The following is a 144,179-nucleotide window of genomic DNA, read 5'->3' as shown; positions in this document are numbered from 1 at the left end:
TGTATTGGTCACTCGTTCCGTGATTGTGAGTCACCTCTGTTAGACGAGGGCAAGCATACCTTTGGGGTCTGGTTACGTGCCTCGAATATGAGGGAATTTGATAAAAAAAATCATCTTCTCCACGTAAATTTGATAGCGCGGAGGGGACATCTGGTGATGGAGAATCGAAAGAAAGATCTGGAGAAAGTTGAGAGCTGATTTCTGTGGCCGCCCAGGTGGTAAATAAGTCAATGAAGGGTCTGGTTTGTCAAGTGGGTTCAGATCAGGAAACAGAAGGGAGTAGATTGGTCTTGGAATCATATATCAACATGGGATGGAAGGCTAGTGACACCAAATCTATTGACAACAAGGCAGAGGAGGTGGCCTTGACATTACACTCTAGTAAATTACTGGAGGAAGAATCTCGCCCACAGAAGAAGACCTTGGACACGGATCCAACAGCAGCTTCGAGGGTTGATAAAGGAAAATCTATTTTGAAAAGTGGGAAACGTCGGGCATGTGAACATGGTTCCTCATCTCTGCAACATTCTGTCACAAGCACCCCATCTGATGAAGAGAGGAATTCAAAGAACACAAATAATCTTGGAAATGTTTTGATGAAGATAAAATATAAGGTGGAAATGACTTTGGATGATACTAGTTCAGCGGCGGTGGTTGCCAAGCAACCCCGCCGATATCAATGAGTTGCATCATTTGGAATGCTCGAGGGCTTGGGAACCAATGAGCATTCCGGGAACTCCGGCAACTTGTCGCTGAAATACACCCATCCCTCCTTTTCATCAGCGAATCAAAAATGAGGGATCATCAGTGTGGTAGATGGAGAGAAATTCTTGGTTTTTCAGGCTTGTTTGTTGTGAACAACAATGGTAAAAGTGGTGGTTTGGTATTACTATGGAAAGATCCATTCAAGGTAACTATTAACTCTTACTACCTAGGTCATATTGACAGTTTAATCCAGCACCGAGATAAGACTTGGAGGTTTACTGGGTTTTATGGAAACCCGGTTGCAGGGTTAAGACATTTGTCTTGGACTCTACTTAGGCGACTGGAGGGATTACGAGAATTTAAGGGCATCCCATGGTTAGTGGGAGGTTGTAAAGCCCCGTTTTTATCTTAATTGAGCTTATTTGAGATAATCAGAGTTTCCAGAGTTAATGAGCTGACTTTTTATTGATCGGGGTCTATTTTGAAAATTTTAAAAATTTCAGGGACTAAAATGCAAATTTTGAGATTGTTATATTATCTACTCTTGGAATTGGATTGACCAAGTCTTCCTTGCCTTATCTTCTTCTTCTCCATTGGCTTCTCTCCATTGTAGGCGCCCAAAGCTTTCTCCAAGCCCTTAAAATCCAGTCCGAACTCGATCCGTCCGTTGGAAATTAATTCTGAAGGCAGATTAGTGATCACAGCAGTGAGAACTCCATTATACCGTAAGTATTTCTCCGATCAGATATTTTTTGTTTTTCGGAGGTTCTTAGAATCGATTTAGATTCTAGTATGTTGTTCTTGGCGGAGTTCTGATCGTTTATTATCTGTCGGTTTTGAATTAGAGCGACGTTCGAAATTGTTATGATTTTTGGAAGCTATTTTTGAAAATCATGGTTTTGAGATTTGTTGGGTTTGTCTTGTTGTTGTTGTATTAGCATTGGATTGAGTTGATATCGGTATTGAACTGTTGTCTGTGTTGCCGGTTTGTTCAGTTATAGCCGTTATGCCGTCGGTTTGAGTTTTGGAGTTTCAAACCATTTTGAGTTATGAACTTGGCTTGTAAGTTGATCGTGGTTATTGATCAATCATCTCTTGTATTCGTACAGATTCATTGGAGTTGTCGAGCCCTGTGTTAGCAGCATTTGATCGTCGAGAGTTGGATGAAGAACGGTAAAGAGATTTTCATGAATCGTTGATTGTTGTTTAGGTTGTATAGTTGTTGATACAATCTTTTGTTGTAGCTTTCCAGAAGTTGGAACTACTGCCTTGAAAGGTAAAAGCAGTCATCGTAGCGGGATAGCATACTCGAGACAGCTTAGTTCTTGAGTTTCCCTTTTTAAATCGCATACTTGTTTGTACACTTGTTCTAGCATGAAGAACTTGTGTCTTGTTGATTTCTTGGACTTTTGTTATGTGGCTTATGTTTATGTTTCTGTTATGCATTCATCTTGAGCCAATCTTGCTTTCAGCGGGCAGAACCGCCCTTTTTGTTTAGACGTTTGGAAACTATGATTGAGTGGCCTGGGTCGTAGTCGTTTCGCCTGGTGCTAGCATACTCATTATAGTTGCTCAAAGTCTAGAGGAGTCGGATACGTGGCACCACCTCGATTGGGAGAGCCGGTGAGTCGTTACGTGATCTTATCCTCGGGATCCCAAAAGCATTGCAGCAATCCCTTGTTTATCAGAATCGATATCCTGGTTTTTAAAGACATGCATATCATTAACCTTGACTTGAATATGTTGTCTTGATAGCATGTTGTTTATTTATTATTTGATATGTTGCTTTTATTGGGATTATCATTTTCACCGGTTATCCGGCTGTTGCTTTGTTTTGTATGTGTACTTGGAAACAGGTGGGGCAGGACCAAGTCAGAAGAGGCATGGTTAGCTTCGAGGGAAAGATGTAGAAGTGAGACTCGGTTTAGAAGTTGTGTTGGCATGTCTACCTAGTTTATGTTAGAACATGTTTAGATCTCGAACTTCGTTGTTTATGTTGTATCGATTATGCGAGCTCCTCGATTTCATGTTATTTCCATATGCGTAGTTGATCAACTCTAGAACTTCATGTATTAATTGGAGAAAGTATGTTTTGATGCATGATTGTATATTGAATGTGTGAGATTGAGTTCAGCTAGCTTCTGCTGTTTTTTTTTTGCCCTATTTCTGTCCTCGCTCGATTTGCAAGATCTTGCGGATCGAGCGAGAGAAAATGTACAGTCCTCTGTTTTAGGATTTTTGTGGCTCGCTCGATCCGCAAGATCTTGCGGATCGAGCAAGGGCTGTTTTGCCTCGGACAAAGGCTTGAGATTTTTGGCTCGCTCGATCTGCAAGATCTTGCAGATCGAGCGGAGCACTGTTAATTTTTTTTTAAAAAAAAAAAAATTTTATTGCTTTTAATCTTGGTTCTTGATTGCCTAATTGTTGTTTAATACCGAGATTAGTTGTTTAGAACCGAGGTCTCACATTAAATGGTATCAGAGCGCCATAAGATTCTTGGTCGAACTAGAGTGAGCGGGGTTGATCGAGTCTGTGTGCATTGGCTCCTCGCATGTATTTGAATTATTTATTGTGTACTTAATTCCATGCGAGCATGCTTTATTATTGAGAATTATTGAATTACATGGTTATATGATTTAATTTATAAAACATGATCTACTTGAGATATAACTGTTTCTGTTATCGACTGGTATCCGGTATTCCAAGCGGTTGTAAGGACACTGATTGTAGCGATTGAGATATCTCGTGTCCTAACCTTTGATTATCAGATGGGTCCTCGTCGAGTGATAAACAGAAACACACTGCCAGTTATCCCTGCAACTGAGCAAGATAGCACTGAAGTTGATCAGTTGGATGCTTCAGCAACGCCTATGGAAACCTTGCTGAAGAGGTTTCAGTCTTTCAATCCGCCGTTGTTGTTGGGTTCAAAAAATCCAGTTGACTGTGAAAGTTGGTTGGATGATATTTGTAGCACCAAGAGCTTTTAAAATTTGAATATCATGCCTAAAAAATATTTTCAGTATTTATATTTTTAATTTCTTGAAGTTAATTGTTTAAGTTTCAGTTAAAGATAGCATTGCTTGACTTATTTGAATTAAATGTCCTGAATTGTTTAGTTAGTGAGTTTCTATCCCGGCAGGCGACGATGGTGGGCTTCGGTGGTATATTTTCAAGACTTTCGTTTTTTAAGATTTTAAGTTAGAGGAAAAAGGGGATTTTGGCCAAAAAAAAATGTGAATTTTGAACTTTTAAGGGGTCAAAAATCAATTTTATCATTTTCTTGGATTATTTCCTAAACTTTTCATAGAATAGGATTTTATTAAATCCGGGCTATTGTAATTTCAATTAAAATGTTTAGAGTTAAAGTTTTCAACTTAGAAGTTTTTAAAGGTGCAAAAGTTTTGAGGTAAAAAGTTGTGATAGTACAAAAGCACTTTTACAAGTCCTTTAGCACCTTTATAGTACAAGATACATACACACACACACAAAAACACTACACTCTTATATATATATATATATCTTGTACACAACACAATAGAAACCCTAGCCCCCATTTTAAACACAAGAGCCGCCCCCTTCCCCTTGTTGGATTTCTCTCATGGCCGCCCCTCTCTTCCACCTCTAGCCGCCGACGCCGCCGTCCACCGCCGCCTACCTCGCCGAAGAAGCTTCCCAAGGAGCATAGCTTAAAGTTTCAGCTCCCCTTCCCTCTTTTATTTCGGTTTTTGGTTGATATTTGGTAGAGGCAAGTATAAATTGTTCTTGGGCTTTCATTCAAGCAATATCTATCCCCACCCTTTAGTTTCTTTTGCAAAATTTCGAAATGAATGATGTATATGTATGTAGGGTTTGGTTTTTTGCATGAATTAGTGGAGTTAGGGCTGTTTTTTTTTTAAGTATTGCATTTGAGTTGTGTTTATGTGATTAAATGATGAATTTAGAAGTTATGGCATGGATTTTTATGATTGGGTTTGCATAATTTCGAAAATTCAGAAGTGATGTGCCCTAAATTTTGAAGTTTTGCATGTGTAAGGGCTGGAATTGAAATGATGTTGAGGCATTTAATTGATTTGCATGAGTCTTGATTGATTACCCAATATTTTGAGGCTTTTGATGCATAAAATTTGAAGTTTTCGAAATGTGAGGTGAAAGTGTGGTTGGGTGTTGTCCAAGTGCTTGGGAAAAGTCCTAAGTGATGTTATTTGAGGTGTATTGATGTTTGGTATGGAGAAAAGTTGAGGAAAGAGGGTTATGGGGTTGAATTTTTGAGTTAGAGGTAAGTTGGGTGTTGTTGAGCGTGCAGGGCAGTACTGTTCACGGGGCAGGGCAGGTCTTGGCTGAGGTCTGGGCAGTGTTAGGGCTGTACCATAGTAAATTTCATGATGTTGTGGTCGTGTCGGTATAAAATGGGCTTATTTCGGATAAGTTTGGACCAAGTTATGAGTCTTTTAAGTTGGAGGTGTAGGTGCAGATTTTTCTTTGTAAAAAGGGGCTGTCCAATTTTCTTGTCTTTTCAATTAGCTCGTTTGATCATTTGATGTTACCACCTATTCCTAGGGGTAATTTGAAGTGTTTGTTAAGTTTCGGTTCAAACGGGACGGGTTTTGGTTAAGGCATGACAAAGTTTAGGGTCTTACGGTTCTCTTGCTCGGGCTAAGTCAAGTTTGAGGGAAATTGTTGAGTGAAGTGTTTCTTTTGTCTTAGGGGCAGCCACTCATCCACCTTACACCCACATTTTTTAGTTGAGTCTCATGTCTTAAAAGTTGCCTATTCGTGTGCATATGACATGTTCTTGAGTTTCATAAAGTGAAAGGAAGTTTTCTGGTTTTGCATGCTATAAAGAGGTGTGAGTCGAGTCTTAATGAATGAAAAGGAAAAGAAAGTAAATGTTTTTGAATGAAGTGATTTGTTTGTGACAAAGAGGAGTGTTTCTAGGCCGGGGGATGCCTCGGTCTACTCACCAAGAGGTTATAGAGGTTTAGGTAGGGAGCAAGAGACATCTTGTTTATCCTTTCCACAAAGGGCAATGTGGGATCGGGAGTAATCTCGGTCTCCTTGCCACAGAGGGGCAATGTGGGATCGGGAGTTATCTCGGTCTCCTTGCCACAGAGGTGTTAAGTTCGTCGGGAGAAATCTCGTCGTCTTGCCGGCATAGTGCACTGCAGCCATGATCATGATCGAAACAGAGGGTCACAAATCAAGGAACTGATTTCTATGAGGAAAAAGAAAAGGAAAAGAAAAGTTTAAAAGTTAAAGTTTCATTATTTCAGTTGACTCGTCTTACGTTGATGTCAGTCAGTCATGCATGAGGTTAAGTAAAGTATGAGGTTGATGTTAAGAAAGTTGAAAGTCTTTTATAGCGTGAGTTCATCAGTGCATGTTTTCTATACCTTCTAGTTTCATGCATATTACAGTTAAAGTTGAGCTATTGCATCACGTATTTTAAACCCTTGTTATTACACTGTTTATACTTGTTGAGTCTTTAGACTCACTATGCTTGAATGTTTGCAGGTGAGGAGACTGTTGTTGAGATGGAGGGGCATGATCTACTGGGATGAGGCCATCGGCGGTGCAAGGCCCAGTGACCGTTGCTTCTTTATGTTTACGTTTTTCCGCACATTACTCTGTTATGTAATAATGAAGAGTTATTTGAGTACTTTCAGTATTTAAAGCCAGGATGTGCATTCCCTGTGCTACAGTTGATGAATTTGTAGTATGTCTACACCTATGCATGTTTATGATTATTGCAAACTTTTAAATGCCTTAGTTTACTTTATGCTGTAACCGGGAGGTGGTTACTAGGATTGCATGTTTATGATTAGCGCACTTGAGTTTTTAAGTCAGTTTTTCTTTCCTTATTTGAATTGTTGACTGGGTTAAGATGGCTTGTTTGCTTTGCAAACAAGTCATGGCAAAAATTTTTAAAAATCCGCAAATTTTCATTTAAATTATTTTTAGTCTAGTAGTTAGGGTCGTTTCAGTTGGTATCAGAGCACGGTCTTGGTTTGGGCTGAGCCTACTGCCGGTTGCTGAAACTCAGGGGATCTCGCCTCAAAGTCTGTAAGATTTAAGTTTAATGTCTCTATCTGTTTAAGTTTTGATGTATTAGTTTCTTGAGTTATTGAGAAATTTAAATTTGAAGTAAAAATATTTTCTAAGGCATGAAATTTGAATGTTGGGTTTTCTCAATGCGTTTAGATGGCTCGTCGTCGTGATCAGCATGCAGTTACGCCTCCACCGCCGCCTCCTCCACCGCCGCCGCCTTCACCGCCGCCGCAGGTGGATGTAGGAGGACAGGTGCTAGTGGGATTGGCCCGCATTCTCGAGCGTCATGTTGATGCTCCTAGAGCTGGAGTGGGGACTGTTTATGAGCAGTTCCGGAAGATGAATCCGAAGGACTTCGCTGGCACCACTGATTCGTTGATAGCGGAGGGTTGGATCCGTTCTTTGGAGGTGATCTTTCGCTATATGCAGCTGGGAGATCCAGATAGAGTGAGGTGTGCTGTGTTTCTCCTCCAGGATGATGCCCCCCTCTGGTGGGAGGGAATGGAGAAGATTGTGAACCCAGCTACTCTACCTTGGACTGAGTTCAAGAAGCTGTTCATTGAGAAGTATTTTACTGCTGATGTGAGAGCCCGTTTGAAGACGGAGTTTATGAGCTTGAGACAGGAGATTTGTCAGTGGCACAGTTTGTGGTGAAGTTCGAGAGGGGCTGCCATTTTGTGCCTTTGATTGGAGATGACGAGAAGGAGAAGCTGGAGCACTTTCTTGTGGGGCTTCGATCCGCCATCCGTAGGGATGTACTTATGGCGGAGCCAGCTGATTATGCTTCAGTGCTGAGGCGTGCCTCGAGGTCCGAGCAGACACTGAGAGATATTAGCGCGGAGGCGCATGGCAAGAGGCCCTTCCCTCATCAGGGCCACTCTCAGCAGCAGCAGCACGGCAAGAAGCCGTATCATGGACCACCGAGACAGCAGGGACAGCAGGCACCACAGGGGCGTCAGGCCCAGAAACAGGCTCCTCCCAAGGCTGGGGAGAAGCCTATTTGCCAGGTTTGCCACCGCCCGTACTTCGGGAGATGTTTGAAGGATGCTGGAGTTTGCTTCAAGTGCAAGAAGCCAGGCCATATCTCTACCCATTGTCCAGAGCTGAGGAGGCCCGTGCAGGGCAGAGTGTTCGTGATGGAGGCCGAGCAGGCCGACCCAGACACTACTCTTCTCACAGGTAGGATTGTTGTGGCAGGAGTAGCCAATAGAGCCTTATTAGACTCAGGGGCTACCCATTCCTTTATATCGGAGTCTTTTGCCCTTGAGAGGGGCATTCAGAGCGAGGAATTGGAGGTCGGATTCTCAGTTACTATCCCCTCAGGGGAAGAGCTATCCACCAGGAGCTTGGTGAGAGATCTTGTATTGCTTTTGCAGGGTCAGTCAGTGGTAGCAGACCTCATAGTGCTACCTTTGCCAGAGTTTGACCTGATTCTTGGGATGGATTGGATGACAAAGAATGCGGTGATGATAGACTTCCAGCAGAGATCAGTGCTAGTCAGGCCTGAGGGCGAGGAACCGTTTTGGTTTGAGGCTGCTAAGAGCTTGAGGAAGACTCGAGTCATTTCTACCATGCAAGCTCAGAGGCTTGTACTTAGTGGGTGCGAGTCATTTCTAGCCAGTTTATCTTTGACAGAGCTGCCAGAGCGACCAGTTATTTCTGATGTGGCTGTCGTCAGGGAGTTTGAGGATGTGTTCCCTAGCAATGTTGTGGGAATTCCGCCCGATAGAGAAGTGGAGTTCTCTATAGATTTGATTCCCAGTACTGTGCCTATCTCCAAGGCACCGTACAGATTGGCTCCTACCGAAATGAAGGAGTTAAAAGAGCATATTCAAGAGTTGCTTGACAAGGGATTCATACGCCCTAGTTTCTCCCCATGGGGCGCACCAGTTCTCTTCGTTAAGAAGAAGGACGGTAGTCTAAGATTGTGCATAGACTACCTAGGTTTGAACGGAGTGACTGTGAAGAACAAGTACCCATTACCTAGGATCGAGGACCTCTTCGATCAATTGCAAGGTGCATCCATCTTTTCGAAGATTGATCTTCGTTCAGGTTATCACCTGAAACGACCCTAACTAATAGACTAAAAATAATTTAAATGAAAATTTGCGGATTTTTAAAAAAATTTTGCCATGACTTGTTTGCAAAGCAAACAAGCCATCTTAACCCAGTCAACAATTCAAATAAGGAAAGAAAAACTGAATTAAAAACTCAAGTGCGCTAATCATAAACATGCAATCCTAGTAACCACCTCCCGGTTACAGCATAAAGTAAACTAAGGCATTTAAAAGTTCGCAATAATCATAAACATGCATAGGTGTATACATACTACAATTCATCAACTGTAGCACAGGGAATGCACATCCTGGCTATAAATACTGAAAGTACTCAAATAACTCTTCATTATTACATAACAGAGTAATGTGCGGAAAAACGTAAACATAAAGAAGCAACGGTCACTGGGCCTTGCACCGCCGATGGCCTCATCCCAGTAGATCATGCCCCTCCATCTCAACAACAGTCTCCTCACCTGCAAACATTCAAGCATAGTGAGTCTAAAGACTCAACAAGTATAAACAGTGTAATAACAAGGGTTTAAAATACGTGAAGCAATAGCTCAACTTTAACTGTAATATGCATGAAACTAGAAGGTATAGAAAACATGCACTGATGAACTCACGCTATAAAAGACTTTCAACTTTCTTAACATCAACCTCATACTTTACTTAACCTCATGCATGACTGACTGACATCAACGTAAGACGAGTCAACTGAAATAATGAAACTTTAACTTTTAAACTTTTCTTTTCCTTTTCTTTTTCCTCATAGAAATCAGTTCCTTGATTTGTGACCCTCTGTTTCGATCATGATCATGGCTGCAGTGCACTATGCCGGCAAGACGACGAGATTTCTCCCGACGAACTTAACCCCTCTGTGGCAAGGAGACCGAGATAACTCCCGATCCCACATTGCCCCTCTGTGGCAAGGAGACCGAGATTACTCACGATCCCACATTGCCCTCTGTGGCAAGGATAAACAAGATGTCTCTTGCTCCCTACCTAAACCTCTATAACCTCTTGGTGAGTAGACCGAGGCATCCCCCGGCCTAGCAACACCCCTCTTTGTCACAAACAAATCACTTCATTCAAAAACATTTACTTTCTTTTCCTTATCATTCATTAAGACTCGACTCACACCTCTTTATAGCATGCAAAACAAGAAAACTTCCTTTAACTTTATGAAACTCAAGAACATGTCATATGAACACGAATAGGCAACCTTTAAGACATGAGACTCAACTCAAAAATGTGGGTGTAAGGTGGATGAGTGGCTGCCCCTAAGACAAAAGAAACACTTCACTCAACAATTTCCCTCAAACTTGACTTAGCCCGAGCAAGAGAACCGTAAGACCCTAAACTTTGTCATGCCTTAACCAAAACCCGTCCCGCTTGAACCGACACTTAACAAACACTTCAAATTACTCCTAGGAATAGGTGGTAACATCAAATGATCAAACGAGCTAATTGACAAGACAAGAAAATTGGACAGCCCCTTTTTACAAAGAAAAATCTGCACCTACACCTCCAACTTAAAAGACTCATAACTTGGTCCAAACTTATCCGAAATAAGCCCATTTTATACCGACACGACCACAACATCATGAACTTTACTATGGTACAGCCCTAATACTGCCCAGACCTCAGCCAAGACCTGACCTGCCCTGCCCCATGAACAGTACTGCCCTGCACACTCAACAACACCCAACTTACCTCTAACTCAAAAATTCAACCCCATAACCCTCTTTTCTCAACTTTTCTCCATACCAAACATCAATACACCTCAAATAACATCACTTAGGACTTTTCTCAAGCACTTGGACAACACCCAACCACACTTTCACCTCACATTTCGAAAACTTCAAATTTTTAGCATCAAAAGCCTCAAAATATTGGGTAATCAATCAAGACTCGTGCAAATCAATTAAATGCCTCAACATCATTTCAATTCCAGCCCTTACACATGCAAAACTTCAAAATTTAGGGCACCTCACTTCTGAATTTTCGAAATTATGCAAACTCAATCATAAAAATCCATGCCATAGCTTCTAAATACATCATTTAATCACATAAACACAACTCAAATGCAATACTTAAAAAAAAAAAACAGCCCTACCTCCACTAAATCATGCAAAAACCGAACCCTACATACATATACATCATGCATTTCGAAATTTTGCAAAAGAAACTTAAGGGTGGGGATAGATATTGCTTGAATGAAAGCCCAAGAACAATTTATACTTGTCTTCCCACTTTTTACCACAAAAATTCGAAAATAAAAGAAGATGGAGGGCTGAACACTAGCTAAACTCCAAGCTAAGCTCCTTGTGAAGCTTCTCCGATGGTGGAAACGGTGGTGGACGGCGGCTAGGGGCGGCGGTAGAGGCGGCCGTGAGGGATCTCCAAGGAAGGAGAGGGGGGGCGGCTACTTGAAGGGGAAAGGGCTAGGGTTTTTAATTTAGGTTGTAAATGTGTATTTTAGAGGGAAATAAATGAGAGTGTATTGTGTGTAGTGTTTTAAAGTTGCTTTTGTACTTGTAAAAGTGCTACTAGCACTATTACAACTCTTTACCTCAAAACGTTTGCACCTTTAAAACTTCTAAGTTTAAAATTTCAACTCTCAATATTTTAATTGAAATTACACTAGCCCGGATTTAATAAAATCCTATTTTATGAAAAGTTTAGGAAATAATCCAAGAAAATGATAAAATTGTTTTTTGTCCCCTTAAAAGTTCAAAATTCACATTTTTGGCCAAAATCCCCTTTTTCCTCTAACTTAAAATCTTAAAAACGAAAGTCTTGAAAATATACCACCGAAGCCCACCATAGTCGCCTGCCGGGATAGAAACTCACTAACTAAACAATTCAAGGCATTTAATTCAAATAAGTCAAGCAATGCTATCTTTAACTGAAACTTAAACAATTAACTTCAAGAAATTAAAAATATAAATACTGAAAATAATTTTTGGCATGATATTCAAATTTTAAAAGTTCTTGGTGTTACAATTCCTCCCTCCCTAATAAGGAATTTCGTCCTCGAAATTAAAACTCACCAAAAAGCTCCGGATAGCGATCTCTGAAATCTGCTTCTGCTTCCCAAGTGGCCTCTTCATCCGAATGGTTCTGCCATCTCACCTTGATCATTGGAATTGACTTGTTACGGAGTCTTATCTCCTGTCTATCCAAAATCCGAATGGGCGTCTCCTCATAGGACAGGTGAGGAGATAGTTGAAGCGGTTCCGAACTGAGCACATGGGATGGGTTCGAGATGTACTTCCTAAACATCGACACATGGAAGACACTATAGATCTTGTCAAGGTTAGGCGGCAGGGCCACTCTATAAGCCAGTGCCCCTACCCTATCCAAAATCTCGAAGGGTCCTATAAACCTCGGTGCCAACTTTCCTTTCTTCCCAAACCTCAAAACTCCCTTCAGCGGCGCTACACGGATGAATACATGATCACCCACTGAGAACTCCAAGTCTCTCCTCCGGTGATCAGCATAACTCTTCTGCCTACTCTGGGCAGTCCTCATCCTATCACGGATCTTAGCCACTACCTCGGTGGTCAACTGAACAATCTCCGGACCAAAGTCTGATCTCTCACCTATCTCATCCCACAACACTGGAGATCAACACTTCCTCCCATAAAGTGCCTCGTAGGGAGCCATGCCAATAGTGGACTGAAAACTGTTATTATACGCGAATTCAACTAGTGGTAGTCTCGACTCCCAACTACCTTGAAAATCAATAGCACATGCCCTCAAAAGATCCTCCAAAATCTGAATCACCCTCTCTGAAAAGCCATCAGTCTGCGGGTGGAAGGCGGTGCTAAATAGTAGCTTCGTACCCATAGCGGAATGAAGACTCTTCCAAAAAGACGAAGTAAACCGTGGATCTCTATCAGACACTATGGAGACTGGAATACCATGTAGTCTGACTATTTCCCGGATATACAACTCCGCGAACTGAGTCATCGTGAAAGTCATCTTCACCGGTAAAAAGTGAGCCGACTTAGTGAGACGGTCTACAATAACCCAAATAGCATTTGAACCTCTCACTGTCTTCGGCAATCCCACAACAAAGTCCATGGTGATATTCTCCCGTTTCCACTCAGGAATAGGGAGAGGCTTAAGCAATCCGGCCGGTCTCTGATGCTCCGCCTTGACCTGCTGGCATGTCAGACATTCTGACACGAATCGGGCAATGTCACTTTTCATGCCTGGCCACCAATAAAGCTGCTGAAGATCCCAATACATCTTCGTACTACCAGGGTGGATTGAGTACGGCGATGTATGTGCCTCTGCCATGATAGTAACTCGCAGAGAATCACCTGCGGGAACCCAAAATCTACCTCTGTACCTCACAATCCCATCTACCACAGCATACAAACCGCTGCCTTTCTCCTCATCTCTCTGTCTCCACTTCCTGATCTGCTCATCAACTGACTGCGCTGCACGGATACGATCAAAAAGTGTAGTCTGCACACTTAGTGAAGACAATCTGGGAGCTCTACCACTTGCATAAAACTCTAGACCATACCTCTGAATCTCAACCTACAATGGTCTAGACACTGACAAGGAGGTAATCACTGCAGTCTTCCTGCTCAAAGCATCTGCAACCATATTAGCTTTACCAGGGTGGTAGCTAATATTGCAGTCATAGTCTTTCACCAACTCTAACCACCTACGCTGCCTCATATTCAACTCCTTCTGGGTGAAGAAGTACTTGAGGCTTTTGTGGTCTGTGAAGATCTGACTCTTCTCTCCGTAAAGATAGTGTCTCCAAATCTTAAGAGCAAACACTACCGCTGCCAACTCTAAGTCATGAGTAGGGTAGTTCTTCTTGTGCTCCTTCAATTGCCTAGAAGCATAGGCAATAACTCTGTCTTGCAGCATCATAACTGCTCCCAATCCCAACTTGGAAGCATCAGTATACACCACAAAATCACCTTGCCCGGATGGCATGGTCAACACTGGTGCGGTCGTAAGAGCTTCCTTCAAACTATCGAAGCTCTTTTGACACTCGGCACTCCAAACAAACTTGGCCTTCTTCTTGGTCAACGCTGTCATAGGCACAGCAATGGAGTAAAAACCCTTGATAAATTTTCGGTAATATCCGGCTAATCCAAGAAAACTGCGAATCTCAGACGCGCTCCTCGGTATAGACCACTCCTTCACTGCTTGAACCTTTGAAGGGTCTACTTCCACAACGCTCTTAGAAATAATATGACCCAAGAAAGAAACTTTCTCCAACCAGAATTCACACTTATCAAACTTGGCCAACAACTTGTGCTCTCGAAGCACCTCAAGAACGGTCCTCAAATGCTGTTCATGCTCCACTCTATCCTTCGAATAAATGAGGATGTCATCGATGAAAACAATGACAAAGCGGTCCAAGTAAGGCTGAAACACGCGGTTCATAAGATCCATGAAAACCGCGGGCGCGTTCGTCATCCCAAACGGCATCACAAGGAACTCGTAATGACCGTAACGAGTCCTAAAAGCTGTCTTCGACACATCTGACTCCTTCACCTTCAACTGGTGATAACCTGAACGAAGATCAATCTTCGAAAAGACGGATGCACCTTGCAATTGATCGAAGAGGTCCTCGATCCTAGGTAATGGGTACTTGTTCTTCACAGTCACTCCGTTCAAACCTCGGTAGTCTGTGCACAATCTTAGACTACCGTCCTTCTTCTTAACGAAGAGAACTGGTGCGCCCCATGGGGAGAAACTAGGGCGTATGAATCCCTTGTCAAGCAACTCTTGAATCTGCTCTTTTAACTCCTTCATTTCGGTAGGAGCCAATCTGTACGGTGCCTTGGAGATAGGCACAGTACCGGGAATCAAATCTATAGAGAACTCCACTTCTCTATCGGGCGGAATTCCCACAACATCGCTAGGGAACACATCCTCAAACTCCCTGACGATAGCCACATTAGAAATAACTGGTCGCTCTGGCAGCTCTGTCAAAGATAAACTGGCTAGAAATGACTCGCACCCACTAAGTACAAGCCTCTGAGCTTGCATGGTAGAAATGACTCGAGTCTTCCTCAAGCTCTTAGCAGCCTCGAACCAAAACGGTTCCTCGCCCTCAGGCCTGACTAGCACTGATCTCTACTGGAAGTCTATCATCACCGCATTTTTCGTCATCCAATCCATCCCAAGAATCAGGTCAAACTCTGAAAAAGGTAGCACTATGAGGTCTGCTACCACTGACTGGACCTGCAAAAGCAATACAAGATCTCTCACCAAGCTCCTGGTGGATAGCTCTTCCCCTGAGGGGATAGTAACTGAGAATCCGACTTCCAATTCCTCGCTCTGAATGCCCCTCTCAAGGGCAAAAGACTCCGATATAAAGGAATGGGTAGCCCCTGAGTCTAATAAGGCTCTCGTCGCTACTCCTGCCACAACAATCCTACCTGCAAAGCAGCAGTTACAACGACAAAAAGGTTGAAGTTAAAACCACGAGTTCTAATTAGGCTCATTCTAATTCAACAATTCCCAAACAAGATACTATTCATGCTAAACAGTCAAAGGTCCTAAGACATGCAACAAGTTACTAGAGTAAAACCTCAAACAAGCAAAGACTTAGAGTCGCATGCATCAACAAATCTTTAACTGCTCTAACCCAAAAGTTAAGATATTACCTGTGAGAAGAGTAGTGTCTGGGTCGGCCTGCTCGGCCTCCATCACGAACACTCTGCCCTGCACGGGCCTCCTCAGCTTTGGACAATGGGTAGAGATATGGCCTGGCTTCTTGCACTTGAAGCAAACTCCAGCATCCTTCAAACATCTCCCAAAGTGCGGGCGGCGGCAAACCTGGCAAATAGGCTTCTCCCCAGCCTTGGGAGGAGCCTGTTTCTGGGCCTGACGCCCCTGTGGTGTCTGTTGTCCCTGCTGTCTCGGTGGTCCATGATACGGCTTCTTGCCGTGCTGCTGCTGCTAAGAGTGGCCCTGATGAGGGAAGGACCTCTTGCCATGCGCCTCCGCGCTAATATCTCTCAGTGTCTGCTCGGACCTCAAGGCACGCCTCAGCGCTGAAGCATAATCAGCTGGCTCCGCCATAAGTACATCCCTACGGATGGCGGGTCGAAGCCCCACAAGAAAGTGCTCCAGCTTCTCCTTCTCGTCATCTCCAATCAAAGGCACAAAATGGCAGCCCCTCTCGAACTTCACCACAAACTGTGCCACCGACAAATCTCCCTGTCTCAAGCTCATAAACTCCGTCTTCAAACGGGCTCTCACATCAGCAGTAAAATACTTCTCAAAGAACAGCTTCTTGAACTCAGTCCAAGGTAGAGTAGCTGGGTTCACAATCTTCTCCATTCCCTCCCACCAGAGGGCGGCATCATCCTAGAGGAGAAACACAGCACACCTCACTCTATCTGGATCTCCCAGATGCATATAGCGAAAGATCACCTCCAGAGAACGGATCCAACCCTCCGCTATCAACGGATCAGTGGTGCCAGCGAAGTCCTTCGGATTCATCTTCCGGAACTGCTCATAAACAGTCCCCACTCTAGCTCTAGGAGCATCCACATGACGCTCGAGAATGTGGGCCAATCCCGCTAGCACCTGTCCTCCTACATCCACCTGCGGCGGCGGTGAAGGCGGCGGCCGTGGAGGAGGCGGCGGTGGAGGCGTAACTGCACGCTTATCACAACGACGAGCCATCTAAACGCATTGAGAAAATCCAACATTCAAATTTCATGCCTTAGAAAATATTTTTACTTCAAATTTAAATTTCTCAATAACTCAAGAAACTAATACATCAAAACTTGAACAGATAGAGACATTAAACTTAAATCTTACAGACTTTGAGGCGAGATCCCCTGAGTTTCAGCAACCGGCAGTAGGCTCAGCCCAAACCAAGACCGTGCTTTGATACCAACTGAAACGACCCTAACTACTAGACTAAAAATAATTTAAATGAAAATTTGCGGATTTTTAAAAATTTTTGCCATGACTTGTTTGCAAAGCAAACAAGCCATCTTAACCCAGTCAACAATTCAAATAAGGAAAGAAAAACTGACTTAAAAACTCAAGTGCGCTAATCATAAACATGCAATCCTAGTAACCACCTCCCGGTTACAGCATAAAGTAAACTAAGGCATTTAAAAGTTCGCAATAATCATAAACATGCATAGGTGTATACATACTACAAATTCATCAACTGTAGCACAGGGAATGCACATCCTGGCTATAAATACTGAAAGTACTCAAATAACTCTTCATTATTACATAACAGAGTAATGTGCGGAAAAACGTAAACATAAAGAAGCAACGGTCACTGGGCCTTGCACCGCCGATGGCCTCATCCCAGTAGATCATGCCCCTCCATCTCAACAACAGTCTCCTCACCTGCAAACATTCAAGCATAGTGAGTCTAAAGACTCAACAAGTATAAACAGTGTAATAACAAGGGTTTAAAATACGTGATGCAATAGCTCAACTTTAACTGTAATATGCATGAAACTAGAAGGTATAGAAAACATGCACTGATGAACTCACGCTATAAAAGACTTTCAACTTTCTTAACATCAACCTCATACTTTACTTAACCTCATGCATGACTGACTGACATCAACGTAAGACGAGTCAACTGAAATAATGAAACTTTAACTTTTAAACTTTTCTTTTCCTTTTTTTTTTCCTCATAGAAATCAGTTCCTTGATTTGTGACCCTCTGTTTCGATCATGATCATGGCTGCAGTGCACTATGCCGGCAAGACGACGAGATTTCTCCCGACGAACTTAACCCCTCTGTGGCAAGGAGACCGAGATAACTCCCGATCCCACATTGCCCCTCTGTGGCAAGGAGACCGAGATTACTCCCGATCCCACATTTCCCTCTATGGCAAGGATAAACAAGATGTCTCTTGCTCCCTACCTAAACCTCTATAACCTCTTGGTGAGTAGACCGAGGCATCCCCCGGCCTAGCAACACCCCTCTTTGTCATAAACAAATCACTTCATTCAAAAATATTTACTTTCTTTTCCTTTTCATTCATTAAGACTCGACTCACACCTCTTTATAGCATGCAAAACAAGAAAACTTCCTTTCACTTTATGAAACTCAAGAACATGTCATATGCACACGAATAGGCAACCTTTAAGACATGAGACTCAACTCAAAAATGTGGGTGTAAGGTGGATAAGTGGCTGCCCCTAAGACAAAAGAAACACTTCACTCAACAATTTCCTTCAAACTTGACTTAGCCCGAGCAAGAGAACCGTAAGACCCTAAACTTTGTCATGCCTTAACCAAAACCCGTCCCGCTTGAACCGACACTTAACAAACACTTCAAATTATCCCTAGGAATAAGTGGTAACATCAAATGATCAAACGAGCTAATTGACAAGACAAGAAAATTGGACAGCCCCTTTTTACAAAGAAAAATCTGCACCTACACCTCCAACTTAAAAGACTCATAACTTGGTCCAAACTTATCCGAAATAAGCCCATTTTATACCGACACGACCACAACATCATGAACTTTACTATGGTACAGCTATAACACTGCCCAGACCTCAGCCAAGACCTGCCCTGCCCCGTGAACAGTACTGCCCTGCACACTCAACAACACCCAACTTACCTCTAACTCAAAAATTCAACCCCATATCCCTCTTTCCTCAACTTTTCTCCATACCAAACATCAATACACCTCAAATAACATCACTTAGGACTTTTCCCAAGAACTTGGACAACACTCAACCACACTTTCACCTCACATTTCGAAAACTTCAAATTTTTAGCATCAAAAGCCTCAAAATATTGGGTAATCAATCAAGACTCATGCAAATCAATTAAATGCCTCAACATGATTTCAATTCCAGCCCTTACACATGCAAAACTTCAAAATTTAGGGCACCTCACTTCTGAATTTTCGAAATTATGCGAACCCAATAATAAAAATCCATGCCATAGCTTCTAAATTCATCATTTAATCACATAAACACAACTCAAATGCAATACTTAAAAAAAAACAGCCCTACCTCCACTAAATCATGCAAAAACCGAACCCTACATACATATACATCATGCATTTCGAAATTTTGCAAAAGAAACTTAAGGGTGGGGATAGATATTGCTTGAATGAAATCCCAAGAATAATTTATACTTGCCTTCCCACTTTTTACCACAAAAATTCAAAAATAAAAGAAGATGGAGGGCTGAACACTAGCTAAACTCCAAGCTAAGCTCCTTGTGAAGCTTCTCCGGTGGTGGAAACGGTGGTGGACGGCGGCTAGGGGCGGCGGTAGAGGCGGCCGTGAGGGATCTCCAAGGAAGGAGAGGGGGGGCGGCTACTTGAAAGGGAAAGGGCTAGGGTTTTTAATTTAGGTTGTAAATGTGTATTTTAGAGGGAAATAAATGAGAGTGTATTGTGTGTAGTGTTTTAAAGTTGCTTTTGTACTTGTAAAAGTGCTACTAGCACTATTACAACTCTTTACCTCAAAACTTTTGCACCTTTAAAACTTCTAAGTTTAAAATTTCAACTCTCAATATTTTAATTGAAATTACACTAGCCCGGATTTAATAAAATCCTATTTTATGAAAAGTTTAGGAAATAATCCAAGAAAATGATAAAATTGCTTTTTGACCCCTTAAAAGTTCAAAATTCACATTTTTGGCCAAAATCCCCTTTTTCCTCTAACTTAAAATCTTAAAAACGAAAGTCTTGAAAATATACCACCGAAGCCCACCATCGTCGCCTGCCGGGATAGAAACTCACTAACTAAACAATTCAAGGCATTTAATTCAAATAAGTCAAGCAATGCTATCTTTAACTGAAACTTAAACAATTAACTTCAAGAAATTAAAAATATAAATACTGAAAATAATTTTTGGCATGATATTCAAATTTTAAAAGTTCTTGGTGTTACAATTCCTCCCTCCCTAATAAGGAATTTCGTCCTCGAAATTAAAACTCACCAAAAAGCTCCGGATAGCGATCTCTGAAATCTGCTTCTGCTTCCCAAGTGGCCTCTTCATCCGAATGGTTTTGCCATCTCACCTTGATAATTGGAATTGACTTGTTACGGAGTCTTCTCTCCTGTCTATCCAAAATCCGGATGGGCGTCTCCTCATAGGACAGGTGAGGAGATAGTTGAAGCGGTTCCGAACTGAGCACATGGGATGGGTTCGAGATGTACTTCCTCAACATCGACACATTGAAGACACTATGGATCTTATCAAGGTTAGGCGGCAGGGCCACTCTATAAGCCAGTGCCCCTACCCTATCCAAAATCTCGAAGGGTTCTATAAACCTCGGTGCCAACTTTCCTTTCTTCCCAAACCTCAAAACGCCCTTCAACGGCGCTACGCGGATGAATACATGATCACCCACCGAGAACTCCAAGTCTCTCCTCCGGTGATCAGCATAACTCTTCTGCCTACTCTGGGCAGTCCTCATCCTATCACGGATCTTAGCCACTACCTCGGTGGTTAACTGAACAATCTCCGGACCAAAGTCTGATCTCTCACCTATCTCATCGCACAACACTGGAGATCTACACTTCCTCCCATAAAGTGCCTCGTAGGGAGCCATGCCAGTTGTGGACTGAAAACTGTTATTATACGCGAATTCCACTAGTGGTAGTCTCGACTCCCAACTACCTTGAAAATCAATAGCACATGCCCTCAAAAGATCCTCCAAAATCTGAATCACCCTCTCTGACTGGCCATCAGTCTGCGGGTGGAAGGCGGTGCTAAAAAGTAGCTTCGTACCCATAGCGGAATGAAGACTCTTCCAAAAAGACGAAGTAAACCGTGGATCTCTATCAGACACTATGGAGACTGGAATACCATGTAGTCTGACTATTTCCCGGATATACAACTCCGCGAACTGAGTCATCGTGAAAGTCATCTTCACCGGTAAAAAGTGAGCCGACTTAGTGATACGGTCTACAATAACCCAAATAGCATTTGAACCTCTCACTGTCATCGGCAATCCCACAACAAAGTCCATGGTGATATTCTCCCATTTCCACTCAGGAATAGGGAGAGGCTTAAGCAATCCGGCCGGTCTCTGATGCTCCGCCTTGACCTACTGGCATGTCAGGCATTCTGACACGAATCGGGCAATGTCACTTTTCATGCCTGGCCACCAATAAAGCTGCTGAAGATCCCGATACATCTTCGTACTACCAGGGTGGATTGAGTACGGCGATGTATGTGCCTCTGCCATGATAGTAACTCGCAGAGAATCACCTGCGGGAACCCAAAATCTACCTCTGTACCTCACAATCCCATCTACCACAGCATACAAACCGCTGCCTTTCTCCTCATCTCTCTGTATCCACTTCCTGATCTGCTCATAAACTGACTGCGCTGCACGGATATGATCAAAAAGTGTAGTCTGCACACTTAGTGAAGACAATCTGGGAGCTCTACCACTTGCATAAAACTCTAGACCATACCTCTGAATCTCAACCTGCAACGGTCTAGACACTGAAAAGGAGGTAATCACTGCAGTCTTCCTGCTCAAAGCATCTGCAACCACATTAGCTTTACCAGGGTGGTAGCTAATATTGCAGTCATAGTCTTTCACCAACTCTAACCACCTACGCTGCCTCATATTCAACTCCTTCTGGGTGAAGAAGTACTTGAGGCTTTTGTGGTCTGTGAAGATCTGACTCTTCTCTCCGTAAAGATAGTGTCTCCAAATCTTAAGAGCAAACACTACCGCTGCCAACTCTAAGTCATGAGTAGGGTAGTTCTTCTCGTGCTCCTTCAATTGCCTAGAAGCATAGGCAATAACTCTGTCTTGCTGCATCAGAACTGCTCCCAATCCCAACTTGGAAGCATCAGTATACACCACAAAATCACCTTGCCCGGATGGCATGGTCAACACTAGTGCTGTCGTAAGAGCTTCCTTCAAACTATCAAAGCTCTTTTGACACTCGGCACTCCAAACAAACTTGGCCTTATTCTTGGTCAACGCTGTCATAGGCACAGCAATGGAGGAAAAACCCTTGATAAATTTTCGGTAATATCCTGCTAATCCAAGAAAACTGCGAATCTCAGACGCGCTCCTCGGTATAGACCACTCCTTCACTTCTTGAACCTTTGAAGGGTCTACTTCCACAACACTCTTAGAAATAATATGACCCAAGAAAGCAACTTTCTCCAACCAGAATTCACACTTATCAAACTTGGCCAACAACTTGTGCTCTCGAAGCACCTCAAGAACGGTCCTCAAATGTTGTTCATGCTCCACTCTATCCTTCGAATAAATGAGGATGTCATCGATGAAAACAATGACAAAGCGGTCCAAGTAAGGCTGAAACACGCGGTTCATAAGATCCATGAAAACCGCGGGCGCGTTCGTCATCCCAAACGGCAGCACAAGGAACTCGTAATGACCGTAACGAGTCCTAAAAGCTGTCTTCGACACATCTGACTCCTTCACCTTCAAATGGTGATAACCTGAACGAAGATCAATCTTCGAAAAGATGGATGCACCTTGCAATTGATCGAAGAGGTCCTCGATCCTAGGTAATGGGTACTTGTTCTTCACAGTCACTCCGTTCAAACCTCGGTAGTCTATGCACAATCTTAGACTACCGTCCTTCTTCTTAACGAAGAGAACTGGTGCGCCCCATGGGGAGAAACTAGGGCGTATGAATCCCTTGTCAAGCAACTCTTGAATCTGCTCTTTTAACTCCTTCATTTCGGTAGGAGCCAATCTGTACGGTGCCTTGGAGATAGGCACAGTACCGGGAATCAAATCTATAGAGAACTCCACTTCTCTATCGGGCGGAATTCCCACAACATCGCTAGGGAACACATCCTCAAACTCCCTGACGATAGCCACATCAGAAATAACTGGTCGCTCTAGCAGCTCTGTCAAAGATAAACTAGCTAGAAATGACTCGCACCCACTAAGTACAAGCCTCTGAGCTTGCATGGTAGAAATGACTCGAGTCTTCCTCAAGCTCTTAGCAGCCTCGAACCAAAACGGTTCCTCGCCCTCAGGCCTGACTAGCACTGATCTCTGCTGGAAGTCTATCATCACCGCATTTTTCGTCATCCAATCCATCCCAAGAATCAGGTCAAACTCTGGAAAAGGTAGCACTATGAGGTCTGCTACCACTGACTGACCCTGCAAAAGCAATACAAGATCTCTCACCAAGCTCCTGGTGGATAGCTCTTCCCCTGAGGGGATAGTAACTGAGAATCCGACCTCCAATTCCTCGCTCTGAATGCCCCTCTCAAGGGTAAAAGACTCCGATATAAAGGAATGGGTAGCCCCTGAGTCTAATAAGGCTCTCGTCGCTACTCCTGCCACAACAATCCTACCTGCAAAGCAGCAGTTACAACGACGAAAAGGTTGAAGTTAAAACCACGAGTTCTACTTAGGCTCATTCTAATTCAACAATTCCCAAACAAGATACTATTCATGCTAAACAGTCAAAGGTCCTAAGACATGCAACAAGTTACTAGAGTAAAACCTCAAACAAGCAAAGACTTAGAGTCGCATGCATCAACAAATCTTTAACTGCTCTAACCCAAAAGTTAAGATATTACCTGTGAGAAGAGTAGTGTCTGGGTCGGCCTGCTCGGCCTCCATCACGAACACTCTGCCCTGCACGGGCCTCCTCAGCTCTGGACAATGGGTAGAGATATGGTCTGGCTTCTTGCACTTGAAGCAAACTCCAGCATCCTTCAAAAATCTACCAAAGTGCGGGCGGCGGCAAACCTGGCAAATAGGCTTCTCCCCAGCCTTGGGAGGAGCCTGTTTATGGGCCTGACGCCCCTGTGGTGTCTGATGTCCCTGCTGTCTCGGTGGTCCATGATACGGCTTCTTGCCGTGCTGCTGCTGCTGAGAGTGGCCCTGATGAGGGAAGGGCCTCTTGCCATGCGCCTCCGCGCTAATATCTCTCAGTGTCTGCTCGGACCTCAAGGCACGCCTCAGCGCTGAAGCATAATCAGCTGGCTCCGCCATAAGTACATCCCTACGGATGGCGGGTCGAAGCCCCACAAGAAAGTACTCCAGCTTCTCCTTCTCGTCATCTCCAATCAAAGGCACAAAATGGCAGCCCCTCTCGAACTTCACCACAAACTGTGCCACCGACAAATCTCCCTGTCTCAAGCTCATAAACTCCGTCTTCAAACGGGCTCTCACATCAGCAGTAAAATACTTCTCAAAGAACAGCTTCTTGAACTCAGTCCAAGGTAGAGTAGCTGGGTTCACAATCTTCTCCATTCCCTCCCACCAGAGGGCGGCATCATCCTGGAGGAGAAACACAGCACACCTCACTCTATCTGGATCTCCCAGCTGCATATAGCGCAAGATCACCTCCAGAGAACGGAGCCAACCCTCCGCTATCAACGGATCAGTGGTGCCAGCGAATTCCTTCGGATTCATCTTCCGGAACTGCTCATAAACAGTCCCCACTCCAGCTCTAGGAGCATCCACATGACGCTCGAGAATGCGGGCCAATCCCGCTAGCACCTGTCCTCCTACATCCACCTGCGGCGGCGGTGAAGGCGGCGGCCGTGGAGAAGGCGGCGGTGGAGGCGTAACTGCACGCTGATCATGATGACGAGCCATCTAAATGCATTGAGAAAATCCAACATTCAAATTTCATGCCTTAGAAAATATTTTTACTTCAAATTTAAATTTCTCAATAACTCAATAAACTAATACATCAAAACTTAAACAGATAGAGACATTAAACTTAAATCTTACAGACTTTGAGGCGAGATCCCCTGAGTTTCAGCAACCGGCAGTAGGCTCAGCCCAAACCAAGACCGTGCTTTGATACCAACTGAAACGACCCTAACTACTAGACTAAAAATAATTTAAATAAAAATTTGCGGATTTTTAAAAATTTTTGCCATGACTTGTTTGCAAAGCAAACAAGCCATCTTAACCCAGTCAACAATTCAAATAAGGAAAGAAAAACTGACTTAAAAACTCAAGTGCTGTAGTAGCCCATGCCCAAATTGAGTAATTAAAGGATTAATGCTAATTACATAAATTGGGGATTGGACGGATCGGAAGCTCCGAAGGGACGATCGGAAGCTCCGATCGGGATCGGAAGCTCCGATGAGGATCGGAGGCACCGATGATATTACGTCATCCATGACGTGTGGCTGGATCGGAAGCTCCGATCAGGACCGGAGGCTCCGATCACCCCTATCCGGAGTCATCAAGTGATATTTTGACACGTGGCAGATCAGGATCTTCGGAAGCTCCGATGGCAGGATCGGACGTTCCGATCGAGGTTCGGACGTTCCGATCGAGGATCGGAGGCTCCGATCATTGTCTATAAATAGAAGGCCGAGACTTCATTTCTCCTTGCCAATTCCGGATTTCCTCTCTTTTTCTAGTCATATTCGAGCTGTTCTAGTCTTCTTAGGCTTGGTCCGGAGGTCGGAGAGGCGTTCGGTAGTCGTAGCGGAGTTGTGCCCAAGTTCTGGAGGCATCGACATCAAAGGGCTAACGACGGACGAAGGTATAGCTTTTGCTTCCTATAAATATTTAGGAGTATGCAATAGCTTAGTTAAGGCTTTTAGAGCACTGTAATGATAGTGGTATCATTTCGCTGTGTAGGCGGACTTTAGGCTTGGACTTAGAGCTGGTAGTGCCTACCTGGTATTTGAGGTACGAAAGTACTGTTCGAGATATCCTGACTGAGTATGCATGTATTATGTGACCGCATGATTTATATGCCATGATATTATGCTGCATTCATTTGCATCTTGCTGTATCTCCTTCGAGATGTCTGTTAGTAGGGTTGTACCCTATCCTGTTAGTGGATGGACTTCCATCGATTTGGGTCCGGTGTTTCCATGGTTATCTCGGTATGGGAGCCACCTCCTGAAGCGATGGCACAGCGTGCTACATACCAGGGCCCGGTCTGTCTCTGTTATCTGATCCTTGACCCCGAGTCTATAGGGAGTTCACTTTGCATGCATGTATACTCATACTCTCGCACTGAGCGTTTTATGCTCACGTCTCGTACTCTGTATTTTCTGGACACCCTATTCCATGGGGCAGGTTTGCGATTGGACGAGGAGGGTGGATCCAGGAGGGGCTAGTCAGTGGTTGGCCAGCTGGAGCTTCGTCTAGGCTTTATTACTGTTGTTTGGGTTTATACAGCTATTCGATTTGGTTGTATATTATTGGATAATTAAAGATTCCTTTTCTTGGGATTGTATAATTTTAATGGTTTCCGCAGTTTTATTCTGATATCTGTTTTATTAAGTTAATTGCATGCATAAGTTCTGTTTAGTAGGTGATCCGGGTAAGGGTCACTACATTTATGGTATCAGAGCATGCAAAAGATTTCTTGGGATTTAGTCTCATCTTGAGGTATTTTTGTAGATGTCAAATCGTGACGACCAGAGTTCTCATGGCAGTGTTGGTGGGCGTTGGGGTGATGCCGACCGGGAGCCTCGTCAAGAACGGCGTCATCGTCACCATGACGACGAGCGTTTCACTGTGCGTCGATTCTTAGCTATGGGTCCTAAGCCCTTAGTTGGAGGTGAGTCTCCGGAGGATGCGGAGAACTGGTTAGACCGCATGGAGACGACTTTTCAGACTTTCCAATGCACCGATGAGCAGAAGGTGGAGACCCTTGGCTATCTTCTGGATGGGCGTGCGCGCAGGTGGTGGAGGTTTACTTCTAAACCTTTTGTTGCGGCGAGAGGAGTGGCCACCTGGGCCGAGTTTCGCACAGCTTTCCAAAAGCGGTATTTTCCTCCTGCACTCCGACAGTCGAAGGCAGGCGAGCTACTGAGTCTGCGACAGGGAACTATGTCTATCGATGAGTATCAGCAGAGGTTCTTTGATCTGCTATCCTATTGCCCCGAGATTGCTGATAGCTCAGAGATGAAGTATAATCTGTTCCTTCAGGGCCTTAACCCTGAGATCCATGACCGTGTGGCGGTTGGTGACGACATGTCCTACGAGGGTTTGGTGAGCCGTTGTCACCAGGCGGAGGACAGCATTCGGCGGAACAGGTCTTTCTCTCAGTCGAGACCTGCTAGTTCTTTGGGTCCCCGTGCCCAAACTTTCAAGAAGTCTGGATCTACTTCTTCCTCTGGTTCGGGAGGTGTTGTCTGTTTCGGTAAGAAGGACAAGTGTGATCACTGTGGGAAGAACCATCCATCCGACAAGTGCCGCAGAGCTTCTGGAGCTTGTTTCCGTTGTGGAGAGACTGGTCATATCCGGAGGGATTGTCCACTGTCTGGGGGAGGCGGTTCTGGTTCTGGTTCAGGATCTGGTTCTCAGGCTACCGTACAGCAGAGGTCACAGGGATAGTCTGCTGGGAGTTCTCATTTGAGGCCACGAGCTTCTGGCCAGGTGTTTGCCCTGAGACATGATCAGGCTGTGGAGGAGAATGAGAAAGTCATCGCAGGTACATTTATGTTTTATGGTATACCTGCTCTTGTACTTATTGACACTGGTGCATCTCATTCCTTCATTTCTGCACGTTTTGTTAAGAGGCATAAATTACCATGCATTGCACTAGACGTAGTGATGTCTGTTTCTACTCCGACGGGCCAATCTGCTTTGGCTAAGCGTCTAGTGATGGGTTGCCCTTTAGAGTTCGAAGGGAACATTCTGTTAGCGAATCTCATGGTCCTGGCGATGGACGACTTTGATTGCATTCTGGGAATAGATGTGCTGACTACCTATCGAGCTTCAGTGGACTGCTATCAGAGATTAGTACGCTTTCATCCGGAAGGGAGTGAGAGTTGGTTTTTCTATGGTGAGGGAGCGCGACCCCCGATGCCTTTGGTATCAGCTTTGAGAGCCTGTCGAGCTCTAGAGTCTGGCGGGGAAGGCTACCTTATCTATGCAGTTGATTTGTCCGCTGAGAGTATTGGGATAGAGAGCATTCCTGTTGTGGATGAATTTCCAGATGTGTTTCCTGATGAGATTCCGGGTTTTCCTCCTACTAGGGAAGTCGAGTTTGGCATAGAGTTGATGCCGGGTACTTTGCCTATTTCTAGAGCACCGTATCGTCTGGCTCCGTCAGAAATGCGTGAGTTGAAGAATCAGCTAGAGGATCTTTTGGACAAGGGGTACATTCGTCCTAGTGTATCTCCTTGGGGAGCTTCTGTTCTCTTCGTGAAGAAGAAGGATGGGTCGATGCGGCTGTGCATTGACTATCGGCAGCTGAATCGAGTGACTGTGAAGAACAAGTATCCGTTGCCTCGTATTGATGACTTGTTTGATCAGCTGCAGGGTACTTCTATTTACTCCAAGATTGACTTGAGATCTGGGAATCATCAGTTGAGAGTCCGTGATCAGGACGTAACCAAGACTGCATTCCGTACTCGCTATGGGCATTACGAGTTCCTAGTGATGCCATTTGGTTTGACCAATGCGCCGGCTATATTCATGGATCTGATGAACCGTGTATTCAGGGAGTATTTGGACAAGTTTATCGTGGTCTTCATTGACGACATCTTGGTGTATTCGCGTAATACGGAAGAGCATGTTTCTCACTTGCGGTTGGTACTGCAGACTCTTCGAGATGAGCAATTGTACGCCAAGCTGAGCAAGTGTGAGTTCTGGATGGATAGAGTGGTTTTTCTTGGCCATATCATATCCAGGGAGGGGATTTCTGTTGATCCAAGCAAGATTGAAGCGGTACTTAATTGGTCGCGTCCGACGACAGTTGCTGAGATCCGTAGTTTTTTGGGTCTAGCAGGGTATTATCGTCGCTTCATTCTGAACTTCTCTCAGTTAGCTCGACCGTTGACGCAGCTTACCCGCAAGGGTGTGGATTTCGAGTGGTCCTCCGAGTGTGAGGAGAATTTCCGTGAGCTTCGACGGCGGTTGACTTCTGCGCCGGTGTTAGCATTACCGTCAGGATCTGGAGGGTATGTAGTTTACACGGATGCTTCTCTTCAGGGGTTAGGTTGTGTCCTGAATCAGAATGGGCATGTGATCGCATACGCTTCTAGACAGCTGAAGCTTCACGAGGACAACTACCCAGTCCATGATTTGGAGTTGGCAGCCATTGTGTTCGCTTTGAAGATCTGGCGTCATTATCTGTATGGCGAGAAATTTGAGATCTTCACCGACCATAAGAGTCTCAAGTATTTGTTCACTCAGGCAGAATTGAACATGAGGCAGAGACGTTGTATGGACTTGCTTAAGGACTATGATTACGAGATTAAGTACCATCCGGGAGCTGCTAATCTCACCGCTGATGCTTTGAGTCGCAAGGTGCGACTATCCGCACTTCAGACTTGTTCGATGTCTAGTGCGATCAGTGACTGTTGTACTTCAGGTTTTACCTTCAAGCATAAGAAAGGTATGCAGAGTATCCAGATGTTTGCGATATTATCTGAGCCAGCCTTGTACTCGCGGATCCGAGATGCTCAGATGTCTGATTCGAAGACCCAGCGTTTAGCTCGTCTAGCTAACGAGGGTAGCTCGTCTGGATTTCATTATCAGTCAGATGGCTTTCTGTGTTTGTCTGGTAGGCTTGTGATTCCACAGGATGAAGAGTTGCGAGAGGAGATTTTGTCTCAGGCACATCGCACTAAGTTGAGTATTCATCCTGGGAGCAACAAGATGTACAAGGATCTACGTACTCGTTTCTGGTGGAAGGGAATGAAACGCAGTGTTTATCAGTTTGTTTCGAGATGTTTGGTGTGTCAACAGGTCAAGGCAGAGCACCGACGACCTGGAGGATTGCTTCACAGTCTGCCTATTCCTGAATGGAAATGGGAGTTTATCACTATGGACTTTGTGACCCATTTGCCGGTATCCCCGAGGAACTGTGATGCTATCTGGGTTGTGGTGGACCGACTCACCAAGTCAGCACATTTCATTGCCTATAGCCGAGAGTACTCTGTGGATCGCATGGCACGGATGTACATTCAGGAGATTGTTCGACTTCATGGAGTGCCTGTGAGCATTGTCAGCGATCGGGACCCCAGGTTTACTTCTAGATTCTGGGGGAGTGTTCAGCGTGCGATGGGTACTACTCTCAGTTTGAGTACAGCCTATCATCCAGAGACTGATGGTCAGTCAGAGCGCACTATCCGTACGTTAGAGGATATGCTTAGAGCGTGCGTCATGGATTTTGGTTCAGCCTGGCAGGATCATTTGCCGTTGATCGAGTTCGCTTACAACAACAGCTATCACACTAGTATTGGGATGGCACCTTTTGAGGCGTTGTATGGGCGACGTTGTCGTACTCCACTCTTCTGGGAAGAAGTGGGGGAGAGACAGGCTGAAGGACCGGAGTTTATCCAGCAGGCGATAGACATTGTTGATCAAATCAAGAAACGGATTAAGACTGCACAGGATCGTCAGGCCAGCTATGCTAATATCAAGCGCAGGCCTTTGCAGTTCAAGGTCGGGGAGAAAGTATTTCTGAGAGTGTCACCTTTCCGCAAGATTCTCAGATTTGGCCTTAAGGGCAAGTTGTCTCCCAGATTTATCGGTCCGTTTGAGGTCTTGGAGAGCATTGGCGATTTGTCTTATCGACTAGCATTGCCACCGCATCTATCCAGCATTCATGACGTGTTCCACGTATCTCTGTTGCGATGGTATGTGGCGGATGAATCTCATATTCTGCAGCGGTCTGAGGTTCAGGTAGACAAGGATTTGACTTATGTTGAGAAACCTCTTCGCATCCTTGATTATAAGGATAAGGTTCTACGGAACAAAGTCATTCTTTTGGTTTTAGTTCAGTGGAAGCGCCGAAGCACTGAGGAAGCTACTTGGGAGCTTGAGGACAGGATGCGTAAAGACCATCCTGAGTTGTTTTGATTTCATTCTTTAAGTTGTATTCAGTTGCAAACTCTGTAAACGTTTGTTTGAATAAAGAATGTTTCTGATTTCTGTATTTGCATTCGGTACTTAAGATCTGATTTCGAGGACGAAATATCTTAAGTGGGGGAGAATGTAGTAGCCCGTGCCCAAATTGAGTAATTAAAGGATTAATGCTAATTACATAAATTGGGGATTGGACGGATCGGAAGCTCCGAAGGGACGATCGGAAGCTCCGATCGGGATCGGAAGCTCCGATGAGGATCGGAGGCACCGATGATATTACGTCATCCATGACGTGTGGCTGGATCGGAAGCTCCGATCAGGACCGGAGGCTCCGATCACCCCTATCCGGAGTCATCAAGTGATATTTTGACACGTGGCAGATCAGGATCTTCGGAAGCTCCGATGGCAGGATCGGACGTTTCGATCGAGGTTCGGACGTTCCGATCGAGGATCGGAGGCTCCGATCGTTGTCTATAAATAGAAGGCCGAGACTTCATTTCTCCTTGCCAATTCCGGATTTCCTCTCTTTTTCTAGTCATATTCGAGCTGTTCTAGTCTTCTTAGGCTTGGTTCGGAGGTCGGAGAGGCGTTCGGTAGTCGTAGCGGAGTTGTGCCCAAGTTCTGGAGGCATCGACATCAAAGGGCTAACGACGGACGAAGGTATAGCTTTTGCTTCCTATAAATATTTAGGAGTATGCAATAGCTTAGTTAAGGCTTTTAGAGCACTGTAATGATAGTGGTATCATTTCGCTGTGTAGGCGGACTTTAGGCTTGGACTTAGAGCTGGTAGTGCCTACCTGGTATTTGAGGTACGAAAGTACTGTTCGAGATATCCTGACTGAGTATGCATGTATTATGTGACCGCATGATTTATATGCCATGATATTATGCTGCATTCATTTGCATCTTGCTGTATCTCCTTCGAGATGTCTGTTAGTAGGGTTGTACCCTATCCTGTTAGTGGATGGACTTCCATCGATTTGGGTCCGGTGTTTCCACGGTTATCTCGGTATGGGAGCCACCTCCTGAAGCGACGGCACAGCGTGCTACATACCAGGGCCCGGTCTGTCTCTGTTATCTGATCCTTGACCCCGAGTCTATAGGGAGTTCACTTTGCATGCATGTATACTCATACTCTCGCACTGAGCGTTTTATGCTCACGTCTCGTACTCTGTATTTTCTGGACACCCTATTCCATGGGGCAGGTTTGCGATTGGACGAGGAGGGTGGATCCAGGAGGGGCTAGTCAGTGGTTGGCCAGCTGGAGCTTCGTCTAGGCTTTATTACTGTTGTTTGGGTTTATACAGCTATTCGATTTGGTTGTATATTATTGGATAATTACAGATTCCTTTTCTTGGGATTGTATAATGTTAATGGTTTCCGCAGTTTTATTCTGATATCTGTTTTATTAAGTTAATTGCATGCATAAGTTCTGTTTAGTAGGTGATCCGGGTAAGGGTCACTACAAGTGCGCTAATCATAAACATGCAATCCTAGTAACCACCTCCCGGTTACAGCATAAAGTAAACTAAGGCATTTAAAAGTTCGCAATAATCATAAACATGCATAGGTGTATACATACTACAAATTCATCAACTGTAGCACAGGGAATGCACATTCTGGCTATAAATACTGAAAGTACTCAAATAACTCTTCATTATTACATAACAGAGTAATGTGCGGAAAAACGTAAACATAAAGAAGCAACGGTCACTAGGCCTTGCACCGCCGATGGCCTCATCCCAGTAGATCATGCCCCTCCATCTCAACAACAGTCTCCTCACCTGCAAACATTCAAGCATAGTGAGTCTAAAGACTCAACAAGTATAAACAGTGTAATAACAAGGGTTTAAAATACGTGATGCAATAGCTCAACTTTAACTGTAATATGCATGAAACTAGAAGGTATAGAAAACATGCACTGATGAACTCACGCTATAAAAGACTTTCAACTTTCTTAACATCAACCTCATACTTTACTTAACCTCATGCATGACTGACTGACATCAACGTAAGACGAGTCAACTGAAATAATGAAACTTTAACTTTTAAACTTTTCTTTTCCTTTTCTTTTTCCTCATAGAAATCAGTTCCTTGATTTGTGACCCTCTGTTTTGATCATGATCATGGCTGCAGTGCACTATGCCGGCAAGACGACGAGATTTCTCCCGACGAACTTAACCCCTCTGTGGCAAGGAGACCGAGATAACTCCCGATCCCACATTGCCCCTCAGTGGCAAGGAGACCGAGATTACTCCTGATCCCACATTGCCCTCTGTGGCAAGGATAAACAAGATGTCTCTTGCTCCCTACCTAAACCTCTATAACCTCTTGGTGAGTAGACCGAGGCATCCCCCGGCCTAGCAACACCCCTCTTTGTCACAAACAAATCACTTCATTCAAAAACATTTACTTTCTTTTCCTTTTCATTCATTAAGACTCGACTCACACCTCTTTATAGCATGCAAAACAAGAAAACTTCCTTTCAATTTATGAAACTCAAGAACATGTCATATGCACATGAATAGGCAACCTTTAAGACATGAGACTCAACTCAAAAATGTGGGTGTAAGGTGGATGAGTGGCTGCCCCTAAGACAAAAGAAACACTTCACTCAACAATTTCCCTCAAACTTGACTTAGCCCGAGCAAGAGAACCGTAAGACCCTAAACTTTGTCATGCCTTAACCAAAACCCGTCCCACTTGAACCGACACTTAACAAACACTTCAAATTACCCCTAGGAATATGTGGTAACATCAAATGATCAAACGAGCTAATTGACAAGACAAGAAAATTGGACAGCCCCTTTTTACAAAGAAAAATCTGCACCTACACCTCCAACTTAAAAGACTCATAACTTGGTCCAAACTTATCCGAAATAAGCCCATTTTATACCGACACGACCACAACATCATGAACTTTACTATGGTACAGCCCTAACACTGCCCAGACCTCAGCCAAGACCTGCCCTCCCCCGTGAACAGTACTGCCCTGCACACTCAACAACACCCAACTTACCTCTAACTCAAAAATTCAACCCCATAACCCTCTTTCCTCAACTTTTCTCCATACCAAACATCAATACACCTCAAATAACATCACTTAGGACTTTTCCCAAGAACTTGGACAACACCCAACCACACTTTCACCTCACATTTCGAAAACTTCAAATTTTTAGCATCAAAAGCCTCAAAATATTGGGTAATCAATCAAGACTCATGCAAATCAATTAAATGCCTCAACATCATTTCAATTCCAGCCCTTACACATGCAAAACTTCAAAATTTAGGGCACCTCACTTCTGAATTTTCGAAATTATGCAAACCCAATCATAAAAATCCATGCCATAGCTTCTAAATTCATCATTTAATCACATAAACACAACTCAAATGCAATACTTAAAAAAAAACAGCCCTACCTCCACTAAATCATGCAAAAACCGAACCCTACATACATATACATCATGCATTTCGAAATTTTGCAAAAGAAACTTAAGGGTGGGGATAGATATTGCTTGAATGAAATCCCAAGAACAATTTATACTTGTCTTCCCACTTTTTACCCCAAAAATTCGAAAATAAAAGAAGATGGAGGGCTGAACACTAGCTAAACTCCAAGCTAAGCTCCTTGTGAAGCATCTCCAGTGGTGGAACGGTGGTGGACGGCGGCTAGGGGCGGCGGTAGAGGCGGCCGTGAGGGATCTCCAAGGAAGGAGAGGGGGGGCGGCTACTTGAAAGGGAAAGGGCTAGGGTTTTTAATTTAAGTTGTAAATGTGTATTTTAGAGGGAAATAAATGAGAGTGTATTGTGTGTAGTGTTTTAAAGTTGCTTTTGTACTTGTAAAAGTGCTACTAGCACTATTACAACTCTTTACCTCAAAACTTTTGCACCTTTAAAACTTCTAAGTTTAAAATTTCAACTCTCAATATTTTAATTGAAATTACACTAGCCCGGATTTAATAAAATCCTATTTTATGAAAAGTTTAGGAAATAATCCAAGAAAATGATAAAATTGCTTTTTGACCCCTTAAAAGTTCAAAATTCACATTTTTGGCCAAAATCCCCTTTTTCCTCTAACTTAAAATCATGAAAACGAAAGTCTTGAAAATATACCACCGAAGCCCACCATCGTCGCCTGCCGGGATAGAAACTCACTAACTAAACAATTCAAGGCATTTAATTCAAATAAGTCAAGCAATGTTATCTTTAACTGAAACTTAAACAATTAACTTCAAGAAATTAAAAATATAAATACTGAAAATAATTTTTGGCATGATATTCAAATTTTAAAAGTTCTTGGTGTTACAATTCCTCCCTCCCTAATAAGGAATTTCGTCCTCGAAATTAAAACTCACCAAAAAGCTCCGGATAGCGATCTCTGAAATCTAAATCTGCTTCTGCTTCCCAAGTGGCCTCTTCATCCGAATGGTTCTGCCATCTCACCTTGATAATTGGAATTGACTTGTTACGGAGTCTTCTCTCCTGTCTATCCAAAATCTGGATGGGCGTCTCCTCATAGGACAGGTGAGGAGATAGTTGAAGCGGTTCCGAACTGAGCACATGGGATGGGTTCGAGATGTACTTCCTCAACATCGACACATTGAAGACACTATGGATCTTATCAAGGTTAGGCGGCAGGGCCACTCTATAAGCCAGTGCCCCTACCCTATCCAAATTCTCGAAGGGTCCTATAAACCTCGGTGCCAACTTTCCTTTCTTCCCAAACCTCAAAACTCCCTTCAGCGGCGCTACATGGATGAATACATGATCACCCACCGAGAACTCCAAGTCTCTCCTCCGGTGATCAGCATAACTCTTCTGCCTACTCTGGGCAGTCCTCATCCTATCACGGATCTTAGCCACTACCTCGGTGGTCAACTGAACAATCTCCGGACCAAAGTCTGATCTCTCACCTATCTCATCCCACAACATTCCTCCCATAAAGTGCCTCGTAGGGAGCCATGCCAATAGTGGACTGAAAACTATTATTATACGCGAATTCCACTAGTGGTAGTCTCGACTCCCAACTAACTTGAAAATCAATAGCACATGCCCTCAAAAGATCCTCCAAAATCTGAATCACCCTCTCTGACTGGCCATCAGTCTGCGGGTGGAAGGCGGTGCTAAAAAGTAGCTTCGTACCCATAGCGGAATGAAGACTCTTCCAAAAAGACGAAGTAAACCGTGGATCTCTATCAGACACTATGGTGACTGGAATACCATGTAGTCTGACTATTTCCCGGATATACAACTCCACGAACTGAGTCATCGTGAAAGTCATCTTCACCGATAAAAAGTGAGCCGACTTAGTGAGACGGTCTACAATAACCCAAATAGCATTTGAACCTCTCACTGTCTTCGGCAATCCCACAACAAAGTCCATGGTGATATTCTCCCATTTCCACTCAGGAATAGGGAGAGGCTTAAGCAATTCGGCCGGTCTCTGATGCTCCGCCTTGACCTACTGGCATGTCAGGCATTCTGACACGAATCGGGCAATGTCACTTTTCATGCCTGGCCACCAATAAAGCTGCTGAAGATCCCGATACATCTTTGTACTACCAGGGTGGATTGAGTACGGCGATGTATGTGCCTCTGCCATGATAGTAACTCGCAGAGAATCACCTGCGGGAACCCAAAATCTACCTCTGTACCTCACAATCCCATCTACCACAGCATACAAACCGCTGCCTTTCTCCTCATCTCTCTGTCTCCACTTCCTGATCTGCTCATCAACTGACTGCGCTGCACGGATACGATCAAAAAGTGTAGTCTGCACACTTAGTGAAGACAATCTGGGAGCTCTACCACTTGCATAAAACTCTAGAACATACCTCTGAATCTCAACCTACAACGGTCTAGACACTGACAAGGAGGTAATCACTGCAGTCTTCCTGCTCAAAGCATCTGCAACCACATTAGCTTTACCAGGGTGGTAGCTAATATTGCAGTCATAGTCTTTCACCAACTCTAACCACCTACGCTGCCTCATATTCAACTCCTTCTGGGTGAAGAAGTACTTGAGGCTTTTGTGGTCTGTGAAGATCTGACTCTTCTCTCCGTAAAGATAGTGTCTCCAAATCTTAAGAGCAAACACTACCGCTGCCAACTCTAAGATTTGGAGACACTATCTTTACGGAGAGAAGAGTCAGATCTTCACAGACCACAAAAGCCTCAAGTACTTCTTCACCCAGAAGGAGTTGAATATGAGGCAGCGTAGGTGGTTAGAGTTGGTGAAGGACTATGACTGCAATATTAGCTACCACCCTGGTAAAGCTAATGTGGTTGCAGATGCTTTGAGCAGGAAGACTGCAGTGATTACCTCCTTGTCAGTGTCTAGACCGTTGCAGGTTGAGATTCAGAGGTATGGTCTATAGTTTTATGCAAGTGGTAGAGCTCCCAGATTGTCTTCACTAAGTGTGCAGACTACACTTTTTGATCGTATCCGTGCAGCGCAGTCAGTTGATGAGCAGATCAGGAAGTGGAGACAGAGAGATGAGGAGAAAGGCAGCGGTTTGTATGCTGTGGTAGATGGGATTGTGAGGTACAGAGGTAGGATTTGGGTTCCCTCAGGTGATTCTCTGCGAGTTACTATCATGGCAGAGGCACATACATCGTCGTACTCAATCCACCCCGGTAGTACGAAGATGTATCGGGATCTTCATGATAGAGTGGGTGCCCGGTGAGCCAACTTGTGGCTAAGGGCTTTTATGAATCTATGTATAAACAATCTTTTGTTTAATATAATTTACACTTTTATAATGGCGTTTACTTTATCTTTTATCATATTATTATGTTGTGACATACTATAAGATGTTTAGATGAAGACCTTGAATATACTATAGTGTATGTAAGATGTGGTGGCACATGGGGATGGCTATCATGAAACACATCTTATAGTCACTGTATATTCTAAACAGTTCCTAGTCGATTGAGCCGTCCGTTAATAAGGATAAGGATCGCTCGAGATTGAGACTAGCATTTGCGATGCCGAGTACCACGTTTCATTGGTATGGAACATAGAGATGTTCAAAGCATGCAAATGGATATTCATACGATGAATGATCGAACTACCCTATCCGGACTTTCCAAGTGGTTATCACTTATCGAGTGGATAAAGTCCGCGGTTTTGGTTGTACACAATTAGTCCTTACTACTTGAAACATTATTGAGACTCTATATGCTAGTACTGTACTTTGACTCGTTTACCGACTCTATTGGGGTCATCAGGTGTCGGGATTGGGTACAGTTACGACACATATAGGAGTCGATGCTTTGTTGTCAAGGATTCACCACATACTTGCTAGTATGGATATCCTATGCAATCTGAGGAGATATTAGTGTGACGAATCTCTGGCTAGAGTACATGATGTGTTTTAAGAAATGGTTTCTTAGTAGCACATGCGATGTCACTATTTGATCTTCAAGATGTATTGCATAGTTATCGAATATCGAACGACTCTCGATTTACCAATGGTTGTTGATTCGATCGGTATATATGGATGAAGGGACCGTACTGTACGCTAACCAAAATCTATTGGTTCTTGCAGGCACTATCAGTGATACCTAGGGAATCATGGAGCGATGTTGCTAGGCGCTCTTACCATGATTCGATGGGCAAGTCGGAAATTGTTGTTCCGAGTCACAAGGAGTTGTGAGCCCACGGCTAGCTGTATCCCTGAACCATTGAGGGTCACACAAGTAATGGATTTTTAATCCCCGTTGAGATAATTAAATTTAATGAGTTAAATTTAGTGAATAAAGAAGTGGGACTTCTTATATCAGAGTAGAAGAGTAAGATTTCCTAAAATGACATAGGGATGGGCATTTTTGGAAATCACTGAATTCGGATTCAGAAAATTTATCTTGACTTTAAAAGATGCAGAAATGGTTTCTGTGCACATTGGTGAAATTGGTTTATCAATCTGAGTCACGATGAATTTTATATTAATTTCTGAACATGCGGGCTTTGCTTGTCAGGCTTGAACTTATGACTAATGGGCCCTAAGCTGTTAGCAGCCCACATTATAAATAAGTTATTGCAGTACAGAAATTACACAACAGAGGTCACAAAATTTTCGAAAACCCTAGCTGTTTTTTTTTAAGTGGCCGCCGCCCCCCTCTCCTCTCTCTGCTCGGAAAATTCCAGCTTGTAAATTTTGAATTTGCAGTCTGGTTTAACGGATCAAATTCGTTAATTATCTTCGTAGAAACTTCTGATAGATTTTCTAGTGCAATCTATCAGAGGGATTAAACTTCTGTTCGTGGACCTGATTGAAGAATTGTTCGTCCATCAGTTCTTGGGCTATACAACAAGAGCAGAGTAATCTGTTGGTGTCCATAATCTCGTTTCGAGATTTCAAAGGTAAAAATTTAATTGTTATTTAATTTTTACACGCACAATTTAATCGTAAAGTTTTGATACCCATGATATGGAATCGTTCCATATAAAATTTTAAAACTTCCGCTGCACCGGGTATCAATTCTGATTGATCTGATCATAGTTTTTCCAACAGTGGTATCAGAGCCAGGTTGCTCAGATCAAGCGATTAAATTAATCGATTGTACAAAATTTTTTAAGCCTCGGTTTTTGAAACAAAATAAAAATTTAAAATTTTTTGACGGGAAAAAACACGGGCAGCAATTGGATCGCTGCCCGGCCCGAGCCCCTTTTGGGGCGCGGGCTGCCCAGGATCGTCCCTGGCGGCCCGGGAAAATTTATTTTTATTTTTAATTAAAATTTTAATATGTTAAAATTCTATTTTTGGTCCGATCGAAAATTGTTTTTGATTGGTCCACGAGGCGTTGGATCGAATTTTTCGAGTTCGAAAATTTTAAAATTGGTTTTTGGATAAATTTGAATTTTTGGAAAATTTATAGATTTTATCCGTTAAATCAGATTTTATGAAATTAATTATTTTTGGTACAATTGATGATAAGATATGATCTTATGGAAATATTGAGTAAAATATGATTTTATGTATAAAATTGGATTTTATATGTAAAATATGATTTTATTTGATAAAAAGATAAAATATGATTTTGTATGTAAAATAAGATTTTATATATGGAATATGATTTTATCCTTTTTAATTTAAATTGTCATTGCATGTTATCCAATAAATTAATTTTGAATTAAATATTATTGGATAAGGATGATCGATTGCCATGACCAATTTTGTAGGTGTATGTTAGGGAATTTACATTTGTTTTTATTGTTGTTGGATTTATTAATGGGTCTGGTTTATGGCCCAATATGAATTGTCATATGTAATAAAAGTGGGCCTGGTTTATGGCCCGTTCCCACCCCTTAAAATGTATCCCCTACTTGTCATAGTTATTTATTGTAAATACATTAGACTTAGTGGGAGATGAAGATTTGAAGACGGAGGTGGGCCCAGCAGACAATAAAGACTGAAGAAATGTAAATTGGAAGCTCAATGTAATAGGATTGCATTGCATACCTGCATATTACCTAGGATTGGACTTAGACTCGTGATTGGCAACCACGGGTCGATTAGAAATGGAATCGATCATCCTATATAATATATGATATTATTGTTGTATGCATGTTTTATACAAAATTGTGTGAATCCGGCAAGCATACAAAAATTTTAAAATGATGAGACAAATTTTCAAAATTAAAATCCCTCATTTTAAATATGATTTAAAATTGATATCAAGATAAATAAAGGAAATTTAAATATTGTTTAAATGTTCCTACCTTCCATCAACGATCAATGTATGAGATGCTACCCGCGGATACGGTCCGGCTCATATTATTGGAGGGGCCCGTTCATCGGAAAGCTGTACATTGGATCGACACATGTTGTAAGTTGGGTGGAACTCCCATGGGATCGGCTCATATTATTGGGGATCCACATGGCGACCGTCCATCACAACTTAATATTGATGGGTCATCTTGACATGTCACAATAAACGGCGTCATATTATTGGGCCCTTATTGGACATGAGGTAAAAACGTGGAGGTTGCTTTGGAAGCAATTGGGCTCTACCTTTTGAAAATTATGGTTGGCTGATATTATTCGGGACCATAGTTTGTCAATTGGACTCCATGTTCCCACTAAGAAAAACAGTTTCCCGTTTTCACTAGAGGGTAGTGAAATCGTTAAAATAGTGGGAGTGAGATTCATAAAATAAATTTCGCCTATTTTATGTCTTAGTAAATTAATTAAACAATCACTGATTATTGTCTGTTTCTTTTCAGTATTTCATTAAGATGAATTCGCGCAATCCACTATTCTCTATTCTCGAACAAAATAAACTGACTGGCACAAACTATACGGAATGGTTCCGTAAGTTGAAGATTGTCTTGACCTCGGAGAAGATGTTCTACGTGTTAGAAAAATCTCCTCCGAAGGAAGCACCAGCTGATATAAGTCCGGAAGAGTTGGCCAAACTTGATAAATGGTGGGACCATGATATCAAGGCCAAATGCTATATGCAAGCTTCGATGTCTGATGAACTCCAGAGGCGATTTGAGGATACCGTGAATGCTGCTGACATTCACGTACAACTCAAGGAACTTTTTGGGGCTCAATCGAGAGCTGAAAGGTTCGCTACTGTAAAAGAGTTAATGACGTGTCGCATGCGTGAAGGGACTTCGGTCCGTGATCATGGGGTACGCGTGATTTTGCTCATTCAGAAGTTGGTAACGCTTGATTTGGTATTGGAGCATGAACTCAATGTGGACTTATTACTTCTCTCTCTTCCTTCATCGTTTGACGTGTTTGTGGTGAATTTCAATATGAACAAGATAGAGGCCTCCCTTGAAGAGATGGTCAATATGCTTGTAACTTATGAAGCCACTTTAAAGAAGGATAAACCGGTTCTCTTGGTGGGCTCCTCTTCTTCTGCTAAGAAGGGGCCAAGTACAAAGGGTAAGAAACGTTCTGCCCCATCCAAGAAAACCGGACCCGAGAAGAAGAACAAGACAAAGGCTTCAAACATGGAAAAGTCCAAGGATGTTTGCCATCACTACAAGAAACCCGGTCATTGGAAACGTAACTGCAAGGAATATCTAGAGCAGTTGCGAACTGCGAAGGGTATGTTTTATATTGAAATAAATGTTTCACTTAATACTACTTCTTGGGTATTGGATACCGGATGTGGATCTCACATTTGCAATGATTTGCAGGTGATGACAAGAAGTCGCAAGCTTAGAATGGGTGAGACCCAGCTGAGGCTCGGAAATGGTTCTAGATTTGAAGCCAAAGCTGTGGGAGACGTTTATTTAATTTTGCAGAACGATTTTAAGTTACTTTTGAGAGATGTTTTATTTTTTCCAGACTTGATTAAAAACATTATTTATGTTTCTATGCTTGATAGAGATGGTTTTTCTTGCAATTTTGTGAATGGGATTTGCAATATTTACAAGAATGAATGTTTGATTGGAAATGGACAACTTGAAAACAATCTATATAACTTAAAATTAAAAGACGTTCCAATAAATTATGTTGATAAACCGGTAACAACGAAGAAAAGGAAAATCGATAGTCAAAACCCGGCAAACCTTTGGCATGCTAGTCTAGGTCATATTTCCTCAAGGAGGATGAACAAGCTAGTGGGAGAGGGCATGTTTGATATGTCTGATATTAACTCTCTACCTACTTTTGAGTCCTGCCTGAAAGGAAAAATGACTAAATCTCCTTTTAAGGGGAAACCTGAGCGTAGTCAAAATCTGTTGGATTTGATCCATACAGATGTTTGTGGTCCATTTAGAATTGGTACTCAATTTGGCCACACCTACTTCATTACCTTTACTGATGATTGTTCAAGGTATGGGTATTTATATTTAATGAAATATAAGTCTGAAGCATTTGAAAAGTTCAAAGAATTCAAGGCTGAAGTAGAAAACAAGCTAGGTAAAAGTATTAAAGCACTTCGATCGGATCGAGGTGGAGAATACTTAAGTACCGAGTTTTTGGACTATCTGAAAGAGAATGGGATTCTCTCTCAGTGGACTCCTCCTATGACACCTCAGCTGAATGGTGTATCGGAGCGTCGTAATCGAACTTTGTTGGACATGGTTTGATCCATGATGAGCTTCACTGAGCTTCCACCTTCGTTTTGGGGCTACGCGCTTGAAACGGCGGTATTGTTGTTGAACAACGTCCACACCAAAGCAGTGGATAAAACACCATACAAGTTATGGAATGGCAAAGCTCCTAAGTATTCATACTTGAGGATTTGGGGATGTCCTGCTTACGTGAAGCAGACAGTGGGAGATAAGTTGGATAGTCGATCCACATTATGTTATTTTGTAGGGTATCCGAAGAATTCAATCGGATATTATTTCTATCATCCTACTGAAACAAAAGTGTTTGTTTCAAGGAATGCCACCTTCTTGGAGAAGGAGTTCTTATTGGATAAGAAAGGCGAGATGATGGAACTCGAAGAAATTCGAGAAGAACCCGAAATACAAAATAATGATCCCATACCTCAAGAATCTTCAGAGGACACGCCTATACTTAGAAGATCCGAGAGTACTTCTAGACCTCCTATTCGATATGGTCTTCTTCTTGAAGGGGATCAAGATGAACCCGACGTTGGATGTGATCCAAGAAACTTCAAGGAAGCAATTTCTGATGCGGATTCAAATTTATGGCTTGAAGCTATGCAGTCGGAAATAGATTCGATGCATACAAACCAAGTTTGGTCTTTAGTAGATCCTCCCGATGGAATTGTTCCAATAGGGTGTAAATGGATCTACAAGAGAAAGCTTGGGCCTGATGGTAAGGTATTGACCTACAAGGCACGATTGGTGGCGAAAGGTTATACTCAAAGACAAGGAGTTGACTATGATGAAACCTTTTCACCAGTTGCAATGTTCAAGTCCATAAGAATCCTTATTGCCATAGCTGCTTGGTATGACTATGAGATATGGCAAATGGATGCAAAGACTGCATTTCTTAATGGAAACATTAAGGAAGAGATCTATATGACGCAGCCTGAGGGATACACATCCATGGGAAGCGAGCATAAGGTATGCAAGCTTCAGAGATCGATCTATGGTCTCAAACAAGCATCAAGAAGTTGGAACCAGAAATTTGATGAAACAATAAAGGATTTTGGTTTCATCAAGAACCCGGAGGAACCGTGCGTGTACAAGAAAGTAGTTAAGGATACTGTGACATTCTTAGTACTTTATGTTGATGACATCCTACTCATTGGGAATGACGTAGGGATGTTGCAGTCAACAAAGATATGGTTATCAGGTAGATTCTCAATGAAGGATTTGGGTGAGGCATCCTATATTCTAGGGATACAGATCTATAGAGATAGATCTAAGAGAATTATAGGACTCACTCAATCAACTTACATCGAAACCATATTGAAAAGGTTTTCAATGGATGGGCCCAAGAGAGGACATCTACCTATATGTCATGGAGTTTCTCTATCCAAGTCCATGTGTCCCAAGACTGATGAAGAGATAGAGAAAATGACACATGTACCATATGCGTCAGCCATAGGTAGTATCATGTATGGGATGATATCTACCAGACCGAATGTAGCATTTGCTCTGAGTGTCACGAGCAGATATCAAGCCAATCCCGGTCAAATGCATTGGAAAGTCGTGAAGGACATTCTTAAGTACTTACGAAAGACATAGAATATGTTCATGGTATATGGAGGAAGAGAATTGAAATTGGAAGGCTATACCGACTCTAGCTTCCAAAGTGACGTGGATGACTCGAAGTCAACCTCTGGATTTGTGTTCATGCTCAATGGCGGTGCTGTCTCTTGGAAGAGTTCCAAGCAGGACACCACAGCGGATTCCACCACTGAGGCAGAATACATTGCGGCATCAGCTGCTGCTAAAGAGGCCGTTTGGATGAGGAATTTCGTCCAAGAGTTGGGCGTTATTCCTGAAGTTGTTGGTCCACTCCCGGTGTAATGTGACAACACGGGTGCCATTGCTCAGGCAAAGGAACCAAGGTCTCATCAAAGATCCAAACACGTACTGAGGAAATACCAAATCATCCGGGAGATCGTGGAAAGAGGAGACATCACTGTCGAGAGAGTGGCCTCTACAGACAATATCGCTGATCCACTTACTAAGCCCTTGCCAGGACCATTATTTGACAAACATCGCGAAGCAATGGGACTGTGTAGTATGACTAGTTGGCTTTAGGGCAAGTGGGAGATTGATAGAGTGGGTGCCCGGTGAGCCAACTTGTGGCTAAGGGCTTTTATGACTCTATGTATAAACAATCTTTTGTTTAATATAATTTACACCTTTATAATGGCGTTTACTTTATCTTTTATCATATTATTATGTTGTGACATACTATAAAATGTTTAGATGAAGACCTTGAATATACTATACTGTATGTAAGATGTGGTGGCACATGGGGATGGCTATCATGAAACACATCTTATAGTCACTGTATATTCTAAACAGTTCCTAGTCGATTGAGCCGTCCGTTAATAAGGATAAGGATCGCTCGAGATTGAGACTAGCATTTGCGATGCCGAGTACCACGTTTCATTGGTATGGAACATAGAGATGTTCAAAGCATGCAAATGGATATTCATACGATGAATGATCGAACTACCGTATCCGGACTTTCCAAGTGGTTATCACTTATCGAGTGGATAAAGTCCGCGGTTTTGGTTGTACACCATTAGTCCTTACTACTTGAAACATCATTGAGACTCTATATGCTAGTACTGTACTTTGACTCGTTTACCGACTCTATTGGGGTCATCAGGTGTCGGGATTGGGTACAGTTACGACACATATAGGAGTCGATGCTTTGTTGTCAAGGATTCACCACATACTTGCTAGTATGGATATCTTATGCAATCTGAGGAGATATTAGTGTGACAAATCTCTGGCCAGAGTACATGATGTGTTTTAAGAAATGGTTTCTTAGTAGCACATGCGATGTCACTATTTGATCTTCAAGATGTATTGCATAGTTATCGAATCTCGAACGACTCTCGATTTACCAATGGTTGTTGATTCGATCGGGATATATGGATGAAGGGACCGTACTGTACGCTAACCAAAATCTATTGGTTCTTGCAGGCACTATCAGTGATACCTAGGGAATCATGGGGCGATGTTGCTAGGCGCTCTTACCATGATTCGATGGGCAAGTCGGAAATTGTTGTTCCGAGTCACAAGGAGTTGTGAGCCCACGGCTAGCTGTATCCCTGAACCATTGAGGGTCACACAAGTAATGGATTTTTAATCCCCGTTGAGATAATTAAATTTAAAGAGTTAAATTTAGTGAATAAAGAAGTGGGACTTCTTATATCAGAGTAGAAGAGTAAGATTTTCTAAAATGACATAGGGATGGGCATTTTTGGAAATCACTGATTTCGGATTCAGAAAATTTATCTTGACTTTAAAAGATGCAGAAATGGTTTCTGTGCACATTGGTGAAATTGGTTTATCAATCTGAGTCACGATGAATTTTATATTAATTTCTGAACATGTGGGCTTTGCTTGTCAGGCTTGAACTTATGACTAATGGGCCCTAAGCTGTTAGCAGCCCACATTATAAATAAGTTATTGCAGTACAGAAATTACACAACAGAGGTCACAAAATTTTCGAAAACCCTAGCTGTTTTTTTTAAGTGGCCGCCGCCCCCCTCTCCTCTCTCTGCTCGGAAAATTCCAGCCTGTGAATTTTGAATTTGCAGTCTGGTTTAACGGATCAAATTCGTTAATTCTCTTCGTAGAAACTTCTGATAGATTTTCTAGTGCAATCTATCAGAGGGATTAAACTTCTGTTCGTGGACCTGATTGAAGAATTGTTCGTCCATCAGTTCCTGGGATATACAACAAGAGTAGAGTAATCTGTTGGTGTCCATAATCTCGTTTCGAGATTTCAAGGTAAAAATTTAATTGTTATTTAATTTTAACACGCACAATTTAATCGTAAAGTTTTGATACCCATGATATGAAATCATTCCATATAAAATTTTAAAACTTCCGCTGCACCGGGTATCAATTCTGATTGATCTGATCATAGTTTTTCCAACACTTCAGCAGCTTTATTGGTGGCCAGGCATGAAGCGTGACATTGCTCGTTTTGTGTCCGAGTGTCTGACATGCCAGCAGGTCAAGGCGGAGCATTAGAGACCTGCCGGATTGCTTAAGCCTCTCCCTATTCCGGAGTGGAAATGGGAGAATATCAACATGGACTTCGTTGTGGGATTGCCGAGAACAGTGAGAGGTTCGAATGCTATTTGGGTTATTGTAGACCGTCTCACTAATTCGGCGCACTTTTTACCGATGAAGATGACTTTCACGATGACTCAGTTCGCGGAGTTGTATATCCGGGAGATAGTCAGACTACATGGTATTCCAGTCTCCATAGTGTCTGATAGAGATCCACGGTTTACTTCGTCTTTTTGGAAGAGTCTTCATTCCTCATTGGGTACGAAGCTACTTTTTAGCACCGCCTTCCACCCACAGACCGATGGCCAGTCGGAGAGGGTGATTCAGATTTTGGAGGACCTTTTGAGGGCTTGTGCTATTGACTTTCAAGATAGTTGGGAGTCGAGACTACCACTAGTGGAATTTGCGTATAATAACAGTTTTCAGTCCACTATTGGCATGGCTCCCTACGAGGCACTTTATGGGAGGAAGTGTAGATCTCCAGTGTTGTGGGATGAGATAGGTGAGAGATCAGACTTTGGTCCGAAGATTGTTCAGTTGACCACCGAGGTAGTAGCTAAGATCCGTGATAGGATGAGGACTGCCCAGAGTAGGCAGAAGAGCTACGCAGATCACAGGAGGAGAGATTTGGAGTTTTCTGTAGGTGATCATGTCTTTATTCGTATTGCACCCATGAAGGGTGTGATGAGGTTTGGGAAGAAAGGGAAGTTATCTCCGAGGTTTGTAGGACCATTTGAGATTCTTGATAGAGTGGGGACGTTAGCTTATCGAGTAGCCTTGCCGCCTAATCTGGCAGGAGTGCACAACGTCTTCCACGTGTCCATGCTGAGGAAGTATATCTCAAATCCTTCTCATGTGCTGAGTTATGAGTCTTTGCAGCTTTCACCGCACATGACCTACGAGGAGAGGCCAGACAGGATCTTGGAGAGGCAAGAGAGGAGACTCCGTAACAAGTCGATTCCGATGGTTAGAGTGAGATGGTTGAACCATTCGGAGGCTAAAGCTACGTGGGAGTCAGAGTCAGAGATCAGGAGTCGCTATCCGGAGCTTTTTGGTAAGTTTTAATTTCGAGGACGAAATTCCTTATTAGGGAGGGAGGAATTGTAGCACCAAGAGCTTTTAAAATTTGAATATCATGCCTAAAAATTATTTTCAGTATTTATATTTTTAATTTCTTGAAGTTAATTGTTTAAGTTTCAGTTAAAGATAGCATTGCTTGACTTATTTGAATTAAATGCCTTGAATTGTTTAGTTAGTGAGTTTCTATCCCGGCAGGTGACGATGGTGGGCTTCGGTGGTATATTTTCAAGACTTTCGTTTTTTAAGATTTTAAGTTAGAGGAAAAAGGGGATTTTGGCAAAAAAAAAATGTGAATTTTGAACTTTTAAGGGGTCAAAAAGCAATTTTATCATTTTCTTGGATTATTTTCTAAACTTTTCATAGAATAGGATTTTATTAAATTCGGGCTAGTGTAATTTCAATTAAAATGTTTAGAGTTAAAGTTTTCAACTTAGAAGTTTTTAAAGGTGCAAAAGTTTTGAGGTAAAAAGTTGTGATAGTACAAAAGCACTTTTACAAGTCCTTTAGCACCTTTATAGTACAAGATACATATACACACACACAAAACACTACACTCTTATATATATATATATCTTGTACACAACACAATAGAAACCCTAGCCCCCATTTTAAACACAAGAGCCGCCCCCTTCCCCTTGTTGGATTTCTCTCATGGCCGCCCCTCTCTTCCACCTCTAGCCGCCGACGCCGCCGTCCACCGCCGCCTACCTCGCCGGAGAAGCTTCCCAAGGAGCTTAGCTTGAAGTTTCAGCTCCCCTTCCCTCTTTTATTTCGGTTTTTGGTTGATATTTGGTAGAGGCAAGTCTAAATTGTTCTTGGGCTTTCATTCAAGCAATATCTATCCCCACCCTTAAGTTTCTTTTGCAAAATTTCGAAATGCATGATGTATATGTATGTAGGGTTCGGTTTTTTGCATGAATTAGTGGAGGTAGGGCTGTTTTTTTTTTTAAGTATTGCATTTGAGTTGTGTTTATGTGATTAAATGATGAATTTAGAAGCTATGGCATGGATTTTTATGATTGGGTTTGCATAATTTCGAAAATTCAGAAGTGAGGTGCCCTAAATTTTGAAGTTTTGCATGTGTAAGGGCTGGAATTGAAATGAAGTTGAGGCATTTAATTGATTTGCATGAGTCTTGATTGATTACCCAATATTTTGAGGCTTTTGATGCTTAAAATTTGAAGTTTTCGAAATGTGAGGTGAAAGTGTGGTTGGGTGTTGTCCAAGTGCTTGGGAAAAGTCCTAAGTGATGTTATTTGAGGTGTATTGATGTTTGGTATGGAGAAAAGTTGAGGAAAGAGGGTTATGGGGTTGAATTTTTGAGTTAGAGGTAAGTTGGGTGTTGTTGAGTGTGCAGGGCAGTACTGTTCACGGGGCAAGGCAGGTCTTGGCTGAGGTCTGGGCAGTGTTAGGGCTGTACCATAGTAAAGTTCATGATGTTGTGGTCGTGTCGGTATAAAATGGGCTTATTTCGGATAAGTTTGGACCAAGTTATGAGTCTTTTAAGTTGGAGGTGTAGGTGCAGATTTTTCTTTGTAAAAAGGGGCTGTCCAATTTTCTTGTCTTGTCAATTAGCTCGTTTGATCATTTGATGTTACCACCTATTCCTAGGGGTAATTTGAAGTGTTTGTTAAGTGTCGGTTCAAGCGGGACGGGTTTTGGTTAAGGCATGACAAAGTTTAGGGTCTTACGGTTCTCTTGCTCGGGCTAAGTCAAGTTTGAGGGAAATTGTTGAGTGAAGTGTTTCTTTTGTTTTAGGGGCAGCCACTCATCCACCTTACACCCACATTTTTGAGTTGAGTCTCATGTCTTAAAGGTTGCCTATTCGTGTGCATATGACATGTTCTTGAGTTTCATAAAGTGAAAGGAAGTTTTCTTGTTTTGCATGCTTTAAAGAGGTGTGAGTCGAGTCTTAATGAATGAAAAGGAAAAGAAAGTAAATATTTTTGAATGAAGTGATTTGTTTGTGACAAAGAGGGGTGTTGCTAGGCCGGGGGATGCCTCGGTCTACTCACCAAGAGGTTATAGAGGTTTAGGTAGGGAGCAAGAGACATCTTGTTTATCCTTGCCACAGAGGGCAATGTGGGATCGGGAGTAATCTCGGTCTCCTTGCCACAGAGGGGCAATGTGGGATCGGGAGTTATCTCGGTCTCCTTGCCACAGAGGGGTTAAGTTCGTCGGGAGAAATCTCGTCGTCTTGCCGGCATAGTGCACTACAGCCATGATCATGATCGAAACAGAGGGTCACAAATCAAGGAACTGATTTCTATGAGGAAAAAGAAAAGGAAAAGAAAAGTTTAAAAGTTAAAGTTTCATTATTTCAGTTGACTCGTCTTACGTTGATGTCAGTCAGTCATGCATGAGGTTAAGTAAAGTATGAGGTTGATGTTAAGAAAGTTGAAAGTCTTTTATAGCGTGAGTTCATCAGTGCATGTTTTCTATACCTTCTAGTTTCATGCATATTACAGTTAAAGTTGAGCTATTGCATCACGTATTTTAAACCCTTGTTATTACACTGTTTATACTTGTTGAGTCTTTAGACTCACTATGCTTGAATGTTTGCAGGTGAGGAGACTGTTGTTGAGATGGAGGGGCATGATCTACTGGGATGAGGCCATCGGCGGTGCAAGGCCCAGTGACCGTTGCTTCTTTATGTTTACGTTTTTCCGCACATTACTCTGTTATGTAATAATGAAGAGTTATTTGAGTACTTTCAGTATTTATAGCCAGGATGTGCATTCCCTGTGCTACAGTTGATGAATTTGTAGTATGTCTACACCTATGCATGTTTATGATTATTGCGAACTTTTAAATGCCTTAGTTTACTTTATGTTGTAACCGGGAGGTGGTTACTAGGATTGCATGTTTATGATTAGCGCACTTGAGTTTTTAAGTCAGTTTTTCTTTCCTTATTTGAATTGTTGACTGGGTTAAGATGGCTTATTTGCTTTGCAAACAAGTCATGGCAAAAATTTTTAAAAATCCGCAAATTTTCATTTAAATTATTTTTAGTCTAGTAGTTAGGGTCGTTTCAATATTGATCAGCTGTTTGATTTCATTGATTACACAGATGATCGCAAAATCAGGTTAGTCATTCATCAGCAACGTGGGGTTGCTAAGAGCTGGTGGTGAAACGACCCTAACTACTCGCTACTAGACTATAATTAAAATAAAGGAAAATTACGGATTTTTAAAAAAATTTGTCATGACCTATTTGTAAAACAAATAAGCCATCAAGACTCAAACAGCAATTTAAATAAGGAAAGAAAATTGACTTCAAAACTTTAGTGCGTTAAACATAAACATGCAATCCTAGTAACCACCTCCCGGTTACAGCATAAAGTAAACTAAAGCATTTAAAATTAATTCCAACGATAATCATAAACTTGCAAAAGCGGAAAACGTACTTCAAAACATAAGCTGTAGCACAGGGAATGCACATCCTGGCTATAAATACTACAAGATCTCAAATAATACTTCATTATTACAAATTCGATAACTGTGCGGAAAAACATAAACTAAAAGGAAGCAACGGTCACTGGGCCTTGCACTACCGATGGCCTCATCCCAGTAGATCACGCCCCTCCGTCTCCTCCACAAAATCCTCACCTTCAAACATTCAAGCATAGTGAGTCTAAAGACTCAACAAGCATAACTAGGATAATAACAAGGGTTTAAAATACGTGATGCAAAAACTCAACTTAAACTGTAATATGCATGAAACTAGAAAGATATAGAAATCATGCATTAATGAACTCACACTATGATAAACTTTAACTTTCATAACATTCAACTTAGACTCATGCATAACTGAAAGACTGACATCAATGCAAAACGAGTCAACTAAAATTGTGAAACTTTAACTTTTAAACTTTTCTTTACTTTTTCCTCTTAGAAATCCGATCCCTGATTTGTGACCCTCTGTTTCGATCATGATCATGGCTGCAGTGCACTATGCCGGCAAGACGACGAGATTTCTCCCGACGAACTTAACCCCTCTATGGCAAAGAGACCGAGATGCCTCCCGATCCCACATTGCCCCTCTGTGGCAAGGGTAAACAAGATGTCTCTTGCTCCTTGCCTAACCTCTATAACCTCTTGGTGAGTAGACCGAGGCATCCCCCGGCCTAGCAACACCCCTCTTGTCACAAACAGATCACTTCATTTAAAAATATTTGCTTTCTTTTCCCTTTTCATTTATAAAGACTCAACTCATACATTAAATGGCATGCAAACAAGTAAACTTCCTTTTTCTTTATTAAACTCAAGAACACGTCAAATGCACACGAATAAGCAATATTTAAGACATAAGACTCGACTCGAAAATGTGAGTTTAAGGTGGATGAGTGGCTGCCCCTAAGTCCAAAGAAGACAACTTACCCAACAAAATCCTCAAACTTGACTTAACTCGAGCAAGTAAACCGAAAAGCCCTTAACTTTGTCATGCCTTATCCAAAACCCGTCCCGCTTGAACCGACACTCAACAAACACTCCAAATCATCCCAAGGAATAGGTGGTATCATCAAAAGATCAAAAGAGCAAATTTACAAAACACAAAAATCGGACAGCCCCTATTCAAAGGAAAAATCTGCACTTGCACCCAATTTTGAAAAATCCATAACTCACTCAATTCTTATCCGAATCGAGCCCATTTTATATCGACGCGACCACAACGTCATGAACTTTACCATGGAATAGCCTAACCCTGCCCAGACCTCAGCCACGACCCTGCCCTGCCCCGTGAACAGTGCTGCCCTGCACACTCACACACCTCCAATTCCAACAATTCAAACACTTAGCCCACTTTCCTCAACTTATCTCCACACCAAACACCCAAACACCTCAAATAACCTCTCTTAGGACTTTTCCCAAACACTTGGGCTACACTCAATCCACACTTTCACAACACATATCAAGAACATCAAGAATTAACCATCAAAACTCCAAAATGTTGAACAATCAATCAAGACCAATGCAAGACCATTAAATACTTCAACATCAATTAAATTTCAGCCCCTACACATGCAAAATTTCGAAATTTAGGTCCTTATACATTCTGAAAATTCGAATTTTGGCAAGAACATCCATATAAATCCATGTCATTACACATATACTCAACATTAAATCACATAAACTCAACCCCATAACACATTTAGCAAAAATCAGCCCCTTAAATGCCCAAATTCGAAACCCTAACATCACAACATCATGCATTTTCGAAATTATTGCAAGAAGTCTTAAGGGTGGGGGTAGATATTGCTTGAATGTTAGCCCAAAGAAATAGTTACACTTGCCTTCACCAATCTACCAACAAATTTCGAACAAGAAGAGGAGATGAGAGTGGAACTTCAACCAAACACCAAGCTAAGCACCTAGGGGAGCTTCTCCGGTGGCAGGGACGGCGGCAGGCGGCGGCGGACGGCGGCTGGGCGGCGGCTGGAGGGGTTGGACGGCTTCTTCAAGGGAGAGGGGAGAAGTGGGCGGCTAGGGCTAGGGTTTGGGAGTTAGGGTTTGTGTTTTGATTTTTTTTTTTAATTGAAATGTTTTAATGATAGTGTAAATTAAAAGTGTAGTGTATTGTGTGTAGTGTTTTAAAATTTTACTTGTACTAGCAAAAGTACTACTTGTACTATTAAAACATTTTACCTCAAACTTTTTGCTATTTTCAAACTTCTAAATTTAAAATTTCAACTCACAACATTTTGATTGAAATTCCACTAACCCGGATTTAATAAAATCCTATTTTATGGAAAATTTAGGAAATAACCCAAGAAAATGATAAAATTGCTTTTTGACCCCTAAAAGTTCAAAATTTGCATTTTTGGCCAAAACCCCCCTTTTACCTCTAACTTAAAATCTTAAAATTAAAAATCTTGAAAATAAACCACCGAAGCCCACCGTCATCGCCTGCCTGGATAAAAATTACTAACTAAACAGTTCAAGGCATTTAATTCAAATAAGTCAAGCAAGGCTAACTTTAACTGAAACTTAAACAATTAACTTCAAGAAATTTAAAATATAAATACTGAAAATAATTTTAGGCATGATTTTCAAATTTTAGAAGTTCTTGGTGCTACAATTCCTCCCTCCCTAATAAGAAATTTCGTCCTCGAAATTAAAACTTACCAAAAAGCTTCGGATATCGAACTCTGATATCTGCTTCTGCTTCCCAAGTGGCCTCTTCATCCGAATGGTTCTGCCATCTCACCTTGATCATTGGAATCGACTTGTTACGGAGTCTTCTCTCCTGTCTATCCAAAATTCGGATGGGCTTCTCCTCATAGGTCAAGTGAGGAGATAGCTGAAGCGGTTCCAAACTAAGCACATGGGATGGGTTCGAGATGTACTTCCTCAACATCGACACATGGAAGACATTATGGATCTTATCAAGGTTAGGAGGCAAGGCCACTCTATAAGCCAGTACCCCTACCCTATCCAAAATTTCGAAGGGCCCTATGAACCTCGGTGCCAACTTCCCTTTCTTTCCAAACCTCATTACACCCTTCATGGGTGCAATACGGATAAAAACATGATCACCCACCGAGAACTCCAAGTCTCTCCTCCGGTGATCAGCATAGCTCTTCTGCCTACTCTGGGCAGTCCTCATCCTATCACGGATCTTAGCCACTACCTCGGTGGTCAACTGAACAATCTCTAGACCAAAGTCTGATCTCTCACCTATCTCATCCCACAACACTGGAGATCTACACTTCCTCCCATATAGTGCCTCGTAGGGAGCCATGCCAATAGTGGACTGAAAACTGTTATTATACGCGAATTCCACTAGTGGTAGTCTCGACTCCCAACTACCTTGAAAATCAATAGCACATGCCCTCAAAAGATCCTCCAAAATCTGAATCACCCTCTCTGACTGGCCATCAGTCTGCGGGTGAAAGGCGGTGCTAAAAAGTAGCTTCGTACCCATAGCAGAATGAAGACTCTTCCAAAAAGACGAAGTAAACCATGGATCTCTATCAGACACTATGGAGACTGGAATACCATGTAGTCTGACTATCTCCCGGATATACAACTCCGCGAACTGAGTCATCGTGAAATTCATCCTCACCGGTAAAAAGTGAGCCGACTTAGTGAGACGGTCTACAATCACCCAAATGGCATTCGAACCTCTCAATGTCTTCGGCAATCCCACGACAAAATCCATGGAGATATTCTCCCACTTCCACTCCGGAATAGGGAGAGGCTTAAGCAAACCGGCGGGTCTCTGATGCTCCGCCTTAACCTGCTGGAATGTCAGGCATTCTGACACGAATCGGGCAATGTCACTTTTCATGCCTGGCCACCAATAAAGCTGCTGAAGATCCCGATACATCTTAGTACTACCAGGGTGGATTGAGTACGGCGATGTATGTGCCTCTGCCATGATAGTAACTCGCAGAGAATCACCTGCGGGAACCCAAAATCTACCTCTGTACCTCACAATCCCATCTACCACAGCATACAAACCGCTGCCTTTCTCCTCATCTCTCTGTCTCCACTTCCTGATCTGCTCATCAACTGACTGCGCTGCACGGATATGATCAAAAAGTGTAGTCTGCACACTAAGGGAAGACAAACGGGGAGCTCTACCACTCGCATAAAACTCAAGACCATACCTCTGAATCTCAACCTGCAACGGTCTAGACACTGACAAGGAGGTAATCACTGCAGTCTTCCTGCTCAAAGCATCTGCAACCACATTAGCTTTACCAGGGTGGTAGCTAATATTGCAGTCATAGTCCTTCACCAACTCTAACCACCTACGCTGCCTCATATTCAACTCCTTCTGGTGTTTGAAAACTGGCGTTCAGATCAACCACGATTGATACCCGGTGCAGCGGAAGTTTAAAATTTTAATATGGAACAATTCCATAGTGTGGGTATCAACCGTTCAACGATTAAATTATAAGTGTGTGTAAAATTAAATAACAATTATTAAATTTTACCTTCAATCTCGAAGCGAGATTATTGGACACCACACAGATTTCTCTGCGCTTCTTGTATCTCCCAGGAACTGATGAACTCCTTCTATCAGGTCCACGAATAGAGGTTTAATCCCTCTGATAGATTGCACTAGAAAATCTATCAGAAGTTTTCTGCGAAGAGAATAAACGAATTTGATTCGCTATTCCTGACTGCAATTCAAAATTACAGACCGGAAAATTCTCTGACAGAGAGGGAGGGGTCGGCCGAATAGTTATGAGAGAGAGCTAGGGTTTTTTCGATTTCTGTCTCTCAAATTAATGACCAGTTGTGTGTAATTTCTGTACTGCAATAACTTATTTATAATGCAGGCCACTAACAGCTTAGGGCCCATTAGTCATAAGTTGAGGCCCGACAAGCAAAGCCCACACGTTCAGAAATTAATATAAAATTCATCGTGACTCCGATTGATAAACCGATTTTACCAATGTGCACAGAAACCATTTCTGCACATTTTATAGTCAAGATAAATTTTCCTGAATCCGAATTCAGTGGTTTCCAAAAATGTCCATCCCTATGTCATTTTAGGAAATCCTACTCCCTTACTCTTATTTAAGAAGTCCAACTTCTTTATTCATTAAATTTAACTCTTTAAATTTAACTATCTCAACGGGGATTAAAACTCCATTACACTGTGTGACCCTCAATGGTTCAGGGATACAGCTAGCCGTGGGCTCACAACTCCTTGTGACTCGGAACAACGATTTCCGACTTGCCCAACGAATCATGGTAAAGCGCCTAGCAACATCGCCCCATGATTCCCTAGGTATCACTGATAGTGCCTACAAGAACCAGTAGATTTTGGTTAGCGTACAGTACGGTCCCTTCATCCATATATCCCGATCGAATCAACAACCATTGGTATATCGAGAGTCGCTCAAGATTCGATAACTATACAATACATCTTGAAGATCCAATTAGTGACATCGCATGTGCTACTAAGAAACCATTTCTTAAATCACATCAAGTACTCTGGCCAGAGATTTGTCACACTAATATCTCCTCAGATCGCATAGGATATCCACACTCGCAAGTATGTGGTGAATCCTTGACAACAATGCATCGACTCCTATATGTGTTGTAACTGTACCCAATCCCGACACCTGATGACCCCCATAGAGTCGGTAAACGAGTCAAAGTACAGTACTAGCATATAGAGTCTCCATGATGTTTCAAGTAGTAAGGACTAATGGTGTACAACCAAAACCGCGGACTTTATCCACTCGATAAGTGATAACCACTTGGAAAGTCCGGATAGGGTAGTTCGATTATTCATCCTATGAATATCCATTTTCATGCTTCGAACATCTCCATGTTCCCTACCAATGAAACGTGGTACTCCGCATCGCAAATGCTAGTCTCAAACTCGAGCGATCCTTATCCTTATTCTCGGACGGCTCAATCGACTAGGAACAGTTTAGAATATACAGTGACTATAAGATGTATTTCATGATAGACATCCCCATGTTCTACCACATCTTACATACACTATAGTATATTCAAGGTCTTTATCAAAACAACAATAGTATATCACAATATAACAATATGAAGAAAGATAAAGTCATTGCCATTAATAAAAGTGTAAATTGTATTAAACAAAAGATCGTTTGTACAAAGAGTCATCAAAGCCCATAGCCACAAGTTGGCTCACTGGGCACCCACTCTTTCAATCTCCCACTTGCCCTATAGCCAACTAGTCATACTACGTAGACCCATTGCTTCGCGATGTTTGTCAAACAATGGTCCTGGCAAGGGCTTAGTAAGCGGATCAGCGATATTGTCTGCAGAGGCCACTCGTTCGACAGTGATGTCTCCTCTTTCCACAATCTCCCGGATGATGTGGTATTTCCTCAGTACGTGTTTGGATCTTTGATGAGACCTTGGTTCCTTTGCTTGAGCAACGGCACCCGTGTTGTCACAGTACACCGAGACTGGACCAACAAATTCAGGAATGACGCCCAACTCTTGGACGAACTTCCTCATCCAAACGGCCTCTTTAGCAGCAGCTGATGCTGCAATGTATTCAGCCTCAGTGGTGGAATCCGCTGTGGTGTCCTGCTTGAAACTCTTCCAAGAGACAGCACCGCCATTGAGCATGAACACAAATCCAGAGGTTGACTTCGAGTCATCCACGTCAATTTGGAAGCTAGAGTCGGTATAGCCTTCCAATTTCAGATCTCGTCCTCCATATACCATGAACATATTCTTAGTCCTTCGTAAGTACTTAAGAATGTCCTTCACGGCTTTCCAATGCATTTGACCAGGATTAGACTGATATCTGCTCGTGACACTCAGAGCAAATGCTACATCCGGTCTGGTAGATATCATCCCATACATGATACTACCTATAGCTGACGCATATGGTACATGTGTCATATTCTCTATCTCTGCATCAGTCTTGGGACACATAGACTTGGATAAAAAAACTCCATGACACATGGGTAGATGTCCTCTCTTGGACCCATCCATTGAAAACCGTTTCAATATGGTGTCGATGTAGGTTGATTGAGTGAGTCCTATCATTCTCTTAGATCTATCTCTATAGATCTGTATCCCAAGAATGTAGGATGCCTCACCCAAATCCTTCATCGAGAATCTACCTGATAACCATATCTTTGTTGACTGCAACATCCCTACATCATTCCCAATGAGTAGGATGTCATCAACATAAAGTACTAAGAATGTCACAGCATCCTTAACTACTTTCTTGTACACGCACGGTTCCTCCGGGTTCTTGATGAAACCAAAATCTTTTATTGTTTCATCAAATTTCTGGTTCCAACTTCTTGATGCTTGTTTTAGACCATAAATTGATCTCTGAAGCTTGCATACCTTATGCTCGCTTCCCATGGATGTGAACCCCTCAGGCTGCTTCATATAGATTTCTTCCTTAATGTCTCCATTAAGAAAGGCAGTCTTCACATCCATTTGCCATATCTCATAGTCATACCATGCAGCTATGGCAATAAGGATTCTTATGGACTTGAACATTGCAACTGGTGAAAAGGTTTCATCATAGTCAACTCCTTGTCTTTGAGTATAACCTTTTGCCACCAATCGTGCCTTGTAGGTCAATACCTTACCATCAGGCCCAAGCTTTCTCTTGTAGATCCATTTACACCCTATTGGAACAATTCCATCAGGAGGATCTACTAAAGACCAAACTTGGTTTGTATGCATCGAATCCAATTCAGACTGCATAGCTTCAAGCCATAAATTTGAATCCGCATCAGAAATTGCTTCCTTGAAGTTTCTTGGATCACATCCAATGTCGGGTTCATCTTGATCCCCTTCAAGAAGAAGACCATATCGGACAGGAGGTCTAGAAGTCCTCTCGGATCTTCTAGGTTCAGGCGTGTCCGGTAATGGTTCCTGAGGCATAGGATCGTTATTTTGTATTTCGGGTTCTTCTCGAACTTCTTCGAGTTCCATCATCTCGCCTTTCTTATCCAATAAGAACTCCTTCTCCAAGAAGGTGGCATTCCTAGAAACAAACACCTTTGTTTCAGCAGGATAATAGAAATAATATCCGATTGAATTCTTCGGATACCCTACAAAATAACATAAGCTGGATCGACTATCCAACTTATCTCCCACTGTCCGCTTCACGTAAGCAGGACATCCCCAAATCCTCAAGTACGAATACTTAGGAGCTTTGCCATTCCATAACTCGTATGGTGTTTTGTCCACTGCTTTAGTGTGGACATTGTTCAACAACAATACCGCCGTTTCAAGCGCATAGCCCCAAAACGAAGGTGGAAGTTCAGTGAAGCTCATCATGGATCGAACCATGTCCAACAAAGTTCGATTACGACGCTCCGATACACCATTAAGCTGTGGTGTCATAGGAGGAGTCCACTGAGAGAGAATCCCATTCTCTTTTAGATAGTCCAAAAACTCGGTACTTAAGTATTCTCCACCTCGATCCGATCGAAGTGCTTTAATACTTTTACCTAGCTTGTTTTCTACTTCAGCCTTGAATTCTTTGAACTTTTCAAATGCTTCAGACTTATATTTCATTACATATAAATACCCATACCTTGAATAATCGTCAGTAAAGGTAATGAAGTAGGTGTGGCCATATTGAGTCCCAACTCTAAATGGTCCACAAACATCTGTATGGATCAAATCCAACAGATTTTGACTACGCTCAGGTTTCCCCTTAAAAGGAGATTTAGTCATTTTTCCTTTTAGGCAGGATTCACAAGTAGGTAGAGAGTTAATATCAGACATATCAAACATGCCCTCTCCCACTAGCTTGTTCATCCTCCTTGAGGAAATATGACCTAGTCTAGCGTGCCAAAGGTTTGCTGGGTTTTGACTATCGATTTTCCTTTTGTTTGTTGTCTCCGGTTTATCAATATAATTTATTGGAACGTCTTTTAGTTTTAAGTTGTATAGATCATTTTCAAGTTGTCCATTTCCAATCAAACATTCATTCTTGTAAATATTGCAAATCCCATTCACAAAATTGCAAGAATAACCATCTCTATCTAGCATAGAAACAGAAATAATGTTTTTAATTAAATCCGGAACAAATAAAACATCTCTTAAAAATAACTTAAAACCATTCTGCAAAGTTAAACAAACATCTCCAATGGCCGTAGCTTCAACTCTGGAACCATTCCCGAGCCTCAGCTGGGTCTCACCCATTCTAAGCCTGCGACTTCTTGTCATCACCTGCAAATCATTGCAAATGTGAGATCCACATCCGGTATCCAATACCCAAGAAGTTGTATTAAGTGAAATGTTTATTTCAATATAGAACATACCCTTTGCAGTTCCCAACTGCTCTATATATTCCTTGCAGTTGCGCTTCCAATGACCGGGCTTCTTGCAGTAATGGCAAACATCCTTGGATTTTGCATTGTTTGAAGCCTTTGTCTTGTGCTTCTTCTCGGGCTCGACTTTCTTGGGTGGGGCAGAACGTTTCTTGCCCTTCATACTTGGCCCCTTCTTTGCAGAAGATGAGGAGCCCACCAAGAAAGCTGGCTTATCCTTCTTAAGTGTGGATTCATATGTCACAAGCATATTGACCATCTCTTCAAGGGTGGCCTTTATCTTGTTCATATTAAAATTTACCACAAATCCGTCAAACGAAGAAGGAAGAGACAGAAGCAGTAAATCCACGTTGAGTTCATGCTCCAACACCAAATCAAGGGTCGCTAACTTTTGTATGAGCCAAATCACTCGTACCCCATGATCACGGACCGAAGTCCCTTCACGCATGTGACACGTCATTAGCTCCTTAACAGTAGCTAACCTTTCAGCCCTCGATTGAGCCCCAAAAAGTTCCTTGAGTTGAGCGTGAATGTCAGCAGCATTCACGGTGTCCTCAAATCGCCTCTGGAGTTCATCAGACATCGAGGCTTGCATATAGCATTTGGTCTTGATGTCATGGTCCCACCATGTATCAAGTTTGGCCAATTCCTCCGGACTTACGTCAGCTGGTGCTTCCTTCGGAGGTGATTTCTCTAACACGTAGAGCATCTTCTCCGAAGTCAAGACAATCTTCAACTTCCGGAACCATTCCGTATAGTTTGCGCCAGTTAACTTGTTTTGTTCGAGGATCGAGAATAATGGATTACGCGAATTCATTGTATGAAATACTGAAAAGAAAAACAGACATATATCAATGATTGTTTAAGCAATTTACTAAGACATAAAATAGGCGAATTTAATTTTATGAATCTCACTCCCACTATTTTAACGATTTCACTACCCTCTAGTGAAAACGGGAAACTTTTTCCTTAGTGAGAACATGGAGTCCAATTGACAAACTTATGGTCCCGAATAATATCAGCCAACCATAATTCTCAAAAGGTAGAGCCCAATTGCTTCCAAAGCAACCCCCATGTTTTTACCTCATGTCCAATAAGGGCCCAATAATATGACGCCGTTTATAGTGACATGTCAAGATGACCCATCAATATTAAGTTGTGATGGACGGTCGCCATGTGGATCCCCCAATAATATGAGCCGATCCCATGGGAGTTCCACCCAACTTACAACATTTGTAGATCCAATGTACAGCTTTCCGACGGACGGGCCCCCCCAATAATATGAGCCGGACCGTATCCGCGGGTAGCATCACATACATTGACCGTTGATGGAAGGTAGGAACATTTAAACAAATTTAAATTTCCTTTATTTATCTTGATATCAATTTTAAATCATATTTAAAATGAGGGATTTTTAATTATAAAAATTTGTCTCATCAATTTTTCAAATTATTGCATGCTTGCCGGATTCACGCAATTATGTCTAAAACATGCATACAATCATAATATCATATATTATATAGGATGATCGATTCCATTTCTAATTAACCCGTGGTTGCCAATCACGAGTCTTAGTCCAATCCTAGGTAATATGCAGTATGCAATGCAATCCTATTACATTAGCTTCCAATTTACATTTCTTCGTCTTTATTGTCTGCTGGGCCCACCATCTTCAAATCTTGATCTCCCACTAAATCTAATGTATTTACAATAAATAACAATGACAAGCAGGGGATACATTTTTAGGGGTGGGAACGGGCCATAAACCAAGCCCACTTTTATTACATATGACATTCATATCGGGCCATAAACCAGGCCCATTAATAAAACCAACAACAATAAAAACAAATGTAAATTCCTAACATACACCTACAAAATTGGTCATGGCAATCGATCATCCTTATCCAATAATATTTAATTCAAAATTAATTTATTGGATAACATGCAGTGGCATTTCAAATTTAAACAGGATAAAATCATATTTTATATATAAAATCTCATTTTACATATAAAATCATATTTTATCTCTTTATCAAATAAAATCATATTTTATCTACAAAATCCAATTTTATAGATAAAATCATATTTTACTTAATATATTCATAAGATCAAATCTTATCATCAATTGTACCAAAAATAATTGATTTCAAAATTCAATTTAAGGATAAAATATTAAAATTTTCCAAAAATTCAAATTTATCCAAAAATCAATTTTAAAGTTTACGGACTCGAACAATTCGATCCGAAATCTCGTGAACCAATCAAAAACAATTTTTGACCGGACCAAAAATAAAATTTTAACACATTAAAATTAATTTTAAAATAAAAAATTTAATTTTTCCCGCGGGCCGCCCGGGACACTCCCGGGCCGGCCCGCACCCGTGGGCGCGGGCCGGGGCAGCCTGGCTGCCCCTTTAGGGCAGCAACAGTTGCTGCCCTGGCGGCGCCGTGCGTCGCCCCTGGGCGGCGCCGTGCGCCGCCCTGGGCAGCGCCCAGCGCTGCCCTGGGCAGCGCCCAGCGCCGCCCCCTGGGCGACGCCGTGCGCCGCCGTGGGCGGCGCCGTGCGCCCCCTTTGGGCGGCGCCGTGCGCCGCCCGGGGCAGCAACAATTGCTGCCCCACCGGGCAGCGATCCAATCGCTGCCCGGGTTTTGCCCCGAAAAAAATTTTTTATTTAAAAATATTTATTTTGTTTCAAAAACCGAGACTCAAAAATTTTTGTACAATCGATTAATTTAATCGTTTGATCTGAGCAACCTGGCTCTGATACCACTGTTTGAAAACTGGCGTTCAGATCAATCACGATTGATACCCGGTGCAGCGGAAGTTTAAAATTTTATTATGGAACAATTCCATAGTGTGGGTATCAACCGTTCAACGATTAAATTATAATTGTGTGTAAAATTAAATAACAATTATTAAATTTTACCTTCAATCTCGAAGCGAGATTATTGGACACCACACAGATTTCTCTGCGCTTCTTGTATCTCCCAGGAACTGATGAACTCCTTCTATCAGGTCCACGAATAGAGGTTTAATCCCTCTGATAGATTGCACTAGAAAATCTATCAGAAGTTTTCTGCGAAGAGAATAAACGAATTTGATTCGCTATTCCTGACTGCAATTCAAAATTACAGACCGGAAAATTCTCTGACAGAGAGGGAGGGGTCGGCCGAATAGTTATGAGAGAGAGCTAGGGTTTTTTCGATTTCTGTCTCTCAAATTAATGACCAGTTGTGTGTAATTTCTGTACTGCAATAACTTATTTATAATGCAGGCCACTAACAGCTTAGGGCCCATTAGTCATAAGTTGAGGCCCGACAAGCAAAGCCCACACGTTCAGAAATTAATATAAAATTCATCGTGACTCCGATTGATAAACCGATTTTACCAATGTGCACAGAAACCATTTCTGCACATTTTATAGTCAAGATAAATTTTCCTGAATCCGAATTCAGTGGTTTCCAAAAATGTCCATCCCTATGTCATTTTAGGAAATCCTACTCCCTTACTCTTATTTAAGAAGTCCAACTTCTTTATTCATTAAATTTAACTCTTTAAATTTAACTATCTCAACGGGGATTAAAACTCCATTACACTGTGTGACCCTCAATGGTTCAGAGATACAGCTAGCCGTGGGCTCACAACTCCTTGTGACTCGGAACAACGATTTCCGACTTGCCCAACGAATCATGGTAAAGCGCCTAGCAACATCGCCCCATGATTCCCTATGTATCACTGATAGTGCCTACAAGAACCAGTAGATTTTGGTTAGCGTACAGTACGGTCCCTTCATCCATATATCCCGATCGAATCAACAACCATTGGTATATCGAGAGTCACTCAAGATTCGATAACTATACAATACATCTTGAAGATCCAATTAGTGACATCGCATGTGCTACTAAGAAACCATTTCTTAAATCACATCAAGTACTCTGGCCAGAGATTTGTCACACTAATATCTCCTCAGATCGCATAGGATATCCACACTCGCAAGTATGTGGTGAATCCTTGACAACAATGCATCGACTCCTATATGTGTTGTAACTGTACCCAATCCCGACACCTGATGACCCCCATAGAGTCGGTAAACGAGTCAAAGTACAGTACTAGCATATAGAGTCTCCATGATGTTTCAAGTAGTAAGGACTAATGGTGTACAACCAAACCGCGGACTTTATCCACTCGATAAGTGATAACCACTTGGAAAGTCCGGATAGGGTAGTTCGATTATTCATCCTATGAATATCCATTTGCATGCTTCGAACATCTCCATGTTCCCTACCAATGAAACGTGGTACTCCGCATCGCAAATGCTAGTCTCAAACTCGAGCGATCCTTATCCTTATTCTCGGACGGCTCAATCGACTAGGAACAGTTTAGAATATACAGTGACTATAAGATGTATTTCATGATAGACATCCCCATGTTCTACCACATCTTACATACACTATAGTATATTCAAGGTCTTTATCAAAACAACAATAGTATATCACAATATAACAATATGAAGAAAGATAAAGTCATTGCCATTAATAAAAGTGTAAATTGTATTAAACAAAAGATCGTTTGTACAAAGAGTCATCAAAGCCCATAGCCACAAGTTGGCTCACTGGGCACCCACTCTTTCATCTGGGTGAAGAAGTACTTGAGGCTTTTGTGGTCTGTGAAGATCTGACTCTTCTCTCCGTAAAGATAGTGTCTCCAAATCTTAAGAGCAAACACTACCGCTGCCAACTCTAAGTCATGAGTAGGGTAGTTCTTCTCGTGCTCCTTCAATTGCCTAGAAGCATAGGCAATAACTCTATCTCGCTGCATCAGAACTGCTCCCAATCCCAACTTGGAAGCATCAGTATACACCACAAAATCACCTTGCCCGGATGGCATGGTCAACACTGGCGCTGTCGTAAGAGCTTCCTTCAAAGTATCAAAGCTCCTTTGACACTCGGCACTCCAAACAAACTTGGCGTTCTTCTTAGTCAACGCTGTCATAGGAGGAAAAACCCTTGATAAATTTTCGGTAATAACCGGCTAATCCAAGAAAACTGCGAATCTCAGACGCGCTCCTCGGTATAGACCACTCCTTCACTGCTTGAACCTTTGAAGGGTCTACTTCCACACCGCTCTTAGAAATAATATGACCCAAGAAAGCAACTTTCTCCAACCAGAATTCACACTTATCAAACTTGGCCAACAACTTGTGCTCTTGAAGCACCTCAAGAACGGTCCTCAAATGCTGTTCATGCTCCACTCTATCCTTCGAATAAATGAGGATGTCATCGATGAAAACAATGACAAAGCGGTCCAAGTAAGGCTGAAACACGCGGTTCATAAGATCCATGAAAACTGCGGGCGCATTCGTCATCCCAAACGGCATCACAAGGAACTCGTAATGACCGTAACGAGTCCTAAAAGCTGTCTTCGCCACATCTGACTCCTTCACCTTCAACTGGTGATAACCTGAACGAAGATCAATCTTCGAAAAGACGGATGCACCTTGCAATTGATCGAAGAAGTCCTCGATCCTAGGTAATGGGTACTTGTTCTTCACAGTCACTCCGTTCAAACCTCGGTAGTCTATGCACAATCTTAGACTACCGTCCTTCTTCTTAACGAAGAGAACTGGTGCGCCCCATGGGGAGAAACTAGGGCGTATGAATCCCTTGTCAAGCAACTCTTGAATCTGCTCTTTTAACTCCTTCATTTCGGTAGGAGCCAATCTGTACGGTGCCTTGGAGATAGGCACAGTACCGGGAATCAAATCTATAGAGAACTCCACTTCTCTATCGGGCGGAATTCCCACAACATTGCTAGGGAACATATCCTCAAACTCCCTGACGATAGCCACATCAGAAATAACTGGTCGCTCTGGCAGCTCTGTCAAAGATAAACTGGCTAGAAATGACTCGCACCCACTAAGTACAAGCCTCTGAGCTTGCAAAGTAGAAATGACTCGAGTCTTCCTCAAGCTCTTAGCAGCCTCAAACCAAAACGGTTCCTCGCCCTCAGGCCTGACTAGTACTGACCTCTGCTGAAAATCTATCATCACCGCATTCTTCGTCATCCAATCCATCCCAAGAATCAGGTCAAACTCTGGCAAAGGTAGCACTATGAGGTCTGCTACCACTGACTGACCCTGGAAAAGCAATACAAGGTCTCTCACCAAGCTCCTGGTGGATAGCTCTTCCCCTGAGGGGATAGTAACTGAGAATCCAACCTCCAATTCCTCGCTCTGAATGCCCCTCTCAAGGGCAAAAGACTCCGATATAAAGGAATGGGTAGCCCCTGAGTCTAATAAGGCCCTCGTGGCTACGCCTGCCACAACAATCCTACCTGCATAGCAGTAGTTACAACGACGAAAGGTTGAAGTTAAAACCACGAGTTCTACTTAGGCTCATTCTAATTCAACAATTCCCAAACAAGATACTATTCATGCTAAACAGTCAAAGGTCCTAAGGCATGCAACAAGTTACTAGAGTAAAACCTCAAACAAGCAAAGATTTAGAGTCGCATGCATCAACAAATCTTTAACTGCTCTAACCCAAAAGTTAAGATATTACCTGTGAGAAGAGTAGTGTCTGGGTCGGCCTGCTCGGCCTCCATCACGAACACTCTGCCCTGCACGGGCCTCCTCAGCTCTGGACAATGGGTAGACATATGTCCTGGCTTCTTGCACTTGAAGCAAACTCCAGCATCCTTCAAACACTTCCCAAAATGCGGACGATGGCAAAACTGACAAATAGGCTTCTCCCCAGCCTTGGGAGGAACCTGTCTCTGGGCCTGACGCCCCTGCGGTGCCTGCTGTCCCTGCTGTCTCGGGGGCCCATGATACGGCTTCTTGCCGTGCTGCTGCTGCTGAGAGTGGCCCTGATGAGGGAAGGGCCTCTTGCCATGCGCCTCCGCGCTAATATCTCTCAGCGTCTGCTCGGACCTCAAGGCACGCCTCAGTGCTGAAGCATAATCAGATGGCTCAGCCATCAGCACATCCCTACGGATGGTAGGTCGAAGCCCTACAAGAAAGTGCTCCAGCTTCTCTTTCTCATCATCTCCAATCAACGGCACGAAATGGCAGCCTCTCTCAAACTTCACCACGAACTGGGCTACCGACAGATCACCCTGCCTCAAGCTCATAAACTCCGTCTTCAAACGGGCTCTCACATCAGCAGTAAAGTACTTCTCAAAGAACAGCTTCTTGAACTCAGCCCAAGGTGGAGTAGCTGGGTTCACAATCTTCTCCATACCCTCCCACCAGAGGGCGGCATCATCCTGGAGGAGAAACACAGCACATCTCACTCTATCTGGATCTCCCATCTGCATATAGCGAAAGATCACCTCAAGGGAGCGGATCCAACCCTCCGCTATCAACGGATCAGTGGTGCCAGCGAAGTCCTTCGGATTCATCTTCCGAAACTGCTCATAAGAAGTCTCCGATCTAGCAACAGGAGCATCCACATGACGCTCGAGGATACGGGTCAATCCTGCTAGCACCTGCCCTCCTATATCCACCTGCGGCACCGGTGGAGGCGGTGGAGGCGTAACTGCACGCGGATCATGACGACGAGCCATCTAAACGCATTGAGAAAATCCAACATTCAAATTTCATGCCTTAGAAAATATTTTTACTTCAAATTTAAACTTCTCAATAACTCAAGAAACTAATACATCAAAACTTAAACAGATAGAGACATTAAACTTAAATCTTACAGACTTTCAGGCGAGATCCCCTGAGTTTCAGCAACCGGCAGTAGGCTCAGCCCAAACCAAGACCGTGCTCTGATACCAACTGAAACGACCCTAACTACTCGCTACTAGACTATAATTAAAATAAAGGAAAATTATGGATTTTTAAAAAATTTTGCCATGACCTATTTGTAAAACAAATAAGCCATCAAGACTCAAACAGCAATTTAAATAAGGAAAGAAAATTGACTTCAAAACTTAAGTGCGTTAAACATAAACATGCAATCCTAGTAACCACCTCCCGGTTACAGCATAAAGTAAACTAAAGCATTTAAAATTAATTCCAACGATAATCATAAACTTGCAAAAGCGGAAAACGTACTTCAAAACATAAGCTGTAGCACAGGGAATGCACATCCTGGCTATAAATACTACAAGATCTCAAATAATACTTCATTATTACAAATTCGATAACTGTGCGGAAAAACATAAACTAAAAGGAAGCAACGGTCACTGGGCCTTGCACTACTGATGGCCTCATCCCAGTAGATCACGCCCCTCCGTCTCCTCCACAAAATCCTCACCTGCAAACATTCAAGCATAGTGAGTCTAAAGACTCAACAAGCATAACTAGGATAATAACAAGGGTTTAAAATACGTGATGCAAAAACTCAACTTAAACTGTAATATGCATGAAACTAGAAAGATATAGAAATCATGCATTAATGAACTCACACTATGATAAACTTTAACTTTCATAACATTCAACTTAGACTCATGCATAACTTAAAGACTGACATCAATGCAAAACGAGTCAACTAAAATTGTGAAACTTTAACTTTTAAACTTTTCTTTACTTTTTCCTCTTAGAAATCCGATCCCTGATTTGTGACCCACTGTTTCGATCATGATCATGGCTGCAGTGCACTATGCCGGCAAGACGACGAGATTTCTCCCGACGAACTTAACCCCTCTATGGCAAGGAGACCGAGATGCCTCCCGATTCCACATTGCCCCTCTGTGGCAAGGGTAAACAAGATGTCTCTTGCTCCTTGCCTAACCTCTATAACCTCTTGGTGAGTAGACCGAGGCATCCCCCGGCCTAGAAACACCCCTCTTGTCACAAACAGATCACTTCATTCAAAAATATTTGCTTTCTTTTCCCTTTTCATTTATAAAGACTCAACTCATACATTAAATGGCATGCAAACAAGTAAACTTCCTTTTTCTTTATTAAACTCAAGAACACGTCAAATGCACACGAATAAGCAATCTTTAAGACATGAGACTCGACTCGAAAATGTGAGTTTAAGGTGGATGAGTGGCTGCCCCTAAGTCCAAAGAAGACAACTTACCCAACAAAATCCTCAAACTTGACTTAACTCGAGCAAGTAAACCGAAAAGCCCTTAACTTTGTCATGCCTTATCCAAAACCCGTCCCGCTTGAACCGACACTCAACAAACACTCCAAATCATCCCAAGGAATAGGTGGTATCATCAAAAGATCAAAAGAGCAAATTTACAAAACACAAAAATCGGACAGCCCCTATTCAAAGGAAAAATCTGCACTTGCACCCAATTTTGAAAAATCCATAACTCACTCAATTCTTATCCGAATCGAGCCCATTTTATATCGACGCGACCACAACGTCATGAACTTTACCATGGAATAGCCTAACCCTGCCCAGACCTCAGCCACGACCCTGCCCTGCCCCGTGAACAGTGCTGCCCTGCACACTCACACACCTCCAATTCCAACAATTCAAACACTTAGCCCACTTTCCTCAACTTATCTCCACACCAAACACCCAAACACCTCAAATAACCTCTCTTAGGACTTTTCCCAAACACTTGGGCTACACTCAATCCACACTTTCACAACACATATCAAGAACATCAAGAATTAACCATCAAAACTCCAAAATGTTGAACAATCAATCAAGACCAATGCAAGACCATTAAATACTTCAACATCAATTAAATTTCAGCCCCTACACATGCAAAATTTCGAAATTTAGGTCCTTATACATTCTGAAAATTCGAATTTTGGCAAGAACATCCATATAAATCCATGTCATTACACATATACTCAACATTAAATCACATAAACTCAACCCCATAACACATTTAGCAAAAATCAGCCCCTTAAATGCCCAAATTTGAAACCCTAACATCACAACATCATGAATTTTCGAAATTATTGCAAGAAGTCTTAAGGGTGGGGGTAGATATTGCTTGAATGTTAGCCCAAAGAAATAGTTACACTTGCCTTCACCAATCTACCAACAAATTTCGAACAAGAAGAGGAGATGAGAGTGGAACTTCAACCAAACACCAAGCTAAGCACCTAGGGGAGCTTCTCCGGTGGCTGGGACGGCGGCTGGGCGGCGGCTGGAGGGGTTGGACGGCTTCTTCAAGGGAGAGGGGAGAAGTGGGCGGCTAGGGCTAGGGTTTGGGAGTTAGGGTTTGTGTTTTGATTTTTTTTTTTAATTGAAATGTTTTAATGATAGTGTAAATTAAAAGTGTAGTGTATTGTGTGTAGTGTTTTAAAATTTTACTTGTACTAGCAAAAGTACTACTTGTACTATTAAAACTTTTTACCTCAAACTTTTTGCTATTTTCAAACTTCTAAATTTAAAATTTCAACTCACAACATTTTGATTGAAATTCCACTAACCCGGATTTAATAAAATCCTATTTTATGGAAAATTTAGGAAATAACCCAAGAAAATGATAAAATTGCTTTTTGACCCCTAAAAGTTCAAAATTTGCATTTTTGGCCAAAACCCCCCTTTTACCTCTAACTTAAAATCTTAAAATTAAAAATCTTGAAAATAAACCACCGAAGCCCACCGTCATCGCCTGCCTGGATAAAAATTACTAACTAAACAGTTCAAGGCATTTAATTCAAATAAGTCAAGCAAGGCTAACTTTAACTGAAACTTAAACAATTAACTTCAAGAAATTTAAAATATAAATACTGAAAATAATTTTAGGCATGATTTTCAAATTTTAGAAGTTCTTGGTGCTACAGGTGGATCATGACAAAGAAAGCAATAGAGAATTGAGGTACGGAAGTTACTTGGACTCTTTTTAAATCTGAATTCTATAAGCGGTTTTTCCCTATCTCGTACCGTAAGGACAAGGGAGCAGAATTTGCCAATTTGAGACAAGGGAATCTGAACATCGAAGAGTACGTTGCCAAGTTTGATAGTCTGTTGCATTTTGCACCACTAATTGCCAGAGATGAAGAAGCTAAGGCAGATCACTTCATTAATGGCTTGAATCCTGACATCTTCACTTTGGTGAACACTGCTAGGCCAGACAACTTTGCGGACGCCATGAATCACGCAAAGGGAGCAGAAGCAGGCTTGTGGAGGCAAAGAGGTAATCAGGTGGCACCTCAGCAGCAGAGGCAGTATCAGAACCAACCATCTCAGTATCAGAATCAGCCACCTCAGCATCAGAACCAGCAGCAGAGGTATGAATGTTGTAACAGTGGGGGAAACAGAAAGGATCAGTACAAAGAAAGAGGTAAACAGTTCAAAAGACAGAGGAACAGTTCTTATAGTTCCAGTGGCTCCAAACAGTTTGGTTCAGGGCAGAGTTCTGGATCATCAACCTTGTACTGCAGCAAGTTTGGAGGAAGCCACTCACCGGATCAGTGTGTGAAAGTCTTTGGGAATTGCAATACCTGTCAGCAGCTGGGACACTTCTCTAAAGTGTGCCTTCAGCGTAACAGAGATAGAGCTCAGAGTGGAAGTTCATCTAGACCTGCAGTTCAGCCTGAGAGGCAGTCTTCCGAAGTTCACTCTTTCCAGCCTCCGCAACAAAACAGACAGGGAGGTAACTCTAGTACGAACCAGCCTCCGAGACAGCAGGCACGAGTCTTTGCACTGACAGAGGATCAGGCTCAGGCAGCACCTGATGATGTTATAGCAGGTAACTGTTCGATTTTTTGTTATTCTGCTCATGTTTTGATATATACAGGTGCTTCCCATTCCTTTATCTCTGAGAAATTTGTGTTATTGCATGCTTTACCTACCGAGTTGTTGCCTTCTGTAGTAGCTGTTACTTCACCTTTAGGTGGAGGAATTGTTTCTGTCAGATTAGTCAGGAACTGTGAACTGAGTTTTGAAGGAAATTTGTTAGAATTTGACTGTATTGTACTTGGACTGTCAGATTTTGATTGTATTGTCGGTATAGATGCTTTAACCAAGTACAGGGCAACAGTCGACTGTTTTCAGAAAGTTGTCAGGTTCAGACCTGAAATGGCAGACGAGTGGAAATTCTTTGGTAAGGGTTCTCGATCTAGAATTCCTTTGATTTCAGTGTTATCTATGACTCGTTTGTTACAGAGAGGTGCAGAAGGATTTTTGGTTTATGCAGTTGATGTACTGAAATCTAGCCCAGCGTTGGTAGATTTACCAGTGGTTAGAGAATTTGCGGATGTATTCCCGGAAGATGTTCCTGGATTGCCGCCTATTCGAGAAATCGAATTCAGCATTGACTTAGTGCCAGGTACTCAACCTATTTCAAAATCTCCTTATAGTATGGCACTTGTTAAATTGAGAGAGTTGAAGGAGCAGCTTGAGGATTTGATTTCCAAGGGATACATCAGACCTAGTGTATCGCCTTGGGGTGCTCCTGTTCTATTCATTCGGAAGAAGGATGGTTCTATGCGACTCTGTATTGATTACCGCCAATTGAATCAGGCTACAGTCAAGAACAAGTATCCTTTACCTAGAATAGATGACCTTTTTGATTAACTGCAGGGTTCTTCTGTTTATTCTAAGATTGATCTGAGGTCAGGCTACCATCAGCTGAGAGTGCGAGAGGAAGATGTTCCTAAGACCGCATTCAGAACGAGGTATGGTCACTTTGAGTTTATAGTCATGCCGTTCGGTTTGACTAACGCTCCAGCGGTATTTATGGGTTTGATGAACCGTATCTTTCAGCGTTATTTAGATGAGTTCGTCATTATTTTCATCGATGATATCCTTATCTACTCGAAGAACCGTACTGACCATGCGGAGCATCTGAGGACTATTTTACAGATTTTGCGAGCTGAGCAGTTGTTTGCCAAGTTGTCCAAGTGTGAATTCTGGTTGGATCGAGTTGTCTTCCTCGGTCACATTATTTCTGAAGATGTGATTTCTGTCGATCCCAGCAAGATTGAAGCGGTTATGAATTGGCCTAGACTGACATCAGTACCTGAGATCTGAAGCTTCATGGGTTTAGCTGGTTACTACCGTCGTTTCATCGAGGGTTTCTCATCCATTGCCAAGCCTATTACCCAGCTGACTCAGAAAAATGCGCCTTTTGTCTGGACTGCAGATTGTGAGGCAAGCTTTGTTGATCTGAAGAGGAGATTGACCAGTGCTCCGATTCTTTCTATTCCGAAAGGTACTGGAGGGTTCACAGTCTATTGTGATGCTTCTAACCGAGGTTTGGGTTGAGTTCTTATGCAGCACAAGAATGTGATAGCGTATGCATCGAGGCAGCTGAAACCGCACGAGACTCGTTATCCAGTTCATGATCTTGAACTAGCTGCAATTGTATTTGCTTTGAAGATCTGGCGTCACTATCTTTTTGGTGAGTCTTTCGAGATCTTTTCTGACCATAAGAGCCTTAAGTATTTGTTTTCACAGGCGGAGCTGAATATGAGACAGAGAAGATGGTTAGATCTGTTGAAGGATTTCGATTGTGAGATCAAGTATTATCCCGGGAAGTCAAATGCAGTTGCAGATGCGTTGAGTCGAAAGCTGTGTTCTTTATCTCTTTCTACTATCAGTGTTTCTCAGTTGATTGATGATTGTTGCACTTCTGGTTTAGAGTTTGAAACAGATAGGAAGACTATCAGAGTGTTTGCTATTCAAGCCGAGCCAGAGTTGTTTGTTGCGATCAGAGAAGCACAGAAGTCTAAGCCAAGCATTCAGGTTTCAGTAGAGAAAGTTAGATCTGGGCATCAGTCAGAATTCCAGGTTAGAGATGACGTCTTGTTTGTGAATAACCGTATTGTTGTGCCTGATATTGCGGAGTTGAGACAGCGTATTCTCCGAGAGGCTCATTGCAGTCGGTTCATGTTGGAAAACTGGCGAGTTCCCAGACCAATTACGATTGATACCCGGTGCAGCGGAAGTTTAAAATTTTTCTCATGGAACGATTCCATGGTGTGGGTATCAACCATACAACGATTGAATTATTGTGTGTAAAATTTAAATAACAATTAAATAAATTTTACCTCAAATCTCGCAACGAGATTAATGGACACCAACAGAACAATTCTGCTCTTGTTGTCTCTCCCTGGAACCGATGAACGCCTTCAATCAGGTCCACGAACAGAGGTTTAATCCCTCTGATAGATTGCACTAGAAAATCTATCAGAAGTTTTCTGCGAAGAGAATACACGAATTTGATTCGTTATTCCTTACTGCGATTCAAAATCACAGACCGGAATTTTCTCTGACAGAGTAGGGAGGGGGCGGCCAAAAAATGTTTTGAGAGGCTAGGGTTTTCGATTTTTGCTTCTCAAAATAATGACCTGTTGTATGTAATTTCTGTACTGAAATAACTTATTTATAATGCAGGCCACTAACACCTTAGGGCCCATTAGTCATAAGCTGGGGCCCGACAAGCAAAGCCCACTCGTTCAGAAATTAATATAAAATTCATCGTGACTCCGATTGATGAAACGATTTCACCAATGTGCACAGAAACCATTTCTGCACGTTTTAAAGTCAAAATAAATTTTCCTGAATCCGAATTCAGTGGTTTCCAAAAATGTCCATCCCTATGTCATTTTAGGAAATCCTACTCCCTTACTCTTATTTAAGAAGTCCAACTCCTTAGTTCATTAAATTTAACTCTTTAAATTTAACTATCTCAACGGGGATTAAAACTCCATTACACTGTGTGACCCTCAATGGTTCAGGGATACAGCTAGCCGTGGGCTCACAACTCCTTGTGACTCGGAACAACACTTTCCGACTTGCCCAACGAATCATGGTAAAGCGCCTAGCAACATCGCCCCATGATTCCCTAGGTATCACTGATAGTGCCTACAAGAACCAGTAGATTTTGGTTAACGTACAGTACGGTCCCTTCATCCATATATCCCGATCGAATCAACAACCATTGGTATATCGAGAGTCGCTCAAGATTCGATAACTATGCAATACATCTTGAAGATCAAATTAGTGACATCGCATGTGCTACTAAGAAACCATTTCTTAAATCACATCAAGTACTCTGGCCAGAGATTTGTCACACTAATATCTCCTCAGATCGTATAGGATATCCACACTCGCAAGTATGTGGTGAATCCTTGACAACAATGCATTGACTCCTATATGTGTCGTAACTGTACCCAATCTCGACACCTGATGACCCCCTCAGAGTCGGTAAACGAGTCAAAGCACAGTACTAGCATATAGAGTCTCCATGATGTTTCAAGTCGTAAGGACTAATGGTGTACAACCAAAACCGCGGACTTTATCCACTCGATAAGTGATAACCACTTGGAAAGTCCGGATAGGGTAGTTCGACTATTCATCCTATGAATATCCATTTGCATGCTTCGAACATCTCCATGTTCCCTACCAATGAAACGTGGTACTCCGCATCGCAAATGCTAGTCTCAAACTCGAGCGATCCTTATCCTTATTATCGGACGGCTCAATCGACTAGGAACGGTTTTAGAACATACAGTGACTATAAGATGTATTTCATGATAGACATCTCCATGTTCTACCACATCTTACATACACTATAGTATATTCAAGGTCTTTATCAAAACAACAATAGTATATCACAATATAACAATATGAAGTAATATAAAGTCATTGCCATAAAAGTGTAAATAATATTAAACAAAAGATTGTTTATACAAAGAGTCAACAAAGCCCATAGCCACACAGTTGGCTCACTGGGCACCCACTCTTACAATCTCCCACTTGCCCTATAGCCAACTAGTCATACTACGTAGACCCATTGCTTCGCGATGTTTGTCAAACAATGGTCCTGGCAAAGGCTTAGTAAGTGGATCAGCGATATTGTCTGCAGAGGCCACTCGTTCGACACTGATGTCTCCTCTTTCCACAATCTCCCGGATTATGTGGTATTTCCTCAGTACGTGTTTGGATCTTTGATGAGACCTTGGTTCCTTTGCTTGAGCAACGGCACCCGTGTTGTCGCAGTACACCGGGACTGGACCAACAAATTCAGGAATGACGCCCAACTCTTGGACGAAATTCCTCATCCAAACGGCCTCTTTAGCAGCAGCTGATGCTGCAATGTATTCAGCCTCAGTGGTGGAATCCGCTGTGGTGTCCTGCTTGGAACTCTTCCAAGAGACAGCACCGCCATTGAGCATGAACACAAATCCAGAGGTTGACTTCGAGTCATCCACATCACTTTGGAAGCTAGAGTCGGTATAGCCTTCCAGTTTGAGTTCTCGTCCTCCATAAACCATGAACATATTCTTAGTCCTTCGCAAGTACTTTAAGAATGTCCTTCACGGCTTTCCAATGCATCTGACCAGGATTAGACTGATATCTGCTCGTGACACTCAGAGCAAATGCTACATCCGGTCTGGTAGATATCATCCCATACATGATACTACCTATAGCTGACGCATATGGTACATGTGTCATATTCTCTATCTCTGCATCAGTCTTGGGACACATAGACTTGGATAGAGAAACTCCATGACACATGGGTAGATGTCCTCTCTTGGACCCATCCATTGAAAACCGTTTCAATATGGTATCGATGTAGGTTGATTGAGTGAGTCCTATCATTCTCTTAGATCTATCCCTATAGATCTGTATCCCAAGAATGTAGGATGCCTCATCCAAATCCTTCATCGAAAATCTACCTGATAACCATATCTTTGTTGACTGCAACATCCCTACATCATTCCCAATGAGTAGGATGTCATCAACATAAAGTACTAAGAATGTCACCGCATCCTTAACTACTTTCTTGTACACGCAAGGTTCCTCCGGGTTCTTGATGAAACCAAAATCTTTAATTGTTTCATCAAATTTCTGGTTCCAACTTCTTGATGCTTGTTTTAGACCATAAATTGATCTCTGAAGCTTGCATACCTTATGCTCGCTTCCCATGGATGTGAACCCCTCAGGCTGCTTCATATAGATTTCTTCCTTAATGTCTCCATTAAGAAAAGCAGTCTTCACATCCATCTGCCATATCTCATAGTCATACCATGCAGCTATGGCAATAAGGATTCTTATGGACTTGAACATAGCAACTGGTGAAAAGGTTTCATCATAGTCAACTCCTTGCCTTTGAGTATAACCTTTCGCCACCAATCGCGCCTTGTAGGTCAATACCTTACCATCAGGCCCAAGCTTTCTTTTGTAGATCCATTTACACACCTATTGGAACAATTCCATCGGGAGGATCCACTAAAGACCAGACTTGGTTAGTATGCATCGAATCCAATTCTGATTGCATAGCTTCAAGCCATAAATTCGAATCCGCATCAGAAATTGCTTCCTTGAAGCTTCTTGGATCACATCCAATGTCGGGTTCATCTTGATCCCCTTCAAGAAGAAGACCATATCGAATAGGAGGTCTAGAAGTCCTCTCGGATCTTCTAGGTGCAGGCGTGTCCAGCAATGGTTCCTGAGGTGTAGGATCGTTATTTTGTATTTCGGGTTCTTCTCGAACTTCTTCGAGTTCCATCATCTCGCCTTTCTTATCCAATAAGAACTCCTTCTCCAAGAAGGTGGCATTCCTAGAAACAAACACCTTTGTTTCAGCAGGATAATAGAAATAATATCCGATTGAATTCTTCGGATACCCCACAAAATAACACAAGCTGGATCGACTATCCAACTTATCTCCCACTGTCCGCTTCACGTAAGCAGGACATCCCCAAATCCTCAAGTACGAATACTTAGGAGCTTTGCCATTCCATAACTCGTATGGTGTTTTGTCCACTGCTTTAGTGTGGACGTTATTCAACAACAATACCGCCGTTTCAAGCGCATAGCCCCAAAACGAAGGTGGAAGCTCAGTGAAGCTCATCATGGATCGAACCATGTCCAACAAAGTTCGATTACGACGCTCCGATACACCATTAAGCTGTGGTGTCATAGGAGGAGTCCACTGAGAGAGAATCCCATTCTCTTTTAGATAGTCCAAAAACTCGGTACTCAAGTATTCTCCACCTCGATCCGATCGAAGTGCTTTAATACTTTTACCTAGCTTGTTTTCTACTTCAGCCTTGAATTCTTTGAACTTTTCAAATGCTTCAGACTTATATTTCATTAAATATAAATACCCATACCTAGAATAATCATCAGTAAAGGTAATGAAGTAGGTGTGGCCATGTTGAGTCCCTACTCTTAATGGACCACATACATCTGTATGGATCAAATCCAACAGATTTTGACTACGCTCAGGCTTCCCCTTAAAAGGAGATTTAGTCATTTTCCCTTTTAGGCAGGATTCACAAGTAGGTAGAGAGTTAATATCAGACATATCAAACATGCCCTCTCCCACTAGCTTGTTCATCCTCCTTGAGGAAATATGACCTAGTCTAGCGTGCCAAAGGTTTGCCGGGTTTTGACTATCGATTTTCCTTTTGTTTGTTGTCGCCGGTTTGTCAATACAATTCACTGGAACGTCTTTTAGTTTTAAATTATATAGATCGTTTTCAAGTTGTCCATTTCCAATTAAACATTCATTCTTGTAAATACTGCAAATCCCATTCACAAAATTACAAGAATAACCATCTCTATCAAGCATAGAAATAGAAATAATGTTTTTAATTAAATCTGGCACAAATAAAACATCTCTCAACAATAATTTAAAACCGTTCTGCAATGTCAAACAAACATCTCCAATGGCCGTAGCTTCAACTCTGGAACCATTCCCGAGCCTCAGCTGGGTCTCACCCATTCTAAGCCTGCGACTTCTTGTCATCACCTGCAAATCATTGCAAATGTGAGATCCACATCCGGTATCCAATACCCAAGAAGTTGTATTAAGTGACATGTTTATTTCGATATAGAACATACCCTTTGCAGTTCCTAACTGCTCAAGATACTCCTTGCAGTTGCGCTTCCAATGACCCGGCTTCTTGCAGTAATGGCAAACATCCTTGGATTTTCCATTGTTTGAAGCCTTTGTCTTTTGCTTCTTCTCGGGTTCCACTTTCTTGGGTGGGGCAGAACGTTTCTTGCCCTTCATACTTGGCCCCTTCTTAGCAGAAGATGAGGAGCCCACCAAGAAAGCTGGCTTATCCTTCTTAAGTGTGGATTCATATGTAACGAGCATATTGACCATCTCTTCAAGGGTGGCCTCTATCTTGTTCATATTAAAATTTATCACGAATCCATCAAATGAAGAAGGAAGAGATAGAAGCAGCAAGTCCACATTGAGTTCATGCTCCAACACCAAATCAAGGGTCGCTAACTTCTGTATGAGCCAAATCACTCGTACCCCATGATCACGGACCGAAGTCCCTTCACGCATGCGGCACGTCATCAACTCCTTAACAGTAGAGAACCTTTCAGCCCTCGACTGAGCCCCAAAAAGTTCCTTGAGTTGCGTATGAATGTCAGCAGCATTCACCGTGTCCTCAAATCGCCTCTGGAGTTCATCAGACATCGAGGCTTGCATATAGCATTTGGTCTTGATGTCATGGTCACACCATGCATCAAGTTTGGCCAATTCCTCCGGACTTATGTTAGCTGGTGCTTCCTTCGGAGGTGCTTTCTCTAACACGTAGAGCATTTTCTCCGAAGTTAAGACAATCTTCAACTTCCGGAACCATTCCGTATAGTTGGCGCCAGTCAGCTTGTTTTGTTCGAGGATCGAGAATAAAGGATTTCGCGAATTCATTGTATGAAATACTGAAAAGGAAAACAGACATATATCAATGATTGTTTAACAATTTACTAAGACATAAAATAGGCGAATTTAATTTTATGAATCTCACTCCCACTATTTTAACGATTTCACCACCCTCTAGTGAAAACGGGAAACTTTTTCCTTAGTGAGAACATGGAGTCCAATTGACAAACTTATGGTCCCGAATAATATCAGCCAACCATAATTCTCAAAAGGTAGAGCCCAATTGCTTCCAAAGCAACCCCCATGTATTTACCTCATGTCCAATAAGGGCCCAATAATATGACGCCGTTTAAAGTGACATGTCAAGATGACCCATCAATATTAAGTTGTGATGGACGGTCGCCATGTGGATCCCCCAATAATATGAGCCGATCCCATGGGAGTTCCACCCAACTTACAACATTTGTCGATCCAATGTACAGCTTTCCGACGGACGGGCCCCCCCAATAATATGAGCCGGACCGTATCCGCGGGTAGCATCGCATACATTGACCGTTGATGGAAGGTAGGAACATTTAAACAATATTTAAATTTCCTTTATTTATCTTGATATAAATTTTAAATCATATTTAAAATGAGGGATTTTATTTATAAAAATATTTGTCTCATCATATTTAATTTATTGCATGCATTGCCGGATTCACGCAATTTATGTCTAAACATGCATACAATCATAATATCACATATTATATAGGATGATCGATTCCATTTCTAATTGACCCGTGGTTGCCAATCACGGGTCTTAGTCCAATCCTAGGTAATATGCAGTATGCAAATGCAATCCTATTACATATGCTTCCAATTTACATTTCTTCAGTCTTCATTGTCTGCTGGGCCCACCATCTTCAAATCTTGATCTCCCACTAAATCTAATGTATTTACAATAAATAACAATGACAAGTAGGGGATACATTTTTAGGGGGTGGGAACGGGCTATAAACCAAGCCCACTTTTATTACATATGACATTCATATCGGGCCATAAACCAGGCCCATTAATAAAACCAACAACAATAAAGACAAAATGTAAATTCCTAACATACACCTACAAAATTGGTCATGGCAATCGATCATCCTTATCCAATAACATTTAATTCAAAATTAATTTATTGGATAACATGCTGTGGCAATTCAAATTTAAACAAGATAAAATCATATTTTATATATAAAATCACATTTCACATATAAAATCATATTTTATCTCCATATCAAATAAAATCATATTTTATCTATAAAATCCAATTTTACAAATAAAATCATATTTTACTTAATATATCATAAGATCATATCTTATCATCAATTGTACCAAAATAATTGATTTCAAAATTCAATTTACGGATAAAATATTAAAATTTTCCAAAAATTCAAAACCCTGGGCAGCGCCGTGCGCCGCCCTGGGCGGCGACGGTCGCCGCCCTGGGCGGCGCCGTGCGCCCCCTTTGGGCGGCGCCGTGCGCCGCCCCTGGGGGCAGCGACCATCGCTGCCCCCTCCGGGCAGCGATCCAATCGCTGCCCGGGTTTCGCCCCCCGAAAAAAAAAAATTTTTTATTAAAAATATTTATTTTGTTTCAAAAACCGAGACTCAAAAATTTTGTACAATTGATTAATTCAATCGATTGATCTGAGCAACCTGGCTCTGATACCACTGTTGGAAAACTGGCGAGTTCCCAGACCAATTACGATTGATACCCGGTGCAGCGGAAGTTTAAAATTTTTCTCATGGAACGATTCCATGGTGTGGGTATCAACCATACAACGATTGAATTATTGTGTGTAAAATTTAAATAACAATTAAATAAATTTTACCTCAAATCTCGCAACGAGATTAATGGACACCAACAGAACAATTCTGCTCTTGTTGTCTCTCCCTGGAACCGATGAACGCCTTCAATCAGGTCCACGAACAGAGGTTTAATCCCTCTGATAGATTGCACTAGAAAATCTATCAGAAGTTTTCTGCGAAGAGAATACACGAATTTGATTCGTTATTCCTTACTGCGATTCAAAATCACAGACCGGAATTTTCTCTGACAGAGTAGGGAGGGGCGGCCAAAAAATGTTTTGAGAGGCTAGGGTTTTCGATTTTTGCTTCTCAAAATAATGACCTGTTGTATGTAATTTCTGTACTGAAATAACTTATTTATAATGCAGGCCACTAACACCTTAGGGCCCATTAGTCATAAGCTGGGGCCCGACAAGCAAAGCCCACTCGTTCAGAAATTAATATAAAATTCATCGTGACTCCGATTGATGAAACGATTTCACCAATGTGCACAGAAACCATTTCTGCACGTTTTAAAGTCAAAATAAATTTTCCTGAATCCGAATTCAGTGGTTTCCAAAAATGTCCATCCCTATGTCATTTTAGGAAATCCTACTCCCTTACTCTTATTTAAGAAGTCCAACTCCTTAGTTCATTAAATTTAACTCTTTAAATTTAACTATCTCAACGGGGATTAAAACTCCATTACACTGTGTGACCCTCAATGGTTCAGGGATACAGCTAGCCGTGGGCTCACAACTCCTTGTGACTCGGAACAACACTTTCCGACTTGCCCAACGAATCATGGTAAAGCGCCTAGCAACATCGCCCCATGATTCCCTAGGTATCACTGATAGTGCCTACAAGAACCAGTAGATTTTGGTTAACGTACAGTACGGTCCCTTCATCCATATATCCCGATCGAATCAACAACCATTGGTATATCGAGAGTCGCTCAAGATTCGATAACTATGCAATACATCTTGAAGATCAAATTAGTGACATCGCATGTGCTACTAAGAAACCATTTCTTAAATCACATCAAGTACTCTGGCCAGAGATTTGTCACACTAATATCTCCTCAGATCGCATAGGATATCCACACTCGCAAGTATGTGGTGAATCCTTGACAACAATGCATTGACTCCTATATGTGTCGTAACTGTACCCAATCTCGACACCTGATGACCCCCTCAGAGTCGGTAAACGAGTCAAAGCACAGTACTAGCATATAGAGTCTCCATGATGTTTCAAGTCGTAAGGACTAATGGTGTACAACCAAAACCGCGGACTTTATCCACTCGATAAGTGATAACCACTTGGAAAGTCCGGATAGGGTAGTTCGACTATTCATCCTATGAATATCCATTTGCATGCTTCGAACATCTCCATGTTCCCTACCAATGAAACGTGGTACTCCGCATCGCAAATGCTAGTCTCAAACTCGAGCGATCCTTATCCTTATTATCGGACGGCTCAATCGACTAGGAACGGTTTTAGAACATACAGTGACTATAAGATGTATTTCATGATAGACATCTCCATGTTCTACCACATCTTACATACACTATAGTATATTCAAGGTCTTTATCAAAACAACAATAGTATATCACAATATAACAATATGAAGTAATATAAAGTCATTGCCATAAAAGTGTAAATAATATTAAACAAAAGATTGTTTATACAAAGAGTCAACAAAGCCCATAGCCACACAGTTGGCTCACTGGGCACCCACTCTTACAGTTCAGTGTTCATCCTAGAGGTCGTAAGATGTACAACGATCTGAAGAGTCAGTTCTGGTGGAAGAGAATGAAGAGCGACGTAGCGAAGTTTGTATCTCAATGTTTGAACTGCCAGCAAGTAAAAGCAGAGCGAAAGTGACCAGGAGGTCTTTTGCACAGCCTATCGGTTCCTGAATGGAAATGGGATCACATTTCTATGGATTTTGTCACGAAGCTACCACGATCCGTTCAAGGATGCGATGTTATTTGGGTAGTGATCAACCGATTGACGAAGTCTGCTTGTTTTATTCCGTACAGGATGACGTATTGTCATGATCAGATGGCTGAGTTGTATGTTAGCAATGTTGTGAGATTGCATGGTGTGCCGAAGTCGATCATTTCAGACAGAGATCCTAGATTCACTTCGCACTTCTGGCATAGTCTTCAGGAGGCACTTGGTACTCGATTGCATCTGAGTACAGCTTATCATCCTCAGACAAAAGGACAGTCAGAGGCATATGCTGCGAGCGGTGGTGCTAGACTTTGGCACTAGTTAGCAGGATTCTTTGCCTCTTGTCGAGTTTTCTTACAACAACAGCTTCCAAGCGAGTATCGGTATGGCGCCTTTTGAGGCTTTGTACGGCAAGAAGTGCCGATCTCCGCTGTTTTGGGATGATTTGTCCGAGTCACCAGATTTGGGGCCGAAAATGCTTCGAGATATGGCAGAGCAGGTTAAGATCATTCAGACCAGAATGAAGTCAGCTCAAGATAGACAGGCAAAGTATGCGAACGTCAGACGTAGACCTCTGAGTTTTGAGCAGGGAGATCGTGTATTCCTTAAGATTTCTCCTTTCAGAGGCACTGTCAGATTCGGTAAGAGAGGGAAGTTATCTCCGAGATTCATCGGTCCGTACGAGATTCTCGAGAAGATAGGCGATCTTGCCTACAGACTTGCACTTCCTCCGTCTTTATCTGGTATTCACGACGTTTTTCACGTCTCTATGCTGCGAAAGTATCATCCAGATCCTTCTCATATCCTTCAGCCTGACGAAGCCGAGTTAGACGAGACTCTGAGCTACTTTGAGCGACCGATTCAGATCCTTGATCAGAAGGAGAAGCAACTCAGAACCAAGTTGATTCCGTTAGTAAAAGTGCAGTGGAGCCATCACGGAGTAGAGGAAGCGACTTGGGAGACAGAGTCTGACATGAGACAGCGTTTTCCAGAGTTATTCAGTTGACGTGAGTTCTTCTTTCTGTCTTTAGTTCTTTATTCTATCTTATGAGTTGTGGTTCTCGTTGATTTCGAGGACGAAATCTCTTCTTAGTGGGGGAGAATTGTAAAGCCCCGTTTTTATCTTAATTGAGCTTATTTGAGATAATCAAAGTTTTCAGAGTTAATGAGCCAACTTTTTATTGATCGGGGTCTATTTTGCAAATTTTGGAAATTTCAGGGACTAAAACGCAAATTTTGAGATTGTTATATTATCTACTCTTGGAATTGGATTGACCAAGTCTTCCTTGCCTTATCTTCTTCTTCTCCATCGGCTTCTCTCCATTGTAGGCGCCCAAAGCTTTCTCCAAGCTCTTAAAATCCAGTCCGAACTCGATCCGTCCGTTGGAAATTAATTCTGAAGGCAGATTAGTGATCACAGCAGTGAGAACTCCGTTATACCGTAAGTATTTCTCCGATCAGATATGTTTTGTTTTTCGGAGGTTCTTAGAATCGATTCAGATTCTAGTATGTTGTTCTTGGCGGAGTTCTGATCGTTTATTATCTGTCGGTTTTGAATTAGAGCGACATTCGGAATTGTTATGATTTTTGGAAGCGATTTTCGAAAATCATGGTTTTGAGATTTGTTGGGTTTGTCTTGTTGTTGTTGTATTAGCATTGAATTGAGTTGATATCGGTATTGAACTGCTGTCTGCGTTGTCGGTTTTTTCAGTTATAGCCGTTATGCCGTCGGTTTGAGTTTTGGAGTTTCGAACTGTTTTGAGTTATGAACTTGGCTTGTAAGTTGATCCTGGTTATTGATCAATCATCTCTTGTATTCGTACAGATTCGTTGGATTTGTCGAGCCCTGTGTTAGCAGCATTTGATCGTTGAGAGTTGGACGAAGAACGGTAAAGAGATTTCCATGAATCGTTGATTGTTGTTTAGGTTGTATAGTTGTTGATACAATCTTTTGTTGTAACTTTCCAGAAGTTGGAACTACTGCCTTGAAAGGTAAAAGCAGTCATCGTAGCGGGATAGTATACTCGAGACAGCTTAGTTCTTGAGTTTCCCTTTTTAAATCACATACTTGTTTGTACACTTGTTCTAGCATGAAGAACTTGTGTCTTGTTGATTTCTTGGACTTTTGTTATGTGGCTTATGTTTATGTTTCTGTTATGCATTCATCTTGAGCCAATCTTGCTTTCAGCGGGCAGAACCGCCCTTTTTGTTTACATATTTGGGAACTATGATTGAGTGGCCTGGGTCGTAGTCGTTTTGCCTGGTGCTAGAATACTCATTATAGTTGCTCAAAGTCTAGAGGAGTGGGATACGTGGCACCACCTCGATTGGGAGAGTCGGTGAGTCGTTACGTGATCTCATCCTCGGGATCCCAAAAGCACTGCAGCAATCCCTTGTTTATCAGAATCGATATCCTGGTTTTTAAAGACATGTATATCATTAACCTTGACTTGAATATGTTGTCTTGATAGCATGTTGTTTATTTATTATTTGATATGTTTCTTTTACTGGGATTATCATTCTCACCGGTTATCCGGCTGTTGCTTTGCTTTGTATGTGTACTTGGCAACAGGTGGGGCAGGACCAAGTCAGAAGAGGCATGGTTAGCTTCGAGGGAAAGATGTAGAAGTGAGACTCGGTTTAGAAGTCGTGTCGGCATGTCTACCTAGTTTATGTTAGAACATGTTTAGATCTCGAACTTCGTTGTTTATGTTGTATCGATTATGCGAGCTCCTCGATTTCATGTTATTTCCATATGCGTAGTTGATCGACTCTAGAACTTCATGTATTAATTGGAGATAGTATGTTTTGATGCATGATTGTATATTGAATGTGTGAGATTGAGTTCAGCTAGCTTCTGCTGTTCTTTTTTTGCCCTGTTTCTGTCCTCGCTCGATCTGCAAGATCTTGCGGATCGAGCGAGAGAAAACGTACAGTCCTCTGTTTTAGGATTTTTGTGGCTCGCTCGATCCGCAAGATCTTGCGGATCCAGCGAGGGCTGTTTTGCCTCGGACAGAGGCTTGAGATTTTTGGCTCGCTCGATCTGCAAGATCTTGCTGATCGAGCGGAGCACTGTTCATTTTTTTTAAAAAAAAAAATTATTGCTTTTAATCTTGGTTCTTGATTGTCTAATTGTTGTTTAATACCGAGATTAGTTGTTTAGAACCGAGGTCTCACAGAGGTGACTTTAATGAGATTTGTTATGATGGGGAGAAATTTGGTGGTAACCAGAGACCTTTATCTCAGACAAGAGCATTTCGGGAGGTCCTTAATGAATGTGCTCTCCAGGATTTGAATTGTTGTGGTGAATTCTTTACCTGGGTAAACCGTAGATCTTCTGATCAAATTATCTTTGAACGACTTGATCGCTACGTGGCCTCGATTGATTGGAGGCTATTATATCCCGCAGCTAAGGCTCAATCTTTGGAATTTTATCACTCTGATCATAGACCTATTATTCTTGATTTGGGGAATAGTGAGCAGTTCCTTGCCAGAAGCAGTGACAGATTCAGATTTGAACCACTTTGGGAAACAGAGGGAGATTGTGCAGAAGTAGTGGCTCACGGCTGGTGTTCTTCAGATTCAGAAATCATGCTCACTGATCGAATTTTGAGGTGTTCTGCGGTATTGCAGGAATGGGCAGGAGATAGATTCCGCCATATCCCACGACTAATGAAATCTAAGCGCAAAGAATTAAACCGCCTAAGAAATCATCATAAGTGGTTGGACTCATTACAACACATCAGTACTTTGGAGAGGGAGATTGAGACTCTGGCAACGAAAGAAGAATTTTATTGAAAGCAACGTAGTAGAGTTAATTGGCTTGCACATGGGGATCGTAATTCGAAATACTTTCATGCCAGGGCATCGGCAAGAAGGAGCTCAAATCTGATTCGAGGATTGGCTTTATCTCATGGAGATTGGTGTATAGAGCAGAATAGTATGGCAACAATTATTGGGAATTACTTCATGGAATTATTTCAGTCTTCAAACCCTTCTGAGGAAGATCGGCTTCGGATTTTGGACTGTGTTGTTCCTACGGTAAATGCGAACATGAAATTTCAACTGTGTGCTTCTTATACAGAGGAGGAAGTTAAGAGGGCCATTTTTGACATGCACCCTGACAAGGCCCCTGGGCCAGATGGTATGTCAGTTTTCTTTTATCAAAAGTTTTGGAATATCGTGGGTAAAGAGGTAACAGCCGCAGTTCTTAAATTTCTCAACGATGACTCTAGCATCAAGGAGTGGAATGATACGGTAGTCACTCTGATTCCTAAAATCCATAATCCCATGACAATGCGAGATTTTCGCCCCATCAGTTTATGTAATGTCTGCTACAAAATAGTTGCGAGAATTCTGACAAATCGCTTGAGACCGATTCTCATGTAGACGGTGAATGAGTTCCAGAGCGCTTTCATCCCAGGAAGGTTGATCTCGGATAATATTATTGTGAGTTTTGAGGTGTTTCACTGGATCAGAAGAAGAAAAAAGGGAATGAAGGGCTATGCCGCTTTAAAGTTGGATATGAGTAAAGCCTATGATAGGGTGGAGTGGAGCTTTTTGGAAGGCATCATGAGGAAATTGGGATTTGCACTATCCTAGATTGAGAAGGTAATGTCATGTGTATGTTCAGTTAAGTACTCTTTTTGTTTGAATGGTGATATTATTGGAGATGTGACTCCTAGGCATGGCATTCGACAAGGGGATCCCCTATCTCCGTATTTATTTGTATTATGCGCTCATGGATTGTCTTCGTCTTTATTACAACTGGAAGATCGGAATTGTTACATGGGGTGCGGATTTCCAATTCCAGCCCTCCCATCACACATCTCTTTTTTGCCGATGACAGTCTTATGTTCTTCAGGGCTTCGATTGAGGACTGCCAGGCAATTTGCAACTGTCTGAAAATATATAAACGGGCATCTAGACAGCTTATTAATTATGACAAATCTTCTCTGTCTTTTAGTCCAAACACAAATGCAAATCTGATTGAAAACATAAAGAATATGCTGGCAATTCCGGTGGTTCAAGGACATGAGGTTTATTTGGGATTACCTGTCTTTACCATGAGGAGTAAAAGGTTTCAATTTAGATAATTGGTCGAGAGAGTTGTCAACAGGATGCAGGGCTGGAGCAATAAAACATTTTCTATGGGGGGCAAGGAGATATTGATCAAATCTGTGCTTCAATCGATTCCCACATACGCTATGTCATGTTTCCGCATTCCTAAATCTATTTGTGCAGAGATAGAGCGAGAATGCTCTAATTTTTGGTGGGGTATGAATGCAGGGGAAAAAAAGAATGCATTGGAAAACATGGAGAGCCCTCAGTATGCCCAAATGTATGGGAGGTCTAGGGTTTCGTCAATTGGAGGCTTTTAATAAGGCTCTTTTGGGTAAACAAGTTTGGCATATTATCACTAACCCGGATATCTTACTGGCTCGAGTCCTCAAATCTAGGTATTTTCGACATCAGGACATTATGGATGCGGGCCTAGGGAGTAACACATCTTTCATCTAGCGTTCGATATTATGGAGAAGTTCATTATTAGAGAAGGGTTTACGCTGGAGAGTGGGTAATGGAAATAATATTTGTACCTTTGTAGATCGATGGGTTCCGGGAGTAAAGGAATGCGTGGTGGCAAATGTGGATCCCTCCTTGTATAGAAATGTTAGCACTCTTTTGGAGAATGAGAGGTGGAACGAGCCATTAATACATCATATTTTTCCTACTCATATTGCTTCTAATATAATTGCTATACCTCGGCCAACTTCAATGATGGATGACACTAGGTTCTGAGAGTTTGACACGAAGGGAAGATATTCTGTGAGAGATGGTTACAAGGCAGAAATTGGCTTCTTTGACCCACCGGTCTCATGCTCAAGTACTCATCCAAAAAGCTGGTGGAAATTTCTTTGGGCTCTCTCCATCCCTCCGAAGGTGAGGATATTCTGGTGGCGAGTGCTTAATAATTTAATTCCCACTGGGGAAAATCTTCAGAAACATCATGTTCCGGTTTTTGACTTCTGCCCGTTGTGTCATATTCAAGGTGACTCAACTGGTCATGCTCTATTCTTTTGCCCGGTTGTCAAGAAATGGTGGAAGACTACTATATTTTGGTTGCCTCTTAAATTTGCGAAACACCTAGATATGGTAGATCTTTTTCGTTGGATGAAAGATTCAGTTAGTAAAGCTGAGTTTGAATTATTTGCAGTTTACACATGGGCATTATGGAGTGAAAGACTCAATCTAAAGCACAATTTTCCAGCTCATCAACATGGTTTTAATCTTCAATGGTGTGAGATAATGCTACGGGATTTCAGGAATGTTTCTGGTACTGCTTTGAATCGCTCTTCGCATTTATCATGCAACTCACCGAAGTTTGGATTGCGCCTAATATTGGTGAACTAAGGCTAGATGTTGATGCCGCCTATTGTGAAAGTATAGACAAATTTGCAATTGGAGAAGTTATTCGAAATCATGATGGACAACCAATTATTGCATTTGGAAGAAAAATAGACAAGCCTCACTCTGTCTTGCATGCAGAACTTCTTGCTATCTTTGGAGGTTTGCACTATGCTCGAACAAACAATTTCAGAATTCAACAACTCTCTTCGGACTCTCTCTTGGCCGTGCAAGCAGTCATTAGCCTAAGGTTTAATGAGATGTGTGTATTATTTGGGTCTAGGGTTTAATTTAAGCCTAAGTGTATATGTATAGATGTAAGCATATAAATGTGAGTGTGTGAATTTTAGGAAAAAATAGTTACACACTTTTAAAAAGTGCTATTCCAAAATAGCAACCAGGTTCATACATTTAATTTCACGAAATAAGATACAAGCTTGAAAATTCTAAGAATTTAAACACTTTAAATATTTTGATGTCACGGCAACGAGTAAAATATTTAAATAACAGGCAAAGCGATTAAAATTTTAAACAAACTAAAGTAACATTTAAAAGCAATTTAAATAAATACACAAGCTAAAATAAAAACTTGTAAAATGATTTGAACTATTAAAAATCATTTAAATAAATAATCTAGGCATTTAAAATAATTAACCGCTAAACTTATTCTATTTAAAATAAATAAATAAGTTGGACAATCAAGAGTATTTAAATAAACAAGCTAAACAGTTAAAATCATTTAAATGAATAAACTAAACAATTAAAAATCAAAATCATTTAAATAAGAAAAACCTTAAATCTTTAAAATCTTTAAAACAAATAAATTGCACAATAAAATCATTTGAGTAAATAATAAAATATTCTATTAGCACATAATTCAAATAAAGAATTTAAATCAATTAAACTTAAAAATAATAATCCTAATATTTATTAAATTTAATGCATGCAATTTAGTAGATTGGGTTTTAGGCGTCACAGGTATATTCTACATATGTAATTTGAATTTGAAAAACATTGCACAAATATGGTGATAAACGATGAAAATTTAGATTATCGATCTGGTGTATATATGGAAACCGTTGTATATAATAACCTTCAACTTTCACATACACGAGAATTTTTTTGGAGATATATGATTTTCTTTTATGTAGATTTTTTTTGTTAACTATAGTCATAAGTGTATATTTAATCCTATTTACTTGCACTCATTCTATTTAAAGTTATTTTTGTTTGGACAGATAGCATGCCAATGCATCAGTCTCACAATGATCATAAGAGGTTGTGAAAGAACTTTCACAATTTCAATGTTTTGAAGAGTACGGATATTAAAAAGTTTATTACTAGGAGTTTAACTTAGATTTGCAATATATTGTCTTAGCTCAAATATGTTTCCAATGACTTATATGTTTTTTTTATTTTTTCGGCCCCTAGATGTTGGTTGTGTTGCATTCATTGTTGGAATTATGATCATTAATAAACAAAATTCATTATGTTAAAATTATATATATATATATATTTTTGCAATTCTAATATACCACAAAAAAATAATTTCAAGTTTATGATATCTATAATTATGTTATTTCAATATACAATTATTATTTTAGACCTTCAATTTCAGGATCATTTTATATCATAGTCTACTTATTATTACACAAATTATCTTTAATATTCACACACAAACGTAGCACATACATTCGTCGTTAGTAATATAATAATATAATATATAATATAATAAATTATGTTATTGTTGTTTTGGGCATTATTATGAGGTTATATCAGTATTGAACTGCTGCATGCGTTTTCGGTTTGTTCAGTTTATAGCCATTATGCCGTCGGTTTGAGTTTTGGGTTTTCAAATCGTTTTTGTATTGATTGAAGCCTTGGCTTGTGAGTGATCGTGGTTATTGATCAACTCTTGTATTCGTACAGATTCGTTGGAGTTTGTCGAGCCCTGTGTTAGCAGCATTGTTCGTCGAGAGTTGGACGAAGAACGGTAAAGAGATTTCCTTGAACCGTTGTTTGTTGTTTAGGTTGTATAGTTGTTGATACAATCTTTTGTTGTAGCTTGTCCGGAGTTGGATCTACGACATTGAAAGGTAAAAGCAGTCATCGTAGCGGGATAGCATACTCGGGACAGTTGGTTCTCGAGTTTCCCTTAAAATCACATATTGCATCGATACTGGTTCTAGTTTATGGAACCTGTATTTTGTTGATTATTTGAATGAATTATATGGCTAAGTTCCTTTTGTTCCCATATGCATTCATATTGAGCCAGCACTATTGTTTCGATGGGCAGAACAACCCTTTTGTTAGACGTTTGGGAGCTATAGTCGAGTGGCCTAGGACGTAGTCGTTGCGCCTAGTGCTAGCATACTCATTATAGTTGCTCAAAGTCTAGAGGAGTGGGATACGTGACACCACCTCGATTGGGAGAGTCGGTGAGTCGTCACGTGATCTCATCCTCGGGATCCCAAAAGCACAGCAGCAATCCTTTGTTTATCAGATTTGATATCCCGGTTTAAAGACATGCATTTCATTCGTTGTTATTGATTGTGTTGTTATCTTGAAAGCATGTTTATTGTTGTATTACTTAATATGTTGTTTTTACTGGGATTATCATTCTCACCGGTTATCCGGCTGTTGCTTTGTTTTGTATGTGTACTTGGCAATAGGAAGGGCAGGATCAAGTCAGCATAGACCTGGTTAGCGTCCAGAGCAAGAGATAGAAGTGAGACTCGTTTAGAAGTCGAATCAGCATGTCAACCTAGTTATGTTTTGCGAACATGTTTAGTCATTCGAATTTCTCGTAATTGTTTTGTAAGCAAGAATCGATGTAGGTACTACCGTATTGAATGTTTTTCTTCCTTAAACCTTACTTGTATTGTTATTGGCATGTCAAATACTCTTAATGCAAGTGTTTAGGTTTTGATTGAGTTTATTTCAGTGCCTTAACTTTTCTGGGCGAGGGGACGGCGCGGGCGCGCGGCCTCTTTGCGAGGTATGAGCACGGGCGCTCTTACTTAGAGCGCGGGCGCGCTGCCTTAGGCGCGGGCGCGCTTGTTTTTGCGGGGCTTAGGCGCGGGCGCGCTGATGTAATATTCACACACAGTAGCACATTAATTCGTCGTTAGTAATATAATAATATAATATATAATATAATAAAATATAAATACCGGAATCATCGTGAATAAATGTAAACAAAATGTATTAAGGACTACCACTTCTGATCTCTCCGACCAAGTCATAGAGCTCACTCGCCGCAGCAACCATGACGAGCCGCCACCTCCTAAACTTCACCCGCCGCTCTCGAAGGCCAATCCGTCCATTCACCTCCCTCCACAGCCTCTCCACTGCCGTCGCCACTGCCTCTTCCCCCTCCCTCCCTTCCCCTCCGCCGCCAACCGCTATGATCTACGATAGGTTAGCTGAATCCGTAAAGCATAAGCTAGAAAAGCTCGAACGCCCTGATCATCGCTTCCTCCAACACAACTCACCCCACCCAACCCCAGAATCTCATACTGAAATCCTTTCAGCTCCCCTCACCCGAGTCACGACACTCCCCAACGGCCTCCGAATTGCCACCGAGTCTTCACTCGCTTCTAAAACCGCCACCGTTGGGGTTTTCATTGACGCAGGATCGAGGTTTGAAAGTGAAGAATCAAATGGCACTGCGCACTTTTTGGAGCACATGATATTTAAAGGGACGGAGAGGAGGACTGCGAGGGAATTGGAAGAGGAAATCGAAAATATGGGAGGGCATTTGAATGCCTACACTTCGAGAGAGCAAACTACTTATTACGCTAAAGTGATGGATAAAGACGTACCGCGTGCGCTGGATATTTTATCTGATATTTTGCAGAATTCTAAGTTTGATGAGCAGAGGATTAATCGTGAACGCGATGTTATTCTCCGCGAGATGGAGGAGGTACTATCAATCCATTGGATATTGTTTCGTTGATTTCTTGGAGTTCTAACATTAATTTAGGTAATAGATTGTTGCTTGATCATTGATTTAGGTGAAAAAGGTCTTTGCAGTCTTTTAAGATTTTTTTCTCCTTTCGTGTTGTATCTCTTTGGTTGATTTTTGCTCCTGGGTAACAAAGATACTGCCTTTAGGTGGCAAAGACTGTTCTTTACTTAGTTCCAAGTATTTTCGTGTTCTGGAAGAAGAAGATGTCCTGCTTTTTAATCATGTTTTAGTATTCGGCTACTGATGGTATTAGTACTATCTTCATCTCGGGATACATACTTGTGGATAGATGTGTTTAACTCGTTGGATTATTTGGCTAGTGGTATGTATGCTGGGATTTCTTTGGTTTGAGATTGAGAATTCAGGTTGAGAGGGTGGATACTATAGTTCTGTTGGTCAACTTAGCGCAGAGCTGCAGAGGTATTATCCTTTGTGACTACCATTATTTTTATTATTCCTTTGTCGAACCAAATGGTGCTGTGCTTCTATCAAATACCATTTCTGAACAGAATATAGTGTTAGATGGTCATGAACGGACATCATTCCACTAGGTACTTGCATCCCCATTCTTTACTTGGTAGTCATGCTAACAGTTGTTTGGCATCTTGCAAATTTTCAAACTGTTCTTTTCGGTTTCATTGTTAATTTATCAGATAAGCTTTTGTTACTGTTGACCTTTTGCATGCTATCTAGTAGCCACACAAACCATTGGTGATTTAGTTTGATGTGTATTGTTCTGAATAGACATTTTCTGTGACGTTGTGATGACCCCAAACTTTCAATTTCTAAAAGAAAATTACGGGCAGGTATGCATTTTGGTGGGCCTCAACCAGATTGTCAAAACTCCTCTTTATTGTACAAAAAACTTCTGTGGTTTCTACGCTCATAATATTAGGTTATTCTTCTCACTTGTGTATATTATTTAACTATCATAGGTTGAAGGACAAACTGAAGAAGTCATATTTGATCACCTTCATGCCACTGCTTTCCAGTATACGCCTTTGGGTCGAACAATACTTGGGCCTGCTGAAAATATCAAGACTATTGGAAAAGAACATCTACAGAATTACATAACATCTCACTACACTGCTCCAAGATTGGTACTTAGAACCATGATTAGACTTTTCTCCGTCGAGCTCCACCAATCTGTGGCATGGTAGCCATGGATAATCTTGGTCTCTGGTTCTGGACATCTCTTAATCTTTTATTTTTTGCTTGTATAGGTGATTGCTGCTGCAGGTGCTGTTAAACATGAAGATATTGTTGAGCAAGTGAAGAAATTATTTACGAAGTTGTCAACAGACCCAACGACAGCTTCTGAATTAGTTTCCAAAGAACCTGCAATATTCACTGGCTCAGAGGTATTCATGTATCATTTTGAATATTTGATGATCACAAGTATTTATAGTGTTTAAAGAGAAAAATTTACAGCTGTCTCAGTCATGTTACTTATATTTGGATATATAGATCAGGATGATTGATGATGACATTCCCCTAGCCCAATTTGCTGTTGCTTTTGAGGGAGCCTCTTGGACAGATCCAGATTCAATTGCCTTAATGGTCATGCAGTCGATGTTGGGTTCTTGGAATAAAAACGCTGGTGGCGGGAAGCATATGGGGTCTGTATGCACTCACCTCATCATAATTGTTTATCCGTTTCATTGTTAAAAATATTTATGATTTTTGCACTGTTAGTCACATTCATCAATTGATCTATCTCATGATACAGTTCTGAGCTTGCGCAGAGGGTAGGTATCGATGAAATAGCGGAGAGCATGATGGCTTTCAATACCAACTACAAGGACACTGGTTTATTTGGTGTCCATGCTGTTGCCAAGGTGGGTTTTCTGTGTTGGATAAAAAGGAGGCAGTGGAGCTTTTATTCTGAATTAAGTACATAAAGTCCAGCATGGATTCATAAAATGAATTTGTTTTTGCTCTTTATTTTTTCCCAAGATGCCTAGTTACTAGTGTTACTGGGAAATGTCAGTTTCTTGATTATGCCGTACTTTATTTTCAATGCCATGTTGGCTAATATATTGATTAAAATAAACCCTTCAACATTTTTTAAAATAATATTGAATTTGGAGTGGAACTGTTTATTCTGGAATCAGTTACACGTTATTAAATTAGTCTGATTATTATTTGTTAAAATCTGATGTATTATTTCTTGCAGCCTGATTGCTTGGATGATTTGGCCTATGCAATTATGTATGAGATTACCAAGTTATGTTATCGAGTGTCAGAAGCTGATGTGATTCGTGCTCGTAACCAGGTTGTTTTTTTAAGTCATGGTGTCAATTGTTATATCTTTTATAGTGAGTTTCTATGCGGGCACTACCATCTGGTTTTACTGCAAACTTATTTTGTTAACTATGTTTGGGCCTTGAGGCGGAATAGTGGATTTTATCATACTCGTTTCGGTGACTTTATATAGGTCCTTGAGGTAAAATAATGAGGTTTTGCACGCATGGTTTAACTCATATTGTGTTGTGTTCTCCAGAAAATTAAAAAACACAAGTGTATTACAATCAATAAAACCCAGAGTAAAATCTCTGTTACAAGCTTTTCTCCCTAGCTAAGTGCTAGTCACTCTTCACGTGTATAAACTCTAACTAACTCCTCCCCATACAATTCATTTCTGTTATATAACCCCACCCCCATCACGTGTATTTCTCTTGGATTTCCTCACGTACACGTTAACGATCTTGGGCTTCCACTCTCCATCTCTGCTTGGACTTTCTGGGCCTGAAATCTCTGGGCCTATTGTATTTGGGTTCATAACATTTCTGGCCTCCTCAAAATTTGCCTTGTCCTCAAGGCAAAAATCCGGAAATTGTGCAGCAATATCCAAGAAGCTTTCCCAAGTTGCATCGTCTTCCGATCGCCCTTTCCATTTTACCAGAAGTTGCTTAGTAGTCTCCCCATTGATCACTTTAATTCGGCTTGCGAGAACATAATCTGGTTCGAACATCATCATCATGTCAGTGTCCAGTTCCTGCGGTAATCTGACTTCTCCAAAATTCTTGCCCACAGCTCTTTTCAAACACGAAACATGGAAGACTGGGTGAACCTTAGATCCCTCCGGCAACTGTAAACGGTATGCTACCTGTCCCACCTTCTTGATAATCTTAAATGGCCCATAAAACTTGGCTGCCAACTTCTGAAAAACCCGTGTGCAAACTGATGTTTGTCGATGCGGTCGTAACTTCAAATACACCATATCTCCCACCTGAAAATGGACCTCCCTTCGATGCTGATTCGCATACTTGGACATTTGTTGTTGAGCTCGCACAAGATTAAATTTGAGTTGTCGCAAGAGCTCATCTCGGTCCCATAAGGCTTGTGACACTGCAGCCACTACTGTCTCCCCTGGAAGAAATCGAATAACAGTTGGTGGTTTGCGCCCGTAGACCGCTTCAGAAGGGCACACTCCGGCAGACGTCTGGTAGGAAGTATTATACCAGAATTCTGCCCAATGCACCCACTGTGACCAATTTCTGGGTTGCTCTGAACAAAAACAACGTAAATATGTCTCAATGCATTTGTTCAATGCCTCACTCTGACCATCAGTTTCAGGGTGGTACGCTGTACTCATCTTTAGTTTGGTGCCCTGTAGACGAAAGAGTTCAGACCAAAAGAAGCTCATAAACACAGGATCTCTGTCACTGACTATTGTTTTGGGAAATCCATGCAGCTTCACCACATTCTTAATGAAGAGATCAGCTACTGTGCTGGTTGTATAGGGGCGTTTCAACAAGAGAAAATGTCCATACTTAGACAACCTGTCAACCACGACCAAAATTACATCAAACCCCTTTGATTTGGGTAGCCCAGTGATAAAATCCATAGCCAAGTCTTCCCAAATTACTTCTGGAATGGACAGTGGTTGCAACAATCCTGCAGGGGAAGTAGCCTCATATTTATGCTTTTGACAAACTTCACATTCTGCCACAAATTTAGTAATATCTTGCTTCATACCCTTCCAAAAAAAATTATTTGCAACTCGCTTATAAGTCCGGAGTGCCCCAGAATGACCCCCTACCGGAGTGGCATGGAATTCTGTCAATAGTTTAGTGACCCACAATGAGCCCCGTGGAATAACTAACCTGCCCCGATGCAACAGGCAGTCATTGACTATGGAATAATGGGCACTGTTCATTTCTCCCAGTTTCACCTTATTAAAAATGGCATTTAACTCTGAATCCTCTCGAACCGCCTTCTTAACATCTTCAATTTCAATCCACTCAGCTTTTGTCAGTGCGGCTAACTCTCCAAATTCTTCTCTTCGTGGCAACGCATCTGCAGCCCCATTTTCAGCCCCTGCTTTATGTTTAATTTCGAACTCATATCCGAGTAATTTGGCCAACCAATATTGCTGGTCCGGAGTGGTGATCCGTTGTTGTAGCAAACTCCGTAATGGCCTATGGTCCATTAGTACTACAAACTTGCGGCCCAGTAAGTAATGACGCCAATGTTGAACAGCCATTACCAGTGCCATCGATTCCCTCTCATAGGTGGATTTACTTAAAGCTCGATCTGCCAAAGCTTTGCTAAAGTAAGCTAATGGTCTGCCTTCTTGAGTTAATACAGCCCCCAAACCCACCCCTGAGGCATCACATTCCACAACAAACTGTTGGCAAAACTCCAGCATGCGCAAGACTGGAGCAGTGCTTAGAGCTTGTTTTAGTATTTCAAACGCCTCCTCTGCCTTGTCAGTCCAACAAAAATTGTTCTTTTTCAGTAGATCCGTCAGTGGACGGGCTATCTTCCCATAATCCCGAATAAATTTGCGGTAATACCCTGTCAAGCCAAGGAACCCTCTCAAAGTCTTGATATTTAGAGGTTTTGGCCATTGACGAACACTCATAATTTTTTCCGGGTCCACATGGACCCCGTGGCCAGTGATGATGTGCCCCAAATACCCCACCTGATCGAGTCCAAAAGCACACTTTTTCTGATTCAATACTAGTGCATTTGCCTTCAAAACTCCCAATACTTTCTCCACATGGATCAGATGCTCGTTCAAGTCTTGGCTATATATCAAAATATCATCAAAAAATACAAGAACAAATTTCCGCAAATAGGGGCGAAATACCTCGTTCATCGTTGCTTGAAAAGTGGCCGGGGCATTTTTTAGCCCAAAGGGCATTACCAAGAATTCGTAGTGGCCCTCGTGCGTCCTAAACGCTGTTTTAGGCACATCCCTAGCCTGAACCCAAATCTGATGATACCCTGATTTAAGGTCTAATTTTGAAAAATACCTCGCTCCATGTAGTTCATCAAACAACTCCTCTATTACTGGAATCGGGTATTTATCTGCTACTGTGATCTCATTCAATGCTCTGTAGTCAACACAAAACCGCCAACTCCCATCCTTTTTCTTGACTAATATAACTGGGCTCGAATACGGACTGTTGCTGGGCTGTATAACTCCTGATGTCAACATTTCGCCGACCATGCGCTCAATCTCATCTTTCTGCCTGTGAGCGTATCGATAGGGTCGAACCGACACTGGTCCACAACCCTCTTTAATTACTATCGCATGATCTTGGCTGCGAGGAGGTGGTAACTCTTGAGGTGCACAGAACACGCCCGCATAAGTATCCAAAAGGCGATGTAGATCTTTATTAAGGACTGGTGCAACTGTTGGAGACTGCCCTTCCTCATCCCCCTTCCATTTTACTAAAACAGCCCCACAAAATTCTAATTCTGTTGTCTTGACAATAGATTTAAGAGATACCACCGAGCGACCAAGTGAAGAATCCCCATGCAATAGAATCGAACGCCCCTCCCAATTAAACTTCATTTGCATTTTCTCCCAATTCAACATAACATCGCCCAGGGTGCGTAACCAATCCACTCCTAATATCAAGTCGATACCTCCCAAATCAAACAGATAGCCCTCAATCTGCATTGTACATTGACCCAGATCGATGTTCAAGTTCTTGCAAACTCCTTGACAGGAGATACGACCTCCATCGCCAAGGCACACTGCAAAACGCACCATTTCATCAACCTCCAGTCCCAATTCCCCAATCAACCCTTTTGCAACAAAATTATGGCTTGCGCCACTGTCCACCATTGCAACCACCTCACGTCCTGCCAATCTCGCCTTCATTTTTAATGTCTGCGGTTGGTTTATGCCATTAACGGAATACAATGGTAAGTCTAAAGTATTGTATTCCAAGTTCGACGTACCTGGCCAAACCTCCCCTTCCCCCGGCTGCTGTACACACGCTTCCTCCCAATGTCCTGGTGCACCCCCATCATCTTCACTTTCCTCCTCGGCCAATATAGTGACTCGTAGACTTTTGTTTGCACAGCTACGCATCGGATGGTAAGGTTCGCCACACTTAAAACAAAGTCCTTTCTCTCGTCGGTGAAGAAACTCCTGGTGGGATACTATTCGGCCGTCGCGAGCTTTAAGTGGCTGTATCCTAGCCACGTTGTTGCTCCGATCAAACCCCCCACTCCCACCGTAGAGAGCCCGCGCCCCTCCATTCGCCGGTGTGTGGCCAAAAGGTTTACGCGTGGCTAAATCGCCTGGATGTGGTGCTTTGGCAATCGCCGATGATAGATTATGGGGGCTTACTGCGATCCTTGTCCTGGAATTGGGCCTGAGAAGCCCAACCCACTCCAGTAATAGTTTTACGTTCAGGGCCCAATCCAAACCCACTCGCATGTTTACGCCGATCTAACACCGCCCCATACAATTCCATCTCCAATCCTCTCGCCAACATCATGGCGCGATCCACCGTTCGAGGATTATGGACGATCATTCGCCGCCGTATCTCCTCCCTCAATCCGCTCATGAAGTAACCCAGACATTGTTCTTCTTATACATCTCCCACCTGCGCCACCAACATCTCGAATTTCTCGATGTAGGCTCCCACCGATAATTCCCCCTGTTGCAACGACGCCATCATCTCATATGGGTTCGCATCAACTCCCCCATACCGTTTGATGAGCTCCTCCGCCAACCTATCCCAAGTCAGATTTGGGATTCGAGCTTTCATCCAGCGGTACCAATGCACCGTGGATCCTTGCATACCGATGTAAGCCAACTTGAGCTTACAATCCCGGGGCGTATCATGAACCTCGAAGTATTGCTCCATCTTCCCTAGCCAGCCCATGGGATCCTCTCCTTCAAACATCGGTAATTCAATCTTTTTAAGCGCAGCCTTCATCTCATCAACAATACCCTCCTTGCTACTTCCACCAACTCCGGCGGCACTCTCCCCTTTCTCCTGCATATCCTCAATTCGTATGTTGTTGAAATGTTCCCCACCCTGTGATTTGATCATCTGCTCTATCAGCGCTTTCAAGTCCCCAAAACCTTCAAGTGTTCGATCGATTTTTTCCAATCTACCCTGTACCTGCAGCATATTCTCTTGCAACCCACTCACCGACTTTTCCATAGCTTCAAATTTTGCTTCAGCTCGTGTGCTGGCCATCGTGAATCGTCGCTCCTCGGAATCCGGCAGGTCGGACCAATGTTGTGTTCTCCAGAAAATTAAAGAACACAAGTGTATTACAATCAATAAAACCCAGAGTAAAATCTCTGTTACAAGCTTTTCTCCCTAGCTAAGTGCTAGTCACTCTTCACGTGTATAAACTCTAACTAACTCCTCCCCATACAATTCATTTCTGTTATATAACCCCACCCCCATCACGTGTATTTCTCTTGGATTTCCTCACGTACACGTTAACGATCTTGGGCTTCCACTCTCCATCTCTGCTTGGACTTTCTGGGCCTGAAATCTCTGGACCTATTGTATTTGGGTTCATAACATATTGTCAGTCTCCTGCAGTTGAAATCTTTTTGGTAACTTTAGGCCCTTGAGGTAAAATAATGAGGTTTTTATTCATGCATAGTTTAACTTATATTGTTGGTCTCCTGCAGTTGAAATCTTCTCTGCTGCTTCACATTGATGGAACCAGTCCTGTTGCTGAAGATATTGGACGTCAGGTATTAATATTTAATTGAGACTGGGACTACTCTTAATGGACGGATGCATGATATGTTTCTTTATGGTTTCGGAGTTCACTTTATCGGTTAAACACAGCCTCAACTCTTCTTTTACAATGTATTCTTTTAATGTAACCTTTGTGGTTTGGGCTAGGGATTACCATATTGAGAAGCTCGATAAAGTAGCAGTGCAAATATAAGCTACAGTTTTTGTTGCATGGTGTGTCTTGGCATCAGTCATTTATGACACCGACTTTGAACTTCAATATCTTGGTGTTCCTGGTGTGGCCGTGATCTGTGCTTCTCAAGTAGAAGTGGCAATTTAATGTTCGGTTTTGTATCTTTTTATATGACCCTATCTTTGTCAGCAATTTTTTAAAGTTTGCATGATTATCTGAACATTGATTTGAAAAAACTAGTCTGACAATAGACATCAGGTACTATTAGTTGAATACCATGCCTAATTCTGATGTAACAAATTCTAGATCCAGACACATGAGACAATAGTAGTACTCATTGTTATCAAATGATTAATGATGGAATGTCAAGTCAGTAATAATTTGTAAAAGGGAGTTTTCAGGTTCTTGACCATATTTGTTGCCTCATAAAATGCTAATAAGAGTTTGACAGATCAATCTGTTGAGTTTGATCCTTGATCAACAATGGCCTGTGATTTTCATTTTTTTTCCTCCCAAGATCTGTGTGATATTTAGTTGGGTAGGTTTAACTGTGAATTGTAATTATGTTGGTTCATTTAATCCTCTTCTGTAGATGATGAATGGTAACACATTCCTGTGAAATGGTTACGCAATCTATTTTTGTATCATTTATTCCTTTTTTAAAACTTGATTTATTTTCTTCCTTGTTGCAGCTGCTTACATATGGTAGAAGGCTCCCGTGTGCTGAACTGTTTGCCCGGATAGATTCTGTAGATGCTACCACTGTCAAACGTGTTGCTAATCGATTTATATTTGATAGGGTAAGGTCGATTTTTAGATAAGAGGTTCGATAAAATTATTAATTACCCATTTAATCCAGGCTTTTTGTGCAGGACGTTGCAATTACTGCCATGGGGCCTATCCAAGGGCTCCCGGACTACAACTGGTTCAGACGCAGGACCTACTGGCTTCGTTACTAGGTTCCTTTTCTGTTCGAAATGGCGTTTTCATTTGCTCCGTTTCTAAAATACCCGGTCGTGCTTCTTTTGATTTTGCAATCCAGCGCCGCCCTGCACGCCCACAAAGCATAATTGGTGGCTTTATTTTTTACATTTTCCCCATCAGTTTTGAGATGATTATGTATAATAATAATCCAACTGTAATCAGTGATGTGGCTCTTATTGACAACAAATTTATTTTTTCTTAGTGTGAATTTGTAAGGTCCAAAAATCAACTGAACTTAATCACGAGGAATTATTTAATCAGCATTGAAAATTTTGTTTAATTATGTTATGAGATGTTATGCAAAAATGTTAGTTTTAATATTTTTCAGGTATGAGATAATTTCGGTGACCAAGTGAGTCGAAACTAGCTTACGAACCAAGTCTAAGAAATTTTAAAGCAAGTGTTTTATACAGATTTTTATTTTAAAGTTTAAAATATTATTTGTGCAGTTTTTTTTTTATTTTTGAAGTTGTGCTTGATATCTAATTTCAAAAGTTTAAAGAGAGGTGAGAGTGTTTCAAGTTGTTGAGATTACTTTCGGCCCAAGAGCTTTTAAAGTCAACTTGAGCATCAAATTTTTTTTTCTTTTTCTCTTCTCATGTCACGTACTCGCCTCCCGACCCCCTAACCCTCACTTTTTTGAAAAATCTGTACACTTTTGTAAGAGATTTTTCATTCGTGTGAAGGCTAACTCATCCCAACATCCGAATTTCTCCCCTACCCACAAAATAAAGACAAGTTTTAAACGATTTTGAAACAACCATTCAAGAATATATGTTGATATGAAAACCTGTATGTGGATGTGTATGTATGGTATAATGCATGATTATTATTATTTTTTTTTATAGATTTTGAAGAACATGTATATTCATGAAGCGTGAATCGTTCTTGATATTACGAGGTTAGTTTTTATGTCAAAAGGGGATCATATGTGGTTGAAAACTCAGGTTTTTTATGTGTATATGATACGCAGATTTAAACTCAAATCTTTTCAAGTTGAATGGATTTTTGTGAATCTTTTTCGATTTTGAAGATTTTTCATGCTTTTAATTATCTTTTCCAACATGTGTGTGATTTTGTTTGAATTGGGATCGAAAAAGACCGAAAATCGCATATGTAAGGTATAGTACGTAATTCACTAATCCATCCGCGAGATTTTTAAATGATTTTTATGGTTTTATCTATTTATTTAGGAGATTTAAAAATTATGATAAGATTGTGCCTAATGTTTTAATTTGCAAGTTAATTTAATGTTTTCAGGTTTGAGATTAATTCTGGACTGAGGGACGAGACTAGCTTTCGAACGTGGTTAAGAAAATATTTCTAAGTTTATTTTAAGTTTAATGTTTGGTGCAGTTTTTATTTTAAAAGCTGAGAGATGAAAATTTTAAAAGTCAAGCTTGATGACTAATGGACCGACTTCCAAGCTCATTTGTCAAATATTGAATTGGCGTTCAAATCTTCACAATTCTTTTCTCTTCCAACGCGGCCTACGCTCCTCTTCTCCCATCCATATCCCACGTTTAAAAATTTGCACCAAAAGTTATATGAATCTTGTTAGGCATGAATAGCAAACACGATTATAGATAATATCGTGCCTTCAATCCAAAGATTTAAATTGTTGTCCCAATCTTTTGACACAACTACGTATTGGATATTCACCTCTAGTTTATAATGAAACTAGCAACAGATAATCACGATATAAACAATCAATCAAAACGGAACCTTCAAAGAACTTGTTTTTGACAATCCACGATAATAATCAATCAACAAACGCCACAAAGTTATTAAAATTTGATAAGTTTGATTTGAAAAACAAAGTAAAACTTTGAACAAAATTCTAGAGAGAATTTCAATTGATAGAATAAATAATAATCTGAATTCAATAATCTATAATGAATGTAAACTTTACAATATATAAAAGAAAACAAACTAAGATTGGTAATAGAATTAAAGTATAAGTTTCCTAGTTGAAAAAGGTAAAAGATAATATCAAAAATATTAAAACATAGTTCTTAATGGGATTCAAACACTAAAAAATTAGGAAAATATTTGAAACGACACTGACCTTTATTTTAAATTAATTAATAATGAAAATGCGTATTTTTCAAAAAATTTTGGCATGACCTATCTATTTATAGTCAAACCTGTCTGTCACAGACAGCAACTAAAAAAAAACGACCAACAATACTAAATAAACTAAACCGAGAAAAGAATGAGAACCAGAGAAAAAGATTCGACCTTCCAAACGTCCATAAATCATATAATTTGATATTTACATGTCCAAAAACGATCAATAAATCTTTACGTTTACATTAATCCAAATAACAGAATAAAAAACTATAAAAGGTTAAAATGAACTTTTGCGGAAGACTAGCATAGGTCGGAGGGATGTGCCGTGCCCGTATCGCCGTCCACTCGATAGTCTTGCCCCTCGATCTCCATAATAACTTATACCTGCACCAAGTAGATTTAGTGAGCCTAGGAGCCCAACGAATATGGGGGAATAACGAATAATAAATATACATGCACACGCCATTAAAAATAGTTTATAGTGAAAATACATTTTCTTTTTTTAACTGAACCTCTAGCAAAGAGAGTAACTTGAAATCATCGCATGCAAGACTGAATCTAACTGACTGAAACTGAACTTAAACTGCAAATGCATAGCAAGACTGAATATGAGGACTGAAGGGACTAAACTGAGAACTGATAAACTGAAATGTAATCTGATAATATAAGCTGTAAACTGATAAACTGAACTGTGAACATATAAACTGTAACTGTAGCTGTGAACTTAGATCCTTGATTGTGACCCTGTACTTTCGATCATAATCATGGCTGTAGTGCACTATGCCGCAAGGAAGTCAGGATGTCTCCCAACTCGTCTTGCCCTGTGAGTGGTAAGGGAAGCCAAGATTTCTCTCGACTCGTCCAAACCCATGAATATTTTGGTAAGGAAATCTAAGACGTCTCCTAACTCATCCAAACAAATGAATATTTTGGTAAGGAAATCTAAGACGTCTCTTAACTCGTCCAAACACGTGATAAATGTAGTCACAATCATCTCACTTCGTTCATAAAATATTTTCTTTCATTCTTTCTTAACTTGATTCACAGATTCAGCGTGCAAATTATGGAAATGACTTTATTTGAAAATATTTACTCGATTACTCGATTCACAAATAAATGATGAAAGCTGGTTGACAAGGATGGTGATTTAGGTGGCAAACCATAGCTAAGAATCTAGACTTTACTTTTTGGCAGTTAGGACATATCCCGAGCAATCCACTTGAAATGCTTATAACTTACTCAACACTTAGACAAAACGACTTCTGCTTGAAAACACGGTTCTCATGCACTCTATACTTAACTAGGAAGTCATCCTCGAGATACAAATCTTATCCAATAGTTTGTGGCAATAATGTTTCCGGGCAGCAACACTTAACATAAAAAAATCAGCGCCTTAACAATCAATAACTTAGAACTCAATCAAACCTTAACTGAATTGATTTCCGCTTGAAACGACGTCTCCCTAACATCCTAGGATATTCCCAAACCCGTGCCCTTAGCCAAAACATGGGTATAACACTGTTTTACACGACCCTAACCGGACAACCCCCAACACTTAGGCAAAAATCTGCTCGAAAACTCTTCTTCCTTCCAAACACTTAGACCTTGACTTCCCATGTTAACGACCTTTAAACAGTGACCTAGACCACTCCTTAGACTTGCACAACCCTTAATACCGAGCAATAGTCCCTTGATCTCGAGCCATTCCCCAGCTCACGTAAGCCCCTGTTCTTGAGCAGATTCCCAGCCCGAGAAAGACTCTTCCCAATCCCAGAAAACCCGTTTCCTTTAGCATTCAATCAACAGCCCCTCACCTCAACATTTTGTAGCCAACTCTCACACCCTAGATGCTACCATGTGAGCTACATTCTCACCCATGGTAGCCTCTAAATCACCATCCAAAACCACACAACAAAATGAATCAGAAACGCCCAAAACAGAGAAGTTTCGAACAAAAACCAGGTGCGATCAAATGATAGAAACAACTACTCACATTTATCAACATAAGATAAATAACTTGAAACGGACACAAGAGAGTACAATACGCCAAATGAGAAATGAAATTCAAACGAAAATCACAACAACAAAATAAGTGCTAGAACGAGCCATCAAGAATCAGAAAAGACCCGAACTGCTTTCCTAAATTCTAAAAAAATGAAATGCAAGCAAGAAAACAAGCACACATCATATAAATCTACTTGGTGGCCAAAGGAACCATAAATCTTGCCTTAATCGATATAAAGCAAAGAAACAAAGGGAAGGGGAAGCTCGCATGAGCTGTGACCGTGGCCGAGCTGCGCCGAAATAAGCTTGAATAGCGGGCTCCAGGATAGACCACGCCGGACAGGAGGAGAAGCTGCGGCGAAAATCTGGGAAGCAAGGAAATGGGAGGGCCGATTGAAGTGAGGCAGATGGAAAAATGGGGAAGGAGTCTGCTATCGCGATAGCTTGGAGGAGGGGAATTCAAATTAGGGCGATTGAATTTGGACTGAGGGAATCGTGTAATGGGCCGTGAGATTTGGGCAGGAAGTATCCTTAATGGGTCAAGTCAAAAGATTGATTAAGTGAGTAAAGGACTTAATAACCAAAATTTAATACATAGCATTTTATATGTGTTTGGCCCTAATTCCGCAAACGCTCAAATTTGAAAATTTAAGAATTAAATGCTCAAATTCTATTTATCGGGTTTGAAAAATGCTGATTTTTAATACTTAAATATTTTGATGTCACAACGATAAATAAAATATTTAAATAATAAGCGGAATGATTAAAATAATTTTAAAAAAACTAGACTAACGTTTAAAAGAAAATTAAATAAATACACTAGCGGAAATAAAAACCTTTAAAATGATTTGGACAATTAAAAAGGTATTAAATAAATAAGCTATACATTTAAAATATTTTAAAATAACTAACCGCTAAACTTAAGTTATTTAAACTAAACAGGTTAGACAATCGAAAGTATTTAAATAATTAAGCTAAACAGTTAAAATCATTTAAATGAGTAAACTAAACAATTAAAATCATTTAAAAGAATAAACTAAACAATTAATTAAAATATTTTAAATATGCAAGCTTAAACCTTTAAAATATTAAAACAATTAAATTGCATAATAAAAATCATTTTGACAAATAAACTTAAACAATTAAAAACATTAATTAAATAGTTAGTACAATAAAATCATTGAATAAATAATAAAATATTTTATTAACACGTAATTCACATAAAGAGTTTAATCAATTAAACTTAAAAATAATAATTCTAATATTTATTAAATTTAATGCATGTGATTTAGTAGATTGAGTTTTAGGTACTACAATATTAATTAAATAATAAAAATTCGAAAACACACACAACATGCCGAGTGTGTGAAAATGTAGTAGCCCGTACCCTAATTGAGTAATTAAAGGATTAATGCTAATTAATTGAATTGGGTATTGGACGGATCGGAAGCTCCGAAGGCACGATCGGAAGCTCCGAACAGGATCGGAAGCTCCGATGAGCGATCGGAGGCACCGATGTTATTACGTCAGGCATGACGTGTGGTTGGATCGGAAGCTCCGATCAGGACCGGAGGCTCCGATCACCCCTATCCGGAGTCAACAAGTGATATTTTGACACGTGGTAGATCAGGATCTTCGGAAGCTCCGATGGCAGGATCGTACGTTCCGATCGAGGTTCGGACGTTCCGATCAAGGATCGGAAGTTCCGATCGTTGTCTATAAATAGAAGGCCGAGACTTCACTTTCAAGTGCCAATTCCGAGTTCTCCTTTCCCTTCTAGTCCTTTTGGAGCTGTTCTAGTCTTCTTAGGCTTGGTCCGGAGGTCGGTGAGGCGTTCGGTAGTCGTAGCGGAGTTGTGCCCAAGTTCTGGAGGCATCGACATCAAAGGGCTAACGACGGACGAAGGTATAGCTTTTGCTTCCTATAAATATTTAGGAGTATGCAATAGCTTAGTTAAGGCTTTTAGAGCACTTTGATGATAGTAGTATCATTTGGCAGTGTAGAGCAGACTATAGGAGTGGACCTAGAGTTGGTAGAGCTTGCACTGTATTGAGGTACGAAAGTACTGTTCGAGATATCCTGACTGAGTATGCATGTATTATGTGACTGCATGATTTATATGCCATGATATTATGCTGCATTTATTTGCATCTTGCTGTATCTCCTTCGAGATGTCTGTTAGTAGGGTTGTACCCTATCCTGTTAGTGGATGGACTTCCATCGATTTGGGTCCGGCGTATCCACGGTTATCTCGGTATGGGAGCCACCTCCTGAAGCGACGGCACAGCGTGCTACATACCAGGGCCCGGTCTGTCTCTGTTATCTGATCCTTGACCTCGAGTCTATAGGGAGTTCACTTTGCATGCATGTATACTCATACTCTCGCACTGAGCGTTTTATGCTCACGTCTCGTACTCTGTATTTTTCTGGACACCCTATTCCATGGGGCAGGTTTGCGATTGGATGAGGAGGGTGGATCCAGGAGGGGCTAGTCAGTGGTTGACCAGCTGGAGCTTCGCTTAAGTTTTATTACTGTTGTTTGGGTTTATACAGCTATTCGATTTGGTTGTATATTATTGGATTAATTACAGTTTCCTTTACTTGGGGTTGTAATGTTTATGGATTCCGCAGTTTTATTTTGATATCTGTTTAATTAAGTTAATTGCATGCATAAGTTCTGTTTAGTAGGTGATCCAGGTAAGGGTCACTACATTTATGGTATCAGAGCATGCAAAAGATTTCTTGGGATTTAGTCTCATCTTGAGGTATTTTTGTAGATGTCAAATCGTGACAACTAGAGTTCTCATGGCAGTGTTGGTGGGCGTTGGGGTGATGCCGACCGGGAGCCTCGTCGAGAACGGCGTCATCGTCATCATGACGACGAGCGTACAACTGTGCGTCGATTCTTAGCTATGGATCCTAAGCCCTTAGTTGGAGGTGAGTCTTCGAAGGATGCGGAGAACTGGTTAGACCGCATGGAGACGACTTTTCAGACTTTCCAATCCACCGAGGAGCAGAAGGTGGAGACCCTTGGCTATCTTCTGGATGGGCGTGCGCGCAGGTGGTGGAGGTTTACTTCTGCACCTTTTGTTGCGGCAAGAGGAGTGGCCACCTGGGCCGAGTTCCGCACAGCTTTCCAAAAGCGGTATTTTCCTCCTGCACTCCGTCAGTCGAAGGCAGGCGAGCTACTGAGTCTGCGACAGGGAGCCATGTCTATCGATAAATATCAGCAGAGGTTCTTTGATCTGCTATCCTATTGCCCCGAGATTGCTGATAGCTCAGAGATGAAGTATAATCTGTTCCTTCAGGGCCTTAACCCTGAGATCCATGACCGTGTGGCGGTTGGCGACGACATGTCCTACGAGGGTTTGGTGAGCCGTTGTCACCAGGCGGAGGATAGCATTCGGCGGAACAGGTCTTTCCCTCAGTCGAGGCCTGCTAGTTCTTTGGGTCCCCGTGCCCAAACTTTCAAGAAGTCTGGATCTTCTTCTTTCTCTGGTTCTGGAAGTGTTGTCCGTTTCGGTAAGAAGGACAAGTGTGATCACTGTGGGAAGAACCATCCATCCGACAAGTGCCGTAGAGCTTCTGGAACTTGTTTCCGTTGTGGAGAGACTGGTCATATCCGGAGGGATTGTCCACTATCTGGGGGAGGCGGTTCTGGTTCTGGTTCAGGATCGGGTTCACAGGCCACCGTACAGCAGAGGTCACAGGGACAGTCTGCTGGGAGTTCTCATTTGAAGCCACGAGCTTCTGGCCAGGTGTTTGCCCTGAGACATGATCAGGCTGTGGAGGAGAATGAGAAAGTCATCGCAGGTAGATTTCTACTTTATGGTATACCTGCTCTTGTACTTATTGACACTGGTGCATCTCATTCCTTCATTTCTGCACGTTTTGTTAAGAGGCATAAGTTACCATGCATTACACTAGACGTAGTGATGTCTGTTTCTACTCCGACGGGCCAATCTGCTTTGGCTAAGCGTCTAGTGATGGGTTGCCCTTTAGAGTTCGAAGGGAACATTCTGTTAGCGAATCTCATGGTCCTGGCGATGGACGACTTTGATTGCATTCTGGGAATAGATGTGTTGACTACATATCGAGCTTCAGTGGACTGCTATCAGAGATTAGTACGCTTTCATCCGGAAGGGAGTGAGAGCTGGTTTTTCTATGGTGAGGGAGCGCGACCCCCGATGCCTTTGGTATCAGCTTTGAGAGCCTGTCGAGCTCTAGAGTCTGGCGGGGAAGGTTACCATATCTATGCAGTTGATTTGTCCGCTGAGAGTATTGGGATAGAGAGCATTCCTGTTGTGGATGAATTTCCAGATGTGTTTCCTGATGAGATTCCGGGTTTTCCTCCTGCTAGGGAAGTCGAGTTTGGCATAGAGTTGATGCCGGGTACTTCGCCTATTTCTAGAGCACCGTATCGTCTGGCTCCGTCAGAGATGCGTGAGTTGAAGAATCAGCTACAGGATCTTTTAGACAAGGGCTACATTCGTCCTAGTGTGTCTCCTTGGGGAGCTCCTGTTCTCTTCGTGAAGAAGAAGGATGGGTCGATGCGGCTGTGCATTGACTATCAGCAGCTGAATCAAGTCACTGTGAAGAACAAGTATCCGTTGCCTCGTATTGATGACTTGTTTGACCAGCTGCAGGGCACGTCAATTTACTCCAAGATTGATTTGAGATCTGGGTATCATCAGCTGAGAGTCCGTGATCAGGACGTAGCCAAGACTGCATTTCGTACTCGCTATGGGCATTACGAGTTCCTAGTAATGCCATTTGGTTTGACTAATGCGCCGGCTATATTCATGGATTTGATGAACCGCGTCTTCAGGGAGTATTTGGACAAGTTTGTCGTGGTCTTCATTGACGGCATCTTGGTGTATTCGCGTAATACGGAAGAGCATGTTTCTCACTTGCGGTTGGTACTGCAGACTCTTCGAGATGAGCAGTTGTACGCCAAGCTGAGCAAGTGTGAGTTCTGGATGGATAGAGTGGTCTTTCTTGGCCATATCATATCCAGGGAAGGGATTTCTGTTGATCCAAGCGAAATTGAAGCGGTACTTAATTGGTCGCGTCCGACGACAGTTGCTGAGATCCGTAGTTTTCTGGGTCTAGCAGGGTATTATCGTCGCTTCATTCTGAACTTCTCTCAGTTAGCTCGACCGTTGATGCAGCTTACCCGCAAGGGTGTGGATTTCGAGTTATCCTCCGAGTGCGAGGAGAATTTCCGTGAGCTTCGACGGCGGTTGACTTCTGCTCTGTGTTGGCTTTACCATCAGGATCTGGAGGGTATGTAGTTTATACGGATGCTTCTCTTCAGGGGTTAGGTTGTGTCCTGACTCAGAATGGGCATGTGATCGCATACGCTTCTAGACAGCTGAAGCTTCACGAGGACAACTACCCAGTCCATGATTTGGAGTTAGTAGCCATTGTGTTTGCTTTGAAGATCTGGCGTCATTATTTGTATGGCGAGAAATTTGAGATCTTTACCGACCATAAGAGTCTCAAGTATTTGTTCACTCAGGCGGAGTTGAACATGAGGCAAAGACGTTGGATGGATTTGCTTAAGGATTATGATTGCGAGATTAAGTACCATCCGGGAGCTGCTAATCTCACCGCTGATGCTTTGAGTCGCAAGGTGCGACTATCCGCACTTCAGGCTTGTTCGATGTCTAGTGCGATCAGTGACTGTTGTACTTCAGGTTATACCTTCAAGCATAAGAAAGGTATGCAGAGTATCCAGATGTTTGCGATACTATCTGAGCCAGCCTTGTACTCGCGGATCCGAGATGCTCAGATGTCTGATTCGAAGACCCAGCGTTTAGCTCGTCTAGCTAACGAGGGTAGCTCATCTGGATTTCATTATTAGTCAGATGGTTTTCTGTGTTTGTCTGGTAGGCTTGTGATTCCGCAGGATGAAGAGTTGCGAGAGGAGATTTTGTCTCAGGCGCATCGCACTAAGTTGAGTATTCATCCTGGGAGCAACAAGATGTACAAGGATCTACGTACTCGTTTCTGGTGGAAGGGAATGAAACGCAGCGTTTATCAGTTTGTTTCGAGATGTTTGGTGTGTCAATAGGTCAAGGCAGAGCACCGACGACCTGGAGGTTTGCTTCACAGTCTGCCTATTCCTGAATGGAAATGAGAGTTTATCACTATGGACTTTGTGACCCATTTGCCGGTATCCCCGAGGAACTGTGATGCTATCTGGATTGTGGTGGACCGACTCACCAAGTCAGCGCATTTCATTGCCTATAGCCGAGAGTACTCTGTGGATCGCATGGCACGGATGTACATTCAGGAGATCGTCCGACTTCATGGAGTGCCTGTGAGCATTGTCAGCGATCGGGACCCCAGGTTTACTTCTAGATTCTGGGGGAGTGTTCAGCGTGCGATGGGTACTACTCTCAGTTTGAGTACAACCTATCATCCGGAGACCGATGGTCAGTCAGAGCGCACTATCCGTACGTTAGAGGATATTCTTAGAGCGTGCGTTATGGATTTTGGTTCAGCCTGGCAGGATCATTTGCCGTTGATCGAGTTCGCTTACAAAAACAGCTATCATACTAGTATTGGGATGGCACCTTTTGAGGCGTTGTATGGGCGACGTTGTCGTACTCCACTCTTCTGGGAAGAAGTGGGGGAGAGACAGGCTAAGGGAGCGGAGTTTATCCAGCAGGCGATAGATATTGTTGATCAAATCAAGAAACGGATTAAGACTGCACAGGATCGTCATGCCAGCTATGCTAATATCAAGCGTAGGCCTTTGCAGTTCGAGGTCGGGGAGAAAGTGTTTCTGAGAGTGTCACCTTTCCGCAAGATTCTCAGATTTGGCCTTAAGGGCAAGTTGTCTCCCAGATTTATCGGTCCGTTTGAGATCTTGGAGAGCATTGGCGATTTGGCTTATCGACTAGCTTTGCCACCGCATCTATCCAGTATTCACGACGTGTTCCACGTATCTCTGTTGCGACGGTATGTGGCGGATTAATCTCATATTCTGCAGCGATCTGAGGTTCAGGTAGACAAGGATTTGACTTATGTTGAAAAACCTCTTCGTATCCTGGATTATAAGGATAAGGTTTTACGGAACAAAGTCATTCCTTTGGTTTTAGTTCAGTGGCAGCGCCGAGGCACTGAGGAAGCTACTTGGGAGCTTGAGGACAGGATGCGTAAAGACCATCCTGAGTTGTTTTGATTTCATTCTTTAAAGTTGTATTCAGTTGCAAACTCTGTAAACGTTTGATTTGAATAAAGAATGTTTCTGATTTCTGTATTTGCATTCGGTACTTAAGATCTGTTTTCGAGGATGAAACATCTTAAGTGGGGAAGAATGTAGTAGCCCGTACCCTAATTGAGTAATTAAAGGATTAATGCTAATTAATTGAATTGGGTATTGGACGGATCGGAAGCTCCGAAGGCACGATCGAAAGCTCCGAACAGGATCGGAAGCTCCGATGAGCGATCGGAGGCACCGATGTTATTACGTCAGGCATGACGTGTGGTTGGATCGGAAGCTCCGATCAAGACCGGAGGCTCCGATCACCCCTATCCGGAGTCAATAAGTGATATTTTGACACGTGGCAGATCAGGATCTTCGGAAGCTCCGATGGCAGGATCGGACGTTCCGATCGAGGTTCGAACGTTCCGATCAAGGATCGGAAGTTCCGATCGTTGTCTATAAATAGAAGGCCGAGACTTCACTTTCAAGTGCCAATTCCGAGTTCTCCTTTCCCTTCTAGTCCTTTTGGAGCTGTTCTAGTCTTCTTAGGCTTGGTCCGGAGGTCGGCGAGGCGTTCGGTAGTCGTAGCGGAGTTGTGCCCAAGTTCTGGAGGCATCGACATCAAAGGGCTAACGATGGACGAAGGTATAGCTTTTGCTTCCTATAAATATTTAGGAGTATGCAATAGCTTAGTTAAGGCTTTTAGAGCACTTTGATGATAGTAGTATCATTTGGCAGTGTAGAGCAGACTATAGGCGTGGACCTAGAGTTGGTAGAGCTTGCACTGTATTGAGGTACGAAAGTACTGTTCGAGATATCCTGACTGAGTATGCATGTATTATGTGACTGCATGATTTATATGCCATGATATTATGCTGCATTCATTTGCATCTTGCTGTATCTCCTTCGAGATGTCTGTTAGTAGGGTTGTACCCTATCCTGTTAGTGGATGGACTTCCATCGATTTGGGTCCGGTGTATCCACGGTTATCTCGGTATGGGAGCCACCTCCTGAAGCGACGGCACAGCGTGCTACATACCAGGGCCCGGTCTGTCTCTGTTATCTGATCCTTGACCTCGAGTCTATAGGGAGTTCACTTTGCATGCATGTATACTCATACTCTCGCACTGAGCGTTTTATGCTCACGACTCGTACTCTGTATTTTTTTGGACACCCTATTCCATGGGGCAGGTTTGCGATTGGATGAGGAGGGTGGATCCAGGAGGGGCTAGTCAGTGGTTGACCAACTGGAGCTTCGCTTAAGTTTTATTACTGTTGTTTGGGTTTATACAACTATTCGATTTGGTTGTATATTATTGGATTAATTACAGTTTCCTTTACTTGGGGTTGTAATGTTTATGGATTCCGCAGTTTTATTTTGATATCTGTTTAATTAAGTTAATTGCATGCATAAGTTCTGTTCAGTAGGTGATACAGGTAAGGGTCACTACAGTAAATCCGATACTAGCGCATATGCGCTTGATTTTAGTGCAGAAGCGCTATACATACGAAACAGGGAGCACTGGAGGCTGATGAAGAGGCGCAGGAGCGCTGAAGCTCGTGAAAAAAAGCGCAGAGGTGCTTGTATTGTAGTGCAGAAGCGCTACGCTTTCGTAAAACAAGCGTTGAGGCGCTAAAATTGTAGCGCTGAGGTGCTTACTCTGTGCCCTTTTTTCTTTATTTTTCTTTCATTTCCTTCAATGCTTTGGTTTTTTGCACTTTAATAACATTAAAATAATCTCCAAAGTTATTTCCTTGCTCTGCAACTTGGTATAATGCTAGCCATTGCCGCATGGTATGACTATGAAATATGGCAGATGGATGTGAATATAGCTTTTCTTAATGGGGATATTAAGGAAAAAATTTACATGTCTCAACCTGAAGGGTTCACATCTATCGGAAGTGAGCATAAAGTATGCAAACTTCATAGATCTATTTATGGTCTCAAACAGGCATCTAGGAGCTGGAACCTCAGATTTGATGGTACAATCAAAGAGTTTGGGTTTACTAAGAATCCTGAGGAACCCTGTGTGTATAACAAGGTCAGTGGGAGTGCTATGACATTCCTGGTACTTTATGTTGATGACATTCTAATCATTGGGAATGATGTAGGAATGTTGCAATCAACTAAAGTATGGTTATCGAGTAAGTTCTCGACGAAGGACTTGGGTGAAGCATCTTTTGTATTGGGAATACAATTCTATCGGGATAGATCGAAAAGATTTCTTATTCTTACCCAGTCCACATACATCGATACCATCATGAAGAGGTTCTCGATGGATGAGTCTAAGAAAGGACATCTACCAATGTGTCATGGCGTGTCTCTATCCAAGTCCATGTCTCCCAAGAATGATGCAGAGATAGAGGCGATGACACGCATTCCATATGAATCTGCAATTGGTAGTATCATGTATGCGATGATATCTACACGTCCTAACGTGGCCTTTAAGTGTTACAAGTAGATATCAATCGAACCCTGGTCTTCCACACTGGAAAGCCGTGAAAGACATTCTCAAGTATTTGAGAAGGACTAAGAATATGTTCTTGGTTTATGGGGGTGGAGAACTAAAATTGGAAGGCTATACCGACTCTAGCTTCCAAAGCGATGTTGATGATTCGAAGTCAACTTTCGGTTTTGTATTCATGTTCAATGGTGCTGCTGTTTGTTGGAAGAGTTCCAAGCAAAAAAACACTACGGATTCAACCACTGAGGCAGAATATATTGCTGCATCCGATGCTGCAAAGGAAGCTGTTTGGATTAGGAATTTTGTCCAAGAGTTGGGCGTTATTCCTAATGGAGTTGATCCAGTCCCGGTGTACTGCGACAACACCGGTGCCATTGCTCAGGAAAAAGAACCAAGTTCTCATCAGAAATCCAAACATGTACTGAGAAAATACCACATCATCCGGGAGATTGTGGAAAGAGGAGAGGTCTCATTAGACAGAGTCTCCTCCGCAGATAATGTTGCCGATTCACTAACTAAGCCATTACCAGGACCATTGTTCGAAAAGCATTGCGAATCAATGGGTTTGAAGAATATTGGTAGTTGACTCTAGTGGGAGATTGTTAGAGCCCATCGAGCCAATGTGTTGGTCGATGGTCCTTGAGAGAACTCTTTTATGACAATCTTTATTTTATTAATATTTGAGATTATTTAATTTGTCACATCTTTATCAATATACCCATGCTAGCCGCATAGATAAAGCCCTTGATTATACAAATAATAGAAAGAATATGAGATGGTCATGTGATGACTATCATGAAACTCATATTTGGAATACTGTATATTCTAAACTGTTCCTAGTTGATTTAGCCGCCATAAAGAAGGGTAAAGGCAGCTCAAGCTTGAGACTAGTATTTGCGATGTGAGTACCATGTTTCATTAGTAGGGGACATGGAGATGTCCAAGCCTGCAAATAGGTGCTCCTTGTAGAGTGCACTGAACAATCCTCCATAAAGAACTTTTCAAGTGGTTCTCACTTATCGAGTGGAGAAGTCCTAGTTTATGGTTGTACACCATTAGTCTTTATGAGCCGAGACAACATGGAGACTCTATATGCTAGTGCTTCACTTTGAATTGTTTACCAACTCATCTGGGGTCATCAGGTGGCAATGTTGGGTGTTGTGACGAAACATATAGGAGTCGATGCATTGTAGTCGGGGATTCACCGATTACCTACGGGTATGGATATCCTATGTGTTCTCATGCATATGTAGCTTGAAATCTCTGATCAGAGTAGGTGGTAATTAAGAAAGGGGTTTCTTGAATTACACCTTCGATGCAACTACGACATGACACATAGTTATCGATTCAATGAAAATTCTTGATAAACCAATGGTTGTCGAATCGGTCAGGATATATGAGTTGAAGGGACCGTACTGTAAGCTAAGCATAATTGATTGGTTCATGCAGGCATTATCATTTGATACCTAGGGAGTCATGTAAGCGATGCTGCTAGACGTTTCACATGACTGATTGGGTACTATCAGACTTGAGTTTTCTGACATTCTTATTATCAATGAGTTGATTAATAAGAATGGAGCTATATAGGGTATGCTCACATAAGGGACTTGTAGATCTCGAATCATATGGAGATGTAAACCCACTGCTAGTTGTATCAATGAATCATTGAGGGTCACACAAGTTCTAGCTTTTTAGATCCCGTTGAGATTAAAATTAGTTCAATGTCTTGAACAACTTATAAAGGAGTTTATAAGTAAAATAAATTAGAAGTTTGAATTCTAAATTGGAGAATAAATGGAAAAATAACTTTTAATTTGTGAATGTGTTCCAAGATTAAAAGTTGACTTAAAATAATTAGTTTATGAAAATGATGATTTTCTAAACTATTATTTTGAACTTAATTAATTAATTCAAGAGTTGAATTAATTTAACACTAGTAGACTTTGTAATGTACAAATAATTAAATTAATTCAAGTGTTGAATTAATTAAACACTATTGAGTCTAGTAGAACTCAAATTTATATAGTGTTGAATAATTATATACTAGTAGACTTGAATGAGTTCAAGTTAGATTTAATTAATTATTTAAACTTAATTGGGATTAAGTTTAATGTTTAATTAAATAAGTTCAAAATAATGTATATATATAATATATGTATATTTTTGAAATATATATATATATACATAAAATATATGTGTGTGATGTAATTGAAGGGTTGAAGGATAGATGCAATTTTCCATGCAAGCATTTAGCTTTTTCATGCATGGTTTTAATTGCATCATTTAATCCTTCACCATTATTATATTATTATCAATATTATACACATATATTCATTCCATTTTTCCATAGGCTTGGCCGAACACTTTACTCCATTATTCTCAAACTTTTTCTTTTCATTTTGAGGAATAAAGAAAAGGAAATCTCAATGCAAAATACTCTAAATATTATAGTGCATATTTAGAGCGGATCTAGATCGTCTAATCGTGGACCTAATTCGAAGGCTTGAAGTGTTGAATCCATTTTGAGCAAGGTGTGCTCTTGGAAGCTTGTAGATAGTGTCTACCATTTCAAGAGCCTAGTTGTTTATCAACTTGGTTGGAGCCATAAATCAATCTTTTAGATTGATAGGTAAAACTTCTAAACACCCTATGGTTGTTTGATTTTGAATGCTACATAAGTTCTTGGATCTCTTATGTTAAAAATTTTAAAATTTCCGCTGCGTTTTCGGGCACGAGTTAATCGATCACCAACAGATAGTCATACCCCTAGCTATCAATGCGTAAAATATCAAGACTGAGGTAGCCTTCCCAAAAGCCTATCTGGAATAAACCTCCAAAAACACCGACATAAGGCCGCACTTCCTCGCCCGCCTCGATCAACTAACACAGTCCACAACAACTGGTATAAACCATCAACCTGCCCCTGATGAAATCCATCATCCTTGGCAACAACCATTCAAGGTATAAACCAATCGGTCTAGGAAACTAACCAGATCAGAATCATACAGTAACTTAGTATAGCTTATGCAATTGAAACACATAATCTATGACATCAATCTCAAAAGTCACATACTTACCCCACGATTCTAGAAAAACACTTAGAATTAATCATATGTCAAGTACAATCTGTGTAACGCCCCGTTTTTATCTTAAATGAGTTTATTTGAGTTAATAAGAGATTACAGAGTTCTCGAGCCGGTTTGATTTTGATCAGGGTCCTTTTTGCAAATTTTGGAAATTTCAGGGACTAAAATGCAAATATTGATTTTTATATATTATCTACACTTGAAATTGTTTTCCAAAGTCCTCCTCCTCCTCCACAACAACCGAGAGACTCCATTGAAGCGCCCTTTTTTGATTTCAAGCTTCCAGATTTCCTCCCGAGCTCGATCCGGCCGTTAGAAATTAATTCTGAAGGCAGATTAGTGATCACAGCAGTGAGAGCTTCATTATACCGTAAGTAATTCTCCGATCAGATATGTTTTGATTTTCAGAGGTTGTTAGAATCGATTTAGATTCTAGTATGTTGTTCTTGACGGAGTTCTGATCGTTTATTATCTGTCGGTTTTAAAATAGAGCGACGTTCGGAATTGTTATGATTTTTGGAAGCTATTTTCGAAAATGTGAGTTTTGAGATGTGTTGGGTTTGCCTTGTTGTTGTTGTATTAGCATTGAGTTGAGTTGATATCGGTATTGAACTGCCGTCTGCGTTGCCGGTTTGTTCAGTTATAGACGTTATGCCGTCGGTTTGAGTTTTGGGGATTTTGAACCGTTTTGAGTTGTTGGAACTTGGCTTATAAGTTGATCTTGGTTATTGATCATTCTTTTGTCTCCGTACAGATTCGTTTGGAGGTATCAAGCCCAGAGTTAGCAGCTGTTTGATCGTTTCCGAGATTTGAACAAAGAACGGTATAGAGCATTTCCTTGAACCGTTGCCTTGTTGTTGTTAGATTGTATAGTTGTTGATACAGTCTCTTTTGTAGCGTATCCAGAGTTGGAAGCTACTGCATTGAAAGGTAAAAGCAGTCATCGTAGCGGGATAGCATACTCGGGACTGTGGTTCTCGAGTTTTCCCTTTGAAATCACATACTTGCATTTACACTTGTTCTAGCATGAGGAACTTGTGTCTTGTTTGATTGTATTGGCTTTTGTTAAATGACTTATGTGTTATATTTATGTTATGCATTCATCTTGAGCCAATCTTGTTTTCAGCGGGCAGAACCGCCCTTTTTGTTTAGACGTTTGGGAACTATGATTGAGTGGCCTAGGTTGTAGTATTTCGCCTAGTGCTAGCATACTCATTATGGTTGCTCAAAGTCTAGAGGAGTGGGATACGTGGCACCACCTCGATTGGGAGGGTCGGTGAGTTGTTACGTGATCTTATCCTTGGGATCCCAAAAGCACAGCAGCAATCCCTCGTTTATCAGATTGATATCCCGGTTTAAAAGAAATGCATTCATTACGTTGTTATTAATTTAATTGTTGTATTGAAAGCATGTTGATTGTTGTATAAATTGTTATGTTTATTTTACTGGGAATGTTGTTTTCACCGGTTATCCGGCTGTTGCTTTGTTTTGTATGTGTACTTGGCAACAGGTGGGGCAGGATCAAGTCAGAAGAGGCATGGTTAGCTCCAAGAGAAAGTTGTAGCAGTGAGACTCGATTTAGAAGTCGTGTCAGCATGTCTACTTAGTGTTGTTAGAACATGTTTAGATATCGAACTTCGTTATTATGTTGTATTGACATGCAAGCTTTGCCGTGTCGTTATCATGGCATGTTCTATTTTGGAGTAGTTGTTAAACTCTAGAACTTCATGTATTAATCGGAGGAACTGCATTTGTAATGTATGTGTTGATTTGGATTGCATTGGAATAGTTTTAGATGGAGTTGTAAAGCATGTTTTTCTGCTGTTCTGTTTCTGCTGTAGGGGGCGCCCGAGTTGCAATTTTTAGCAGCCCGAGCGAACCCCACTCTGAGATCAGTAGCGCCTCTGTCTAGGGCGCGCTCGAGCGGCGGTTTTCGGCCGCTCGAGCGCGGCCCTCTTTAAAAAAAAAAAAAATTTTTTTTTTCCTTTGCTTTGATTTTAGTTTTTAGATCTTGGTTGCTTAATTATTGTTTACTCCTTAATTAGATATTTAGAACCGAGGTCTCACATTAAGTGGTATCAGAGCGTTAAGATTCTTGGTCGAACTAGAGTGAGCGGGTAGATCGAGTCTGCGTGTATTGGCTCCTAGCATGTGTTTGAATTATTTTAACTATGTACTTAATTCCATGCGAGCATGCTTTATTATTGAGAATTATTGAATTACATGATTATGTGATTTAATTTATAAAGCATGATCTACTTGAAATATAACCGTTTCTGTTATCGACTGGTATCCGATATTCCAAGCGGTTGTAAGGGCACTGATTGTAGCGATTTAGATATCTCGTGTCCTAACCTTTGATTATCAGATGGGTCCTCGTCGAGTGATAAACAGAAACACACCGCAGTTATCCCTGCGACTGAGCAAGCTAGCACTGAAGTTGATCTGTTGGATGCTTCAGCGACTCCTATGGAAACCTTGCTGAAGAGGTTTCAGTCGTTCAATCCGCCGTTGTTGATGGGTTCAGAAAATCCAGTTGACTGTGAGAGTTGGTTGGATGATATGGATCAGTTGTTTGATTCCATTGACTAATCAGATGACCGCCGAATCAGGTTAGTAATTCATCAGCTGCGTGGTGGTGCTAAGAGCTGGTGGATCATGACAAAGAAAGCATTTGAGAGTAGAGGTACAGAGGTTACTTGGACTCTTTTTAAATCTGAGTTTTATTGGCGGTTTTTCCCTATCTCATATCGCAAAGATAAGGGAGCAGAGTTTGCAAATCTGAAGCAAGGGAATCTGAACATCGAAGAGTACGTTGCCAAGTTTGATAGTCTGTTGCATTTTGCACCGCTAATTGCCGGAGATGAAGAAGCTAATGCAGATCACTTCATAAACGGGTTGAACCCGATGTCTTCACGTTGGTTAACACCAACAGGCCTAGCAATTTTGCGGATGCCATGAATTACGCAAAGGGAGCAGAAGCAGGCTTTTGGAGGCAAAGAGGTAATCAGGGGGCACCTCAGCAGCAGAGGCAGTATCAGAACCAACCATCTCAGTACCAGAATCAGCCACCTCAACATCAGAACCAGCAGCAGAGGTATGAAGGTGGTAGCAGTGGGGGAAACAGAAAGGATCAGTACAAAGCAAGAGGTAAACAGTTCAAGAGGCAAGGAAACAGTTCGTCCAGTTTCAGTGGTTCGAAGCAATTCGGTTCAGGACCGAGTTCTGGGTCATCATCCTTGTACTGCAGCAAGTGTGGAGGAAGACACTCACCGGATCAGTGTGTGGGAGTCTTCGGCAATTGTAACACATGTCAGCAACCGGGATACTTCTCTAAGGTGTGCCCTCAACGTAACAGAGATAGAGCTTAGAGTGGGAGTTCTTCTAGACCTGCAGCTCAGCCTGAGAGGCAGTCTTCTGCAGTGCACTCTTTCCAGCCTCAGCAGTAGAACCGACAGGGAGGTAACTCTAGTGCAAATCAGCCTCCGAGACAGCAAGCATGAGTCTTTGCATTGACAGAGGATCAAGCTCAGGTAGCACCTGACGATGTCATAGCAGGTAACTGTTCGATTTTCGGTTATTCTGCTCATGTTTTGATTGATACAGGTGCTTCCCATTCGTTTATCTCTGAGAAATTTGTGTTATTGCATGCTTTGGCAACAGAATTTTTGCCTACAGTAGTAGCTGTTACTTCACCTTTGGGTGGAGGAATTGTTTCTGTCAAACTAGTCAGGAACTGTGAACTTTGTTTTGAGGGGAATTTGTTAGAATTCGACTGTATTGTGCTTGGGTTGTCAGATTTTGATTGTATTGTCGGTATAGATGCTTTGACCAAGTACAGGGCAACAGTCGATTGTTTTCTGAAGGTTGTCCGGTTCAGACCTGAAATGGCCGACGAGTGGAAATTCTTTGGTAAGGGTTCTCGATCTAGAATTCCTTTGATTTTAGTGTTATCTATGACTCGTTTGCTACAGAAAGGTGCAGAAGGATTTTTGGTGTATGCAGTTGATGTACTGAAATCTAGCCCAGCTTTGGTCGATATACCAGTGGTTAGAGATTTTGCGGATGTGTTTCCGGAAGATGTTCCTGGATTGCCGCCTATTCGAGAAGTCGAATTCAGTATTGACTTAGTGCCAGATACTCAACCTATTTCAAAAGCTCCTTATCGTATGGCACTTGTTGAATTGAGAGAGTTGAAGGAGAAACTTGAGGATTTGATTGCCAAGGGATACATCAGACCTAGTGTATCGCCTTGGGGTGCTCCTGTTCTATTCGTTCGGAAGAAGGATGGTTCTATGCGGCTCTGTATCGACTACTGTCAATTGAATCAGGCTACAGTTAAGAACAGGTATCCTTTACCCCGAATAGATGACTTGTTTGATCAACTGCAGGGTTCTTCTGTCTATTCTAAGATTGATCTGAGGTCAGGCTACCATCAGCTGAGAGTGCGAGAGGAAGATGTTCCTAAAACCGCATTCAGGACGAGGTATGGTCATTTCGAGTTTATAGTCATGCCGTTCGGATTGACTAACGCTCCAGCGGTTTTTATGGGTTTGATGAACCGTATCTTTCAGCGTTATTTAGATGAGTTCGTCATTATTTTCATCGATGATATTCTTATCTACTCGAAGAACCGTACTGACCATGCAGAGCACTTGAGGACCGTGCTGCAGATTTTGCGAGTTGAGCAGTTGTTTGCCAAGCTGTCTAAGTGTAAATTCTGGTTAGATCGAGTTGTCTTTCTCGGTCATATTATTTCGGAAGATGGGATTTCTGTCGATCCCAGCAAGGTTGAAGCGGTTATGAATTGGCCTAGACCTACTTCAGTGCCGGAGATCCGAAGCTTCATGGGTTTAGCTGGTTATTACCGTCGTTTCATCGAGGGTTTCTCGTCTATTTCCAAGCCAATTACCTAGCTGACTCAGAAGAATGCGCCTTTTTTTTGGACCCCAGATTGTGAGGCTAGCTTTGTTGATCTGAAGAGGAGACTGACCAGTGCTCCAATTCTTTCTATTTCGAAGGGTCTTGGAGGTTTCACCGTCTATTGTGATGCTTCTAACCGAGGCTTGGGTTGTGTTCTTATGTAGCATAAGCATGTGGTGGCGTATGCATCGAGGCAGCTGAAACCGCACGAGACTCGTTATCCGGTTCATGATCTTGAACTAGCTGCGATTGTATTTGCTCTGAAGATCTGGTGTCACTATCTTTATGGTGAGTCTTTCGAGATCTTTTCTGATCATAAGAGTCTTAAGTACTTGTTTTCACAGGCAGAGCTGAATATGAGACAGATAAGATGGTTAGATCTGTTGAAGGATTTCGACTGTGAAATCAAGTATTATCCGGGAAAGTCGAATGCAGTCGCAGATGCCTTGAGCCGAAAGCTTTGTTCTTTATCTCTCTCTACTATTGGTGTTTCTCAGTTGATCGATGATTGTTGCACTTCTGGGTTAGAGTTTGAAACAGATAGGGAGACAATCAGAGTGTTTGCTATTCAAGCCGAACCGGAGTTGTTTATTGCAATCAAAGAAGCACAGAAGTCTGAGCCGAGCATCCAGATTTCAGTAGAGAAAGTCAGATCGGGTCATCAGTCTGAATTCCAGGTTAGAGATGATGTCTTGTTCGTGAATAACCGTCTTGTTGTGCCTGATATTTCGGAGTTGAGACAGCGTATTCTCCGAGAGGCTCATTGCAGTCGGTTCAGTATTCATCCTGGAGGTCATAAGATGTACAACATCTGAAGAACCAGTTTTGGTGGAAGAGAATGAAGAGCAACGTAGCGAGGTTTGTATATCGGTGTTTGAATTGTCAACATGTGAAAGTAGAACGGAAGCGACCAGGAGGTCTGTTGCACAGTTTATCTGTTCCTGAATGGAAATGGGATCATATTTCTATGGATTTTGTCACGAAGCTACCACGATCCATTCGAGGATGCGATGCCATTTGGGTAGTGATCGACCGATTGACGAAATCTGCTTGTTTTATTCCGTACAAGATGACGTATCGTCATGATCAGATGGCTGAGTTGTATGTTAGCAATGTTGTGAGATTGCATGGTGTGCCGAAGTCGATCGTTTCAGACAGAGATCCTAGATTCACTTCTCACTTCTGGCACAGTCTTCAGGGGGCACTTGGTACTCGATTGCATCTGAGTACAGCTTATCATCCTCAAACCGATGGACAGTCAGAGCGGACTATCCAGACGTTAGAGGATATGCTGCGAGCGGTAGTGCTAGACTTTGGCACTAGTTGGCAGGATTCTTTGCCTCTTGTCGAGTTTTCTTACAACAACAGCTTCCAAGCGAGTATCGGTATGGCGCCTTTTGAGGCATTGTACGGTAAGAAATGCCGATCTCCGTTGTTTTGGGATGACTTGTCCGAGTCACCAGATTTGGGACCGGATATGCTTAGAGATATGGCAGAGCAGGTTAAGATCTTTCAGAACAGAATGAAGTCAGCTCAAGATAGGCAGGCGAAGTATGCAAATGTCAGACGTCGACCTCTGAGTTTTGAGCAGGGAGACCGTGTTTTCCTTAAGATTTCTCCGTTCAGAGGCACTGCCAGATTCGGTAAGAGAGGGAAGTTATCTCCGAGATTCATCGGGCCGTACGAGATTCTCGAGAAGATAGGCGATCTTGCCTACAGACTTGCACTTCCTCCGTCTTTATCTGGTATTCACGACGTTTTTCACGTCTCTATGCTGCGAAAGTATCATCCAGATTCTTCTCATATCCTTCAGCCTGACGAAGCCGAGTTAGACAAGACTCTGAGCTACTTTGAACGACCGATTCAGATCCTTGATCGGAAAGAAAAGCAACTCAGAACCAAGTCGATCCCGTTAGTGAAAGTGCAGTGGAGCCGTCACAAAGTCGAGGAAGCGACTTGGGAGACAGAGTCTGGCATGAGATAGCGATTTTCGGAGTTATTCGGATGACGTGAGTTCTTCTTACTGTCTTTAGTTCTTTATTCTATCTTATGAGTAGTGGGTTCTCATTGATTTCGAGGACGAAATCTCTTCTTAGTGGGGGAGAATTGTAACGCCCCATTTTTATCTTAAATGAGTTTATTTGAGTTAATAAGAGATTACAGAGTTCTCGAGCCGGTTTGATTTTGATCAGGGTCCTTTTTGCAAATTTTGGAAATTTCAGGGACTAAAATGCAAATATTGATTTTTATATATTATCTACACTTGAAATTGTTTTCCAAAGTCCTCCTCCTCCTCCACAACAACCGAGAGACTCCATTGAAGCGCCCCTTTTGGATTTCAAGCTTCCAGATTTCCTCCCGAGCTCGATCCGGCCGTTAGAAATTAATTCTGAAGGCAGATTAGTAATCACAGCAGTGAGAGCTCCATTATACCGTAAGTAATTCTCCGATCAGATATGTTTTGATTTTCGGAGGTTGTTAGAATCGATTTAGATTCTAGTATGTTGTTCTTGACGGAGTTCTGATCGTTTATTATCTGTCGGTTTTGAAATAGAGCGACGTTCGGAATTGTTATGATTTTTGGAATCTATTTTCGAAAATGTGAGTTTTGAGATGTGTTGGGTTTGCATTGTTGTTGTTGTATTAGCATTGAGTTGAGTTGATATCGGTATTGAACTGCCGTCTACGTTGCCGGTTTGTTCAGTTATAGCCGTTATGCCGTCGGTTTGAGTTTTGGGGATTTTGAACCGTTTTGAGTTGTTGGAACTTGGCTTATAAGTTGATCTTGGTTATTGATCATTCTTTTGTCTCCGTACAGATTCGTTTGGAGGTATCAAGCCCAGAGTTAGCAGCTGTTTGATCGTTTCCGAGATTTGAACAAAGAACGGTATAGAGCATTTCCTTGAACCGTTGCCTTGTTGTTGTTAGATTGTATAGTTGTTGATACAGTATCTTTTGTAGCGTATCCAGAGTTGGAAGCTACTGCATTGAAAGGTAAAAGTAGTCATCGTAGCGGGATAGCATACTCGGGACTGTGGTTCTCGAGTTTTCCCTTTGAAATCACATACTTGCATTTACACTTGTTCTAGCATGAGGAACTTGTGTCTTGTTTGATTGTATTGGCTTTTGTTAAATGACTTATGTGTTATATTTATGTTATGCATTCATCTTGAGCCAATATTGTTTTCAGCGGGCAGAACCGCCCTTTTTGTTTAGACGTTTGGGAACTATGATTGAGTGGCCTAGGTTGTAGTATTTCGCCTAGTGCTAGCATACTCATTATGGTTGCTCAAAGTCTAGAGGAGTGGGATACGTGGCACCACCTCGATTGGGAGGGTCGGTGAGTTGTTACGTGATCTTATCCTCGGGATCCCAAAAGCACAGCAGCAATCCCTCGTTTATCAGATTGATATCCCAGTTTAAAAGACATGCATTCATTACGTTGTTATTAATTTAATTGTTGTATTGAAAGCATGTTGATTGTTGTATAAATTGTTATGTTGCTTTTACTGGGAATGTTGTTCTCACCGGTTATCCGGCTGTTGCTTTGTTTTGTATGTGTACTTGGCAACAGGTGGGGCAGGATCAAGTCAGAAGAGGCATGGTTAGCTCCAAGAGAAAGTTGTAGCAGTGAGACTCGGTTTAGAAGTCGTGTCAGCATGTCTACTTAGTGTTGTTAGAACATGTTTAGATATCGAACTTCGTTATTATGTTGTATTGACATGCAAGCTTTGCCGTGTTGTTATCATGGCATGTTCTATTTTGGAGTAGTTGTTAAACTCTAGAACTTCATGTATTAATCGGAGGAACTGCATTTGTAATGTATGTGTTGATTTGGATTGCATTGGAATAGTTTTAGATGGAGTTGCAAAACATGTTTTTCTGCTGTTCTGTTTCTGCTGTAGGGGGCGCCCGAGCTGCAATTTTTAGCAGCCCGAGCGCACCCCACTCTGAGATCAGTAGCGCCTCTGTCTAGGGCGCGCTCGAGCGGCGGTTTTCGGCCGCCCGAGCGCGGCCCTCTTTAAAAAAAAAAAAAATTTTTTTCCTTTGCTTTGCTTTTAGTTCTTAGATCTTGGTTGCTTAATTATTGTTTACTCCTTAATTAGATGTTTAGAACCGAGGTCTCACAATCTGATTACTCAAAATCCTATGAGTCACAATAGTCGAACGCTGATCAACTAACCACTGGAATATAAATTCCAGACATTCAATTACTTGAACCACTATTCCATGTTCTGAACAAACCCTATTACAATCCCAAGCAATATAATAAACAACTAAATCCATATTAATACGTGGAAAAGATATGCAATTTAGCAACAGCTAATACATCAAAATATATGAAATCATTACACCACTGAATTGGGTTTAATATAATTTCTATTACAAATCCTTAGTTACAACTACTTAGAAATTCCAATAGTATGGAATCAATAATACAATGATTCATTTTCTTACAAACAAAATACCATTTACATCAAATCTTTATACAGTATTTAAACCAAATACATGCGGAAATTTTACATTCCGTCTACTGATTTTTAACGTGAGGTTTCCTGTCTGCTTCCAGAAAGCATCAATACAAGCATATCGGACAGACCTTTTCCACAAGATCTCAAAAATATCTCACTAATATACCCGTTACGTCAATGTTATATGGTCAATACACCGGTGGATGAGATAAGATCTTTATGACAATATCTCCAACTGTTTGTCGAGAATCTTCAGAGGAGTGCTATCTTGGTATGGATGCAAGCTTCACGTGTGTCTCAACCAATTCTCTCTCACTTCCTCTGACATCTGGTGCTAGATCCAAATCTAGGATCCATATGAGTCGAAATCCTGGGATCTCGAATACGATCCTTCTTTCATGCCCGATATTGCTTAAATCCTATAAGACAAATCTTTAAACATCCTACCGATGATAATAGTCTTTGGGCAAACTAATTGCCTCGTCATTATCACATCTGGTATCTCATTATCCCTACAAGGATCACCAAATAATCTTAGCACTATGTCCAAAAAAACCTATTGCATGCTCTAATACCAATAAATATAGTGACCCAACAGGGATCCACTACTAATCAAAGGTTAAAGCTTAAATAAGCATGCAATAAACATTAATCAGAGATAAAACGTGGAAAATTAAATAATTCTAGATCGAAAGAATACAACGGACAAAATAATTTCCAATAATACAACCCAATTGAAATAATTCAATAACCTAGCTTCTACTCCTGCAACTCTTGCTTGGTCACCACCAAATCCCAAATCCTGGTGCAACACCTATAACTGCCCCATCGAATGGGGCCAAAAACATTAAAACACTGAACATGAGCGTTAAAGCTCAATACACTAGTACGAGTAAACATACAAACATGATGTATGCAAATGAATGCTTGGGTATCATACTGAGAATCATATCCTTCTTGGTCTAGACGCCGTGTATGTAGCACTCTGGGCCGTCACATCAGGAGGTGGCTCCCATACCATAAACCGTGGACATATCCGGGTCCAAAACTATGATTCCCATCCACACATGTAATGGGGCTGAGCGACCCCTATATCGGGTAAGCCAATAATACCGGCTAAATCAAGATGTATGCACGTGCAACATAACATATCAAAATAGTAACATGCAATCATGACAAATAAATGCAACACATAAGCATGAATACCCACTAGAAATCTCAATCAGTAGTTAGGTAGTCCTAGAAGCATCCATCTAGGTTCCAAGCCTATCATCCAGTACTACAATGTAAAATACTCATGCATCATCGATTATGCTCTAAAATCCTGTTATGAATCCTCGTTGTATGGAAAGCAAACACGATTATATCGAATCGTATCCTCAATCCAATAACAAAAATAAATCAAATAATTTTTCTTGACCATTAAATAGGTAATGATTTTGTATTATTAACCTCTAGTTTAGTTGAAACTAGCAACAAATAATCACAAAGAAAAAAATTGATCTCAAGGGATTCTTCAGAAAACTTGTTTCTGAAAATACACGAAGAAGAACAATCGATAAAAGCCACAAAGTTATGAACTTTGATAAGTTTGATTTTAAAGAAAGCTAAAAAAGCCTCAATAAAATTCTAGAGAGAATTTTAGTGTGAATATAATCAAAATCTGAAATCTATATTGAAAAATAATGAATATATGATATTTATATTACAACCCAAAAATAATAATGCAAAAATATATCTAAAGATATCAAAGATATCAATAAAAAGTTTCCTAATAAACTAGGACACTTAAAATAAGCAAATAATATTAAATCCCGTATACACACACGCACATCGAGTATGTGAAATCCGCAGAGTCGCGCTGGGGCGTGATTGAATCTCGCTTGAGCATGCCCTGAAGTGACCCCTACTAGAATTGATCTCGCGCTGGAGCGAGAATAGTACTAGCTCGAGCGCGCTTGAAAACTGATGTTGTAGCACCTAAAATCGAATCTATTAAATCACATGCATTATATTAAATAAATATTATGATTATTATTTTTAAGTTTGATCGGTTTAAAATTTTTTATCTGAATTATTTGATAATAAAATATTAATTATTTATTCAAATGATTTTATTGTACTAACTATTTAATTTATGCTTTTAATTGTTTAAGTTTAATTGTCAAAATCATTTTTATTGTGCAACTTAATTGTTTTAAATATTTTTGAAGGTTTAAGATTGCTTAATTAAATTATTTTAATTATTTAGTTTATTCGTTTAAATGATCCTAACTGTTTCACTTATTTATTTAAAATGACTTAAGTTTATTGGATAGTTATTGAAATGATTTTAACTATTGAGATTATTTATTTAAATATTCTTTTGATTGTTCAACTTATTTATTTAAAATAACTTAAGTTTAGCGGTTAGTTATTTATATCATTTTAAATATATATCTTATTTATTTAAATGTTTTTAACTGTTCAAGTCGTTTTAAAGGTTTTTTTTTTCTCTTGTATAATTATTTAAATGACTTTTAAGCAATCATTTATTTTATTTAAATTATTTTAATCGCTCTGTTTATTATTTAAATATTTTATTTAACAATGTGAGATCAAAATAATTAAAGTATTGATTTTAATTTCTAAGTTGGTGTTTAAAATCTTTCAAATGTTTATTTGTTTAATTATTAAGTTAATTAATCTTGAGATACTTGAATTTAGTGGCCTTCGTCCCTGGCATGCGGTAAAGGTGGACACGGTAAAAAAACCTCACATTCTAAATTTTTATGACCTAAAATTCATGAGAGTTAAAGAAAATAAAAATAAAATTTTATTTTTAAATTTTTTGGGTAACGAAAATCGCGTAAGTGTATTCTTGCACGTAATTCCCGATATTTCTTAAAATTAGCTTTTTTGGACCCGCGTAAGTGTATTCACGCCATTATCCATTTCTCTCCTTTCTTTCCATCGGCTTCCACCATTTCTTCTTCCCTTCAACTTCGGCCACCGTCCAGCCACCTAGACACTGCCGTGCCACCACGAGGATCACCATAGGAGAGTAATACAGCTTCTGGTTGAAGCTTTCCCTTGTCCGTCCTTGTCCCTCACGGTTTTGTTAAGCTTAGGCAAGAATTTCTCTTCTCTTTTAAACCCAAGCATAGGATATATATTTCTCTTGGTTCTTCACCTTAATTTCTAATTTTGAAAATATTTTAGTGCATGTGGGGTGTGTATGGACCAAAATTTCAGTAGGTATGGCCTTGAATTTATAAATTTTTCTTCTATCATTGCTAGAATGTTTATGGATTGAAATGAGTTGGAAATCTTGCATAAATTGAAATGTATTGTTGAGTTGATAAAAATTCAGTAGCTTGAATGGGTTAGGCTCGACCCATTTCATGTTTATTTGAAGGGAATTCAGCCACATATCATGTAAATTTGTTTCCTTAAAGTTATATGTCAAAAAGTTGCAAATTCAGCTTGAAATTTGGGCGTTTGAAATCAAATTTTGATGAAATAGATGAGGGGGTTAAGGTGTGACGCCCGGGGCTAAAGAGGCAGGGAGTGATTGCCGGTGCCAAGAGATTGCACGGACAATGAGCGGCTCTTGGTAGGCTTCTAGGCGGAGGGAGACATGAATGAACCGATCCCGTGCCGAAATGAGAGGGATTTTAAGACTGTGTAGGTATGGGACTACATGGTTGAGGAGGGCTTAAAAAATTTCATATGTACTATTCATATCAAGAAGGTGCATCTTCTTTTCGGAAGCTCATCACATAAGAACTCCAAAGTTAAGCGTGCTTGACTTGGGGCAATTATAGGATGGGTGACCCCCTGGGAAGTTTTCCAGGGTGCGTGTGAGTGAGAACATAAGCACGCTGAAAAGACCCATCTTGATACAGTGGGGCATTACAAATGGTATCAAAGCCGACCTCTCTTAGTACGGTATGGTTCGGGGACGAACCAAGCGGAAGCTGGTGAGCATGTGACGCCCGGGGCTGAAGAGGCAGGGAGTGATCGCCGGTGCCAAGAGATTGCACGGACAATGAGCGGCTCCTGGTAGGCTTCTAGGCGGAGGGAGACATGAATGAACCGATCCCGTGTCGGAATGAGAGGGATTCTGAGACTGTGTAGGTATGGGACTACATGGTTGAGGAGAGTTTAAAAGATTTCATATGTACTATTCATATCAAGAAGGTGCATCTTTTTTTCGGAAGCTCATCACATAAGAACTCCAAAGTTAAGCGTGTTTGACTTGGGGCAATTATAGGATAGGTGACCCCCTGGAAAGTTTTCCAGGGTGCGTGTGAGTGAGGACATAAGCACGCTGAAAAGACCCGTTTTGATACAGTGGGGTGTTACATAAGGGGCTGCCCATAATGTATTATTAGGAGTTAAATGTTATTTTGGAAATGTGTTGGATGAGTAGTAGGGGCTGGACATAGTGGATTTTGTATGGAGTGTTGATTTGTAGTGTTTGAGGGTGCCGGGTAATCTTATAGGGTGAAACGTTTGAATTGAGCTAGAACCGGGCAATTGACTAGCTCAAGGGCTCTTTCTGGACATTTAAGGAGTTTTATAGGGTGCTTGGATGGGTTTTGGGTGTGATAAGCCATAAGTAAGGGGTGTAGAAAGCCTTAGCATTAAGAGAGCCGAAAAAGAATTTTCTAGTCTATGCAGTTTGCCTCTAGAAAATGGGTCTGGCCGTGACCTTCTTGAGGTCTGGACAGGGGCTACTGATAAGTTCATTTTGTTCACTTAATTTTCATTGATAATTCATGGTTAATTGCTTGGTTTCGAGCGAAATTATGTGTGGTTTGCTGTTGTTTGTGATGGATTTTAAGAATTACAGGAAACATTGAATTGGTGTTGGTTGGAGTCGAAGGAATCAATAAAAAAGGCCAAAAGATCAAATTTGGTTCAATAATTTGAAGGAAAAATGAAGAGGAGCCGAACCATGTACATGCCCGCTCGTGTCCTGCCGCGCGCTCGCATTTCCTGAAGGAATATGTGAGTACAAAATTTGAGAGTTGTGTGCGCCCGCGCATTAGGAACCGTGCGCCCACGCGTGTTCGGGAATTTTGAAATATTAAGTCAGATACCTGTGCGCACCCACGTGTCTTATTTTCCAGCCGAGAAGTTTGAGAATTTATGGAAATTTTGGGATTTCTACAGCCTTATCTTGGACGACTTTTAGGGAGTATAAAAGGGAGTCTTTTTGACCCTAAGAAAGAGGAATCAGCCACCACAACGCATAAAAATTTTGAGAGAACTAAATTGTGAGATTTTTTTGGAGATTGGTGGGGATCGTGAATTGAAGAATTTCTTGGAATAAAGACGGAGGCTTTTGAACTGGACACGGAAGAAAGACTACGGCTTTGGTATTCTAATTTTTATTTTCTTTTGATTTTTAGAATATGTTTGGATTATTGAACATGTTTTGGTTTTCTTTGAATTTCATTATGAACTAAATTTCCTAGTCTAGGGGTTGATGTAGCCTGGTTGAGACACGATCATGAATTTATAATTTTATTTAATTGAATTTATTTAGATTAATTGTGTTTCTAGTTTTGAATGTCTTTTCAATTTACTGGACATAAATTGATCTATTATATTTATTTGGAATCCGTCACTCGAGAGAGGGGATTTTTGAATAAGATCGATAGAATTCACACTGTTAATTGTTATATAGCTCGGGAGATTTTATAACGTTAATAGAGTCTTAAAAGAACATCATTTTACACATATCACTACAAGTATATTCTTAATAAGGATATTAAAATTGATCTGTAGTTGATACACTCTATTTGTCTCTCGGGATAGAGAAATAGAATAATTTAAGTGTTCTTGGCTATTAATTGAAAGGAATTTATGAAAATAATTTAGTTAGGAGTGATTATTATCGAGACCGGGTAAAATCAAAACCTCTAAACCATTTCTCTCTGATTGATAATTTCTTAAGAATTGCGCGTGTGTGTGCTTGCTAAACTCTACTATTTCTTTAATTTTTCAGCATTGCTCTAAAATTTGATTTTCTAAATAAAATTAGGACTATTTTAATTACAAGTACTGAATATTTTTACATTACTCCTCATGGGATCGACACTTTAATCATTCTTTATTAAAAATTGACAATCATGAGCTTGTGAGCGTAAATTTTGCAACAAGTTTTTGGCGTCGTTGCCAGGTAGTAAATTGTTGATTTTGTTTAGTCTTGTTACCAATTAGTCTAAGTTTTAATTTAGAGTTTTTCTTTATTTTATTTTAAGTTACTAATTGATTGCTTTTTGTTCTTCATTGCAGTTTATACGAAGATCTCAAAGCGCGAATTCTCTACTTTTTGATCCGGAGATCGAACAAACTGCACGTGCTTTGAGAAGCGCAAGGAGAGAAGAACAACAAAACATGGCTGAAGAGAATGCAAATCAGGCTTCTTTGGTGCCTATTAGATATCATTTCAGGCCGGCGATCCAGGCTCACTATTCTTGAATCGCTCGAGGGAATATAAATGCCAATAACTTTGAACTAAAGCCGGAGTTAATCAATATGGTTATGCAAAACCAATTTAATGGGAGTGCAACTTCTGATCCACATCTACGCCTCCGAACTTTCTTGGAGATAACTGATACGGTAAAGATGAACGGTTTTTCTGAGGATATTATACGTTTTCGCTTGCTTAATTTTTCTCTCAGGGATCAGGCTAGAAGTTGGCTACAATCACTGCCATTGGAAAGCATTACTACATGGGAGGAGATGACAGTCAAATTTCTTGCAAAATATTTCCCACCTGCCAAATTCACCCAGTTGAAGATTGAGATCAGCACCTTCCGGCAGATGGATTCTGAGCAACTATATGAGGCGTGGGAAAGGTATAAAGATTTACTTAGACATTGTCCTAACCACAATTTTGCATATTTGGAGAAGATCGAGCGGTTTTACAATGGTCTGAACACGCCTACGAGGATGTCGGTGGACTCTGCTGCTGGAGGAATAATTTTCTCGAAAGACCCAATTCAGGCCTACGTATGCTGGAACAAATGACCATAAAAAGTTTTCAATGGCCATATGAGCGCATGGGAGTCAAGAGAGTGGTGTATGCAGTGGATCCTCTCACCTCAATAACTGCACATTTATCTGCACTAACTACACAAGTTGTTGCATTGAATAAGGTGAATGTAGCAGAACCTGCAGGTGTGTCAATTGCTATCGAGGAATCTCATCCACCTAAGGAGGCTCAGTATATAAATCCCAAAGCTATGGAAATTATCGAGGTAACCATCCTCTTAATACTTATCATCATGGATTACGTAACCATGAAAATTTTTCCTATGCCAACAACAAAAATGTGTTGAATCCCCCTCTAGGATTCAATACAAACAAGGCTGAAGGGAAGGCGTCTTTGGAGGATGTTGTCTCTACATTTGTCAATAAGTCTAGCAAGAGGATGTCAAGAACTGAGACTCGAATTGACAGCATGGAGACGCATATGTGCAGTTTGGGGGCTATGATGAAATCCATGGAAACACAGATTGGGCAACTAGCAAATGCTTTGAAGGATCAGAATCGAGGGCAGTTTCCCATTAATACTGAAGTGAACCCGAAAGAGCAATGCAAAGCGGTGGAGTTAAGGAGTGGTAAGAAATTAGAGGCTGATGAAAGAAGAGATGAACAGAGAACAGTAAAGAAAGCTGACAAACTAGTGGTTTAGAAAAAAATTGATGAGAGAAAAAGAAGGAATCTGACTCAAAACCTATGTACAAGCCATAGCTTCCTTACCCACAGAGGTTCAAGAAGAAGGCACTTGATGAGCAGTTTTTCAAGTTCCTAGACATCTTCAAGAAGATACACATCAATATTCTTTTTGTAGATGCTTTGGAACAGATGTCTAACTATGTCAAGTTCATCAAAGATGTGATGTCCAAGAAGAGGAGTGTAGCGACCCATCCCGAATCCACTACCTAATCAGAGTTAAGAGCATAATTAAGCATGCATTAAATAAATTGCTGCGAAAGACTTAAATACAAGCAAATCGGCAGAATACAACCGGTTTAAATAAACCAATATACAACCCAATCAAATTACAAATAATCCTATGGGTAAAAACCTACAGCTAATCCTGCTGTCTTCAAGATCACTGGCTACTCCAAGCTCCTGGTGCTCAACCCTGCACCTACACCTGCCCCGTCGAATGGGGTGCCCAGATACACAAAAAATACTGGACGTGAGCTATAAGCTCAATACGAAAGCACGAATAAACATACAAATATAATGCATGCAAATGACAGGGTATCCATATCAGGGATAACTGTATACAACAACTCATACTGTCGCCTGGGACATGAGCTCGTCACATCGAGATCGCTAACCACTGTGCGTGACCACTCACTCCCGAATCTCGGACGTGGACCACGGAGTCCTTTAGATACCAGTACCTAAGGGTACTCGATATCAAAATGTCCAAACAGGGCTGAGAAACCCTAACTGGCTCATCTCAAAAGATGTACATGCACAAGATGATATGCACATGCCACATAACAATAATAACATGCAACATATACGCATGCATGTCCGCTAGTAATCTCAGTAAGTACTTACGTACCTTACTACAGACAGTCCTAGCAGTCCCACTCTAGGTTCCAAGCCTATCATCAACTTTACAATGCAAATATCCATGCATTATCTAATAAGATTTAAAAGCCTTAACTAAACTATTGCATACTCCTAAATAATTTAAGGAGACCATAGATATACCTGCGTCCGTCGTCAGCTTGCTGATGGTGCCTATCCCGCAACTAGGGGCACACCCCTGCTGCTGCTCCACAGCCTCGAGCATGGCTCTACTACACAAGCACTACTCCGCTACTATGTCAGACACTATCTGACTATGCTAAATATATTCCTTACTCCAACTCTAAAATTAGAGTACCTAAAGCCCTAAAATAGAGTCATGTGGGCGAAGGAGAGGAAGTTTGTGCGGTTGACAAATGAGCCTCTCGGCCCCTTTATATAGGCGAGGGTTCGGACCGTCCGAACATCACTTTGGACCGTCCGATCCTTGCATGCATGACAAGTGTCTCTGCCAGCACTTCTGACCATTCGATACTACACTTCGGATCGTCTGAAGTCACCTTCGTGACGTCACAGATGACATATTATATTGGGACAGCTGGACGCACACGAATGGATTGTCCGATCAAACTTCGGATTGTCCGAACTCCTTGGGGCCTCTAATCCTTGGCTTCGTTTACGTTTGGATCCTCCAAACTCAGTTCGGATCGTCCGATCCTGTAGCGACCCTACCTGGATCCGCTACCTAATCAGAGTTAAGAGAATAATTAAACATGTACAAAATAAATCGCTGCGGAAGACTTAAATAAAAACAGACCGGCAGAATACAACCGGTTAAACCAATTCGATTTATACAACCAAATCGAATAAATAGCCTAAAGGCAAAACCTACAGCTAATCCTGCTGTCTTCACTGGGCACTAACTACTCCAAGCTCCTGGTGCTCAATCCTGCACCTACACCTGCCCCGTCGAATGGGGTGTCCAAATACACAGAAAAGACTGGACGTGAGATCTAAGCTCAATACGAAAGCAATGATATAAATACAAATATGCGCACACAGATGATTTAAAACTCAAATGAAAACACTTGCTCATGGCGCCGAGAATATACAGTACCGGCTAGAGAGCGACTCCGCGGGGTACTCGTATACTCCATATCAGGGCTGAGCCAACGCCATCCTGACCCGAATCCAAAACAGGATACAAGCCCCATATGGAAACTGTCATACCTGACTCGAGTCCAAAAATAAGATCATATTTCCCTATGGAGACTGTCAATGACTCACATCTCTCCGGATGCAGTCACACGTAAAATCATGTATGTGCTAAGACGGTAAAGCATGCTAAAATATGATAAAGCATATAGCACATACTCATGCAACATACATGCAAATATATCATGCCGGCTATCTCGGTCAGTACTTACGTACCTTACTACAAGCAGTCCTAGCAGTCCCACTGTAGGTTCCCAGCCTATCATCAACTCTACAATGCAAATATCCATGCATCATTATTTAAGCTCTAAAAGCCTTAACTAAGCTATTGCATACTCCTAAATAATTTAAGGAGACCATAGCTATACCTGCGTCTGTCGTCAGCCCACTGATGGTGACTATCCCGCAACTAGGGCAAACCCCTGCTGCAGCTCCACAGCCTCGAGCACTGCTCCGCTACTATGTCAGACACTGTCTGACTATGCTAGAATTTTTTCCTTACTCCAACTCTAAAATAAGAGTACCCAAAGCCCTAAAATAGAGCCACGTGGGCGAATGAGAGGATTTTGGAATTTTCACCAAATGAGGAGCTCGGACCTTATATTTATAGAACACGTTCGGATCGTCCGAACTAGCCTTCGGAGCGTCCGAACTGCTTCGAGCCATCCGATCATCTCATCGGATTGTCCGATCTCCACCACGTGTCAATCCAATTGCATGCAACCATGCACCTGTCTGATACACTGTTCGGATGGTCCAAAGCCACCCTTCGGGTCGTCCGAACTTACCCTGAATGACGTCATCGATGACATAATATTTTGGACAGCTGGCTGGGTCATGGTTCGGATCGTCCAAACCCACTTTGGATCGTCCGAAGCCTTCAGAGCCTCCGAAGCCTGGCTCCGTCCATGTTCGGATCCTCCGAACCCAAGTTCGGAGCGTCCAAACCCCTCGAACCTTACCCACCATTTTCGAGTGTTCTGAATCCATTTCTGGACTCCATTAACCCTTTTGGAATTTTCTTAATCATGTTTTACTTAATCTAAACATAATTACATGATTAATTATTCCTTAATCATTAATTCTGGATACGGGTCACCACATTCTCCCCCCCTTAAAAGATTTCATCCTCGAAATCTAGGGTAGAACCTCGAGAACATATTAAAGACCCTTGCTCGAGTGTCTGGTCGAAATATCCTCCGACACACTCAGACTCCCGTCGAATTCTCTGCAAGCTTCATTAATGCTAAACCGCATTAACATTTTCCCTGCTGAAAATTACTGCGCTACTGGTCGACAATCGAACTTCCCTAGTGCTAGCGTATCGTAACACTAATACATTTTCACTCGGACCACGATCTTCCTGACCACGAAGGATACAATACCCGCTTGATCAAGATTATCATCTCAAAGGAAATCTTATACTGACGAAGGCCAAGTCATGAACTGACTGGTTTACGACATTCGTCGAATCACTTATCGAATCTAACCATCTAATGGTTTTAAAAATTTCTCGGTGCTCAACACCTATAGTCAGGAAAACACTAATCCAAACATTGTGCTGACACATTCTAACATGAATCTCGCTTTAAGATAATCCAGTTGACTCAAGTCTATAATTCAACGTAACTGCTCACAATGTTCCCTAGACTGGTTACCCTCCCCACTCTCCCCCTGAAGCACAACCAGCTTCCCAAGGAATACTGGGAACTTAAACCATCATGTCTAGTACATTCTGCTGTCCACGTTTCTTAGTATAACCTCAACACTGTGCCCTGATGATAACTATCATCACTTGCAATTCATGACGCTACGTCATCTCCTAGCCATTGGCCTGCGAAATCACACATACATTGCAATAGAAGTTATTACACCTCTAATGATCTACATCACCTCACCCATAGGTTATTCACCCATGAATCCCAATCGTTGGACATCCTCCTGATAGTTATACATACTCGCAATCACTGTACGCTCATCAAGACTAAGTCAAGCTCCCACCAATATGCTCGACTGGGACCTTCCACAGTGCACAGACATATGGAAACGCTTCCTACTCCGTCTCGAAACTTGACAGTCATTGCACCTGGTATAACTCAACTCAGAGTCTCTGATAATACCATCAGCTCATACCAACCTCCCAAGGTTGAACATACTGATCCTGGTACTAAATCCCAACGGATTCTCAATAGTCAAATCGCTCCCTTGTCGAACGCATCAGTCTCAGCACTGAACGATCTAACTCGTCGATTCCCTGGGAAATACTTGTGCTCGAAGTAACTTGTCACACAATGCGTCTCTGATTGTCGTTTATTGCTACAACACAATATCTTTGACAAACAGTCTGCATAGATGTGACTCACTGACTCGAAAGAACAAACTCGATCCGTCACGATCTTGCGAAATCTTCGACCCCAAAGGCAAACCTAGTTGGCTACTAAGTCGATCCTTAACTATCTCAGTCACACATCGCACATCACTCACTGGAAGATTAGTGACACAACCTGCTGGATCTCGAGAATTAGATCCCAGCTAATGTCACATAGATCAGAGTCCCGAGTTTCCAGACACATCGCACTTCCGCTCGGGTCGAGGAAAAATTGTCCCCAAGGCAACCACTTGTGTCTTTCGGACGCTTTCTAGGAGCAGAAGGAACCGCTATAATGACCAGCTAACCGAGTAGCTCTAGAAGCATGTGTACAAGCTCGTAATGAAGGACGAAAATGCCTATACGAACTCAATTTATTAGTTCGGGATAAAAAAAAAGTCCCGGTGATAGGCGCCCCAAGCGTCTAAAAGTTCCGCTTATGGTCATCTTGATTATTCTAATCATGCGGTCTTTTGGTCTGCCACCAGAACTTGGCTGACTGATACCATATGCACCCCAGGTCAAATAATCTGCAATTATCTAGAGCATCCCTTAAGTCCCAACTGATGTTTCCTTGCTAATGTACATTAGCATTTCTAACTACTCGTCGGATCTAACCACAACGGTACACATAGATGCCCTCACTTAACCGAAATGTCCGGTCAACAATCTTCACTATTGTTGTTCAATGGAAAACTCTCACATGAAACAACAACATGATCCTTTTCTGACCATACAAGTCAATTGCAATCTTTCGGTATATTCATCTCTGACAACCCTAGAGATTCTAAATCATCCAAATTGCCGAATGCTCTGAGACTGTACCAAGTACTCATCTCCTAAGCACTAAGCAATAAAATACTATCCCAAGTATTCCTCGATTGCTACATCCTGATCAACCCTGATTGGCTCAACTAATCGAATTCGTCGATCTACTTAAGCTCGCACTTATCAGATCAGACCACCACTGATCATCCAACCTACATGGATCGGTCAATAACCATGACTCAGCTGCCACAAAGAACCATTTCCAAACGGTGTCAGATCATAGTACATAAGTAGTTTACTTGGCACAAGTCCTGCGCCTTTTCAGCACTACTAACCGCTGCTTCGTATTCTGAACTTAATCACCCTAACTCTGACAGAGTTAGCCAATAACCACTAGTAGTCACTAGCACAGATCCCGTGCCACCTTAGCTCTACTAATCGTTGTCTTGTTCACCCAAGGCAAACATCAAGATAAACTAAGCCCATTTCCATCCCATGGAAAATCCTACGCTCAACCTCTGAAAATATCAGACAGTACTTAGCGCAACCATTGGACTCACTATCCTTACCTCGTTCATTCAGAATGAACACCATGGCTCGTCAAGTCCAAGAAGAATAACTAAAGAATCCCAAATATTTTCACAATCTTCGAACACTCTCCTGATCATATGCCTTGTTAAGATTGTGCAACAGTTCAAGACTAAGGTAGCTTACCTCAATAACCCACCTGGACAACCACCAAGGTTTCACGGGTATAGGCCACGCTTCCCTCATATCTCAGATAGCTCTGTACAATCTTTAGCGTCTGACATAATCTATCATAGATGAAGTCAATCATCATGGAGTGGTCCTCGTATTCGAGTCTAAGTTTTAAAACAACATTCCATCCAGTATCTTGGATAATTCCTATCACAAGGAAATTCTAACCACAACTCTGATGACAACCCTTAGTCATCGTTGGTAGAAATCCTTCCACCTACTAGATCCACACGTCTAGCAGTAACCCAAAGGTTAAAACCTATCTGCTCAGAGTATACACTTGTCAAGAAAATCCCTCCATGACTGGTTCCCACAGCAGAACATAATCAATATCTCTGGCACACTAGACGATATCGAACCATCGATGTCAAACCTGATATCTAATCCAAGGTCATACCCTGTCGTGACTGCTACCAAATCCCTAGACTGAGTAGCCTTCCCACCGCCATCTCCTGAAGCACAAAGGCTCGCAGGTGCCCTCTGAAGTACAAAGACTCCCGGAGTAACACTGGCATAGGGTCGCACCCCATCACGTCTAGTCCTGGTCATAGTCCTTAACTCTCGGCATATACTGGACCTGGTATCCCGATGAAAACCCATCATCACAAGCCTCAACCTAACAAAGGTCAGACAGCCTACTATTCTAAGGAAACAACCTAGAACAAAGCCCAAATGTTCTAAACCAAACAATATCCCTAATGCCTCTAGATGAGTCCACTCATCGCTGGCACTAACATAGTCCACTGACTAACTAGGTCAATCCTAGGAAAACGCCTAGACTAAACGCAAGTCACACTGTCACAGTTGGCCCACTCAAATCCCATGAGCTGCAATAGTTGAACGCTAATCAACTAAACCCAATCCAAACTTCCGCACAATCATGCAATCATCCATGAATTGCTGGATAAATAAAAC

The 144,179-nt window shown here is 41.5% G+C and overlaps 3 protein-coding genes across 3 annotated transcripts; 2 read left to right on the top strand and 1 right to left on the bottom strand.

The window, feature by feature from the left end:
- Positions 1 to 47,396: 47,396 nt before the first annotated feature.
- Positions 47,397 to 47,789, top strand: LOC140888092 (uncharacterized). Its single transcript, XM_073295770.1, has one exon. It carries the CDS (start codon positions 47,397 to 47,399, stop codon positions 47,787 to 47,789), a length of 393 nt encoding a protein of 130 aa, XP_073151871.1.
- A 3,577-nt stretch (positions 47,790 to 51,366) lies between these two features.
- LOC140888091 (uncharacterized) lies at positions 51,367 to 68,132 on the bottom strand. Its single transcript, XM_073295769.1, has 3 exons — positions 68,055 to 68,132; positions 67,127 to 67,706; positions 51,367 to 51,413 (listed from the first exon to the last, which is right to left on the bottom strand). The coding sequence occupies exons 1-3, from the start codon at positions 68,130 to 68,132 to the stop codon at positions 51,367 to 51,369; spliced, it is 705 nt and encodes a 234-aa protein (XP_073151870.1).
- A 25,329-nt stretch (positions 68,133 to 93,461) lies between these two features.
- Positions 93,462 to 103,642, top strand: LOC140887651 (probable mitochondrial-processing peptidase subunit beta, mitochondrial). Its single transcript, XM_073295050.1, has 9 exons — positions 93,462 to 94,182; positions 95,163 to 95,327; positions 95,451 to 95,588; positions 95,695 to 95,846; positions 95,957 to 96,065; positions 96,404 to 96,502; positions 102,134 to 102,199; positions 103,071 to 103,178; positions 103,251 to 103,642. Exons 1-9 carry the CDS (start codon positions 93,526 to 93,528, stop codon positions 103,335 to 103,337), a joined length of 1,581 nt encoding a protein of 526 aa, XP_073151151.1. The 5' UTR covers positions 93,462 to 93,525; the 3' UTR covers positions 103,338 to 103,642.
- The last annotated feature ends 40,537 nt before the right edge of the window (positions 103,643 to 144,179 follow it).

The sequence above is a fragment of the Henckelia pumila genome, chromosome 3, assembly GCF_033568475.1.
Source record: "Henckelia pumila isolate YLH828 chromosome 3, ASM3356847v2, whole genome shotgun sequence".
Classification (NCBI taxonomy): domain Eukaryota; kingdom Viridiplantae; phylum Streptophyta; class Magnoliopsida; order Lamiales; family Gesneriaceae; genus Henckelia; species Henckelia pumila.
Note: the sequence above shows the minus strand (reverse complement) of the source record. Positions and strands in the feature narration are given on the sequence as shown.

Bases quoted from the DNA above. Each gene is read 5' to 3' on its own strand.
- LOC140888092 (XM_073295770.1), top strand. From the start codon at position 47,397: ATGAAGGGTGTGATGAGGTTTGGGAAGAAAGGGAAGTTATCTCCGAGG.
- LOC140888091 (XM_073295769.1), bottom strand. From the start codon at position 68,132: ATGGCTCGTCGTCATGATCCGCGTGCAGTTACGCCTCCACCGCCTCCA. The intron at 67,707-68,054 runs GTGCTAGCAGGA...GCCCGTTTGAAG, and splicing joins AGGTGGATATAGGAGGGCAG to ACGGAGTTTATGAGCTTGAG. The intron at 51,414-67,126 runs GTAATATCTTAA...GAATGTTTGAAG, and splicing joins AGACACTACTCTTCTCACAG to GTGAGGATTTTGTGGAGGAG.
- LOC140887651 (XM_073295050.1), top strand. From the start codon at position 93,526: ATGACGAGCCGCCACCTCCTAAACTTCACCCGCCGCTCTCGAAGGCCA. The intron at 102,200-103,070 runs GTATTAATATTT...TCCTTGTTGCAG, and splicing joins CTGAAGATATTGGACGTCAG to CTGCTTACATATGGTAGAAG. The intron at 103,179-103,250 runs GTAAGGTCGATT...CTTTTTGTGCAG, and splicing joins ATCGATTTATATTTGATAGG to GACGTTGCAATTACTGCCAT.